The sequence below is a fragment of the Thalassophryne amazonica genome, chromosome 9, assembly GCF_902500255.1.
Source record: "Thalassophryne amazonica chromosome 9, fThaAma1.1, whole genome shotgun sequence".
Lineage (NCBI taxonomy): Eukaryota > Metazoa > Chordata > Actinopteri > Batrachoidiformes > Batrachoididae > Thalassophryne > Thalassophryne amazonica.
In genome coordinates, this window is record NC_047111.1 from 81286946 (window position 1) to 81411596 (window position 124651).

General features: G+C 42.4%; 1 protein-coding gene across 1 annotated transcript; it reads right to left on the reverse strand.

Moving 5' to 3' along the window:
* Window positions 1–22764: 22764 nt before the first annotated feature.
* LOC117517507 (neuronal migration protein doublecortin-like) lies at window positions 22765–85126 on the reverse strand. The gene is made up of 7 exons (XM_034178537.1): window positions 85010–85126; window positions 80431–80846; window positions 75857–76197; window positions 33341–33443; window positions 26608–26697; window positions 23253–23350; window positions 22765–23142 (listed from the first exon to the last, which is right to left on the reverse strand). Exons 2-7 carry the CDS (start codon window positions 80792–80794, stop codon window positions 23086–23088), a joined length of 1053 nt encoding a protein of 350 aa, XP_034034428.1. The 5' UTR covers window positions 80795–80846; window positions 85010–85126; the 3' UTR covers window positions 22765–23085.
* Window positions 85127–124651: the final 39525 nt, after the last annotated feature.

Below are 124651 nucleotides of genomic sequence, written 5' to 3' on the forward strand. Positions count from 1 at the left end.
GAATCAGCTCCACTTACCATGTTTAGAGGATGAGAACAACCCAAAGAAAACCATCCCAACCATGAAGTATGGGCGTGGTGGAAACATCATACTCTGGGGGTGCTCTTCTGCAAAGGGGACAGGACGACTGCACCGTACTGAAGGGAGGATGGATGGGGTCATGAGATTTTGGCAAACAACCTCCTTCCCTCAGTAAGAGCATTGAAGATGGGTCATGGCTGGGTCTTCCAGCATGACAATGACCCCAAACACACAGCCAGGGCAACTAAGGAGGGGCTCTGTAAGAAGCATTTCAAGGTCCTGGAGTGGCCTGGCCAGTCTCCAGCCCTGAACTCAATAGAAAATCTTTGGAGGGAGCTGAAACTCCAAACCTGAAAGATTTAGAGAAGATCTGTATGGAGGAGTGGACCAAAATCCCTGCTGCAGTGTGTGCAAACCTGGTGAAAAACTACAGGAAACATTTGACCTCTGTAATTACAAACAAAGGCTACTGTACCAAATATTAACATTGATTTTCACAGGTGTTCAAATACTTATTTGCAGCAGTAACATACAAATAAATTATTAAAAAAAATCATACATTGTGATTTCCGGATTTTTTTTTTTTTTTAGAATGCAGTAATGTTCAGGCAGGGTTCGGAGGCACAAGCAAACACTGACATCAGGGATGAGGCGAAAGGCGTAGTCAAAAACAGAGCAGAATTCAAAAAAACACGGCAAGGCAAAACAGGACTGAAAACAAGAGCTAGGATGTGTACATACGACAACAAACTGGCAGTGAGCTGTGAGACTGTGATGGTTTAAATAAGGAGCAAACAAATTAGGGTGATGTGAAGCAGGTGCGGAAGTCTCTGGAAGGGGGCGTGACCGGGGGAGCCAAAGGTTGTGCAGAGTACAAGATAGTGAAGGAAGGAAAGCACAGAGTGGAGTGAAGTAACAGACAAAGACACGTGAGCTGGAGTGGGAGTGAATAAAAACACAAAGCAGACATAAACAAGGTGGGAAACAAAGACATGGGGCAGGTGCCATGATGTGAACATAATAAGCTGGGTGTGAGGAATAAACTAACACCAAATGTGCAACTACTAAAACAAGAGCAGAAATCAAACATGAGCATGAGAACAAAAGCAACTAGAACTGATCAGGGAATCAATACAAAAGCAAAATTAAACAGGAACAGACTAATAAACAGAAATCAAAACCCGATATAAAAGTACAACAGAAAACAACAGCCAACATATACAGAAGAAAGCTAAATGATGAACAATGAAAACACAAACTGGCTGAACAGAACTAGAACAGAACTGGACAATGGCTAAAGTATGAAAAGTAACAAAGTGATAAGAAAACCATAACAGAATAACTCATGATGAAAATAATTACTGATAAATCAAAGCTGAAGCAGATGGAAAACCACAAAAAGGGGAAAAACAAGGGCTCAGCGCCTTGACCTGACCAAATCCCTGACAGTCTTCATGGTAAAGCAACAGAGTTATCCAGTAACATCCATCCATCGATTTTCCTCCGCTTTATCCGGAGTCGGGGCGCGGGGGCAGCAGCTCAAGCAAAGCCGCCCAGACCTCCCGATCCACACACACCCCCCCCAGCTCCTCCGGGGGAACCCCAAGGCGTTCCCAAGCCAGCTCAGAGATGTAATCCTTCCAGCGTGTCCTGGGTCTTCCCCGGGGCCTCCTCCCAATGGGACGTGCCCGGAACTCCTCTCCAGCGATGCGTCCAGGGGGCATCCGGAAAAGATGCCAGAGCCACCTCGACTGACTCCTTTCGACGTGGAGGAGCAGCGGCTCGACTCTGAGCTCCTCCCGAGTGACCGAGCTCCTCACCCTATCTCTAAGGGAGCGCCCAGCCACCCTGTGGAGGAAACTCATTCATCTCGGCCGCTTGTACCCGCGATCTCGTTCTTTCGGTCATGAGCCAAATCTCATGACCATAGGTGAGCTCTCGGTAAATCGAGAGCTTTGCCCCCCTACTCAGCTCTCTCTTCACCACGACGGTCCGATACAGCGACTGCATCACTGCAGACGCTGCACCGATCCGTCTATCGATCTCACGCTCCATCCGTCCCTCACTCGTGAATAAGACCCCGAGATACTTAAACTCCTCCACTTGAGGCAAGGACACTCCACCAACCTGAAGAGGGCAAAGCACCTTTTTCCGGTCGAGAACCATGGCCTCGGATTTGGATGTGCTGATTTTCATCCCGGACGCCTCACACACGGCTGAAAACCGCCCCAGTGCACGCTGAAGGTCCTGATTTGACAAAGCCAACAGAACCATATCGTCCGCAAACAGCAGAGACGAGATTCTGTGGTTCCCAAACCAGACCCCCTCTACACCCTGGCTGCGCCTAGAAATTCTGTCCATAAAAATAATGAACAGAACCGGTGACAAGGGGCAGCCCTGGCGGAGGCCAACGTACACTGGAAACAGGTTTGACTTACTACCGGCAATGCGAACCAAGCTCCTGCTGCGGTTGTACAGGGACCGGATAGCCCTTAGCAAAGGACCCCGGACCCTGTACTCCCGGAGCACTCCCCACAGGGTGCCCCGAGGGACACGGTCGAACTCCTTCTCCAGATCCACAAAACTGATGTGGACTGGTTGGGCGAACTCCCATGAACCCTTGAGCACCCGATGGAGCGTGTAGAGCTGGTCCAGTGTGCTGTGACCAGGACAAAAACCACACTGGTCCTCCTGAATCCGAGGTTCGACCATCGGTCGAATTCTCCTCTCCAGTACTCTGGAATAGACCTTACCGGGGAGGCTGAGGAGTGTGATCCCCCTATAGTTGGAACACACCCTCCTGTCCCCCTTCTTAAACAGAGGGACCACCACCCCGGTCTGCCAATCCAGAGGCACTGTCCCCGATCGCCACACGATGTTGCAGAGGCGTGTCAGCCAAGACAGTCCCACAACATCCAGAGACTTAAGGTACTCAGGACAGATTTCATCCACCCCAGGAGCCTTGCCACCGAGGAGCTTTCTAACCACCTCGGTGACTTCGGCCTGGGTAATGGATGAGTCCGCCTCTGAGTCCCCAGTCTCTGCTTCCTCTTCGGAAGACGTGACGATGGGATTGAGGAGATCCTCGAAGTACTCCTTCCACCGCCCGACAACATCCCCAGTCAGGGTCAACAGCTCCCCACCCGCACCGTAAACAGTGCTGGTGGAGAGCTGCTTCCGCCTACTGAGGCGTCGGACGGTTTGCCAGAATCTCTTCGAGGCTGACCGATAGTCCTCCTCCATAGCCTCCCCGAACTCCTCCCAGACCCGAGTTTTTGCCTCTGCGACCGCACGGGCTGCGGCACGCTTGGCCTGCCGGTACCTGTCAGCTGCCTCTGTAGTCCCACCTACCAACAAAGATAAGTAGGACTGCTTCTTCAGCTTGACGGCATCCCTTACTTTCGGTGTCCACCACCGGGTTCGGGGATTGCCACCGCAGCAGGCACCAGAGACCTTGTGACCATAGCTACGAGCGGCCGCATCAGCAATGGAGGTGGAGAACATGGTCCACTCGGACTCCATGTCTCCAACCTCCCCGGGATCTGGGAGAAGCTCTCCCGGAGGTGGGAGTTGAAGACCTCCCTGACAGAGGGTTCCGCCAGTCATTCCCAGCAGACCCTCACGATACGTTTGGGCCTGCCAGGTCTGACCAGCTTCCTCCCCTCCCAGCGGATCCAACTCACCACCAGGTGGTGATCGGTCGACAGCGCTGCCCTTCTCTTTACCCGAGTGTCTGAGACACGTGGCCGAAGGTCAGATGATACAACTACAAAGTCGATCATCGACCTCCAGCTCAGGGTGTCCTGGTGCCACGTGCACTTATGGACACCCTTGTGCTCAAACATGGTGTTCGTGATGGACAAACTGTGACTAGCATAGAAGTCCAACAACTGAACACCACTCGGGTTCAGATCAGGGAGGCCGTGCTTCCCGATCACCCCCTCCAGGTCTCACTGTCGCAGCCCACGTGGGCATTGAAATCCCCCAGGAGAACAATGGAGTCCCAAGTTGGAGCGCTATCTAGTACCCCTCCCAGGGACTCCAGGAAGGTCGAGTACTCTGCACTGCTGCTCGGCCCGTAGGCCGAGACAACGGTGAGAGACCTGTCCCTGACCCGAAGGCGTAGAGACGCGACCCTCTCATTCACCGGAGTGAACTCCAACACATGGCGACTGAGCTGGGGAGCAATAAGCAATGCAACCCCAGCTCTCTGCCTCTCCCCGTGGGCAACGCCAGAAAAATGAAGCATCCAGCCCCTCTCCAGGAGTTGGGTACCAGAGCCCATGCTGTGCGTGGAGGTGTGCCCGACTATCTCTAGTCAGTATCTCTCAACCTCCCGCACAAGCTCAGGCTCCTTGCCCCCCAGTGAGGTGACATTCCACTTCCCAACAGCCAGGAGCTGTGAGCATGGACCGGGCCGCCGGGCCACCCGCCCTAGACCGCCACCCAATCCTCTCTGCACCCGACCCCCATGGCCCCTTCTGCAGGTGGTGAACCCACAGGAGGGCGGGCAACCAGGTGCTCGCGCGCAAGCCCCAACCCCAGGCCTGGCTCCAGGGTGGGACCCCAACTCCGCCATACCGGGTGATGTCTTTTCACTCGTCATGGAGGTTCTGAGCTGCCCTTAGTCTGACTCGTCACCTAGGACCTGTTTGCCTTGGGAGACACGACAGGGAGCACAAAGCCCCCGACAACATAGCTCCTAGGATCATCCGGGTACGCAAACTCCCCCACCATGATAAGGTGGCAGCCAGAGGGGGAGTATCCAGTAACATTCACATGCAAACTAGTGGACCAATCCTGATAGTTACACACTCTTTCTCTTTCAGTGAACCAATTCCGATTGGACACTCACATTGCGCACATCATCACACAGCTTCTATGAGGAGTACAAAGATGGCCGATGGCTGGCTCGAAAGTCCACAGAGTTAACTTTTCAGCAAAAAAGTAAGTTTCTATCTCATATCATTAAAAAGTTATTTATAATTTAGTAAAGCTTGGTCTTAGCCGTCGTATACTACTGCGTTGGCCCCAGAGGGGTAACTCCCCGGACGTTCAATCCACCGTCGGCCATCTTTGTACTCTTCATTGAAGTTGTGTGATGACGTGCGCAATGTGAGTGTCCAATCGGAATTGGTTCACCGTCACATGGTTTTCCAAAATCCAATCGTAGGGCAGATTTACCTCACATGATGAACCAAAGATCATTTTCAGGAGTGATATCTAAAGCCCCTTTCACATTGGCACATTCGTATTCCAATGCGCCCTGCGCCATTACGCACAGCGAAAGTGAAACCAGACAGAGCAGACGGAGAGCCTCGCATGACAATCTCACGTGCTCAAACAAAGAGTGTGTAACTATCAAGATTGCTCCACTAGTTTGCATTTGAATGTTACTGGATAACTCTGTGGCTCTCTCCTTCTGGTATAAAGCACTGTTTACCATATCAATGAGGTGAGGGAGAGGGGCTGCTCCTCAGACTGTAAGGAACCAAAGTGTGAAATGAAAGCTGCTTGCAGAGTCAGAAAGAAGACTCCAAAATAGAAATAGAAATTTGTGATGTGACCTTTGTGTAACAGCAGACAGATATTGCTTTGAGTTGAAGACAAACAAAAATGCATAGACCATTTTGTATATATTGTTCAAAATGTGCATTTGTGTTTATTGTTTGAACTTTTTTGTTGTACAGTCTTTCACACAAGACCTCAAATTACCTTCATAAAGTGTCAAAACAGTTGTTTATTATAGTTTGCTGTGTGTTTTGAATAAATGTGTGTGGAAAATTATTTTCCGCTTTACTTTTTCCTTTGTTATTTCTCATTGTAAATCTTTTTTACACTTATAAAACACAACAAAAGCATATATCATTTTTCTCTAAAATTCTGGAAAAAGTGGTGTCACAGCAGCTCGTAGACTATCTTACTGAGAATAATCTCTTTGAGCCACTGCAGTCTGCTTTTACAAAATATCATTCCACAGAGACGGCTCTCACTAAAGTGGTGAATGATCTTCTGCTTACAATGGATTCGGACACCACTATGGTTCTGTTGCTGTTAGATCTCAGTGCTGCATTTGATACAGTGGATCATCAACTTGATAGGCTGGAAAACATTTTGGGATTACTGGGAGTGCCCTTGCATGGCTGACGTCATACTTGACCAGTCGTTCTCACTGTGTTTTGTACAGTAACACTACCTCTAACCTTAGTGACATGAAATTTGGGGTTCCTCAGGGGTCTGTCTTAGGCCCCCTGCTTTTCTCTCTTTATATAGCACCCCTTGGACACATATTGCAGCGTTTTGGGATAACCTTTCACTGCTGTGCAGATGATACTCAGTTATACATGCCGATAACTGCTGGTAATCTCGTTCACATAAAATCCTTAGAAGATTGCCTTGCAGCAGTGAGAAGATGGATGTCTAGAAACTTCCTACTTTTAAACTCTGATAAGACTGAAATGATGGTTCTTGGTCCAGTGAGACATCGGCATCAATTTGACCAGTTAACGCTCAGCCTCGGCTCGTGTGTCATACATCACACTGACAAAGTGAGGAACCTTGGGGTAATTCTTGATCCTTCATTGTCCTTTGGCCTCTAAATTAGAAATATTACTAGGACTGCTTTCTTCCACCTGCGAAATATAGCGAAGATTCGTCCCATCCTGTCTATGGCTGATGCCGAGACCCTGATCCATGCATTTATCTCTTCTAGATTGGACTACTGCAATGTTCTATTTTATTAGGGGTCTCCAGTTGGTTCAAAATGCTGCAGCCAAACTTTTGACATGAAGCAGAAAGTTTGACCACATTACACCCATTTTGGCATCCTTCACTGGCTTCCTGTCCCAGTGAGATCAGATTTTAAAGTTCTGCTACTAACCTATAAAATTATTCATGGACTGGCACCTTCCTACCTAGCTGACCTAATTAAACCTTACGTACCGGCCCGGGCTTTACGTTCTCAGGGTGCAGGACTACTTTGTGTCCCTAAGGTGAATAAGAAGTCTGCGGGTCACAGAGCTTTCTCTTATCGTGCCCCTGTTCTGTGGAATGATCTCCCTGCATCAATAAAACAGTCAGATTCTGTGGAGACTTTCAAGTCCAGACTTAAGACGCACTTATTTTCCCTTTCATATGGCTAGCATACTGGTACAGTTTTGTTTTACGCTTTTTACTCTTTTAATTCATTTATTAGTAATTGGAGCGGGCCGCGGCCTCAACTTTACCTAAATTCTGGGTCTTTTATTGAAGTTTAGGGCTAGTGGCCGGCGATCACCTTAGTATTTCTCTGTTTTTCTTGTTGTTTAATGCTGGCAAATTATACAGTATTTTTTTTGTCTTTCTGATGCCTGATTCTGTTTTTTCTCTCTGTTTAAGGTGCAGCTCCATCCAGAGATGGGAGTTGTATTCGTGTTGGCGATCCTCCTGTCCTGTGCGCCAATAGCATTTCTTGTATATTCGTCCATGAATTGTTCTGTGAATTGTTCTGTAATTTATGTCTGTAGCATGGCCCAAGCAGAGGGTCACCCCTTTGAGTCTGGTCTGCTTGAGGTTTCTTCCTCAGAGGGAGTTTTTCCTTACCAATGTTGCTCTGGGGGTTGGTAAGGTTAGACCTTACCTGTGTGAAGCGCTTTGAGGCAACTCTGTTGTGATTTGGCGCTATATAAATGAAAATAAATTGAAAATTGAAATTAAAATATATATTATGAAAGAACGGGTTGTCCTGAAAAAAAGAGACATAAAACTTGATTGTGGGATGCAGGGAGAGCTGTTAACATGAATAATAAAACTTTTATGCCAGGCGAGTGAACTGTCCAAAAAAGAATGTGCTCGGACCCCAGAGGGTTAACCTCATACAAATACAAAATGTTAAAACATTTATCAAACTGATTTATTGGAAATTAATGTCTTTCATACTTAGACATTACAGCTTTTGGACCTGAGAACAGAGACATCAATAAGGCTGTCAGTCCAACCAAGTCTTTCCCTGATAAAAAAAGTATCTTGATATCTACTGGCCAGATTTGTGTCACGAAAAAAAAATTAATGGTCTTGCTGATCAGAATTTAATACCGCAGTCAAGGCCAAAATGTCCACTCCTACACAGGAAATACCAAAATACAATAAGTTGTCTATCTGCACATGAATTGAGCATTTTCACATCTCCTGGCCAGACGATGAACCCGTCATGTTGGGGACACTCCATGACCTTTTCTTCAATGCCGTCCAAACATTACATCCAACATGACATGTAAACAGATATTTTCTAAACCATTGAGCTGATGACTGTGTGATTTGCTTTCTGTTCTCAGCACTATTACAATATCCTTTCTGCTAGCACTACAAAAAACACAACACATATTTCACCATGAAAACCTGTAATGTACTGAACATTTCAACCTGCAGGGTTCACAAGCAAAACTTTAGACTTGCACCTGTCATGGGACGTTCCAGAGGAGGGACTGGAATAGTCTGTGTGTAGGACAAGAGATTTTCATCCAGAAAGAAGTGGAGGCAAGTTCTAGAAACAAAGAAGTAAAAGAAAAATCCTTTCTGCAGTATTGTGTGGACTTATTACTGTCTTATTTATATTCTACAAGTTAAATATTGTTGGAGTAAGCGGGTATAGAAAATGGATGATGGATGAAGTTAACCATTAGACAATCAGAAAAGCATTAGTTCTCTGATTAATTATGTCAATCAGAAAATAATGATTTATTTCTCTGATTTGATATGTTTCACTGTCTCCTAAAAACTGTCATGATTCACTGCATACTTAGATTGATTCATACAAAATCTTTACAACGGGGTTATGTGTATGACTGTGTTATCGGAGTCTTAGAACATAACCAGCTGGGAAACTATCAGAAAGTAATGGTTTGCTTCTCCGATTTACTACGTTTCTGTGCTGAAACGTTTTTTCTCAAGTGGCACGTGCTGAAAAATTAATCCAATGTGGATTTAATAGAACCTGCCTTTCCTTAAACGGCCACTTGACAATGGCTCCAAAAGCGAGTAAATCCCAGTCCTAAAATGTCCAACTTTAGAAGATAAATGTAACTGTTGTAATTGCTGCCATGAATGAGATAACAGCTCTCTTTCAAAAAAGCAGACTATGTGGAAGGTCTGAGATATCTTATACTCTGGAGTGTCAGCATCACAAAGCCTGTTCACCTGAGCTAGTAACTATGGGAACATACCCAATGAAGATATTCTGCTTGCTGGCAGGTTTTCTTCAGTTTCTCCTTTTTATCTGAATCCTGCACACAAACACAAATGCAACATGGCCTTTTCCTGAAGAACAGTTATTATTAAAAATGATACCCCTCAGATGGGATGTCTACTCCTCACATAGAAGTGAGCAAGGGTGAATTCTGCTTATTGTTTGAATTGGATTGGATTGTGGCTTTAAAACACACACACACACACACACACACACACACACACACACACACACACACACACACACACACACACACACACACACACACACACACACACCTCAAAGAACAGACGGGGGAGGTGGTGTTGAGACTTGAAGTATTAATCCATTAATGTGATTTTTTTTTTTTTTTTTAGGTTTTCTTGGTGTAACTGGCTGCATAGCTGGAATTGTAAGTACTGTAGTGGAACATATTTCTCATATTCATGCCTGATAGAATGTTCTCATACAATTTCAGACAGCCCCAAAGTGGTCCATACCATTTCTTAACCTGAACTGAATGTTTGCCTGCCTTATGACCATCACTGAAATGGCTCACAGATCCAGAGCATAGCGCAAGCTAAACAGTATGCTAGTAGGTAAGTGAAAGTGGCTAACTTACTTGTTTTCCTTCAGAGTTTTTTTTTTTTTTTTTTTTGGATTGTGTCTGATATCTCAGGATGAACTAATTATCTAATGTTACTTAACATTTGCCTTACCTAACTAATGTCAGATTACCACTATATATGCTATATAATTCATACTCTGACTAGTGTCAAACAGGAATATAGGATTACACTTGTGTTTGCTAATTAGGTCACTGTACATTTCAGTTAGTGTGAAAGTGCTTAATTAGAATTTTTGAGCAGTTCGCCCTGTCCCCCAGTGTAACCCAGGTACCTGACAACTGAATCTCATTTGTATCTCACTTGTATCTGCAGCCTTGTTCTTTTGGTCATTATGCAGAGCTCATGACTATAAATGAGGACAGGAGTGTAAATCAAGAGTCTTGCCTTCTGGCTCAGCAATTTTTCACCATAATAGTCTGGCTTCCCCCTCAATCTGTCAGTCTCATGCTACATCTTACCCCCCACTCATGAACAAGACTCCGAGATACTTGAACTCCTCTGCGAGGGGCAGTAACTCTCCAGTGGCTCAGAGGGGACAGTCCACCCTTTTCTGACAGAGAACCATGGTCTCAGATTTGGAGGTGCTAATCCTCATCCCAGTCCCTTCACACTCTCCCTCAAATCTGCCCAGTGCACATTGGATGTCATTGCTTTTGCAGATGATGTGGTTCTGTTGGCTTCATCAGACAGAGAGGCAATTTTGATGTCACCAAATTGGACACCCTCCAATTCCTGACTGTGCCTTGAAATCCTGTCCATGAGGATCACAAACAGGATTGGTGACCAGCGACAGCCCTGGTGCAGTCCAACACCCACCGGGAACTGTGGTCTGATGTAATGCAGAGAATGTGGACACAGCTCATACTTTGGTCGGTCATATAGAGACCATATCACACATTGTAGTGGTCCAAGTACTGCATTAGATTTTTTTTGATTAGGCTCTTAAGTACACTTTCTACACCCTTTTTGTTTGACAGGGAGCCATAGGAAAACACAATCACTCACCTTCAACCTCTTACTCCAGTTTAGGGTCACGGGGGGCTGGAGCCTATCCTAGCAGTCATAGGGCGTGAGCCGGGGTACACCTTGGACAGGACGCCAGTCTGTCGCAGGGCCACATATAGACAAACAAACACATTCACACCTATGGACAATTTAAAGTTTACAATCCACTTAACCTGCATGTCTTTGGATGTGGGAGGAAGCCGGAGCACCCAGAGGGAACCCATGTAAACACTGGGAGAACCCCATCACCTTCTTGATGTGAGGCAACAGTCCTACCACTAAGTCACCATGCTGCCCATAGGAACACAATGACACTGAGTTTCACAGCACTGTGTCTACTTAACTAGAAGTCACAGACTGATGTTGAACATCTTACTGAGGTCAGTTGTGTAGTGGGCATGGATGGACACTCTACTGTAATGATAAGTATTAATCTGGTCAAGAAAATGTTTTATTTTCATTTTTAAGGTGTAATTGTCAATAGGCTTCTCTGGAACATGGCCTCTCCTGAAGCAGCTGCCAAGGGATCATTATCATCCTCCTGTAATGAAAATCCATTTGCTTCCTACAATATACTAGAAAAGGCCATGAATATTAAAAGAACATATAGCTGCATGGAGTTCTGCCAGTTACAGAACTAGGTTAGACATTTAAATTATAGGTTTAACCAGAAATGTATCCCACATACTTGAAACTTTGCAAGCCACAAAATTTGTTAAATAGGTAACCAACTCACTTTGATAGCGATTATGACTAAAGGAGTAATAGCAATCAAAAGAAAGGTACTGAGGACTGTACAGTGCATCTGGAAAGTATTCACAGTGCTTTACTTTTCCCACATTTTATGTTACAGCCTTATTCCAAAATGAAGTAAATTCATTTTTTTCTCAATTCATTCTACTCAACATCCCATAATGACAACTTGAAAGAAAGTTTTCTGAAATTTTGCAAATTTATTAAAAACAAAAAACTAAGAAATAAACTGTACGTAAGTATTCACACCATTTGCTCAGTACTTTGTTGATGCGCCTTGCCAGCAATTGCAGCCTGAAGTCTTCTTGAATATGATGCCACAAGCTTGGTACACCTATCTTTGGGAAGTTTTGTCCATTCCTCTTTGCAGCACCTCTCAAGCTCCATCAGGTTAGTTGGGAAGTGTTGGTGCACAGCCATTTTCAGATCTCTCCAAAGATATTCAATCGAATTCAGGTCTGGGCTCTGGCTGGGCCACTCAAGGACATTCACAGAGTTGTCCTGAAACCACTCCTTTGATATGTTGGCTGTGTGTTTAGGGTCATTGTCCTGGTGAAAGATGAACCGTTGCCCTAGTCTGAGGTCAAGAGCGTTCTGGAGTAGGTTTTCCCTCAATCCTGACTAGTCTCCCAGTTCCTGCTGCTGAAAAACATCCCCACAGCATGATGCTGCCACCACCATGCTTCACTGTAGGGATGGTGCCTGGTTTCTTCCAAACATGACGCATGACATTCAGAGAATTTTGTTTCTCATCGTCTGAGAGTCCTTCAGGTGCCTTTTGGAAAACTCCAGGTGGGCTGCCATGTGCCTTTTACAAAGGAATGGCTTCCATCTGGCCTCTCTACCATACAGAGGGGTCGTTTCGACCGTTGGGGTTTTTACGTAATTATTGTATGGCCTTACCTTACAATATAAGGCGCCTTGGGGCAACTGTTTGTTGTGATTTGGCGCTATATAAATAAAACTGATTGATTGATTGATTGAAATATGACCTTCGTGGCAAAAGTTGTGAATACGTATGTACATGTGATTTCTTAGTTGTTGTTTTTTTTAATTTAAATAAATTTGCAAAAATAAAAAAAAAACTAACTTTTTTTCACATTGTCATTATGGGGTATTGTGTGTACAATTTTGAGGGAAAATAATTTCATCCATTTTGGAATGAGGCTGTAACATAACAAAATGTTGAAAAAGTAAAGAGCTAAGAATACTTTCTGGATGCACTGTAAGAAAAGTCAGTATGCACATTTGTGTTAAAGATGGATGGGTGAGTGTCACTGAGCTAAAGCTGGCAAAAAGAATGAATTTACACATTTAATTCATCTGAAAATCTGACCTCTCATGTAACGTCTTGTCTTCTAGGGTGATTAGGTCAGACAAGTTTCCTCCAAAGATGTTGCCCACTGCTGTTCCACCCACCACTTTAGAAGAGGACCCTGCCATTTCTGGAAGCAATTTTGAAGGTAGATTCCTTGAGATAGGCAAAAAAAAAAAAAAAAAAAAACTACACACACACACACACACACACACACACACACACACACACACACACACACACACACACACACACACACACACACACACACAAAAGAGATTTTAGCCAGTGTAATTTTAGATTTTAGCCAGTGCAGGCAACTCCACCAGAAGGCAATATTCAAGATGGCTGCCAAAATCAATAATATGATGCATTTTCACATCTGTTCTTCTATATGACACAGAACATTCGTTTGGATGTCTAAATGATTGGATGTTTTAAAAATTATGTTTTTGGGGTCAAGGAATTCAAATATGCCAATAAAATTCATATATTTTCAACACCAGTGGCAGCTGTTATTGAAACGACAGCAAAACACCATGACAAATTTGTGTTGGCAGACATCATGGGATACAGGGTCATAGATGAATGCCTACCAATCCTCAACATAAATGGCACACTAAGGAAGACTCAGAAGTCAAAACAAATTGAGGTCCTGCATTTGGAAGGTCTGCTGCCTGCAAATGAGTACACTGCCATAATCAATATGGGCTTCATATAAAATGTACTTTAAAAGTATTGAGTAAAAGTAAAATCCAAAACGAGTGCAGAGTGAAATAGTGACATGAACAGAAGCTCAGTGTGGTGTCTGGAGAAACCAGGAGGGGGCCTCAGCTCCTATAAAAGGCTGGCTCCGCCTCTGGGGGAGCAGTTGGTGTTGGTGACGGGATGAGTGAGCAACAGGTGGATATATATATATATATATACGAGGTCTGTCCATAAAGTATCGTACCTTTTTATTTTTTTCAAAAACTATATGGATTTCATTCATATGTTTTTACGTCAGACATGCTTGAACCCTCGTGCGCATGCGTGAGTTTTTCCACGCCTGTCGGTGACGTCATTCGCCTGTGAGCACGCCTTGTGGAAGGAGTGTCCAGCTCTCAGCTTTCAGTGGAGAGCTGGACATGTCCCAACTTGTCCTCTAACACGGAGGTGTTCCTTTGTCTCGCTTCATCAGCGAATCGGTCGTGACGCGCGAAGCCTCCGTGCGGCTTTCCATGACAAAATCTCTTGTTAAAAGTGAAATCTGCCGGAAAATGGCTGATGTCCAGGTCTTGTGATAACCAGAGAAAGAGCACACGACGGTCTCGTATCCACAGAGCCATCAGCTTAGAAATGATCCAGTGGTTTGTGCCGCATCGTCGCAGCTTGCAGCGCGGCGCACCGACCGTCCTTTAAAGGGGTCCTTAAACCTGTAGTTAAAGTCCTTATTCTCTGTGAAGCCCGTAAAATTTTCACTGAAAGCCAGATAAATTTTTCGAATGGTTTCCAGGTGCCAGTCTCTAACAGCTTCTGAAAAAATTCTGATGGAAAAAAGTCCTTTTCATTCCGCCATTTCCAGACAATGAAAATCCGACGAGGGGGCGGGACCACTCCTTCCACAAGGTGTGCTCACAGGCGAATGACGTCACCGACAGGCGTGGAAAAACTCACGCATGCGCACGAGGGTTCAAGCATGTCTGACGTAAAAACATATGAATGAAATCCATATAGTTTTTGAAAAAAATAAAAAGGTACGATACTTTATGGACAGATCTCGTATAGCTGTAAATAACAACACAGTCTCACGGCAAGTCATGATTCAGCAGCACGAAATATACATTAATCTATTGGTTCTTGATATTGTGATGAAAAGCGCCTCATTTTCATTATGGCAGCACAAATTCATTCTAATTCATACCGTGATGGTTGCACGAAATTAAAAGAGAAGTGGCGGGGGGAGGGGGGGTCAGGGGTGGTTATGGTTAGGGTGTGTGGGGGGGGGGGGGGGGGAGTAGGAGTAGGGTTAGTAATAATGAGTTAAAAAAAATCTCCATCACAAAAATTTGACTCATTTCTTGACTGGAGGATGAAAAAAACGTGAGACTGGGCTGTAAATAAAGTTGCCGTTCTTTTTCCTCGATGACCCACACACACATTTCTGTTAAACACAACAGCCAGGCTCTTGTGAAACGGAACAGTCATTTATAGCTACACAGTTATGCCAAATTTAAGGAAAAGTAAAAAACTTTCCAAGCATCACCACCACCAACCACTGCAAAGCAACCCAACGCGGTGCTTTTTGCGCTCTCGAACCCAAAAGTGTTTGCGTCCCCTTAACTGTAGTTGTGCAGTACACGACCAGATCGTGTACTGCACTGTAGCGGGATCCGATCCATGTGTATGTGTGTGCATCAGCGTGTGCGCATTTGCAGTCCAAAGTGCAGATGATTTTCACCTTCCACAGTCTTCCTCTTCAGATTCAACCGGTCATCTTTTATATATTTTTTTTTTGTCTTTTAAACTTGTTTTAACTCAAACCTGACACGTGATGCAGCAGGAGTGAAAGGTGCTGCACTGCAGCTGTAGATGACTGTATCTCTTCCCGGTGCACAGCTGCACACTGGCTTACTTTCACCTCTGTAAACAGGCATTGCCCAATCAAATTTCTTTTACTTTTATACTGTAGTAACAAGTGTTGAAGATGTATAGGAGTAAAAGTATACATTTTATTGAGGAAATGTAGTGGAATAAAAGTGAAAGTCACCAGAAACGTAAATAATGAAGTACAGATACATCAAAATTCTACTTAAGTACAGTAACAAAGTATTTCTACTTTGTTACATTACAATACTGGGTAATAGAGAAGAATTTTAGCCATGTCATTGTATACTTCATGTCACTTTAGTTAAGGTGTATTAAGTTGCATTGCATTGTATGTATGTTGTCATTCATTTTCATAGAGCAATTTGTTACATTCATGAGACTCAAGTGAATGATAATAAAAGGTGATAGCATGTCATATCACTGCAATGCTCTGGCGTGCCATACACAGCAGGTACATTTTAACTGAAAATGCGCGGTTTAATAGGCACACATTGTGCGCTGGCCCGTTTGCATTGTAATTGAACTGCACCCTAGCCAGCTGCTACGACATAGTAAGTAAAGTGTGATGTTTGCTACATGACCTGAGTACCACATGAACTGCGAAAATAAAGGACTCCAGTGAATGGATCATGATTTATTTAATGTGAGCTCATGATAGCGGCATCGCGAGCTCGCTCAGTAGATAAAGGCACAAACTGGAAATGGCACAAAAAAAAATAAAAAAAAAAAAATCCGCCCACTGGATGAAAGCATATTTGAGCGGAAATGGCACCAAAAAAAAAAAAATCTTGCGAGATCGCTCAATGGTAGATGAAGCCACAAACCGGAAATGGCATAAACTTCTTTCTTTACATTATTATAACATTGTCGTGAAAAAAAAACAATCATAACTACAATTGTGAAGTAGTCTATCATTACTTTGAGGTTCTGCAACAATTACGCAATTTTAAAATTATTGTTTGATGATACAAGGGGATGTCAAAAAGTTTTGAACCTCGCACATTTTTCCCAGTCAGATATTACAATGCATCACACCTGATCTACATCAATGTCTTAGCTATTTATTTCATGTAGGATCATATTGCTCTCTTCAATTGTTGAGTCATAACACTGTGTGGAAGAGACATACCCTCCATTGTCAGTTGTGGCATTCTGCTTCACCAGAACAATGCACCAGTCCACACCAGCCGGGTTGCCATGGACGCTGTACGCGAGTGAGGCGATGAACTTCTTCCTCACCCACTCTATTCTCCAGACCTAGCCCCTAGCGACTTCCACCTCTTTCCCAGGCTGAAAAAAATACCTTCGGGGCCAGAGATTTGAGGATTACGATGAGCTGACTGCTGCAGCAGAGGGCTGGTTAGGGGGCCAAGATGTTGAGTTCTACCGATCGGGTATCAATGACTGGAAAACCAGATGGAAAAAGTGTATGGAGTTGGAAGGGGACTACGTTGAAAAATAAAAGATTATAAATCCAAATATCTTGCTCCTTCTGTTTGAGGCTCAAAACTTTGATATCCCCTCATATACACAGATAGTGAAGAGTTTCGCTCATTAATGTCAGCAATATTGAAGATATTATACAAGGCTGAGTGTGTGTGTGTGCTTTCAACCTAAGGGCCCAAGTGATCTCCCCCTTGGCGCCCCAATCACCATAGCAAGTTTGGTGTGGATTGCTTAACTACTGTGGCTGTGGATAGCGAACACACACACACACACGGTCAGCTTTATATGTTAGATTATTGATTTGGGTGGCCATCTTGAATATGACCTTACTGTTGAATGCCTTACCATTTAAACTATACCATTTGTGAGTATTTATTTCTTTTTAGACAGAAAATCCTCATTCCTGTAGGTAATCATAGCCAGCAGAAGGCACTGACATACAGTGATTCCAGGTATCTTTATCATAATCTTCTACACGAGCTCAGCAGTAGAGGGCGCTGCAGGTACATTTTATTCCCTGTTGGAGCCAGCAGGAGAAGGACGAGGCTTTTGCACAGTACTGTTCAAACCCAAACATTCAAATATTGTAATTTAAAGTACCTGGGGGGGGGGAAAAATGCAATGTGCATGAACCCAAGAAATGCATACACGTACCATCAGAACAAATACTGCAGCAACAGAACATGCTTCTGAAAAGGTTTAGTCATTATTTGTATGTACTGAGCATGTTGAAACATGATTTCAGAAGAATTCCTGGTAGTTTGCAGCAGGATGGCTGTTGGATGTCTGTATTCAAACTTAATCACAAATGTCTGGAGTTAAATGTTGCACATCACAAGTGCGCATGCTTGAACTCTGAGCCTCAGTCTCCTTTGCCTACTAAACACCAATCAGACCCTCTGCTGACAAAGGTCCACTTTCTCTCTCACACACACACACACACACACACACACACACACACACACACACACACACACACACACACACACACACACACACAAAATCAGATCCTGGTTTCAGGCCTGAGATTATAACTGGTATTGAATTAAGTAAACTCTTGCAAAGCTGTCCCTTTAAAATGTGTTTCTTCTTAAAAGAACAGCCAAGTTTCATTACACAGTATAATACCACTGATGTCGCATGTTTTGAGGGCACGTGCAACTGACTGCAGGAATGTCCACCAGAGCTGTTGCCTGTGAATTGAATGTTCATTTCTCTACCATAAGCCATCTCCAAAGGCATTTCAAAGAATTTGGCAGTAGATCCAACCAGCCTCACAACCACAGACCACGTGTAACCACACCAGCCCAGGACATCCACATCCAGCATGTTCACCTCCAAGATCATCTGAGACCAGCCACCCGGACAGCTGCTGCAACAATCGGTTTGCAGAACCAAAGAATTTCTGCACAAACTGTCAGAAACCATCTCAGAGAAGCTTGTCTGCCTGCTCGCCATCTTCATCGGGGTCTCAACCTGATTGCAGTTCATCATCGTAACAGACTTGAGTGGGCAAATGCTCACATTCCATGGTGTCTGGGTGCCGATCAATTCTATGCAAAGGAGATGCATTGCACTGCGTGAGGTAAATGGTGGTCACACCAGGTACTGACAGGTCCCCCCCAATAAAGCAAAACTGCACATTTCAGAATGGCCTTTTACTGTGGCCAGCCTAAGGCACACCTGTGCAATGATCATGCTGTCTAATCAGCATCTTGATATGCCACACCTGTGAGGTGGGATGGATTATCTCTGCAAAGGAGAAGTGCTCACTAACAGATTTGTGAATATCAGAGAACTAGTTCTTGTGTATGGGTGATTCTTAAACTACGGGCACTTATGTCCTTTGATCATATTGTATGAAAAACAGAAAAAAGGGGACATTTCACACTTTTATAGTTATCTTTACAATGAAAGTGTTAAATTTGCTCTAGTAGTCTATGATGACTTTTTCACCTTTTTTCAGCATCATTATATGCAAATATTGCCGTTTTGCGCTTGTCCCACACCCAGACTTGATCTTCAATGATAAAAATGAATGGTAAAGAAACTTTTTTTTTTCTAATGTTAATGTCATACAACTGTTGTGATTTTTTTAAACAAAATGTAGTTGTCCCACACTATTGCCGTAATTTCCACCACAACACTGTAATGTCCCTTTAAACAGTTTGTATGAAAGATTGAGTAGCTTCTATGGAGATAAACAATGACAGAGCACATGTATATAGCGCCAAATCACAACAAACAGTTGCCCCAAGGCGCTTTATATTGTAAGGTAATGGTGTGGTGGAAATTGCATTTACAAGGCCAATAGTGCCCATAGTTAAAGAATCACCCATTTATAGACAGATTTGTACTGGGATACCAATTAAATGCAAATTATAAAGAAGCCCATGCTCATATGGCCAAGGATATTTTAGCATTGCGTTATATTTTTTACAATTACCTGCAACCAAACTGCCTTTCATCACCACTAAATGTTATACACGTTAAAATTTGAAGAACTTCAAATGTGCTACAGGACAAAAGTTTACATTCTCATGAACTGTAGCAGTAACTGATGCATGCAAACTCTCCGCTCCTGTACACGAAAACTGAATTAAAAGGATAATCTTGTTTTAATAACGTTCGGCAAGATGTTCAGGCCGACGTCCACACTTTTTTTGCAAGCTGTGAGATTGGGTTTCAGTGTTACACTATAGAACTATGATCACCTGTGAAGTTTCCAGTTGGTCGCTGCTGACTTGAGATTCCTAGTTCCCATGGTGATTCAAGCAATGATTTCAGCAGAGACTATTTTTAAACATTTGGTTCATCTGTTCATGTTTGCCATGTCAGTTTGCAATAGACAAAAGGCGTACGATAAAATATGCCAATACACCGACTGCTCATTTATTCCCCTGAATGCACAGTCAACCGAACATGCATCAGAATACCACAACGACAGTCGTGCTCAACTCTGGTGCAATAATGACAGAGTAATGAACTCAAATCCAGAGAGGTGAAATACCACAGTTTTAATTGAAAAAGGATACCGGTTAATACATTGAATGAAGCACTGAAACAAGCCACTGACGTTGCAAAAAGACCACTAAAAAGGACGTTGAAAGTTTCCAAGAAAAGAAAAAGTCATTCAGTTAGAAAAGTGTCGTATGAAAGAGCGGAAAGGGGGCATATTTACACCATGATAAAGTGTCCTGTACCTCTACCAGTGTTTTGAGAGGCTCTGCAGTTAATCGTTAAAAATGTCTTACAAACAGCATTCAAAGACGAGAAGATGTTGAATTCAACATTTTGAATCTAGTAATAAAACAAATGTAAAATAAAAAAGAAGGCACCTCTGTAGGTGATGAATACAACGTATTGGCCAATTTACACAAGACAACCAACAACTGTCAGTGTTTTATGTGGTATATTGTAGAAAACAAGATTATACAGGAGAGACTGTTTGAGGAAGATGGCAACAGATGAGGCTCTCTGTACAAAACTGAGTAAGGTGAGCTCTCCCTGCTGGTGGATTAGCCCCAATTAGATGTTGTGCTGGTGTGACCGCGCTCCCTGCAGGAGATGGATAGACCTTACAGCACCAGATCAGTGAGTAGCCACTTTGAGACAAGTGATGAAATTAGCCATTAAAGCTCATCCAGAGGGCAGGTAGTCTTGAATCAAACATCATGGCTCTGGAATAACTGCATTAAAGTTTTAATTTTATTTCACAATACGCAATTGGACATTAAGGATCTCCTCTCCAGGAAAGTATAGATTTGCGTACTGCGGAACCCAAATGCATAGTTGCAGTTTCAAAGGATGCTACATGTGCAGCATTTGTCCCAATATTTTGTGCAATTGTGGTTACATATTTGAATGTTGGCAAGAAAACAAGTGTTTGTAGGTGTGAAGAAGAGTAACTCGCTTTGTGCTTCAGTGGAATCAAATTTAGAGGCTCTCAGGCTCGATTCCCTGAAAACCTGAGAAAACTCTCAAGTACATTTCTAAGACAAACAACTGAAGTGTGACAATACAGAAAGAAGTCTGGTGATTAAAATGTGCACCAAAAAAAAATACAATACCCTTCATATAAATAAATTTAATAAAGTTAAAACCCACACAGTTTGAGACACCATTTATGTTTTAATCCCTCCATATCTGAGAACTGCGATCTGCAAGATGAGTCATGCAAAATATGAGAAGCCCTGCTAAGCACCCTGCTAAGTGACTGTTCACATGAGCTCCATTTAGTCTCAATGTTTGACCAGTTAAAAGTAACATGCATAAGTCTCCGCGTGTATGTCCTCTACAGCGTTTACAACTAAAAGTTTCTAGAATTCTTGGTCTGAAACATACTTTGGCTTCGAGGCCTTCATTTATTCATATTTGAACTTAAAAAAAAAAAAAAAAAAAAAAAGCACTGTACTACTAATACAATGTCACCAACAGCTGCTATGGAATCAACTGAAAGTAAAAGGTTTAATGTAATAAACTGACAAAGGGGAACTAACTTTTCAATCTAGCAAATTTCTAGATGTTTTGGAGTTAAATTTTCTCTACTGGCAATGAAGCATTGAAGTCTGTAAAATTTCCTTCCTTAGGCCCTGAAAAAATTTGAACTTTACAGGGCAAGCTGTAAAAATACTCTGTAAACTGCTTCTCTTCACTCACTGCTGGACAGGAGAAAATCCCAGAAGTGTTTGTTGCATGAAGAGGATCCTATGGAGGTAAATATGCACAGTTAAATCACTTTAAGGAGACTAATTATACAGTTAGCCACTTACCTTAGCCTGCAGTCCAAGTGACTGTCTGCACCGAGGTGTTACAAGTGGTCTGCAGATTAGATGTTCAGTTTTACAGACTGTCCATAATTTGCATTCAAATTATGACTCGGTGGAGTGCAGCCCTGCCAAGTGTACTGCAGGCTAAGGTAAACAGCTAACTGCATCATCAGTAGTCTTACGTTTTACATTTGGCAAGGTCAACATGCACATTTTTCCTGCGTAGGGATCTTCACACTACCAGACTGACAAGCTGGTCCGTATAACATTATGTAGCCTGTGACATTGTATTATGAATAGATACTGCATACACTTAATTTTTGTTCTGAGAGAAAAAATTTATCCAAACATCTAAAAACAAAATGAGAAAATAAAGACACCCAAGTTCCACTTTAATGGGAATTGGTAAAATACTACTTTGCGCTGTTATTTCCCCCAAAAGGGCCTAATTATTTTCCTTTGGTTGTCTGAACACACCATTAGGTCCTTCAAATCAGCTTCTTACATGCCCATAGTTCCATATCACAAGTCACCATCATGCACATAATGCAGTGTATAAAAATGTAAAATATATACTGTGTACTACAGTGAGAAAATGGTGGAACAGCCGACATCAAGACTCCAGAGTGATTCTACGTCATCTGATTGAAACTGCACTAGAGTGACTGAGTCTTTTGATGTTTTGGACCATGTCGGCTGCTTCTTCCATTCATAGAGGACGCGCATCATCACAAGTCAGTGCGGCGGGCCTTCATGTTGAACCTTTGACTACACCCTGTAACATGTTAAGCAAATGCGAAATTCTGGCGGCGTGACGGAAGCACAGCAATGTATTATGGGTAGTTATGACCAAGAGCTATACACAGTATTTACAGCAGGTCGGAAAGCTGGCTTAGCAGACTCCATCTGAGGAGGAACAGTTACCATCCACATCTTTAACTGAGGACACAAAGGAACATCACAAATACAAGTAATACAAAAGTCAAGTCAGTTCTGGTGAACACCCAGAAAAAGATCCATTTGCTGCATGGAATTGTGGGTGGTCCTATAACAAGACAATTTAACTTGTGTGAAAAATGCTAGTCGGTGAACTCTGAATTTTTGACAAACTGTGGCCAAAAACAAAACTATATGCTAATGTGACATGTGCAAGGTTGACAAGGGTATGAAAGAAAGGTGTGAGGGGGGAGTGTTCAATTCCTAAGCAGCAAATGTTCTCATAGCCCTGGTGGCTAAGGCCTTGGAGAGAGGAGTGGTGTTTCTAGACAATAGGTGGCACTGTGAATGAAGGTGGAAAGCAGCAGAGGTATAAAAACTTCTGTGTTTCAGGCCAAAAGGAGGCTGCAGTAGGAGTGTCTACATTGATTCACCGAGGGAGTCTTCATCATCCAGAGATAAGGGCAGGTAGAGATCCTGCAGAGACAAACGGGAAAACATACAATTTTATGCTCAGTTTAACCCCCCACCCCCACCCCCCCAAAAAAAACAGTGCTGATGTAAAGCCAGATGACAGGGAGGACTACCTTCTGCTTGCTGTTTAGGCCCGGGCTGGTGGGGGTGGAGGTGGGGGAATGCTTGGAAATCGGGGTAGAGATCTGGCTGCTGGAGCCCGTCCCATTAGCTGCTGGGACAGGAAGGAGGAGAAGGTCAGGTCAGAGGAGCGTGGATTAGCTGTGTGCAAGTAAGACCTCGAGAAGTAGTTACTAAACTGTGTGCTCACTCGGCTGGATGTCCAGATTTCATCTGGCAAACTTTCTGTTGGCTCCTCGCTGCTACGTGACTTCTCATTCACTCACTCTGCATTATGCTGCACTGCAGATTCACTTTGTGTAGAATACTGTTTATGTTTAAGAGTGGTGAGATGTGATGTAGCTGTGTGCGTCAAATGATTTAAGAGACTTTGTGTAGAATACATGAAAACAACTCGAGGCCTACGGGCCAGATGGCGAGGAAAGCTCTGCGCCAACATGACTTGAAAGCAGCACACAAAGCTTCATTGTTAAGTCACCAAAAGCACTGGCTTCACTTACACAGACAAACTTACAAATTGCCACATTCAGACATCTGACCACTTTGGAAGGATAAGCCCATCCAAACATTTAAAAATAAATGTCTCCATCTATCTATGTATCTGATTTATAATTAGCTTTCCCACCTATAGAAAATAGACCATGAGAACCCACAGACACTGATTTTCACAGTATTTCCATATATTGATTTTTTTGCACAGCCATAAACAGATCAGATATGGCAACCAGAAAACATTTGTTTTGCATGATACAATACATGCCGACACGGAACATCAGATTAACAGCTGCTCCTCACGATCTTAGCACAGATGTGCACAACACTCTAACAGCTGCTGCAACCCAGTTATGATCCAGTCAAGCACTCTAATGAAGTAGTCTACAGTTTCCCCTGGCCTGTTGACCAGACAGACAGTCTTTGAGACCCGACATCTTCTACCGCAGATGAATAAAAATACTGAACTGCAACCAGAATACCATTTGGCTATGACCATCCTTTTAGTTTGATTCAAGCAAAATATTGAGTATATATTGAAAAAGTTTTACACTATATTCCGTGATACACTTTGGGAACTATAGTTGTGCTCAAAAGTTTATATACCCTGGCAGAATTTTTGATTTCTTGCCAACTTTTCAGGGAATATTTAATTTATTTTATTTATATCGCACCAAATCACAACAAGGTTGCCTTAAGGCGCTTCACACAAGTAAGGTTTAACCTTACCAACCCAATATGAATAACACAAACTTCACTCATGGTTAGTGGGTGTGTGAAGCCATTTATTGATAAACAACCATTTACTCTTTAAACCATAATGACAACAGAAACTAACCAAATGACCCTTATCAAAAGTTTACATAACCTGGTCATTTTGGCCTGATAACATGTACACAAGTTGACACAAATGGGATTGAATGGCTACAAAAGGTTGCCATCCTAACCTGTGATCTGTTTACTTGTAATCGGGGTGTGTGTGTGTGTGTGTGTATAAATGGTCAGTCAGTTTCTGGGCTCCTGACAGACCCTTGCAAGTTTCTGGTTTCTGAGTCATAGGGAAAGCAATTGATGGCAGGAGAATGCAGCATGTTATAAACTGGAGGAAAATTTGCACTCATCAGCCCGGAAGCTGCGCATGGGGCATACTTGGATGTTCCAACATAATCCAAAACACAAGGCCAAGTCAACCTGTCATTGGCTACAGCAGAATAAACTGAAGGTTCTGGAGTGGCCATCTCAGTCTCCTGACCTCAATATCATTGAGCCACTCTGGGGAGATCTCAAACATGCAGTTCATGCAAGGCAGCCCAGGTATTTACAGTACCTGGAGGCTTTTTGCAAAGAAGAATGGGCAGCTTTACCATCATTATGATTAAAAAGAGTAAATTGTTTGCCAATAAACAGCTTTACACAACCAGTAATGAGTGAAAAAAGTTTAATATTCTCTGAAAAATGCCCCCCTCCCCCCAAAAATCTGCCAGGATATATAAACTTTTGAGCACAACTGTAACTCATCTTCAGGTGGTTGAATAAAGTTTTTCTAAAGGTTCCCATTTCTATAATGGAGGTGGTAGAAAATTACTTCCGACTCCAAGTCGGGACAAACTTCATCACTGAATGCAATAAAGGAATGAAGCCACTCCCACCTGCATAAAAGGATATATTTAATGTTCACACAAAAATTACATTTAGGTATAATGCATAATCTAGTTGGTTTTTGTTGCATTCAGTACATGTTGAAAATTTTAACTTTCAACAGCCAAGTGTCATTGCAGAGCAAAGGTAGCATTGTCAGTCAGCTGTGGTAGAACTGTCACTATCCCTTCACTGAAAAGTAATTGGTCAAGTTTACAGAGAACAGAGCTGTACATAAAAGGCTGAGTACAAAGACCCCACACCTCTTGAAGTTGGTGAGAGACAAATTGCACCAGTGTACAAGTCATGTCTCTTCTGTATTATCAGGTCTTTAATTTGGGATTTTTTTTGTGCACTGTTATGTACTTTTATTACTGGAATTTATTCTTTTATTAAAGTTTATTTTGTTTAGTGCTTTGATTCCTGAGAAAGTCCTGTATGAGACATGCAGAAAAGTTCAGGAAAAATCCTAAAAAGATTCTCTTGCCTGTAATATCATCCCCCCCCCCCCCAGTCTGAACTTCTGTTTAACCACAAGTGGATCTACCGTTTCATGCACAATTTAAGTTTTGCAGAACAGAACGATCCCCACTCAGATTTCCGCTGCAATTAAAAGCATCTGTTTGCACAAAGATCAAAGCGCGAGCGGACACTAGTGTCTACATTCTGCTGCCCCCTTAACAGGAAGATTAAATCTCACAATACACAATTATCAAATAAATACCCGAGAGCTGTTTGCAGCATCATTAAATTTTCATGTTTTACTCTAACAGCATTAGTAAATGTTAATTTTTAATCTGATTAACTTCACTAAAAGGGTGGATTCTTACTGTGGTGATCTGCTGGACAAAGTGGAAGGTTTTGATCCTTCTCCTGCATTTTTGTCACATACAGATCAAAGTAAGACTGTGTATTATGCAAGTACTGAAAAACAAAATTAATGAGAATTTAAACTGATAAATGTAAAAAGCTTAGCCATAATTTATGCATTTTTCCGACACCCTCAAGGAAACAGACATCAATAAGGTAAACGAGGACAAACATTTTGTAGGTGGTTGAGATTTAGGGTCTACTTCCAGGTTACACAGTGTGAAATCACTGCGTTCTATTTTAGATTAGAAGCGTTTTCGCATTTAGAATGACCTGGATTCAATTCCCACAAGCTCTTCGTTGTGATATGTGCACTTTACAGTGTGGGTCAGACAATAACAGGCTTACTTGATTCCGCTGGAGACTTGCTGCGCTTGATTGAACCAGGACTTTTCCCTGGAGTCCGCTGAGCTTTTGGTCCCTTCATCACCCTGCATTCTGTGGGAGGACAGAAGTAGTCACTCTGACTGCCAAAGGTTCTCCATGCTTTTATAACTACACAATTTAGTGATAACTGCAGGGGTCACTAAATTCATTCACTCCGTGTCACACAAAAGGCTGATCATTACCCAAGTTCCTAATCGAGTATTACAGTCCCATTAGTGCCACAGGTTCACAAACGAAAGATATTTAACAGATTTAAAAATAAAACAAACGTGCACAGTGGACACTAAAATATTTAAGCGTTTAAAAGTGATGGCTTTACACTTTGCTATGGTGACCTCAAGTACTTCCATTCTTTTTACAAGTGTATTAACTTTACTATTCACTGTAACTGGCAGCTCTAAAACAATGGACAGGTTTCCCATACTCTGAGGTGTAGGATTTTGCTATATGTGTGAAACATGTTTTAAACGCAATCATTTATTATTGTGATTTACAATTATTAAAAAATATATTACAATCCGCTTTTAAAATCATCTTACATTAATCCGGGTTAACCATTAGGTGACCTCGCAATCACTTCAGTTTCATAATTATATACATATGTGTTTTAAATAAAAGCTCATTATATAAAACACCTAATGGCCGACTGGATGGATACTTGTAGTGCATGTTATTTTTTTGTGCTATACAAGACATTCTGCAGACATTTTTCATCCATCTTGTCTCTCCACGTGTACAAGACAAAATACAAAAAAAAACAATGTAACCATTTACTCTGTTCTTTACAGTGGGCAGTTTGCACAGAGATTCATCATCACAATGGTTTTTACAGACATTTAATTTGTAAATAATCACTGTGCCTCACTTATTGAAGCAGGACAGTTAGCTGGCTGTTATCGACATAATGCCTGATTTTTATTCCCGTCTCTAAAGTGGTTTTCCATTCACCCTCTAAGTCTGTTCACTGGTTGCAAATATTACTCAAAGATGAATAGATTCTAACAAAAATTGGTGTGTAGGCCAAGTCACACCTGAGACACAAACTGGACTTAAAAATTAGCGAAGACAGTTTATACAGCCAAACATGCTAAAAATATTGTGTGCAAGCACACTCAGGAGGAAGAGCCAGCAAATTAAATTTTGAATTTAACAAAAATGGAGCATGTCCAGACTACTGGACGTATGCAGTCTGTCCTAGTTGTTCAGTGTGTTTTATTTTTAGGTCATTTCTGTTCATACAAATAATTTAAGAAGGTTTTAACAGTCCTCACCAGCAAGTGTCTTCGTGGTGTAATGCACGGCAAGAATTTTAAAATTAAGCTGTGTCCATTTCATTAAAAAAAAAAAAAAAAAAGTCATGTTTGAATTAGTTGGAATGTGAATGTTTACAAGTTTTACGTTTTAATTTCACAGCAATGCTACTATTGGCATACACATGTACATTTTTTTCTGGGTCACTGTCTTAAATCATTGTAAATAGACTCCAGACATTCCTCCTCCGGTGTTTGTACTGTCAGCTCGTCTCCTCCTCCAGTCGGTCCCTCCCTCTTTTCCATGACTGATGCTAATTATATTATCTGTCCTCCCTCTGTCTCCTGGGATCTTACCATGCCTGTCTTCAGTCTCTTAACCTTCACACACTGCTGGATACAGACACACATTCGTGTGTGTGACAGTTTACGAGGTGTGCTGCCAATGTGCCTTTGACAATACTTGCGACTGGCAGCTTGTCTCATCTACTCAGTGGATCATCGCAGATACCTGTGCAGCTTTAATTCATACAGTCAGTGTATCAATAGAGCTGCATGTGCGCACGCCACACCTCCAGAGGCCACACATCAAACTGTACAGGATTTTTCACACTCCTTTTAACATAAGGAGTGTGAAAAATAACCACAAGGGATCAAACGCTTTTAGAAAATCTGCCAAACCAAACTTGGAGCTATCAGCTTCATGCACTACTGTTTGCCAAGAGTGGTAGAAATCATGGTATTTAAAGAAAAAAAAAAAGATAGATGCATTTACCGTATTTTCCGGACTATAAGTCGCACTGGAGTATAAGTCGCACCAGCCACTTTATCCATTATAACAAAATAAGCCATAAATAAGTCGCACTGGACTATAAGTCACAAGGACATACAGGTATGTTAACTCAACATGAAAAGTTCAGATGATATTATGATGGCTACCGTTTTCGGATGCATATTTCACCAGTCGTAACTTGTAATCTACAGAGTATGATTTTCTTTTTGGTGGCATTTTTTCGGGCCTTCTCCGTTGTCTTGTTATCAGTAATGTTGAAATTTTTATTTTTCTATGGTAGTTAGAAGTCGCAGCAACAGTCACACAAGCCTTGAGTGCCCTCTCGTGAGCTGCATTTTACCTACGGATATGTTTGTATTTTGCGGACCACATTGCGAGCTGAACCATAACCCGCACCGTCGCTGAACGGTTCTTTTTTAACATATTACCCGCTGTGGACCATAGTACACACCAGGTGTCAGCTGCAGATGTTCGTGCAGCACCCGCCTGCGCAGCTCATGACCTCCCCGTGGTGTCGACGCCAGCTCCTTCCAAGTGCAGACTCTAATCCTCCACGTCGCTCACCCAGTGCTCCCACGCAGCTCTCAGCATCAACTTAAACACTCTGCTCACACTGATAAAAGGGTTGAAGCTGTTTTCCCGGAATAACAGCAAGCACCGTGTTCGTCTGCTTCACACGCTGTTTCACAATCATTGTCTGGGTGAGGTGAGGAATATGCGTCCAGTTTTCTGTTCTCTGATTGGTTATCGCAACCAGCGTGACCTATAGGGCAGCTGCCATTTTACAGTGCCATACTACAGTGCCCATGGCCCCGTTTCCAGTGGCCATTTTAAAACAGAGCAACTGTCACATAAAATTGTTTTATTACGGTAAATTAATTGAGAATCTACAGGTATATTTTTAATTTATAAGTCGCTCTGGAGTATAGGTCGCACCCCCGGCCAAAACATGCAAAAAAAGTGCAACTTATAGTCCAAAAAATACGGTAACTATTGAGTCACGCCCTTTTTCTGCATCAGCAGCTCAGATTTTTTTTTTTTTTTTTTTTTTTATACATTGTTCTAGTGTACTTCTGTTTGCCATCATTTCCTTAGTGCATATGATAAGTTAAAGGTTTTTGATAATCTGTCCAGCAGTCAAACTTGCCATTTTAACACCCCCCCGCCATAGCCATTAACTGCAAACCCAGTAGCATCCAAAAATCCTTCATCACATCCACAGAGTCAACATTTGGCTGTAAAAAGATCATAATTCCTGTATGTTTGTCATAACAGAAGGTGCAATGCATCATGCACAGTGCTGTACTGAAGTCATTAATGATGAGAGGCTAAAACCAATTTATGTCATCATAGGTCAACAATTAGTATGCTTAACCCCCCCCACACAGCTCAAAACTAGATGAATGGTTATTTGTCAGATGCCGTCAAGTGTTTGACGGTGAGGGACATTAGATGGAAAGGGGATGTTAAAAATAAGGTTCTGTTCTGTGGGGAGCAGCACAGACTCAGTGCTACATTTTCTCTGCAGTATCAGCACCAATAGATCAGCTGGCCTAAACCCGTCAGCAGACAGATTAATGGTGCTTCTTCTGCTCTACCTTCTTCCATCCCTGCTGCCGCCTGCAGATAACAGACTTCTCTGCTTGAGTCCCTCTCCTGACCCTTTAGCAGCCTTCCTCTAACACTTGTCATTTTTCTCTTCCTCCCTAGGAGGAGGAACAATGCCTGCATTTTATCTCAATTAAACATCTGCTCAAGATCATTACAGGCGAACACTTCAGAATAAATAAGAAATTAGAAATGGCAATTTGTGTGCAACTGTAAATGTTAAAAAAAAGTTTAAATTTTATTAGGAGCTAGGTATTTCCAGTGTTTGATAGCATCATACTCCAGAAAATCAATAATACTGAACTCTAAATTTGTGCTGCATATCATTATTCAATTCAACTCTTATTTGCAGTACAGCTTTAACATCCCTATACCCCTACTGTAATGGGGTTTTTACTTCAAGAGGTCCTTTGGCACAATATCAGTTTTATCTACTTACTGCAGTCGCACATTTGAGATTTGGTGTTAAATCTCAAGTCTAAAATTCTGCAACTGCATCTACACCAGTACCTGCTACAAGTAAAACTGTGGTGTGAAACAGCTCAATTCAGACTTGACAAGCCACAGAAGTCTATTTGGACTCATACGTGTTCTCATGCCCAATGAGCCTTGAACAGTTGCATGTTCTGTCCTTGTGTGCAGCTGTAAAACTATGTTTGACAGATTTAACATTGTTATAATTGTTCAGACGAGCTGCGCTGTGATGCAATCACTCACACTGTTCACTTCTTTACTTGAAGAGCTGCATGTAGTGTTGGTGAGTAGATCACGTAGCATTCACTACCACTTCACATTTGTTGCACGCCATGTGTGATTTTTTTTTTGAACAATTCAAAAAATTTTTGTGCAACTACACGCTCCAGTGCCCCTCTGACATTCAGTCTACACCCAGTAATGATGAGTTTACTCTCCTGCACAACAGTGCATGTAAGTGTCAGATCTGTTCAGATATAGTCAACGTTCACGCAAGACGTCGGTATCGATAGTCTTTTTGCTTAACGATTCCCTTATCGGTCCTTCAGCCGTTGTTTTTGAGGGTGTTTGTTGGGAAAATGATCATTCCTCTACGTTGATTACAGACCCTGCAGTGGGTCTGTAATCAACCGATTCTGCAGCGCGACTCCAGTTTGAAGCGTGAACCAATGATTTGATCCGCTGACTCGGTTCTTTGATTCATTGTGCTTCAGAAGCAGTAAGTCCGCTTCTTAACTCCTCTCAAAGCCATTAAAATATGTTAATCGTGAGTCACTTTTGTGTGGATTAAAGTCACTAACTGGGACTCATGTCTTGTTGCAGTCAAGAAACGAGAATCATTGTCCCTTCTGTTGGCACAGCTCCAAACGCTGCACGGCTCTGGTGAGACAGAGTTCGGTCGGAATTAATAACTTCAAAACGAATTGCTGCTTTAAATAAAATTACGCCTCTTTCCAAACGCTGTAATACAGAAAATAAGCTACAATCGACAAACATTTTTTTCCTCCCAAAATGAGATGTCCTGCATTCTTTATGAATTACATCTTGACGTGCAGCACAGCTGCAGGAGCTCAGCTCAGATGTATATAGTGACATTTACGCCAATAACGTCTGAAAGGAAATGCTTTTGACAATAACTACAGATTTTGTTTATTTCTATTTATGTCCAGAGATCAAGGATCCACCATGTAGAGTTTATTATGTCCACAGTTTAAGGATCCAGTGATCAATTTCATATTTTTTTTACTTTAAGACTCAAAATATTGACACAGAAAACCTGTAAAGCCTACTTTTAGTACCCAAAAAATTCACAAGTGGTATCAATAATAGTATTGATAAGATTTTATCAATACCCATTCCTACTTAAAATCTGATCTCACAGGGACAGGAAGCCAGTGAAGAGATGCCAAAATGGGTGTAATGTGGTCAAACTTTGTTTCCTGTCAGAAGTCTGGCAGCAGCATTTTGAACCAATTGGAGACCCCTAATGCTAGGTCAAAAATAATTCTGACGTAGTCCATGATGCCATGCACCGACATCATGTACTTCAAAAAAATAAATTAAAAAAAATCTTCATGTACTTCCTCAGTCCAGCGAAAAATTGCATCACAAATTTGTCCAGGTTTTCATCCTAACAGCTCTTCATGTCTCCAGATGGCTTACAGCGTAGAGGATTTGTTTTTGTGCGTGTTAGAAGAATTAGCACCGTCAGCTAACCAGTTGATTGTAACTGGCTCATCTACCTGCCTAAAGAGCTGAACTCTGAAATCACACATTTTAAGTGTACAGGTAGAAGCAACATATGGTAGGACCTTTACTCACTGAAGCTTGGGTTCCCTACCTCTGGTTAGCCAGTTTTGGCATCACTATGAAGCTTTCACAGAGACTAACTTCTGTAAATCTCAAGTTATTTAATGACGACACACACAGTTAGTGACCTAGACGCCACTAGTAAGTCCCTTCAGCTGCTCCTTTGTTTGCACTCAGTGTTGCCACAGCAAATCCACTGTGGATCTGCACGTTGAATTGGCACAAGTTTTGCCTTTTTTGACAACTCCACATTGCATGGAGAAATGTGGCAGGGGTGGGGTTTGACCCGGGACCCTTCCGCACTGAAACCAAGTGCACTAACCACTTGGTCACCACCACTAATCCTAGTCTACTGTAAATATGACAAACTGGGAAGGTGGTGTTAACATTCAAGTCCATGTTAGCTACATACAGACCTTGCTGGCTCTGCTGTACAGGGACAAAGACACTCAGGACTGTCTAAAGGTGCAGCTCACATAAACGTATGGATTTTCATGCCTAGTCTGTTCCACATGCTTTGAGAACAACTACAGGTTACTGGATGGGCTGTGATCTGAAGCCTTACTGCTATAATGAGGTGAAAACACCATCATGGTGATTTAAGAATACATTTTTTTACTGCATATCCAGGTCTCAGTGGCAGTAAAGCTAACTAAGGATCCATCAATGAGGTTACATGCTCTTCATCTCATATTGTACAACAATAGCATATAAAATGCGAACACATTTATTTATTATTAACCCACTGTGTCATGCTTACCATTCTCATCCAGAGAGAAGTCGTCCTGAGCGTAGCGAAATTTCTCTGGCCCACATGCAATGAAGACATCATCATCGCCAAAGAAATCTTGAAGGCAAGTAACCTGTGAATGCAGAGGATGGAACACTGAGTTCTGGTCATCAGTTGGTAATAAATTTTTCCAAAATGCTAATCAGTGCATTTGCTAAACTAGAATCTAAGCAATCCAGAATCAAAGTGACAGAAACCAAGACAACCAAATTATCACGTAATTTCCATTTCTAATAACAGTGTGCGGCGTCTGGCTGTGGACTGAATTACATACTCAGACTGAAGTTCAGAAAATATAAATAAACTGGAGCCGTGAAGCACGATGTGGAGTATGTCACAGGTGGTACTGTGTTTTACTCATATATGCTGATGAACTACAATGAAGTGCACATGGTTCCTCAGAGTATAATACGACACCTTTCCTGTAAAATCTACTGCTTTCCTCCCCAGGGTCTTTCCACTTCAAAGCAGCTGTTAACACAATATGGCCTACTTTAGTGGACAGATGTCTCAGGGCCACGCCTTCTGTGATCCATTATACTCATACAGGCCCCGTTACCAGTTCAGTCACGCCTATTAAAGCCATTCAAGCTACAAGTTAAACTTCCTCTAGGATTCAGTTTCACCTCTAAGATGCCAGCAAGAAGCATTTTGCTCGTTTCCAGCAGTTGGTAGGGTTTTCCAAAGTGAACAACAGTCAACATGTAGCTTTTTGGTTCATTTTAGTGCCACCTTTGTTTTCTCGGACTCTTCGGTGGGCTCAGAGGCCTAAGGTTACCACGATGTTGGGACCTTTGCCAGGATATTCAAGACGCATCATGCAGTTCTTTGTGATACACATCCAAACTATGAGGGGCAGATAATTTGGGACCACCCCACCCCAGCAGCTGCCATGTCAAGTTCCCTCTTAAACTAGACAAACCAAAAGCTTGTGGTGGTGACTCGCTGGCGTGGCATTCAACAGCTGTACTGTGCCCCACAAGGCTCTGTAGATACAAGGCTGGAAAAGGTTTGCAGAGGTTACAGGATGGTGGTTTGACTCCAGGGATCAAACTAATTGGTTCTGCAGCTGGGCTTCTACTCAGGCTCAACATAAAGCTTCTTCGGCAGTCATTATCAGATTAGTTGTGTTACTTTCATTACATTGTTGTGTGGTAACAAGGGTAACTGACTGTTTTAACAGAGAGGGACAAAAAAAAAAAAAGAAAAAAGAAAAAAAAGAATCCAAGCCTTTGGCAGTGACAGTAAGCAAAAGAATGAAATTACCAGAACCGTGTCAGGATTAACCACTCAAACAGCTGCACGCAAACTACAATTTCACAAAGTAGTCTAAAAGCTACTTTATTGCTTTAAATATCAGGCTTGGCGGTTTCCAAAGCAAAATATTTACTTCATTTGGGTCAAAAGCATTGTTTTCTAAATGGCACTGCTCGATTAGAAGCTTGTGTAAGTTGTTGCCCAGTAATTATTTGTAGTTTTGTAACAGACGTCCTCTGGCTTGGCTGAAAACAGATTGACAGAAGAGGTAACTAATGTGCCCTACATCCATCCTCCTGGAGAAGTTGCTCTAATACTTCATCCCTCCAGGATCAAGTAAGAGTCACATTATCTGTACATTGACAGAAGTCAGCACTGATTAGCTGAACCATTATTCTGATCATTATCCATCACTTTTTAGTGCCTCCAGGAACTACCTCCGGGATATTGTCCCCATTTCAGCAATAACCTAAACCAGGCTTGTCACACACAGTAACATGCACAGGAGAAGCCTGTCTGCATCCATCTGTGGGACAGAGTGTGAACCAGATAGTGCAGCAGATAATACTTCACACGGTGATACAAGCACTAAATCCAGTACAAATTCTCCTTAGACATTGCTCTTTTGAAAGAAAAAAAAAGAAAACAGGCCGCTTGAATTTTCAATAGGCAGCCACGTAGGGGTCAAAATATAAAAATGCCCCAATCATAAAGATTCCAAAATGGTATGTTTGGACTATCTATGACTGAATGTTATGGAGTTATGGGGTAAAAACCTTAAGACTGGTGATAAAGGTCAATTTCAGTTTGTACAGGGGTCAAAAGTTAAAGTTAGTCCAATTTTAGTAAAACAAAACAAAAAAAAAAAAAATGCAAATTGTTGAATGAGCTACTTGGATTAATAAATGGAATAATTTTGACTGTTGAATACTTGGTCTCTAAAGTAAAAGGTCAAATAATCATGACGTCCATTGCATTCTATGACGTGATATAAAAGTTACCCCATAACGTGATAACTAAGCATGACATGGTAAAAACTATTCCTTTTTGAAACCCTATTAACTCAACCAATAATTTGCATCACCTTTGAACAAAATTGGAGCAACTACCTTTTGACCCCTGTACAAATTGAACTTTGTCACCATTCTTGTTGTTTTTAACCCCATATGATAGAATTCAGTCAGTCCAAACTATACCTTTTTGGAATCTTTACAATCAGACAAATGTGGTATAATTGTCAATATGACTGGAGCATTTTTATATTTTGACCCCTATGTAATTCTTCAGTTGACCCCTACGTGGCCGCCTATTGAAAATTCAAGTGGCCCGTCAGTTTCTTCAGAAGAGTAATTCTAAGGGGTACTTTTGCCAGATTTGGTGCTTGTATCACCATTTGAAGGATTCCTCTAATATTCTGTTATCTGCTGCACTAAGATATGAAAACGGACTTTGAAACAATCCTTTATGTTTTGCACAAGTAAATATGTCTGACCTGAGGGGAGAGTTTACCAAGAAACCAACTCTGCCCAGACTCCAGGTGCTCCCTTACCCTCAGTCCCGCCAAGCCCATCCCTAATCTGACTGACCAGCTGTCAGGACCATATGACCCCCTGCCCCAAACCATCAGCAGCTACACAGAGCCCAGTCTGCTACAACTCAATTATTCAGAGTTGTAACAATTTCTGCCTCAGAATATGGGCTGTGAACATTAGACAACTTGGAGAAATGCAATTTGCACCATGTACTCCTGAACAATTAAGACTTAAATGTCTGTTAGAAGAAGGGCAGCACAGTAGCTTATTGGTTAGCACTGTTACCTCATAGCAAGAAGATCATGGGTTTGATTCCCACCCATGGCTTCTCTGTGTGGAGTTTGCATGTTCTCCCTGTGTTTGTGTAGGTTTCCTCCCACATTTAAAAAGACATGCAGGTTAGGTGAATTGGAAACTTTATAGTTGTCTAGGTCTACCTTGCAAAAGAGATTTCGATCAACAGGACTAACCTGATTAATAAGCATTATAGCATTTGTTCAACAAAAAATAAAAAAACCAATAATGAAACAAAATTTAACAACCCCTTTAAAGGCTTTTGGTAGGTAGATTCAATTTATATAATTCCAAATCACAACAGAATTGCCTCAAGGTGCTTCACACAAGTAAGGTCTAACCTTATTAACCGCCAGAGCAACAGCGGTAAAGAAAAACTCCCTCTGATTTGAGGAAGAAACCTCTAGCAGACCAGACTCAAAGGGGCGACCATGCTACAGACAAATTACAGAACAATTCACAAAAGGAATATACAGGAAATGCTGTTGGTGCACAGGACAGGAGGGTCGCCAGCACAAATACAACTCCCATCTCTGGATGGAGCTGCACCTTAAACGGAGAGAAAAAAAAAAAAAAAAGAATCAGGCATCAGGAGGAGAAGAAATAGTATAATTTCTCAGCCTTAAACAACAAGAAAAACAGGAAATACTAAGGTGATCGCCGGCCACTAGCCCTAAGCTTTACTAAAAGACCCAGAATTTAGGTAAAGTTGAGGCCGCGACACGCTCTGTTTCCTAATAAAAATGAATAAAAAGTGAAAAGCGCAGAACTATACTATGCTGGTATGCTAGCCATACGAAAGGGAAAATAAGTGCGTCTTAAGTCTGGACTTGAAAGTCTCCACAGAATCTGACTGTTTTACTGATGCAGGGAGATCATTCGATGAGAAAGCTCTATGACCTGCAAACTTCTTATTCACCTTAGGGACACAAAGTAGTCCTGCACCCTGAGAACGCAAAGCCCGGGCTGGTACGTAAGGTTTAATTAGGTCAGCCAAGTAGGGAGATGCCAGTCCGTGAACAATTTTATAGACTAGTAGCAGAACCTCAAAATCTGATCTCACTGGGACAGGAAGCCAGTGAAGGAATGCCAAAATGGGTGTAATGTCGAACTTTCTGCTTCATGTCAAAAGTCTGGCTGCAGCATTTTGAACCAATTGGAGCCCTAATGCTAGACTGTGGTAAACCAGAAAATGGAACATTGCAGTAGTCCAATCTAGAAGAGAGAAACGCATGGATCAGGGTCTCAGCATCAGCCATAGACAGGATGGGACAAATCTTCGCTATATTTCGCAGGTGGAAGAAAGCAGTCCTTGTAATATTTCTAATGTGGAGGTCAAAGGACAATGTAGGATCAAAAATTACCCCAAGGTTCCTCACTTTGTCAGTGTGATGTATGACACACGAGCCTAGGCTGAGCGTTAACTGGTCCAATTGATGCCGATGTCTCACTGGACCAAGAACCATCATTTCAGTCTTAGAATGTAAACATAGGAAGTTTCTAGACATCTAACTTCTCACTGATGCAAGGCAATCTTCTAAGGATTTTATGTGAACAATATTACAAGCAGTTACCAGCATGTTTAACTGAGTATTATCAGCATAGCAGTGAAAGGTAATCCCAAAATGCCGTAATGTGTGCCCAAGGAGTGCTATATAAAGAGAGAAAAGCAGGGGGCCTAAGATGGACCCCTGTGGAACCCCAAATTTCATGTCACTAAGGTTAGAGGTAGTGTTACTATACAAAACAGTGAGAACGACTGGTCAAGTATGATGTCAGCCATGCAAGGGCACTCCCAGTAATCCCAAAATGATTTTCCAACCTATCAAGTAGAATATGTTGATCCACAGTGTCAAATGCAGCACAGAGATCTAATAGCACCGAACCGTAGTGGTGTCCGAATCCATTGCAGAAGATCGTTGACCACTTTAGTGAGAGCCGTCTCTGTGGAATGATATTTTCTAAGAGCAGACTGCAGTGGCTCAAAGAGAGGAATGTTATCTGCATTAGTTGACAAGTTAGAGATGAATGCACCAAATTCATCTAAGAATTCAGAATATGGGCGAGGAGGCCTATATATAGTGACAAAGTAATACGGCTGATTTTTATTCTTCTGATCTTGGCAATGCACAATATACTGAGCAGAGCGGAGAATCAAATGCTCAAACGAGTTATATTTGTGACCCCCAACAGCTAATAAGCTAAACCTAGATTTATAAATAAGAGCAACATCCTGCCTTGCTTCACATCACGAGGGATGTGACTAAATTGGTGGGCAGGCCTCATTTAAGGCAAGGACAGCTGTAGGTTTAAGCCAGGTTTCACATAACCCAATGATATCTAAGTGATGATCAATACTTAGATCATTAATCAACAATGATTTTATGTTAATGAGACCCAGACTAAGGAACTCAGTGAGGTTGACAGTTGAACTGTTTGGATTTAGAGGTGGTTCCAGAGTAGCATATATAAGATGCCTAGAAGCAGGTTTAGGTTTGAGACATTCCATGCGTGTTGTAGGTAGCAGACATGAAATTTTTGCTATTGCTGGAACAACCACTGGGTCATCCTCAATTTCAACATCATCCAATGTAGTAATGGGTATTAAGTTTGCAAAGCATATCCCTCTATGATTTTCACGGGCCAGTCTCAACTTGTTGAATTTCCCTCCCTGGCAGATAAACTGCACTATCACCATAGTGGATTTTCTGCACTAATGGATTCCACACCCACAATTGTCTTAAGCCTTGCAGGGTCTCCTGCTCTGTGGCCTGCTGTAAATTCCTAATGTTACCCTCCCTGTAGAGCTTTATCTATGTTCGCAGACAAGATGGCTGCTTCTTCCCCAGTAGGGTGGAGACCTTCCGGCATCAGCAAGCCATGGTGGCCCTAGGACGAAGGCCAGATATCAATTAAGCTAAAGCCTTGCTTTCTACAAAATTGCGCCAGCCACCTACTTAATGTCAGCCTGCTAAATGCCTCATCAGTATTTCGGGAGGGGACCAGAGACTATTAATCAATGCAGACACATCTTTCTAGCAAGGTCACAAGTCCTCTCTGTCCATTTTTGTGACCTCTGAGTGCTTCATCCTGACATCATTGGTGCCGACGTGAATAACTGATTATATCTCATGTCATGTTCTTTAGTCTGTCTTCCCTTCTGCAGCGTCAGCACCCTAAGATGGGATGCAATGTCGGGAGCTCTGGCCCCAGGAATACATTTAACGCCAGCCGGCGTATGCAACCTGACTTTGCGGGTGATAGGGGATTTTATCACTAAAGTCCAGTGTTTCGGCCTGGAGACAGGAGTGGAAGTCACTTTGTGGGCTCAGAGAATTCACATCCGGCAATTCCAAGGGGAGAACAGATTCACAGTGGTGAGTGCGATTGAGGTACCACAACTGGACACCAAGCCGTACGGGGCTTCCTCCGCCTGGCCACAGTCCGAAAGCTGTCCTCCACAGCCGGCGTTTGTAGGCTGATGCTAATGGGCTCTCAAAGAGAGCCACTCTATCTTCCAACATCACGCAAGATTTACAGAGGGTGTGAAGTAGGTAAAGTAGTGTACTTTGTGCACCAAGAAATTCAAGAGTATAGCCAGGCAAGCACGAGCTAACCAATAATGGATAAGTTAACCACTCCTAAGGTTCACACAGACATAAATAAATGATTTAAATTCACAGCAGTTACACTGAATAAGTAGCAGAATTATAACACTTGTAGGAACAGTAACAGAGAGGAAGTGCTACGGTTAATGGACTGGTGCAGAACCAACAACCCGTCTCTGAACGCAGACAAGACCAAAGAGATGGTTGTTGACTTCAGAAGGACAAGGCATGATCACTCTCCACTGCACATCGACGGCTCTACTGTGGAGATAATCAAGAACACTAAGTTTCTTGGAGTTCACCTGGCAGAGGATCTCACCTGGTCCCTCAACACCAGCACCATAACCAAGAAAGCCCATCAGAGTCTCTACTTCCTGTGAAGTAGGAAGAAGGCACATCTCCCACCTCCCATCCTCACCACATTCAGAGGAACCATCGAGAGCATCCTGAGCAGCTGTATCACTGCCTGGTTTGGAACTGCACTGTATCGGATTGCAAGTCCCTGCAGCGAGTAGTACGGACGGCTGACAAGATCGTCGGTGTCTCTTCCCACCATCAGACATTTACACCACACGCTGCATCCGCAAAGCAACCAGTATTATGGATGATCACACACACCCCTCACACTCACTCTTCACCCTCCTACTGTCTGGAAAAAGGTACCAAAGCATCCGGGCACTCACGTCCAGACTGTGCAACAGCTTCTTCCCCCAGACAGACTCCTCAACAATCAAAGTCTGGTCTGAACAGTCACATATTTCAGTGACTGGACTGAACACACACACACACACACACACACACAAACTCATCTTGTAAGAGTACAATACTTATGGTCAATAACTGCTGCTATGCTTTTCACTTTATAAAAATGGTCACAACCGCACTTTACTGCTTACCTGTATTTATTATTGTTTATCGTGATAAACCATAATATTCTTTGTAACGCCTTTGGTCCTGGAGGAACATTGTTTCGTTTCACTGTGTATATGGTTGGAATGACAAAACTACTTGAACTTGAACAGTAAAAGAAAAAAACCTCCTACACGTAAACCACTCCTAAGATTATCACAAAAGTACTAAGCTAAAATTCACAACAGTTACACTAAAAAAACCTAAGTATTAAAAAAACAGGGGGGTTAAACTAGCTAACCACTAGCGAAAATGCTAGCCGCTCTTAAGCTGTACACAGGAATAAAATTGTTTGCTGTAGTGTTACATCAAATACTTATTCTTAAGTACTGAAGCTACAGTGCATCTGGAAAGTAGCCACAGCCCTTCACTTTTGTTATGTTACAGTCTTATTCCAAAATGGAATAAATTCATTTTTCCCCTGACAAATTCTACTCACAACACCCCATAATGACAGCATGATTTCTGTAAGTTTATTAAAAATAAAAAACCTAAATCACATATGTATTCACAGTCTTTGTTCAATACTTTTTTGATGCACTTTTGGCAGCAATTACAGCCTCAAGTCTTCTTTAATATAGTGCCACAAGCTTGATGCACCTATATTTGGACAATTTCGCCCATTCCTCTTTGCAGCACCTCTGAAGCTCCATCAGGTTGATGGGGAGTGTCGGTGCACACCCATTTTCAGATTTCTCCACAGGTGTTTAATTGGATTCAGGTCTGGACCACTCAAGGACATTCACAGAGTTGTCCTGAAGCCACTCCTTTGATATCCTGGCTGTGACCTTAGGGTCATTATTCTGCTGAAAGATGAACCATCACCATCATCCTGAAGGATTTACAGGAAAAGGTATATAGTGAAAGTGATGTTGATAGTGCATATGAAACAAAATACAAATATTTATATTACAAATATTTACATCATAAAAATTGTCCAATTAAACAAGACTACAGAAAACAAAAAATCCAAGATCGACCATGGATGACGAAAGGGTTACGAAATGCATGTAATAAGAAAAATACACTGTATAGAGAATTCATAAAACTAAAGAGGCAGAAAATAGATATAAGAAATACAAAAATAGATTATACGGGTACATAGGAAGGAATATTATAGTAATATATAATAAAAACAATATTAAAGGAATATGGGATATATTAAATAGCATTATCAAAAATGGTAATAAAAAACAGAGTTACCCTCAGTATTTCATTGATAATGTCAAGAAGGAAAATAAGGATGAGGTAGTCAACGGTTTTAATAATTTTTTGTAAATATTGGACCAAGCTTGGCAGAAAAAATTCCAGATTCCCAACCTGAGGATTGGGATAATCTCATAGAAAGAAATCCCTGTTCAATGTTCCTCACAGCAGTGGATGGAAAAGAAATTATAGACACTAAATAATTGTAAATATAAAACATCTACCGATTTAAATGGTGGTAAAACAGGTCATTGAATGGATTGCAGAACCATTAACATACATCTGTAACTTATTTCAAACCGGTAAATTTCCCAATCAAATGAAAATAGCTAAGGTTGTGCCGCTGTATAAGACTGGGGATAGACACCACTTCACAAATTATGGACCTGTTTCTTTGCTTCCACAATTTTCCAAATTATTAGAAAAGTTATTCAATAATAGATTAGACAAATTCATAAATAAACAAATTACTTACTGATAGTCAATATGGATTCAGAGTACATAGTTCAACATCACTTGCATTAATAGAATCAGTTGAGGAGATTACAAACGCCATAGACCACAAATTACATTCAGTTGGAATATTTATAGACCTTAAAAAGGCTTTTGATACAATCAATCATGACATAAACTTGAACAGTATGGGATTAGGAGGTTGGTGTTGCACTGGGTGAGAAGCTACTTAAGTAACAAAACAGTTTGTTAAGTTGGGGGAATATACGTCGTCATGCTTGGACATTGCTTGTGGCGTCCCACAGGGGTCAGTATTGGGTCCAAAACTGTTTCTAATTTATATAAGTGATATTGTCAATGTTTCCAAAATATTAAATTAGTATCATTTGCAGATGACAAGCATTTTTTGTTCAGGGGGGGATTTGCAGGAGTTACTGAGGAGGATCAGTATAGAAATGGGAAAATTGAAAATATGGTTTGTCAGAAACAAATCATTAAACTTAAGTAAAACAAAATACATGTTATTTGGCTACTGTAATACAGACATACAGGTTCAGTTACAAGTCGAGGGGGTAGATATTGAAAGGGTACATGAAAATAAGTTTCTGGGGGTGATAATAGATAAGATAAACTGTAAGACTCTTAAAACATACAATGTAAACTGTCAAGAAGTATTTCAGTTCTAAACAAAGCGAAACATATTCTGGACCACAACTCACGCCGCATTCTTTACTGCTCACTGGTTTTACCATATTTACAGTACTGTGCAGAGGTATGGGGTAATACTTATAAAGGTACAACACAATCACTATCAGTAATGCAGAAAAGAGCTATAAGTATTATTCATAATACTGGCTATAGAGATCATACAAATGCACTATTTTTACAATCCAAAATCTTAAAATTCACAGACTTGGTTCATTTTCAGATGGATGAAAAGCCTTCACAATACCCGATGGCAGTATTTGAGTACTGGGAATTGATTAAACTATGTTGGTTACACCCACTATGCTAGCTTGTCATATGCAGCTGTCAAAGTTACTAGGCAACACAGGGTAGGGGCAATAGAACTAGTGATAACAAAATGCCACTGTGTCTGAAGGCCATACCTTCATAGGGCACTGCCTACTTAGACATATGCAGTCCCTGAATTAGGACAATTAGTGTTAGCTAGCCATATACACTGAACAAAAAACAAACACCACTTGTTTTTGCTCCCAATTTTCATGAGCTAAACTCAAAGAGCGCATACATTTTTTACATACACAAAAGACCTATTTCTCTCAAATATTGTTCACAAATCTGTGTTAGTGAGCACTTCTTTGCCGAGATAATCCATCCCACCTCACAGGTGTGGCATATCAAGATACTGATTAGACAGCATGATTATCGCACAGGTGTGCCTTCGGCTGGATGGCTGGTTTTCCTCATGACATCTGAGGCTTCTTGACATTTCGTTACCAGACAGTAAAATACTGAAAGCACTGATGAACAAAGAATCACTTCAGTTCTGCATTCTCCCCGAATGACTAAGTTATAAAGCTATATAAATATGCACAAAGTCTAGCAAACCTCATCAGTAACTGGACAAGTATTTCTAGCAGATATTCTGATCCTTTACCCAACGTTCTAATCCAATTACATTTTTTCCACGAATCTGATTGGTTAAGTGTGTGAGATTTCAGCCCGTATAATATCGGGGTACTGGTGGCAAAATATCTGGATGCATTACTCCACGCCCTGACAATGTCACTCCTGTCCTCCTCGTAACAGCGCATGCATGCGCAATATTGTCGGGACGCGGAACTGTCGATTTATGTGACGAGACGCACAATTCGACACAATATCGGCTGTGCGCTCTGCTAGCTGAGAGCAAGAAAATGTTGCGTACCGATGCCGCTGCCTAAGTATTGATGTGGATTCTGATACAGAATTACCGTTTCACATTTGATGGATTACTCCGTGCCCTGACCGCTGTTGGAGTGACGCTGCCTCAGCTTGATGGTAAGCCTTGCCAACCGAATTACCTACAGAAAAATTAACAGTGCAGATAATGAGCTGAAATAGAATGGAAACAATCCCCTTGTGTCTCATAATTTGCAGATGTTCATGCTGTTATACGGTCACAAATAGCCGTTTTACGACTCCACCAATGCATCGCCATAAAACGTCTTAAAATCTCAATTTGCAACTCTATAACCAGCATGAATGTCCACAAATCAAACACAGGGTTATTATTATAGGGTTATTCCCTAAATACAGAAGTCTTTATGCCCACACAAACACCTGAAAATTAAGTTTAAAATAAATTAATACATTCCAGAGTACAAACTAGGCTGTGCAAGTTAGTACAATCAAAAATTTTCCATAATTTCATTGATTTCCAAAGGAATTAGTGATGTCTTTCAATATGTAGTAAGTTTGTGGTTTGAGTCATGCTCTGGGTGGTTTGTCTAATCTGTATTTATCTGACGGACCTTCAAGGCTTACCACCAGCCAGCAAATGGCTGAGTCGGAGAATCAAATATAACTGATTACACTAATCTGTTCTCCTCTGAAAGAAACCATGAAGGAATAATCTCTGATCCCTTAATGAGGATTTCAGTCTGACATACAAAATGACTAGAATTACTGCTGTTCACTGCAAAATAAATACACCCTGACATCAAGACACTGCAGCCTTTCCAGCTGGCTATGCCTCCTTTTAGTAGAAGACGGACCTCTGAACATCTGAGGTTCAACACATTTTTAAAGTAGTAACTAGATTTCAGAAAGCATTGGGGGGGACCTAATTACATGAGGTTTCACTGAATGTTTCTGTAGACTCTCAGCAATACTGTGCAAGAGAAAACTGAGAAGACAAAAGGCTGACAGCTGCACTTGCTGATCCACCTCTGGGAAAACTCCCACACTGCTTCCTTCAATAAGTTACCCACATCACTGATCGATACCAGCACCTCTGCCCTGAATGTTACTCCAAAACAAACTCTTCAGTTTCAGCATTTCGAAAAAATAAGAAAAGCTTGAGAGGAGACTTTAGAACACCATCTCCGCTCATCGGTTCTCCGCTTTCGAATGTCATGTTTGAGATGCAGCACATCTACCTATGAAATAATTCATTTCTGACAACAGTTCTAGTATGTTGGATTACAGATTGTATATTCTCCAATTTGAAGAGTAGTTTTAGAAGCACAAGACTCACCCAGACAAGAACACTGGAATAGTTTAAATACTTCTGCATTAACATCGCCCCCCCTCACAAAAATAAATAAATACATAAATAAAAAACCTCTTTTCCAAACCCACCCCATCTCTGCCACCCTTTTCTCAGTCTGCTCTCTTCTTGCCTGAGGCCCATCTCGTCTTTTATTGCTTCTACTAGTAGTCGGTTTCTAGAACTGTGGCACAGCTCATCTCAGCAGACTTCTCATTTTAGGGTGGACAATGAAAACATTCTGTGATCTTGGGCTAGATGGATTAAACTGAAGAGCACAGGAGATAAAATAAAAGTGAGACTGTTGAAAATGGCACCAACCATTATGCAAAGTTGGTTTTACCAATAAGTTATGAAAAACCATGGAAGAACTGCCACAACTCAGCCATTATAAACTCAAAGTGTAGCAGTGTTGGGTGTACTGCATTATATTTGTCTGGAAGTGATGTAATTAGTTACCATTATAAATTCAGTAATCCCACTCCAGTTCCTAAAACTGCATGCAAAGATTACTCATTTCCCTTGAATGCAACATGAACATGCCATCTAAGAACTCAGCTGGTTAGCCACCAACTGTTCTCACAACAGCGCACCTTTAGCCGTGTACACTTCTGTGGAATGGGAGGTCATCATGTTGGACATAAAACATTGAAAGAGTTTCGTTAATTCCCATGTTGTCCTTCTGCACATACAAAGCAAACCTTGTTAATCTTCTTTATTTGAAGGGCCCTGCTTTGACAACTATCAGAAACACACACACACACAAAGCCAAGTACAGAGATTCTGCACCAAAATGCCTCATAGGCTAACGGTGGTTAAACAGCCACAGATCTCAAATGTTGTAAAGCTGCAAAAATGTGGAGACAGAGTGACTTCTTTACACCGATCAGGATTTGTGTGTGCAGTGCACGTGGGTTTAAGGTTTGGTTCTAGTCCATTTCTGAGTAACAAAGAGTGAAGACAACTTGACACTTCCATGCTTTTAACCCCTGCACAATTTGTCGTGCCAATGCAACCCGTTGTGTCCCGTGTTTTGTGCTGCTGAAAGCTACGTTAAATATTTGCTCTCAGTTTGGCTGATTAAACCACCTCTAATCGCTCCGGAATCAGAGGAATTCTCTACAGCTGCATCTGTTCTTGTGCGCTTCAAGATGTGGATTTGGAATAGTCTCAACGGTAATATTATATTCCTTCTTACAGTAGTGTTCGGAATAATAGTAGTGCTATGTGACTAAAAAGATTAATCCAGGTTTTGAGTATATTTCTTATTGTTACATGGGAAACAAGGTACCAGTAGATTCTCACAAATCCAACAAGACCAAGCATTCATGATATGCACACTCTTAAGGCTATGAAATTGGGCTATTAGTAAAAAAAAAAAAAAAAGTAGAAAAGTAGAAAAGGGGGTGTTCACAATAATAGTGCGGCATTCAGTCAGTGAGTTTGTGGAACAAACAGGTGTGAATCAGGTGTCCCCTATTTAAGGATGAAGCCAGCACCTGTTGAACATGCTTTTCTCTTTGAAAGCCTGAGGAAAATGGGACGTTCAAGACATTGTTCAGAAGAACAGCGTAGTTTGATTAAAAAGTTGATTGAGAGGGGAAAACTTATACGCAGGTGCAAAAAATTATAGGCTGTTCATCTACAATGATCTCCAATGCTTTAAAATGGACAAAAAAAATGACACATAGAAGAAAATGGAAAACAACCATCAAAATGGATAGAAGAATAACCAGAATGGCAAAGGCTCACCCATTGATCAGCTCCAGGATGATCAAAGAGTCTGGAGTTACCTTCAAGTGCTGTGACAGACGCCTGTGTGAAGCTAATTTATTTGCAAGAATCCCCGCAAAGTCCCTCTGTTAAATAAAAGACATGTGCAGAAGAGGTTACAATTTGCCAAAGAACACATCAACTGGCCTAAAGAGAAATGGAGGAATATTTTGTGGACTGATCAGAGTAAAACTGTTCTTTTTGGGTCCAAGGGTCGCAGACAGTTTGTGAGACGACCCCCAAACTCTGAATTCAAGCCACAGTACACAAAAGGATGGTAGTGCAAGCATCATGATATGGGCATGTTTCTCCTACTATGGTGTTGGGCCTATATATCGCATACCAGGTATCATGCATCAGTCTGGATATGTCAAAAGACTCGAAGAGGTCATGTTGCCTTATGCTGAAGAGGACATGCCCTTGAAATGGGTGTTTCAACAAGACAATGACCCCAAGCACACTAGTAAATGAGCAAAATCTTCCAAACCAACAAAATTAATGCCTCGCAGATGTGAAGAAATCATGAAAAACTGTGGTTATACAAATAAATACTAGTTTAGTGATTCACAGGATTGCTAAAAAAGCAGTTTGAACATAACAGTTGAGATTGTAGCGTCAACCGCAGATGCTACCATTATTGTGAACACCCCCTTTTCTACTTTTTTTTTTTTACTAATAGCCCAATTTCATAGCCTTAAGAGTGTGCATATCATGAATGCTTGGTCTTGTTGGATTTGTGAGAATCTACTGGTACCTTGTTTCCCATGTAACAAATATATTCAAAACCTGGATTAATCTTTTTAGTCACATAGCACTATTATTCTGAACACTACTGTATGAGTATCTGTAAAATTATGTTTACTATAGATTGAACATCTCGTTATAATTCTTCAAAGGAGTTGCACTATGATGCGCTGTCGCAATGACTTGCAGTGGCACACAGTGTTCTTGTTTGCACAAGGTTTACAGGTATTAAACTGTGTGCCAGAGATTTTTAACATCTCAAATTCTTTGTGCACTTGCATGCTGCTGTGCACAGTTTGCAACGGTTTACTCTCTGGCATGGCAGATTGCGTGCCAGTGCACAAATCAAATTCATACAAGTGTCAAGAGACTTACTTTCAGATAAACCAGTAAATTAAGAGTAAAAGTACCTTTTTTTTTTTTAAGTAGCATGTAATGTATTCCTTTGTGAGTAATGTTCCCAACACTGAAGAGTAGTCGCCAACTGTCTCACTGTACATCATTACCTCTGTGATAGCATAAAGCAGCTCTTACCAAGCTCCACCCCCAGTTTTCACCAGGCCTCATGCATTACCACAGGAACATTGTATACTCTAAGCAAACACCCTCTACTGAGTAGTTAACTCGACTGTACGAGCCATGAAAGGTGGACACCAGTTTGCATATAGCCTGCACCTCAGCCGATCACAAGTGGAGCTACAGTGGCAGAGCAACTAAAATTTTAATGTAAATCCAACCTTTCCCTAGCTTGTGCCAAGGAGCACACTGAGCCCCCCCCCCCCCCCCCCGACGGTCATTCATAAGAAGTGCAGAGTCACTTGGAAGACCTCTGCACCAAACCTGCTTTATTTAGAACATCATATATGCGTCATTAGTTTCATGGTAAATTAATTAAACATTTGCCTGCCAGAACATAGGATACTCTCTTCTTGCAACTCAAGACCAGAAATCACCTCTCAGGCTCTGAAGATCAAGACTGGGGGCATAAGGTGGTGCTGCAGATCACTGCATCCACCACCCTACAGAAACATCCTGGGTCCTGAATGGCAAGCAGAGTATACCATCTCCCAAGAGTAGGGGTACATCTGACTCAGCTAGGTGACAATCAGCATTTCTTTGCCCTGGTAAAAATTGCTGAGGTCATCAACAGAGAGGCACCAGAGTGCTGGATTATGGGCACCAAAACACACACCACTGATGTTCTTTAAAGGCTCACAAGTCTCTTCTGGGCGTTTCAAGTAACTTGACCATCATTTTGCACCTGAATTTACCTTAACTGCAGAGGTTACAGTAGGCCTTGCAGATAGGAGTACGTAGTCTTTGGTTACACTTTAGTCGAACATAGTTTTTAATGCAACTGTTGATAATTTATTAATGGGGGAAAAAAATGGTAACTGATTTCTGGTCGACAGCAACTAGTTCCAAGCCTGCAGTACTGTGATGTTCAATTGTTTCACTGATTGAGTCTGCTGCGAGGGATCTGTAGTCAGATGACTACCAGTTTTGTAGTATGGTGTGAACAGTTTGTCTACCTGCATACGCACAAGCTCTTTGATCTTAAATACGTTGAGCATATCTTCTCTGAACCCTAACTGCTAAACTAAGTTAGCTTTGAGACTTTGTACAGCAAGTCTCAACTCTGGTATTACTTTACTTGTCTGCTGATATACACTTGTGTACAACTCCAACACAAGGATTCTCTGGCAAGACCTTGTAACAGAGGCCATCTTCACCTTAGGCCACAGGCTAAACAGGAAAACCTGATGCACAGAGATACTGAAGACTTCCAAGAGGTCAGACTCACCAAAAAAAAAGCTGATGCCACTTCATGACTGAGTTCACCCTAAAGTTCGCTCAAACTCTAAAGGCTGAGCTCCCAGGGACACGTGTCACTGACATATGTAACTCTCTGACCAAGCCAGACACTAACTGAAGAAAACAAGGACGTTATTGAACGACTTCATCTTTGTCTTCATGCAGTAGAGCCACAAACCCAGACAGACAGACTCCTCACTCAGCTTGTCAAACTGTGCAATCAAAACAACTATCAATTCCACTAAGATCACAGAATCATCTGCAAAGTCAGTAAACATGTCTGTGCAGACAAAGGCACCCAAGACACCAAGACAAAAAAAAAAAAAAAAAGAGAGGAAAAAAAAAATCCCCAAAGTCAGCCACAGTGATGACCTACCTGGTGCAAAGTGTCAACATCTAATCTGTCTAATCTGTAATTTTTGGTGTGTGTGTGTGTAGGTAGACAATGTGGGCAGATACAAGACAGAGCAGATTACCCACTTTCTGCTTCTGAGGGCACTCAGTAAATGCAAAGAAAACTTGCAATCTGATCAAGCTCAAAAGACAGACAGACAGACACTTCCTTTCTGGATCATTTTACAGTGACAGAGTTGCAGGTGCCAGAAATGCAGCACACACGATTCCAGCAGGCAGGCCTATCTGCACACCAGCTGGTGCCTGATTATTAACCCCACCCCAACAAAGCAGCCTTCCATTTGATGTGGCCTGAGCTTCATTAAACAGCACTTCCCGGGTCATGCTCACTTGTTGATGTGGTGTTCACACTGGGGTGATGCAGGCGTAGAGGCTGCTGTGCCATATGAGCGACTCTTCGTGATACTGACCACGCCCCTCAGCTCCACAGCATGCACGCGCTCGTTCCTTAAATGGCTGCAGTGTGTGGTGCTGACAGGATCAGAGCTAGGATGCAATGTAACACGCACACTCAGCATTATTACAGTTGTCACAAACCCAATCCATCGTGGCTGAGCTCATTGCCATGACAACTGCTCCTGCAGCATGGCGAAGAACAGGCTGACTGCAACCGCACTGATAAGCAAGAGAAAAGCAGTCCTTTCTTACCCATTATATAGCTGCATTTTAGTGGTTAAGAAACGCTGAGCACATGACAGAATCCACTGCCTACTCAGTGATAAGTATCTTACCATGACTTATTCTCTTCTAAAATGAAGAGAATCTTTTGTTTCCCCGTCAGCAGTGCGATTTTGTGAATGGCATGCATTTCTCTCCTCCTGTGGCCGAAAATGAAATGTGATTTCTAGAGGGCCCGTACCATACTGTGGACGCTGCAGAAAACTACAATGGATCTTAATTCAGAGACACTTCCGAGTCGACATCCTTTTGACAATATCTTTCCAAATGTGCAAATCGCATGCACACACCCCTGTCAAAATGAGTGCATGCCAAACGGCTGCAGGCAATTAAGCACTGATTTAATACAGACTTAAAAAGTGATGGGGAAAAGGAGGATTTCTTTTAAAAGCACAAGGAATAATTACTCCCCATCAGCGATGGCTAAGTGAGCCTAATTTGCTCTGTGAATGGAAATGACACCACCGGCCCCACCCTTCCTGACTGAAGTGAAAAGCACTCGTGTTTGAGGGGAAGAACGGGAGAGATTTCGCTCTTAATTCAGACAATGAAAAGATGACAGGCCGCCTTTACAGACACTGTGGTGCTAAAGGAGCAAGAAACCATACCAACATCAAACTCCTTCCACATTAATCTTGATGTACCCACCCAGTCTATGCACGTGCACCAACTGATTTCACACAGGTACAAAAAGAACATTTTTCTGCCAGAGGCTTGCACAGATCATGAACTCGCACACCCACTACAGGACGTGGTATCCGACAGACCAGTCTACACCAGCTGGGCTCTTTGTGCCTGGGATGTGGTCTCCTAGCAACCGGGCCCGGTAGCTATCGCAATGCAAAAAGGAAGAGGAGGATCGGCGCAGAGTCAGGGAGGGGCAGGCGCTGCATCAGTATTGCTTCTACCATATCGCCACGACCGAGCAGCTGCAGTCTGCCTCTGCACACAAAGAGACCGCAATAACGTGTGCGTCATCCAACCGATCTCAAAGAAAACTCCCCAAACGCAAGTCGGGATTTAATCTACATCAGTTACAAAATTACTAATGTACGTCTACATTGACAGGAGGGTCAATATGGCCACACTGGGATAGTTTCTACCTTTTGACTGTAAAATGACCTCATGGAAGCCTCATCAATAAGGGATGGGGCAATCTTTATTAAACAATACAAAGGGAACTAAACCCCAAATATAGACAATGCTCTCTTATTACAGTATTCAAACATCTAGACCTGGGGCGACTAGACTGGACCCCTGGGAAAGGCATTAAAATCAAATTCCCCATCTATCATTTGACTGCACATCCCCTCCTCCAAGATCTTATGATTCAGGCCTGACAAACACACAGAAGCAAAACACCTAAAAGGAGCTTACTTGGGCCGTCCATCTGCAATGAATAATGCATGCTGGGGTCCCCATGCGAGGATTAGTCAACATTTAGACATATCAAAGGGAAGACTGAGGAACAGATGTCCACAGTCATATCAATATGTTTCCACATTTAAACCATATCCTACAGCTACATCTCAATAAATTAGAATATTATTGAGAAGTTAATTTCAATAATTCAATTCAAAAGTGAAAGTCTTACAAACAGTGATACATTTCAAGTGTTTCTTTCTTTTAAACTTGATTATGGCTTGCAGCTAATGAAAACCCTCAAGTGAGTATCTCAGAAAATCAGAATATTGTGGGAAAGAAAAGTAATTCAATATTGTAGACTCATGTCAGTCAAATCAGCTAAATAATGTAAAACACCAATGGTTGCCTGAGCCTTTAAATGGTTTCTCAGTCTGGTTCAGTAGGATACACAATCATGGGGAAAATGGACATCGATACACTCCTTGTGGGTGTTAAGCCACAAAATGTCATTGCAAAAGAAGCTGGCTGTTAAGTGCTGTATCAAAGCATATTAATGGAAAGAAAGCATGGTAGAAAAAGGTGCACAAGCAACAGAGATAATCACAGCCTTGAGAAGATTCTGAAGCAAAGCCCATTCAAGCATTTGGGGGAGAGTCACAAGGGATGACTGTGGCTGGAGTCTGTGCTTCAAGAGCCACCACACAGACCTATCCAAGACATGAGCTCCAACTGTCGCATTCCTTGTGTCAAACCACTCCTGAATCAGAGTGTCAGAAGCATCTTACCTGGGCTAAGGAGAAAAAAAGAAAGACTAGGACTGTTGCTCAGTGATCTAAAGTCCTCAGTTTAGATGAAAATTTTGCATTTCATTTGGAAATCAAGGTCCCAGAATCTGGAGGAAGAGTGGAGAGGCATAGAATCCAAGCTGCTTGAGGTCCACTGTGAAGTTTCCATAGTCAGTGATGATTTAGGGAGCCATGTCATCTGCTGGCGTGTTTTATCAAGTCCAAATTCAGCACAGCAGTCTGCTGGGATATTGTAAAGCACATCATCATATTTCCCCTCTGCCGACAAGCTTTAGGGAGATGTTGACTTAATTTTCCAGTAGAACTTGGAACCTGCCCACATTACCAGAAGTACCAATACCTGGCTAACAACCATGGTATACAGGTTGTTGAACCAAAATATACCATCTGTGTGGACTTCTGTGTGTCAATGGTCAAATCTTCAGAACTAGTGCATTATTTTAAAATTAACAGATGCGTTATGTTTTCATTTAGTACATTTTAAGAGTTGACATTGATGTAGTTATTCTATCTGGATTAATTTCATTTATACATCAAAACCATAAGTCAAACCTGCTGTCCTTTTCAAGACGTCTGCCTCACAGTGAACCTCTGTATGCTGTCAAGGGTAATGACGCTTAGCTGTAGCTTCCGATACATTTTTTTTGGTGGTTTATCTGTTTAGCGTTATAAAAGATAACTTTTCAGTTAGCTGAATAGCTGTTACTGCTGTGCCCACCACTGCTTCTATAGAGAGTAACGGGTCTCTGGGTCCTGTGCCTGAGATCGGACAATGCTTGGGAAGTGCTTATTAGGTCATGAAGTCACTGGACAGAGGTGCTCACTGACAAGGTAGTTCTTATGCCACGTTCACACCGCACTCGACGCGAGTGACAGGTTGCCATGTAATCCCTATGGAAAGACACGTTGCGGCACCACAAAAGTTCAAGCCACGCAACAGACACAAATGAAGCGACTGGTGTGTTTGTGGTGCAATATCACATCGCGTTGCCCTCCTCCCCAAGTTGAAAAATCTCAACTTTTTTGTTGCGATGACCAATCAGGGACTGGATATGTACAACCCCTGGCAAAAATTATGGAATCACTGGCCTCGGAGGATGTTCATTCAGTTTAATTTTATAGAAAAAAAAAAAAAAAAAAAGCAGATCACAGACATGACACAAAACTAAAGTCATTGCAAATGGCAACTTTCTGGCTTTAAGAAACACTATTAGAAATCAGGAAAAAAAAAATTGTGGTAGTCAGTAACGGTTACTTTTTTAGACCAAGCAGACGGAAAAAAAAATATGGAATCACTCAATTCTGAGGAAAAAAAATTATGGAATCATGAAAAACAAAAGAAGGCCCCAATACATCACTAGTATTTCTTTCTCTGGCTTTTATAACAGCTTGCAGTCTGAGGCATGGCCTTAATGAGTGACAAACAGTACTCTTCCTCAATCTGGCTCCAACTTTCTCTAATTGCTGTTGCCAGATCAGCTTTGCAGGTTGGAGCCTTGTCATGGACCATTTTCTTCAACTTCCAAAGATTTTCAATTGGATTAAGATCTGGACTATTTGCAGGCCATGACATGGACCCAATGTGTCTTTTTGCAAGGAATGTTTTCACAGTTTTTGCTCTATGGCAAGATGCATTATCTTGAAAAATGATATCATCCCCAAACATCCTTTCAATTGATGGGATAAGAAAAGTGTCCAAAATATCAACGTAAACTTGTGCATTTATTGATGATGTAATGACAGCCATCTCAACAGTGCTTTACCTGACATGCAGCCCCATATCATCAATGACTGGAAATTTACATGTTCTCTTCAGGCAGTCATCTTTATAAATCTCATTGGAACGGCACCAAACAAAAGTTCCAGCATCATCACCTTGCCCAATGCTGATTTGAGATTCATCACTGAATATGACTTTCATTCAGTCATCCACAGTCCACGATTGCTTTTCCTTAGCCCATTGTAACCTTGTTTTTTTTTTCTGTTTAGGTGTTAATAATGGCTTTCGTTTAGCTTTTCTGTATGTAAATCCCATTTCGTTTAGGCGGTTTCTTACAGTTCGGTCACGGGACATTGACTCCAGTTTCCTCCCATTTGTTCCTCATTTGTTTTGTTGTGCATTTTCAATTTTTGAGACATATTGCTTTAAGTTTTCTGTCTTGACGCTTTGATGTCTTCCTTGGTCTACCAGTATGTTTGCCTTTAACAACCTTCCCATGTTTGTATTTGGTCCAGAGTTTAGACACAGCTGACTGTGAACAACCAACATCGCATGATGATTTACCCTCTTAAGAGTTTGATAATCCTCTCCTTTGTTTCAATTGACATCTCTCGTGTTGGAGCCATGATTCATGTCAGTCCACTTGGTGCAACAGCTCTCCAAGGTGTGATCACTCCTTTTTAGATGCAGACTAACAAGCAGATCTGATTTGATGCAGGTGTTAGTTTTGGGGATGAAAATTTACAGGGTGATTCCATAATTTTTTCCTCAGAATTGAGTGATTCCATATTTTTTTCCCTCTGCTTGGTCTAAAAAAGTAACCGTTACTGACTGCCACAATTTTTTTTCCTGATTTCTTACTGTTTCTTAAAGCCAGAAAGTTGCCATTTGAAATGACTTTAGTTTTGTGTCATGTCTGTGGTCTGCTTTTTTTCTACCAAATTAAACAACTGAATGAACATCCTCCGAGGCCGGTGATTCCATAATTTTTGCCAGGGGTTGTAGTGACATGGAGATGTCTGGTGTTTATACTTGATGTGGACATGTCCTGTCTCTGGCAGCCAGCCTGTGAGCAGGACTTGTGTCCCTTTTGTCCTTCATTTCACAATTATGACAGAGTTTGAGGGGAGAGCGAGCAGCAGCGGCCGTGTTTTTTTTTTTGTTTTGTTTTTTTTACGTGCGCGTGCGAATGAATCGTCCCTGAAGATTTTAACTACAGGTGTATAATAAAACAAATGGTGACTGGTTTATAACAATTATGACAGAGTTGGAGGGGAGAGCGAGCACCAGCCGCCAGTTTTTTCCCACGTGCGTGCGCGAACGAATCGTCTGTGAGATCATTTTAACTACACAGATATATAATAAAACCAGTGGTGACTGGTTTATAACCAGTGTTGCCAGTTACTTTGAAAAAGTAATCCAATTACTGATTACTCTTTGAAAAAGTAACAGATTACTAGTTACTTTTTAGTTACTTTTCCCAGCTGCCGACAACAACCCTCTGCCACCTCAACATGACAATGATACCTGTTTTGCCAAAACTCACTTTATAGTCACCCTTTCTTGACTTCAATGAAAATAAATACTTGTTTTATAAAAAGTAAAATAAAGCGTCTTTCTTGACCTCATATTTAACTGTTGACAGCACTGTAACAGTAAAACTTGCCATTTCTAAGCTACATTGTTTATAAATGTAACTATTGAATTCTTTCTAACATTTTTCTAACATTTAAATTCTCTCTAAACATTTTACTTGTCCAAATTATTATTTTAAGTCGTATTAGTAGTTCTCGTAAACAAAAAAGCCATCAAAACTGGACCTTTAATCTAGGGGTGTTGTGGGGGGGCCACATCCTTGCCCCACGCACCCATTCCATCTGGATTCGCCCCTGCTTTGGCATCCGAGCACAAAGAATGGATAACATTTATTTATGCAGAAAACATGACCAAATTTACAGGTAAGAAAGTTTTATTGCGTTTTCACATCATGTGCTCCTCAAAGAGAGTTTAGGTGCATTTGAGTGGAAAGTAGAGTGTTAGTTGTTGACATGTCGGAGGATCAGCTGTTTTTAGCAGCAGAATCGGAGCGGCTCAGCTCAGAATTCTAAATAAAGGAGAAAAAAAAAAAGCATAAAAATGTCTTTGTAAATCTCAGTGCAGGTGTGCTGTTGTCACCGCACTTTAAGAGGTGAGGACGAGTTGTAGCTGCTGTAGAAAACCGCGGATGAAAAGCTCACAGCTCGCTTAAAGTGGGCAGGGCAGTCGAACCCCGACCCCCTGCCCATGGACCAAGTTTAATGCTGCTGTCGACCCACAATGCAAAAATAATAGTAACGCACAGTGACTTGGAGAAGTAACTTTAATCTGATTTGGAAAGATTAACGCGTTACATTACTCGTTACTAAAAAAAGTGGTCAGATTAGAGTAACGCGTTACCGGCATCATTGTTTATAACAATTATGACAGAGTTGGAGAGGAGAGCGAGGAACTGCAGCGGCAGCCAGTTTTTTTTTTCCCCTTATAAATTGTTCACATGTGCGCGTGCGCAAACGGGACAGGAGGTCCTCAAACTGGGTCCTGGAGAGTCGGAAGTACCGCTGAAAGTGGCCGTCACCCAGACGCAGCTCTTGCAGCAGATGATGAAACTCCCCAAATTGGGAACGTCTCATGAGGATGTTGTGAACCCACGGACGGCGCCGCTGGCAACGTTTGTCAGCTTTCCACAACATATAGAGCACAGCAACTCGCTCCGTGTGATCAATGTTCATGTTGACTTGATGGCGAGCGGAATGGAAGCTCCTATTTGATAATGCATTGGGGCGAATTTTCGCAGCGAAAGATCAACCCCCCGGCGATGGTGGTGCATCCATCGTCAGGCGAGAGACGCGAATTTGTTGCGTCGTGTGTCGTGCGGTCTGAATGTGGCATTAAAGAACATGCCCACAAAAAGTAAAAAAAAAAAAAACAACAACTGTCTGTCTATTCCTAGATGCTGCTTCTGAAAAAAAGAATTCTGTAATAGGTTGAAAATGCTACAGACAGTTTTTATTATGAAGCAAACCCCCATCTTATTTTTTTTGGAGATAATACTGTAAAGAACTACTCTAGCAGAGTGACTTGAACGCATCACAGATTCGTGGATTCGACTCCAAATCAGTAGATGGCGCTTGTTTGCTCCTGTGGATCAGACAGAGCTATTTCTTCTCAGGCCTTACCTGGCGTGAATCAGAAATAAATGGCGCTGGCTTGACAAGGACATTAATTTGCTGTCTCTCCTCATTGATCCACAGGTACTATAAAAACACCCTCTAAACTCAGTTTATATTCACACAAACGTGAATGACTGAGAAACCACTTTCCTGTGTGTTAGGATGACTGTAATAGATATATAGCGTTTAGCCACATGTTCTCCTTGAATTGCTGGCTGTCTGAGTGGTGTCCAAAAAAATGAGGTGGGCTTCATAGATAATTGGCAAAGCTTCTGGGGAAAACCTGGTCTTGTTAGGAGAGACGGCATCCATCCCACTTTGGATGGAGCAGCTCTCATTTCTAGAAATCTGGCCAATTTTCTTAAATCCTCCAAACCGTGACTATCCAGGGTTGGGACCAGGAAGCAGAGTTGTAGTCTTACACACCTCTCTGCAGCTTCTCTCCCCCTGCCATCCCCTCATTACCCCATCCCCGTAGAGACGGTGCCTGCTCCCAGACTACCAATAACCAGCAAAAATCTATTTAAGCATAAAAATTCAAAAAGAAAAAATAATATAGCACCTTCAACTGCACCACAGACTAAAACAGTTAAATGTGGTCTGTTAAACATTAGGTCTCTCTCTTCTAAGTCCCTGTTGGTAAATGATATAATTGATCAACATATTGATTTATTCTGCCTTACAGAAACCTGGCTACAGCAGGATGAATATGTTAGTTTAAATGAGTCAACACCCCCGAGTCACACTAACTGTCAGAATGCTCGTAGCACGGGCCGGGGCGGAGGATTAGCAGCAATCTTCCATTCCAGCTTATTAATCAATCAAAAACCCAGACAGAGCTTTAATTCATTTGAAAGCTTGAATCTTAGTCTTGTCCATCCAAATTGGAAGTCCCAAAAACCAGTTTTATTTGTTATTATCTATCGTCCACCTGGTCGTTACTGTGAGTTTCTCTGTGAATTTTCAGACCTTTTGTCTGACTTAGTGCTTAGCTCAGATAAGATAATTATAGTGGGCGATTTTAACATCCACACAGATGCTGAGAATGACAGCCTCAACACTGCATTTAATCTATTATTAGACTCTATTGGCTTTGCTCAAAAAGTAAATGAGTCCACCCACCACTTTAATCATATCTTAGATCTTGTTCTGACTTATGGTATGGAAATAGAAGACTTAACAGTATTCCCTGAAAACTCCCTTCTGTCTGATCATTTCTAATACATTTACATTTACTCTGATGGACTACCCAGCAGTGGGGAATAAGTTTCATTACACTAGAAGTCTTTCAGAAAGCGCTGTAACTAGGTTTAAGGATATGATTCCTTCTTTATGTTCTCTAATGCCATATACCAACACAGTGCAGAGTAGCTACCTAAACTCTGTGAGTGAGATAGAGTATCTCGTCAATAGTTTTACATCCTCATTGAAGACAACTTTGGATGCTGTAGCTCCTCTGAAAAAGAGAGCTTTAAATCAGAAGTGCCTGACTCCGTGGTATAACTCACAAACTCGTAGCTTAAAGCAGATAACCCGTAAGTTGGAGAGGAAATGGCGTCTCACTAATTTAGAAGATCTTCACTTAGCCTGGAAAAAGAGTCTGTTGCTCTATAAAAAAGCCCTCCGTAAAGCTAGGACATCTTTCTACTCATCACTAATTGAAGAAAATAAGAACAACCCCAGGTTTCTTTTCAGCACTGTAGCCAGGCTGACAAAGAGTCAGAGCTCTATTGAGCTGAGTATTCCATTAACTTTAACTAGTAATGACTTCATGACTTTCTTTGCTAACAAAATTTTAACTATTAGAGAAAAAATGACTCATAACCATCCCAAAGACGTATCGTTATCTTTGGCTGCTTTCAGTGATGCCGGTATTTGGTTAGACTCTTTCTCTCCGATTGTTCTGTCTGAGTTATTTTCATTAGTTACTTCATCCAAACCATCAACATGTTTATTAGACCCCATTCCTACCAGGCTGCTCAAGGAAGCCCTACCATTATTTAATGCTTCGATCTTAAATATGATCAATCTATCTTTGTTAGTTGGCTATGTACCACAGGCTTTTAAGGTGGCAGTAATTAAACCATTACTTAAAAAGCCATCACTTGACCCAGCTATCTTAGCTAATTATAGGCCAATCTCCAACCTTCCTTTTCTCTCAAAAAATCTTGAAAGGGTAGTTGTAAAACAGCTAACTGATCATCTGCAGAGGAATGGTCTATTTGAAGAGTTTCAGTCAGGTTTTAGAATTCATCATAGTACAGAAACAGCATTAGTGAAGGTTACAAATGATCTTCTTATGGCCTCGGACAGTGGACTCATCTCTGTGCTTGTTCTGTTAGACCTCAGTGCTGCTTTTGATACTGTTGACCATAAAATATTACAGAGATTAGAGCATGCCATAGGTATTAAAGGCACTGCACTGCGGTGGTTTGAATCATATTTGTCTAATAGATTACAATTTGTTCATGTAAATGGGGAATCTTCTTCACAGACTAAAGTTAATTATGGAGTTCCACAAGGTTCTGTGCTAGGACCAATTTTATTCACTTTATACATGCTTCCCTTAGGCAGTATTATTAGACGGTATTGCTTAAATTTTTACTGTTACGCAGATGATACCCAGCTTTATCTATCCATGAAGCCAGAGGACACACACCAATTAGCTAAACTGCAGGATTGTCTTACAGACATAAAGACATGGATGACCTCTAATTTCCTGCTTTTAAACTCAGATAAAACTGAAGTTATTGTACTTGGCCCCACAAATCTTAGAAACATGGTGTCTAACCAGATCCTTACTCTGGATGGCATTACCCTGACCTCTAGTAATACTGTGAGAAATCTTGGAGTCATTTTTGATCAGGATATGTCATTCAAAGCGCATATTAAACAAATATGTAGGACTGCTTTTTTGCATTTACGCAATATCTCTAAAATCAGAAAGGTCTTGTCTCAGAGTGATGCTGAAAAACTAATTCATGCATTTATTTCCTCTAGGCTGGACTATTGTAATTCATTATTATCAGGTTGTCCTAAAAGTTCCCTAAAAAGCCTTCAGTTAATTCAAAATACTGCAGCTAGAGTACTGACGGGGACTAGAAGGAGAGAGCATATCTCACCCATATTGGCCTCTCTTCATTGGCTTCCTGTTAATTCTAGAATAGAATTTAAAATTCTTCTTCTTACTTATAAGGTTTTGAATAATCAGGTCCCATCTTATCTTAGGGACCTCTTAGTACCATATCACCCCAATAGAGCGCTTCGCTCTCAGACTGCAGGCTTACTTGTAGTTCCTAGGGTTTGTAAGAGTAGAATGGGAGGCAGAGCCTTCAGCTTTCAGGCTCCTCTCCTGTGGAACCAGCTCCCAATTCAGATCAGGGAGACAGACACCCTCTCTACTTTTAAGATTAGGCTTAAAACTTTCCTTTTTGCTAAAGCTTATAGTTAGGGCTGGATCAGGTGACCCTGAACCATCCCTTAGTTATGCTGCTATAGACGTAGACTGCTGGGGGGTTCCCATGATGCACTGTTTCTTTCTCTTTTTGCTCTGTATGCACCACTCTGCATTTAATCATTAGTGATCGATCTCTGCTCCCCTCCACAGCATGTCTTTTTCCTGGTTCTCTCCCTCAGCCCCAACCAGTCTCAGCAGAAGACTGCCCCTCCCTGAGCCTGGTTCTGCTGGAGGTTTCTTCCTGTTAAAAGGGAGTTTTTCCTTCCCACTGTAGCCAAGTGCTTGCTCACAGGGGGTCGTTTTGACCGTTGGGGTTTTACATTATTGTATGGCCTTGCCTTACAATATAAAGCGCCTTGGGGCAACTGTTTGTTGTGATTTGGCGCTATATAAAAAAATTGATTGATTGATAGTTGTGTCGTTAATGAAGTGTATCTGCCGAGAGCCATTATTAGCCGACATGCTAGTTTGCATGTCTCATGCAGTAGAACAAGGTTATAAATGAAATCGTTTGATCTCATATTGATGATTTGAGACAGGTAGATGTATGTACAGGTTAGTAAAAATAAGTTATTGTTTCCAGTGTGCAGAGGTGAGTTCACCGTGGACTCTCTCTTGGAGAGTAGCATTGGCACTGTTTATATTGTTAAGCTGCTGTCACGATGTTGCACATATTGCCAGTGGAAAATACTGTGAATGTTTAAGCTGAATTAGAAGCATTAGCACAAGAGTTGTGATACAGCTATGTCCAAAAAGTTTCTTTTTATTACAAATTTGTTATTTTGGCTATCACTAACCTGTTTCAGTGATTCAATTTAATTTATTTTTCTAATTCTCCATCTTTTATTTACGCAGCTTTTGCAGTTTATATTTTGTTTGCACAGGATTCACTTTTTTAAATTAACATTGATGCATCTTTCTCATGCATATAATACAATTTATTGACCCGCATTGAAAATGAGATCCTGTTTTTCTGTTATGTGAGTTGAGAGTTTGAATAAAAGGAAATATTTGTTAAGAATCAGAAATAAATGGCGCTGGCTTGACAAGGACAATTTGCTGTCTCTCCTCATTGATCCACAGTGATCCATTGTGTGCGTAGAGCCAGTGCACCACAGATCCACATTGCTCCTTAGCTTGTGTATCACATGTTGCCGGCCCAGATACCCCTAGGTCTGACGCCGGTTACATTTTGGGGGCTCGTCCGGGATGATCTAGCATCACAGCTGGGTGAAGTGAGTGCCAAGACGGTGTGAAACTCCTGTCCAAAGCTTCAGGGAAGGCTGTATTCCAGTACGTCATCCAGAGAGCTGAGGCCACCTGCGTCACCATGTCCACTGTCACACCACGGCGAATGCTGATCTACAATATCCAAAAGAGACTTTCTGGCTTGAGTATAAGTCACTTAATGACAGTTGCAAGTTCAGTTGATGGCGGTGTAGCGCGCAGCGTGGATCACCTGAGTGAACCAGAGCTGTATGACCTGATCATTGACTACCTACGAAGTGATAAGTTGAAAACCCTGGAGGATGAAGGCATGGCCCAACTCCTTCTCCTGGATGACATGCTGAGTGACCTGCTTACCACCGACACCGGAGAAGTTGAAGCCAGTCAGGGTATGCCCCCTGCAACAGGAGCTGTGATGACCAATCTACAGGAATGTTCCACTCCACCTCCCCCTGACTACAACCATTCCGACCAACCTCCAGCAACACCAGCTGTAGATATTCCCATCCCTTCATTGAATTTGAACAGTGACACTCCCATTCTGCCACCCTCACTGCCTGACCGAGATGTGTGTCCAGCTGAAGGGGACAGGGACCCTCACTCGCTTCCATCACTTGCAAGAAGGAGCAGCAGTGTGCCACCTACGTATCCCTCTTCCACAGCATCAGTCAAGTCACCCACAGCAGGTGTCATTGGCGCTTCCCTTGGTAGAGTGAGTCAGTCTTCCAGTATCGGAGACCAGGTATTGAGGTTGAATGATGTTACAGCTCTGCTCCCACGCAGAGTTTAAGTTGCATGGTGGACAAATCACTGATGTTGGTTCAGATATGTCTTACAGTAACCTTTGCCAACAAATGGATGAAGGGTTACAAGAAGGTTTTACTGAGTCGGAAGTAATTCGTACTGTGATTAGGATCGTAAAACCTGGTGCATTCAGGGAAATGTTAACTCAAAGGTGGCTTAACTGTGAATGAACTTAAGCGGTTTCTTCGCGCACACATCAGGGACAAAAACAGTACAGAACTCTTTCAAGAGTTAAGTAATGCTAAACAGCAAGACAAAGAGAGCCCACAGCAGTTTTTGTACAGGACAATGGGTTTGAAACAGCGTGTTCTCTTTAAGTCACAACAGCCTGATGCTGAGTTTAGCTATGACAAAAAGCTTGTTCAGGATACCTTTCTCCACACGCTTTACCAAGGGTTAAATGAGAAAAGCACTCATGTTCGACATGATCTCAAACCCCTTCTTACAGAGGTACAGGTTACTGATGATTTTCTCAAACCAAATCACCAAGTCTACTAGTGAGGAGGCAGAAAGACTGAAACGTCTTGGTACCGTAGCTAAAACTCGACCAGTGACTGTAAGTACAGCTCAGCTTGACAGTAGTGACCCAGCTAAGCAGATTAAAGTTGACACTGAGCTACAGGCTAATCGTACCGCTATTAAAGAACTGACTGCACAGGTGTCCTCACTGACCAAACATCTGGCCCAGATGGTGAAACCTTTTGACAACATGACACCTGTGAACCTCTGCAAACCAGTGGCTCATCCTCCAGTACCAACAGCTGAGACCCGGGTCAGGTGCAGTGACTGTGTACAGCAGAGCAAGGTGAATTGCCCTCACTGTTTTGCTTGTGGTCAAGCCGGACATCGTGCCATTGGTTGTCTGCAAAAGATGTCGGGAAACGGGGTGAGGTCACTGGAAAGGGGCAGCCAGTGACCGCAATAGCCAGTGGGCCCCCAGCACCGGCTAGCCACTCAAAAACAGCCGACCCTAAAAGGGTAAATACACCATGTCAACCACAACCAAAGAAACGTCTAGCGCAACTGATAGGGAACCGATGTATGGTTTCATGTGCTGTTGATGGAGTCCCTTTCCAGATGTTACTTGACTCAGGGGTTCAAGTGACTATGGTGGGAAGAGCCTGGTTAGAAGAAACACTTCATGTCCAAATTAATCCGCTTGAATCCCTACTGTCTGACCGACCGTTGGAGATTACTGCAGCTAATGGCACAGATGTTCCCTTTGACGGGTGGGCAGATGTTGAACTTCAGCTCTGTAGCAAGAGTCATGGACATGTCACCATACAAGTACCCTTACTAATCAGTCAAAACTTTAACTGTCCTCTCCTAGGCAGTAATGTCATAGCTGAGATAATTGAATCACACAAAGAACAGACGTGAGACTGACATTTCTGCTTTACTCAAGGAAGCTTTAAGTATCAATGACAGTGCAGTGGACGCTCTCGTTTCTGGTGTTCAGATTTTGACCCCTGATGAGATGACTCCTGTGTGTAGCCTCAGAACTCGGAAGAGAGGTGTAACTATTCCAGCAGGGCAGATTTATGAGGTTAAATGTAGAGTCAGAGAATGGCCAAGGTGTGGTGCAATGCTTTTTCAACCCAATGTAGTGAGTAACTGTCCTGAGGGACTAGAGCCATTTCCTGCTTTAGTGGATGTTCCCAGTGGGTCAACGAAAACTGTTAAAATCCCTGTTCAGAACCCTACAAAACATGATATCTACCTCCCCAAGAGAATAGCTCTAGGTACATTGGTGGAGGTTACTGAGGTGAAACCAGTTAACTGTTTGCCCGGTGATTCAGAGCCCATTTACCATCCCACTGTAAACTCAGCTCAACAAAGTACAGACAGGCAGGGTAAAAGAAATGATAAACCTGACATCAAAAACATGGCAAAACAAAAATGGTACCCACCTGTCAATGTGTCACATTTGGAAGAGGATGAACAAAAGATTGTCAGAGACATGTTGTATGAGGAATCAGATGTGTTTGCTCAGGATGATTCTGATATTGGCTGCATTCCAAATTTGCAACTGAAAATTCACTTAAAGGATGAAACTCCAGTCCAAACATCTTACAATTCAGTCCCCAAGCCTTTGTACAAAGAGGTAAAGGAATATGTCCAAAACCTGCTCCGTCAGGGCTGGATCACAAAGTCCACCTCACCCTACTCATCTCCAGTGGTCTGTGTCAGAAAAAAGGACCAGAGCTTACGCCTGTGTGTTGACTTCCAGGGTGTGAACAACAAAACTGTCCCCGACCGCCACCCTCTCCCACGCATCCAAGATCTGCTGGATAACCTCGGGGGGTACTCGTGGTTCTCAATACTCGATCAAGGTAGTGCTTACCATCAGGGCTTTGTTGATGAGAGCTCCAGACATGTGACTGCCTTAACCACTCCTTGGGGGCTATACGAGTGGGTGCGCCTCCCATTCGGCCTTACCAACGCCCCGGCGGCATTTCAACGTTGTATGGAGGGAGTCCTTGATGGCCTAAGGGATGAGTGTTGCTCCCCCTACTTGGATGACGTGCTCTGTTTTTCAAAGACCTTTCACGACCACGTTGATGACTTGAGGCGGGTACTCTGCCGTCTGAGAGAGCATGGTGTGAAATTACGCCCCAAAAAATGTGAACTCTTCAAAAGGCAGATCAGGTATGTAGGGTGTCTAGTGACCAGTGAAGGTGTTCAGATAGACCCTAAAGACCTTGAGGCAGTTCATCATTTAAAGGACAGAGAGCCAAAGAATGTAGGAGAGGTCAGAGCCCTCCTAGGGTTTCTAGGCTATTATAGGACATTCATACAGGACTTTTCTAGGATAGCCAGGCCACTGTTTAAGCTCATAGAAAGTCCAGGTGAGTCTTGCCAGACATCTACCTGAGCTCGAGCTAACAAGACCAAGCTTAAGGGCACAAAAGGGGGCCAGCTCTCGTCTAAAGTCCCTGTCCAATGGACACCAGAACACAGTGCAGTGGTATCGCGCCTTGTTGACATGCTAACCAGTCCACCCATCTTAGCGTACCCAGACTTCAATTTGCCCTTTGTTGTGCACACTGATGCCTCAAATGAAGGTCTGGGGGCTGTGCTCTATCAGCAACAGGGGAACCAACTCCGTGTCATCGCTTATGGTTCAAGGACACTCTCGCCTGCTGAAAAGAACTACCATCTCCATTCTAGCAAGCTTGAGTTCCTTGCCCTAAAGTGGGCAATCTGTGATAAATTTAGAGATTACCTCTATTATGCACCCACCTTCACTGTATACACAGATAACAATCCCCTTGTTTATGTATTGAGGTGGGTGGGTGAGTTAGCCGATTTCCATTTCACCATCAGATATCGGCCAGGCAAGTCAAACACAGATGCTGACACCCTGTCACGATATCCAGTGCAACGTCATGACCACCTGCATGAGTACACTGAAATAATGCCCCCAGATGTAGTCTCAGCCATCTGGCAGGGGGACAACGCTCAAAGAGACAGTGATGTGCCATGGGTAGCCGCATTGCAACTGCATGCTGGTGCAGATGAAATACCTCATGAAGGCACTCCGGTTATCACTCCAGAAAGTGTTCGAGCAGCTCAAAAGGGAGATGCTCCTATCTGTGAGGTGATAAACCTAAAAAAAAGTGGATGGTGTCCAAATGATAAAGATAAGAGACGAATGGGACGGGAGACACGCAGACTAGTACATGAATGGAACAGACTCACACTTGACAAAGGAATACTTTACAGGCAGACAGGGCAAAGGAAACAGTTGGTTCTCCCCAGTAAACTGAAGTTGACTGTTCTGAAACACCTGCATGATGACATGGGGCATGTTGGCGCAGATAAGGTTATTCATTTGGCTCGAGAAAGGTTTTATCGGCCTTTTATGCAGCATGAAATTGAAGACAATGCCCGTGTGTTAAACAGAAATGACCAAGCATCCCACAGAGAGCACCAATGGGTTCTATAACAACCAGTGCCCCTTTTGAGCTTATCTCTGTTGACTATCTCCACCTTAAGCATAAAAATTCAAAAAGAAAAAAAAATAGCACCTTCAACTGCACCACAGACTAAAACAGTTAAATGTGGTCTATTAAACATCAGGTCTCTCTCTTCTAAGTCCCTGTTAGTAAATGATATAATAATTGATCAACATATTGATTTATTCTGCCTTACAGAAACCTGGTTACAGCAGGATGAATGTGTTAGTTTAAATGAGTCAACACCCGAGTCACACTAACTGCCAGAATGCTCGTAGCACGGGACGAGGCGGAGGATTAGCAGCAATCTTCCATTCCAGTTTATTAATTAATCAAAAACCCAGACAGAGCTTTAATTAATTTGAAAGCTTGACTTTTAGTCTTGTCCATCCAAATTGGAAGTCCCAAAAACCAGTTTTATTTGTTATTATCTATCGTCCACCTGGTCGTTACTGTGAGTTTCTCTGTGAATTTTCAGACCTTTTGTCTGACTTAGTGCTTAGCTCAGATAATTATAGTGGGTGATTTTAACATCCACACAGATGCTGAGAATGACAGCCTCAACACTGCATTTAATCTATTAGACTCAACTGGCTTTGCTCAAAATGTAAATGAGTCCACCCACCACTTTAATCATATCTTAGATCTTGTTCTGACTTATGGTATGGAAATTGAAGACTTAACAGTATTCCCTGAAAACTCCCTCTGAAAAAGAAAGCTTTAAATCAGAAGTGCCTGACTCCGTGGTATAACTCACAAACTCGCAGCTTAAAGCAGATAACCCGTAAGTTGGAGAGGAAATGGTGTCTCACTAATTTAGAAGATCTTCACTTAGCCTGGAAAAAGAGTCTGTTGCTCTATAAAAAAGCCCTCCGTAAAGCTAGGACATCTTACTACTCATCACTAATTGAAGAAAATAAGAACCCCCCCAGGTTTCTTTTCAGCACTGTAGCCAGGCTGACAAAGAGTCAGAGCTCTATTGAGCCGAGTATTCCATTAACTAGTAATGACTTCATGACTCTTTGCTAATAAAATTTTAACTATTAGAGAAAAAAAATTACTCAACCATCCCAAAGACGTATCGTTATCTTTGGCTGCTTTCAGTGATGCCGGTATTTGGTTAGACTTTTTCTCTCTGATTGTTCTGTCTGAGTTATTTTCATTAGTTACTTCATCCAAACCATCAACATGTCTATTAGACCCCATTCCTACCAGGCTGCTCAAGGAAGCCCTACCATTATTTAATGCTTTGATCTTAAATATGATCAATCTATCATTATTAGTTGGCTATGTACCACAGGCTTTTAAGGTGGCAGTAATTAAACCATTACTTAAAAAGCCATCACTTGACCCAGCCATCTTAGCTAATTATAGGCCAATCTCCAACCTTCCTTTTCTCTCAAAAATTCTTGAAAGGGTAGTTGTAAAACAGCTAACTGATCATCTGCAGAGGAATGGTCTATTTGAAGAGTTTCAGTCAGGGTTTAGAATTCATCATAGTACAGAAACAGCATTAGTGAAGGTTACAAATGATCTTATGGCCTCAGACAGTGGACTCATCTCTGTGCTTGTTCTGTTAGACCTCAGTGCTGCTTTTGATACTGTTGACCATAAAATTTTATTACAGAGATTAGAGCATGACATAGGTATTAAAGGCACTGCGCTGCGGTGGTTTAAATCATATTTATCTAATAGATTACAATTTGTTCATGTAAATGGGAAATCTTCACAGACTAAGGTTAATTATGGAGTTCCACAAGGTTCTGTGCTAGGACCAATTTTATTCACTTTATACATGCTTTCCTTAGGCAGTATTATTAGACGGCATTGCTTAAATTTTCATTGTTACGCAGATGATACCCAGCTTTATCTATCCATGAAGCCAGAGGACACACACCAATTAGCTAAACTGCAGGATTGTCTTACAGACATAAAGACATGGATGACCTCTAATTTCCTGCTTTTAAACTCAGATAAAACTGAAGTTACGCAATATCTCTAAAATTAGAAAGGTCTTGTCTCAGAGTGATGCTGAAAAACTAATTCATGCATTTATTTCCTCTAGGCTGGACTATTGTAATTCATTATTATCAAGTTGTCCTAAAAGTTCCCTGAAAAGCCTTCAGTTAATTCAAAATGCTGCAGCTAGAGTACTAACGGAGACTAGAAGGAGAGAGCATATCTCACCCATATTGGCCTCTTCATTGGCTTCCTGTTAATTCTAGAATAGAATTTAAAATTCTTCTTCTTACTTATAAGGATTTGAATAATCAGGTCCCATCTTATCTTAGGGACCTCATAGTACCATATCACCCCAATAGAGCGCTTCGCTCTCAGACTGCAGGCTTACTTGTAGTTCCTAGGGTTTGTAAGAGTAGAATGGGAGGCAGAGCCTTCAGCTTTCAGGCTCCTCTCCTGTGGAACCAGCTCCCAATTCAGATCAGGGAGACAGACAGCCTCTCTACTTTTAAGATTAGGCTTAAAACTTTCCTTTTTGCTAAAGCTTATAGTTAGGGCTGGATCAGGTGACCCTGAACCATCCCTTAGTTATGTTGCTATAAACTTAGACTGCTGGGGGGTTCCCATGATGCACTGAGTGTTTCTTTCTCCTTTTGCTCTGTATGCACCACTCTGCATTTAATCATTAATGATCGATCTCTGCTTCCCTCCACAGCATGTCTTTTTCCTGGTTCTCTCCCTCAGCCCCAACCAGTCCCAGCAGAAGACTGCCCCTCCCTGAGCCTGGTTCTGCTGGAGGTTTCTTCCTGTTAAAAGGGAGTTTTTCCTTCCCACTGTCGCCAAGTGCTTGCTCACAGGGGGTTGTTTTGACTGTTGGGTTTTTACGTAATGGCCTTGCCTTACAATATAAAGCGCCTTGGGGCAACTGTTTGTTGTGATTTGGCGCTATATAAATAAATTGATTGATTGACCTTGAACCAAGTAAAGGTGGCTATGAATATATCTTAGTCTTGGTAGATCACTTTACTCGTTTTGCACACGCCTACCCGACTAAGAACAAGTCAGGCAGAACAGCAACTGAAAAGATTTTCTATGACTTTATCCCACGCTTTGGGTACCCTGAAAAGCTACATCATGATCAGGGGCGGGAATTTGAGAACAGCCTTTTCCAGAGACTCCAGCAGCTGGCTGGAATTGCCCACTCTCGAACTACCTCCTATCACCCACAGGGGAACCCTGTTGAGCGTCTGAACAGGACCCTTCTACAGATGCTGCGAACTCTACCAGAGCAGAAAAAGGCTGAGTGGAAAGACCACTTGCCCCACATAGTCCATGCATACAACTGCACAAGACATGAGGGAACAGGCTATTCACCATTCTTTCTCCTGTATGGAAGAGCCCCACGCTTGCCTGTTGATTTGCTCTTTGATCTCAAACTTGAACAAGAGTCACAGTCCAGACAACAGTATCCACAGAAATGGGCTTCTCGTATGCAGGAGGCATACAAGATTGCCTCAGAAAATAGTGAAAAGTCCTCAGCTAAAGGAAAAAAGTCCTATGATTGGCATGTTAAAGGCATTGTGCTGCAGCCAGGAGATCGGGTACTGGTCAGAAATCTGTCAGAGGGGTGGGCCAGGGAAACTTCGAGCTTATTGGGAAAAGGGAATTCATCATGTTGTTGAAAGGATTGGAGATGGACCTGTGTACAAGGTTCAGTCAAACAGGAGACCAGAACCTCTGTGTCCTGTATCGTAACCTTCTGTTACTTGTTAATGACTTACCCTTGGAACAAGATGAGAAAAGTCAGCGGGCAGCCAAAAAAATACAAAAAAAAACCACACTGAGATAAAAGACAGAAAGACAGTGGAACAGGAGTCTGAAAACTCTGATGAAGAGGAAGACTACCCCTATTGTCTCAGGACCATACCTGTGTATCATAGGGAGAGAGTCAGACCTCCCGTACCTCAGTCAAATCCACACAGTGAACTCAGTGCGGTAGCTCCAGAGTTTCAACCAACGAGACCGGTAACTGAGACAGCGCAAATGCAGCAGCCACCTGAACCTGAGCCAGTTGCGGTGCAGATGCCGTCTGCCACACCATCAGCTGAGGAGCTACAGCAGGAACCAGGAAGGGATGACACTATGGAGGATGTAGGTACAGAGGAGCAGGTTGAAAAGAGTGTGCCTGTTACGGAGCCATTGGGAGAGAAAGTGCTGCCTGTGAGAAGGTCAACCCAAGCAACAAAACCTCGAGAAATACTCACATGGCTACCCTGGACAACCCTCCTACCAGCCCTGGAGCAAACCTGATGTTTGCCTGTGTCCCTTACCCCATGCCATATTACCCAGCTATTCCCGAACCCTGTTATTACCCACTGGTATGGGCATGTTAGACCTGTGATACTATAGACCTTGACTTAAGACATTCGCTTGTACAATTGCGAAAGACGTTACTTTGAAGTTCTGATTTCCTTGACTCTTGACTTTCTGGAGTTAATTTGGTTCTAGATGTCCGGAGACATCTCTTAAAGCAGGGGAGAGTGTAATAGGTTGAAAATGCTACAGACAGTTTTTATTATGAAGCAAACCCCCCTCTTATTTTTTTTGGAGATAATACTGTAAAGAACTACTCTAGCAGAGTGACTTGAACACATCACAGATTTGTGGATTCTACTCCACCAAATCAGTAGATGGCGCTTGTTTGCTCCTGTGGATCAGACAGAGCTATTTCTTCTCAGGCCTTACCTGGTGCGAATCAGAAATAAATGGCGCTGGCTTGACAAGGACATTAATTTGCTGTCTCTCCTCATTGATCCACAGGTACTGTAAAAACACCCTCTAAACTCAGTTTATAGTCACACAAACGTGAATGACTGAGAAACAACTTTCCTGTGTGTTAGGATGACTAACAGATATATAGCGTTTAGTTGTGTAGTTAATGAAGTGTATCTGCTGAGAGCTATTATTAGCCGACATGCTCGTTTGCATGTCTCATGCAGTAGAACAAGGTTATAAATGAAATCCTTTGATCTCATATTGATGATTTGAGACAGGTAGATGTATGTACAGGTTAGTAAAAATAAGTTATTGTTTCCAGTGTGCAGAGGTGAGTTCACCGTGGACTCTCTCGGAGAGTAGCATTGGCACTGTTTCTGTTGTTAAGCTGCTGTCACGATGTTGCACATATTGCCAGTGGAAAATACTGTGAATGTTTAAGCTGAATTAGAAGCATTAGCACAAGAGTTGTGATGCAGCTATGTCCAAAAAGTTTCTTTTTATTACAAATTTGTTATTTTGGTTATCACTAACCTGTTTCAGTGATTCAATTTAATTTATTTTTCTAATTCTCCATCTTTTATTTATGCAGCTTTTGCAGTTTATATTTTGTTTGCACAGGATTCACTTTTTTAATGAACATTGATGCATCTTTCTCATGCATATAATACAATTTATTGACCCGCATTGAAAATGAGATCCTGTTTTTCTGTTAGAGTTATGTTGAGAGTTTGGATAAAAGGAAATTTTTTTGTTAAGAATCAGAAATAAATGGCGCTGGCTTGACAAGGACATTAATTTGCTGTCTCTCCTCATTGATCCACAGTGTGCGTAGAGCCAGGGCACCACAGATCCACAGTGCTCCTTAGCCTGTGTATCACATGTTGCTGGCCCAGATACCCCTAGGTCTAACGCCGGTTACAATTCCAACTGGTGAACAAATCAGGAGGCTACTTTTATTCATGTCCTCATAACACTTTCAAATGTCAAACATGCATTAACTGAGATCATTAACCTTAATTTGAACTTTGTGCCAAGCATAAAAAAAAAAAATCTACAATTTCACAACTGTTAAGATATATTACCTTTCTGCCACCATTTGTGACACCAGAGGTATACTCGTACACTTGTATGTTAAAGATCTATCTTAAGATGCCTAATCTGGGGAGGTTGGAAGTAGTTTGTTTCTTCAGATATGTTATAGTTAATGAACTCTGCTTAAAATGCATTTTGGTTTCCATGTTTAAAAGTCTGAAAATCAAATGCACCATTTTAATGCAACATCAGGGGCAAATGGAATGCATTTATACAGCTATTGCTGTGTCAAGCAGATGTTCAAAGTGCTTTACAATGAGTCCAATATTGTACAAGCATAGACACAAACTGCAGGTGCTCAACACCTGAAGTAACTGTTACCTATAGTGATGACCTGGTTGGAAGATTGAACAGATGAACTTCCTTCTTGAACTTTTAGCCCATCATTTCCCTAGTAAATCATGACATTGTTCACATTTAGAAACTCAAACGCTTCGCTCAAATTAAGAATATAATGAGAGCCCACACCAGCCAGTACTCTTGGCAGGTGTGTCAGGGACATTTAGGGAGTTTTCTGCCTCACAGTGGACCAAAATGAGCATCCTGTAGTCACAAGCCACAGTCTCCAACCTTTACAGTGTATCTTCACCTTCTGAAATCCGAGTCTGCCTTGTGTCCCCAAGGTCACTAAACAGTTAGTGCGGTGTAGGTCATTTTCATAGTGTTCCGTTATGGAACGATCTTTCTACCCAAATTAGATATGTAGCTTGTCTTTCAAACGTTAAACTAAATCTTTTTTTGCCACTTAAACTGAAATATGATTTTAAGATTGTTTGGGGCTGATCTTGTGATCATTAAAAATTATAGGTATGAATTTAATTTTAATATTTGCGACTTCTCTAGTTACTGTGATCGTTTGTAGTGTTTCATGTTCTACAGTTTACTGATGTGAAATGCAATACAAAATTAGAAGGAAAAAAAATCTGAAACTCCTGATCAATGTCAGTGACGACATTCACTGAAGTTGTTGAATGCCGAAAATACTACAGCACATGTGAAAGCATGATAAATGACAGCAAGTCCAAAAGATGACTGCTCTCTGGCCAGTAAACCCCAAAGTCTGCTGACTGAACAAGTTCTGAGATCATCACTGTTTCTACAGATGGGACAGTGTTTCATTAAGCTTTGTATGGTGTTGAAACGGCTAAATGTTCCACATACGGTTACATAGAATATTCTGCTACAAAGTTTTTGTCAAGAAAACAACCAGCAGCAGGTGTGCATTTACAGTGTTGTATTGCTGAATTACTTGAGTAAAATTCAGACATTTAATATTATGAAATTAACAGCAATATGAAATATACCAAGTTTAATACAGTATATGTAGAAGCCAACGAAAGAGCGCTACAAAGGTTCCAAATACTTTTGCAGTTTAAAATTTGATACTTTAATAAATGTGGCTTTTAAGAACCTGGTTAGTCAAAACAATCCTAAGAGAAAACATTATGCATTTGTCTGTAAATAAACTTGCAGGTTTTTAATTATCCATAATCTCACCATTTTTTAACAGGAATGACCATACAAAATTTTTGTCAAGAGAACAACCAGCAGCAGGTGTGTATAAGTGGACAGATTAAACAGCAGCACAGGGTGTGGGCATAACTACACTCACTCAACGCCACACCAGATTGATGGTAGAACCTGTGACTTTTGAACCATTCTGTGACAAATGGTCTTAGAAATACCACATCTAAAACTAAGCCCACAGCAAAGGCTGATTGACAATATTACCTATACAACCAGACGAACATATTTAAGAACACAGACTAAACAATGAAGGTCTGTATAAAGTTTGTTCTCATGGGATTTGCTGCATCGCCTTTGACTCAGGGCAACAGCTAACAGACAATAAGACTGTCCTCCACCCACTGTGTCCACATTAAAGGAAATGAAACAACGCTATAGTGTGCTTAAAAATGCTAAAACACAAGACAAAATCTAGTTTCCTGTTTTCCTTTGATCCTGGTGATACCATTGTGGTTGTGGGTAGAGGACTAAATGAACCATTCCGAAACCTAGCCACAGATTTTATTGTTCTATGGCTTTGCTTACACACAGTACCACTTTTGTTTCATGTATTCCTGGAACAGAGAGTCCTGTCCAGCTTTAAACAAATACTGTGGTGCAGACAAAGAGGTAGTCTTTGGCTGATCCTCAGTTTGCAGCGGTACATATGACCGTTTCCCTCAGCAGCGGCTGACAGTCAGACATACCTGCTTTCCATCAAGTGTGTAGATCCTCTTGACCACTCCACTTTCAAGTTTGATGGCCTCTGTGATGTCAGTGAGCACCTGCTCAAACGAGTGTGCAGTTTTCTTGTTGAGCAGCACACGCACAGCTTTGCGCGGCTTCACACCGCTGCGCATCACAGTGACCAGCTTGGGTCGGACAAAGTCCTTGGTCTCTCTGGGCTCACTGGCGGCTTTGGCAGCCAGGGACTGCATGTTCTTCTGGTTAGCTGAAGCCTTTACATTCACGGACCAGTTGGGATTGACGTTCTTTGTGTAGTCAACTTTCTTGTAGAAGTTCTCTGATGCACAAACATAGCTTTCCCCTGGGACAGAAGAAGAAAATCATGTTAGTGTGTTATTCAGTGCTGACAGAGAATCCCAGAACTGAGAAAGTGGCTCCAAGTTTTCCGCTCTCACCTAAAAATAATTTTATTTCTTTTGACAAATACAGTCCACACAGCACATAATTTCAGAGATCTGATTTGGGAGGGGGAACCACATATTTGTGTAACAGAAACTGAAAAGTTCAACTTTTTAAAACGATTTGATTCAGACAAAAATTCCATAGCCATCATCTCAACAAGATACCAGTCCAGCCAGCTGTAGCCCGTAAGGGCCTTAGCTGGGGAAGTAACCTGTAGTGGATACACGTGTTGTCCAGGGGGAGTCTGACTCCCATCTGCTTCACTCTACAGAATCTAGGAATACGCACTAGCACCAATGGTACCTCAGAACCTATAGGAGGTACTACTTCAGTCCATTGTGCTAGTTGTCTGAATAACGTGCCTCAAAAAGACAGTTCTGATTCATTATAGTCCTATCATTTGATTATGTGTAGTTGAAAAGATTAGATACAAGACACCTGGTTGAGAGTTACTTCATAGCATATAGAGTGTGGTTCCCCAATCCAAGCCCTTGGGATTCCAAGTACTGCAGATCTATAGTCCTCCCTTCGCCAATCAGGAGTCTTCCATTGTTCAACCAATCAACCTGGTTGAACTAATCTGTCTTGAGCAGATGAGAAAAATGGAAAATATGCAGTGCTGTAGTTCCCATAGGCCAGGACTGAGAAGCAGTGGTATACAGTTTATATATACACACACACTACAGTGTACTGAACAGCTCAGCAATAAAGATGCAGGAACACTAACCAAGGTTACTGCTGTAAGGATAGGCCTGAATCAGTCCAATACGTGTTCTAGTAATGTACACTTAATGCAGCTATTGTGTATAAAAAAAAAAAACACCCACACAGACAACCATTTTGATCCTTGTTAGGTGTGCTCCATGAGTGACACTGTAGCTTCTCCACTCTGTCTTTAATGCAGATTGGAGTTTTTACTGCAAGCAACAGATCAGAGCTGATCTGAAGCCAGAGCGCAGCAAGGAAGGACTAGAGACGGGCACACAGGGGAGGTAAAGACATTTTGGCAAATGGGTAAAGCAGTAAGCACTGGTTTGGACGAATGTGGCAAAACTAACAAAACACTAAAGCACAAAATAGAATTACACAGTACAAAGGCAACTGACCAATTAATTACATCCCATAAGAGGAGGAATAATGGGGGAAAAAAAACAAAACAAACAAAAACAGTGCAGTATCGGATCAGAAAGACAGCAGACAGAATATGCACACCGTACAGACTGTGTGCACAGATCAGATTTCTGCCTCCTTTTCAGCAAATTCAAATGCCGCTTTAGTTTACCCCAAAACTCACTGTCCAGCTTGTCACACATTCTAAACACATGAACCTTTAAGGGTGGGTCAAAATTCTGTTAGTAAACTAACCAGCAGTGTGCGGCTGCGGGTTCTACCATTATTAAAGTCTGCCAGGGGTTAATATGTACTCAGACATCCCGACAGGTATTGTGGCTCTGAGCAACAGCTTCATTCAACTCTAAAAACAGATCCAAAGTCACCTACAAGAGACTGACCTAGTGTGTGTTTTTTTGTTTGTTTGTTTTAAAGGCTTTTTGCTCTGAAGCTGAACACGGTCTACATTAATTCCAAGCAGAAATCTTTCTGATATGTCCTGGAGTTAGTTACACATCAAGATTGAAACATATGTTACTACTGAATCACCTTTTACCAACGTCACCCACATGACTCTCAGGTGAAAGATTGGAATCATACTTTGTGAACTTAAATGTCCGAAGTTAACACTTTGGACAGAATTACATGCTTTCACATATTCAAGTACTTGCATCCCTTCTAGGTTCTTGTTCATGCTAAACTTGACAGCTAAGTAACACATTTTTAAGATTAGGGCAATGATAATTATATTTTCACAATGACATTTGCAGTTGGGATAATGTTTAACTGCAACTGATGTTGCAGTTAAACATGATCTGAGATGGACTCCACTGTGCATCCAGAAAGTATCCACAGCACAGCCTTATTCCAAAATGGAATAAATTTGTTCCCCTTAAACTTCTACACAAAGCAACCCATAATGACAATGTGAATAGGAGATTTCTGTAAATTTTTTTAAAAAGATAAAAACTAAGACGTTACATGTACATACGTATTCACATCCTCTGTTCAATACTTTGTTGATGCACCTTTGGCAGCAATTACAGCTTCAAATTTTCTTGAATACAATGCCACAAGCTTGGTGCATCTATCTTTGGGCAGTTTTGCCCATTCCTCTTTGCAGCACTTCTCAAGCTCCATCAGGTTGGATGGGGAGCGTCCGTGCGCAACCTTTTTCAGATCTCTCCATAGATGTGCAATCTGATTCAGGTGTGGGCGCTGGCTGGGCCATTCGAGGACATTCAGAGTTGTCCTGAAGCCACATCTTTAATATTGTGGCTGTGTGATTAGGATCCTTGTCCTGCTGAAAGATGAACAGTTGCCTCAGTCTGAGGTACAGCACTCTGGATCAGGTTTTCATCCAGGATGTCTCTGTATATTGCTGCATTTATCTTTCCTTCAATCCTAACTAGTCTTCCAGTTGTTGCCACCACCAAGCCTCAATGTAGGGATGGTATTGGCTAGGTGATTAGCAATGCCTGGTATCCTTCCAACAGGACGCCTGACATTTACACCAAAGTTCAATCTTCAGACCAGAGAATAGTTTCCTCAAAATAATCCTTTATTATTCCAATGATGAGAAAATTTTCAATGCTACATCGGCAAAGGAATGGTCACAGAACTGTGCAAAGTATGCAAAAATAAGGAAAAAGAATATACCAAAAACACAGAAGTCAAGTTCTGTGCAGTGTGAATACCAATGCCAGCCATTGACAAAGCTACAATGCTTGTAGAAACAAGTGGTATTCACACTGACATCTACTGGATGACAGTGTGAATACCAACTGCCACATATTCGTTACATGCTGAATGATCACAGAATTTTCAGTTTCAAATTGCCTATTTTCTTACAAATGAATATGACATTTACAAATATGGATTCATTTGTAAAAAACAAACACATGTTACAGTAACTTGTGTTGGTTTTTACATATAAATAAATCGACCAACCACTGATGACAGAAAACTCATTTTCCCATAATGCCTTTTGGCATGCGTGTCTGTCAATCAAACCTTCACAATTAGTGCATTACTTTAAAACAAAGTATAGCTAATACTTTCACTTTGTAAAAACAGAGGTGATATTAATTTCGGCAAGTTGTCTGGAATTAGTTTGTTTAAAATTGTTTAAACTGCCTTGTTGCGCATATCTCCTGCGACACGTCTGCAGGACTGTATGGTGTGAAAATAAATTACCATTTTTTTCCTTCTGCTCTTCCTTTCTGTCTGGTAGCTATGTCTCCTCTGCTGACAGAAGACTGAGCTCTACCTCTCATAACTGTCTGCTACAAAACATCTGACAACTAAAATGTATGATTCCAGGCTTTACAAATGTTTAACTGTTAAGCTTTACTCACTATAAAGATGTTAGCGGTCTAAAAGTTAACGGAACTAAATTTCGCAGAAGTTAATTTGTCCGCTGAGGGTTTTCAAAGTTAGCTGAAAAGCTAATCAGCTAACAAAAAGTTTGCATCGCTAATTAGTGGTGAGCAGATTTGTGGAACTGTGCCCACCACTGGTTTTATGACAACTCTTTAGCCTACTTGCAGATTTTCCAAGTTCTTTTTCCACATCGTTAAAAATCTGACCAAAAAAGTGATTAAATTTTTTTTTAAAATGGACTGAATCACTACTCCCTTTAATTGAAGAGCTAAATCACAACAGTTTAGTGTTTTTATTTACATGCCAAGACAGTTCTGAATCATGCTTTCATGTGTAAATAATACTTCGGGGTGGGGAGAGCACACACAAACAGGTACAAGATAAAGTAGACCAAGGCATTCCCAAAATAACCCTTCAAATAATGTGATACATTATTTGAAGAGATTACAGGAGTCTAGACTGAGAAGATAAGACTGATAATCTCAGAATGTAAGTCTTCTTAACATGGTGATCCATCATGTCTGTTTGATCTCACTACAGCTCATCTTCTGGGAAGTGATCCCATGAATGCAGAGTTGTTAAATTAAAATTAAAACAGACAGCAACATTATGGAGCTCATGCCACATAAAACACATTCACCTTCCTCTAGCTCATCCAATGACGTGATCTTGTGTGAACCATCAACAGTGAAGATGAAGCGGACACCCTGCGGCAAGTTGATGTGGTCCGAGAGGGAGCGAGTGAGATCAGCCAGGAGGGAGTCAAAAGTGCGAAATCGGTCAGTGGCCACAGCGTACACGATGCCCTTAAAGTATCGGTCTCCATTGCGGTAGAAACGCACTTTTTTGGCTTTCTTCTCACTGGTGAGGGCCTGCAGAGTGCGTGTACGGTAGAAGCTGCAGTGGGCGCTGTGGGTAGGGCTGGGAAGTCCATTCATGCGTCCGCCCCTTGGAGTACGTGAAGCCTTGTCTCGCTCGTCAAAATGTCCAAAGTCTAGCTCCATGGTGACACACTTAATGACGATAACAGATGGTGGCAGTGACCTGTTCCAGAGAAAAAAAAAGTATAAGCAATGCATCACAAAGTGGAATATTGTCAGAAGTCATCTGATAGTCACTGTGTTTGTGCCACTGATGAGCAGTGAAATGGATTACCTTTGTTTAAAAAAATAAATTAAAAAAAGCAAATTGATTGTGGCACTTCAGATGTCCAGTAAGGAATTCATGCGCCTCAGTTTACAATTGTTCTCGATCAAGGATAAGTGATACACCTTCAATAACTTCCTGGACTGCCACCAGAAATCTATTCGTACGAGCGATTCAACAGTTATGTTTAAAGTGCTTGGATCTCAGCCTTCGAGACTGAGAGATACCTGGGAAGATCATTACGTCAGGCGTTTAGTGACGCCAAAACCTTTCAGGGAGAATTAGTGCAGCACATAATTAAAGAATTGTTCAGTTAATTAGACAAGCACCAAAATTGGTATACTTATGTGAAGTCCTTTTCTTAAAAAAAAAAAAAAAAAAAAAGAGGCATTAGCCACAAGAAATTTTCAACATGGCCACCAAAGATATAACCGGGAGTTTATCCTACTTCTGTCCACAGAAGTAGAACAAACATCCATGATCTGCATGATACTATAATGTTTTGCTATTCCTGGCCAATCTGTCAAAAATTCACTGGTGTTTATGCTATTACTAGGTTCTCTAACAGTTGATGTTTAGAAACATTTTGTTTCAAGATTCAAAACTTTATTGCTCTCTAAAAGATCTATTCATGTCACACCCAGTTACCTCAGACAAAACAAATACAGCAATTAATCCACAATTATTACTAGGTGAACATAATAATGGCCCACATCACAATTAAGACACTAAACATATACATTTGATTGTTTATGTACACTAAACTTTAAGACAGTCCATCACCCGAATTCAGGCAATGTGAGTGTGGGGTGGCCGCAGCAGTCTCCTGCACAGCCATGAGCTTGGGGGAAAGGAGAGGGCCCCTGCAGCTCATAGCCGCGGGGTGAAGTTGAGACTATTGAAGGTTGGAGCAGAGATAGAAAAGCACAGAGGGAGAGGAGGAAATGCGACCGCCCTCGCTGGAATCCCAAGCAGTTTTGCCACATACTTTAAAATACCTTCAGCCAAAACCCAAGTCATGTTCTCAGTGCCCTAAATAAATTACTCTCTCATTCCATGAATGAGCAAATAATCAAGTGTGATGACTCAGACACCCCCCCACCACCACCAAAAACTCCTGAACGCACTCTGAGCGAGTACATCAACATCACTCATCACTCCAATTAAGGGTCACAGGGGGGCTGAAGCCTATCCCAGCAGTCACAGGGTCTGAGGCAGGGTACACCCTGGACAGGACGCCAGTCTGTCACAGGGCCCCATTTAGACAGACACATTCACACCCGCACGCAAGTTTAAGTTCCTAATCCACCTAACCTGCATGCCTTTGGATGTGGGAGGAAGCTGGAGCACATGAACACGGAGAGAATATGCGAAAGCCACACAGAAAGGCCACAGATGGAACTGATCCCATGACCTTCTTGCTGTGAGGTAACAGTGCCAACGTCAGCATTACACACTTAAAATGTTTATATAAATTTAAAAAAAAAAAAGCAAAGCTTTCACTGTTCAGGAAAAGTACCATCCCAGTTTTTCAAAGTTACAAGGGAAAATGTCATCTTAATTCAAAGAATTTACACAACTGATGCAACAAATACAGGAACAGATCAACTTTTCTTCATGTTAAACCCTCACCTGGTGACCAAAACTCAGTCTTCAAGAGCAAGAAGAACCCACTAAACAACTACGAGGTCTGTTAGAAAAGTATCGTACCTTTTTATTTTTTTCAAAAACTATATGGATTTGAGTCACGTGTGATTACATCAGCCAAGCTTGAACCCTCGTGCGCATGCGTGAGTTTTTTAACGCCTGTCGCTTGCATCATTCACCTGTGGGCAGACTTTGAGTGAGCACTGGTCCACCCCTCCCATTGGAATTCCTTTGTCTGAGAACTTGCTGAGAGACTGACGCTTTGCTTGATCAAAATTTTTTCAGGAACTGAGACACATCCAAGTGGACACCATTTGAGAAATTCAGATGGTTTTCGGTGAAAATTTTAATGGCTGATGAGAGATTAAGGAGTGTTATTATCGCTTTAAGGATGGCCCACAGTGCCGGACGGCGCGCCGCGAGCCGCCATCGCCAGCCTGTTTCAAGCTGAAAACTTCCAAATTTAAGGTTCTGTTGACCCAGGACGTCGTGAGAGAGCAGAGAAGTTTCAGAAGAGGTCGGGATCAGCAGTTTATCCGGACATTCCACTGTTAAAGGAGATTTTGTAATGAAAGACGTGCGGACGGATTCGCGCGGCGGCACAGGAAAACACCTCCGTTGGAAGCCTTACAGGACAAGTTGGAACATGCCCAGCTGTTAAACAATTTCTCAGATACTCACTCGACTCAAATACATGGGTACTATCAACAGCCACTTTATAGATTACCCAATATTAAACCCCCATGATAATTGAGAGATAATGAAAGACATCATGGCATTGAAGCCAAACAAGAGACCACTGACAAATTTTAGCTAGGGCTGTGCCTAAACTGAGACGTTGGGTAGTTTAACAATGGGTGCCGTACCAACAGCAATAGGGCACCGCAGTCTCGTTTGAACCCTGCGTGATATCGCAGGATTTGACCACTTCTGGGGATCTGTGGTCTCTTGTGCAATATATACACAGCATAAGCTCACACGGAAAAATGGTGTGCCGTTTTGTTTTCGGCTACAATCTCCGAAGCAATTGCAAAAAGTTTTTTTTGGGTCGTTCCCCAGTGGAGAAGGTAAGACTAGGCAGATGGGCGAGGTCGTGTTGGTAAGCGTTAGCCAACACAACTAGAGAAGAGTAGCTATGTTCTCTCCCCTGCAAAACCGCCGACTCGTTTGAGCACCGAGTCATGAACAAACCACAGCACGTCCACTTTCCCACCGCATCGTCACTTTTTCTTTGCATTTTCACTTTGTTTGCATGTAATTTACCCAAAAACCCATTGAAAATGCCATGATTTTTTTTACCCCCGGAAGTAAAGAAATTACATCATATTTTAACCCTTTAGTGCCCACCTTCAAATGAGACTGCGGTGCCCTATTCACAGTTTGTATACAATACTGCATCAGTAGTAGCAGCTTTTTTGTGTGTGTTTTTTTTTTAACTTCTCTAAGCAAAGTCACTTAAATTTTTTTAATAATATAGAAGCACTTTCACTGTGTCAGTCAATGAATGAATTCACATCCAAACGTGCCAATTTTGTCACAGCTTTCCAATTAGCATCTCTTCATGGGTTAATCTCATGCACATAGAGTGCGTTCAGACAATCCCAATGACACACAGAGGGCATTAACACAGCAGGAGAGATAGTGCCGCCACCCATACGTGTGCCGAACACGGATCGGGTGGGTCCTCTGTGGAATGGGTGAGCTTCAGCTGACAAAAGGCCAGGTTTGAAGCCCATCTGCTGCACTAATGGGCAGAACAAACTGTGACCCTTCCCCAGTGGAGCATCAACTGGGCCAGTCCATTGTCTCAGAGAGGGGGCCAAAGTGACATCACCAATCACTGGAGCAGCCTGACTGCTCCCCTTTCTGGTTTTAAAGTGCTTTTCTCTCATTCCTATTAGTCACCAACACCTGCTTTAAGTCAGAGAGGATCTCGTGCCTGACATCATGATGACCTCAGCTGAGAACAGCGGCACATCATTCTACTGCTGGGTGCAGGTACAAAGCCTGCGGCTGATTTTTTTTTTTTTTTTTTGGTCCGTTTTCCAAGTGAACCACCCACACATCACCCACTCCAACCAGCAGCACCATCTTCGCCAAAGCCGGCGCAGAAACACCACAAAGCTCCTTTAACACAAGTCAGTGACAAAAGGAGAACAAAAGTTTGAAGGTGCTGCAGATCCGTCAGGAGCGGCCACATGGCAGCAGACGTCACTTTAATTAAAGAAGAGGGAGTAAAAAAAAAGGGGGGGGGGAGAGATGGGCGTGCGCACACCTTCACAAACGCAAACCTAATTTTTTCCCCCCCCCATACTTTACAGTAACACAATGACATGTCAACTTACCCACTCGGAGCGAACAGTCCTTACATCTGCGTGTGTCTTAAACAGTAAAACGTGCGGCTAATCAGGCAGGAGCGGACTCACCTGCGTGGCTGCTTGCGGGCTGATGCGCGTGTGTGGTGCAGGATGGTGCACGCGGTCTCTCTGCCTTTGTCTGCTTCACAGTCAGAGCCGCCGCTGCCGCCTCACTGGAGCAACCGCCGGGTCCTAAAGCCGCCGGTCACCGCAGGACACGCCCACTGTGGAAATACTGCAGATACCCCACCACGTGGGCTGGTGTGTGAGGGGACAGGGAATGTGTGTTTGACGTTAAAATATATCTTTGTGCATATGAATGTGTGAATGAGTGAGAGAATATGAAGTAATAAAATATATGTATGATTGAGAATATATATATATGTCTGCCTATCATGGGTGGATCCAGAGTTTTTTGGTGGGGAGGTCTGATTCATCAGAATTCTGCGATATTGTCACTGATAGTGACACAATAATTTTTTTACTAGTAGTAAACAACTCTTTCCATCGTGGCATACTAACGTTAAAAGTATACTTTGCAAACTAAAACTGTTATGACAGTTGTAACTCTAAATCTTGGGGCTATTCTTATGGCAGCTGCTGTAATTGATGTTCTGTGACTCAGACTTCAAATAAAATATTCTAATATTTTGAGATACTTTTTTGGGGGGAGAGTTGTTGGCTGTAATTATCAACATCAAAATTAAAAAATGCTTGCAATATTATAGTTTATATGTAATAATTCTAGGACAGCACAGTAGCTTAGTGATTAGCACTGTTGCCTCACAGCAAGAAGGTCATGGTTGTGTAAATGTCACTTATATACATGCTGTCCATATTCTTCAGCCGCTTAGGGCCCTGTCCCACTGGCGTTTAGGAGGATTTGCATATTGACTGCACACAAAATTGGCTCATATTTGCTTAACATCCGCAATATCCGTGAAACATGCTTGTATGCGTCGGCTGACATCCGCACATGTCCGCTATTATCCGCAGAGGCACATTTTTTCTGTTGCCAGGATTTTTGAGCTGCACAAAATGTTGGCTGCGGATAACATCCGCCTTACATACTCCATACATACATCAATACATACACAATACATACTCAATCTATGCGCTGTATATTCGCCGTCATCTGCTGATATCCGCAACCGACAGGGATTTGCAGCTTGGCAACGGACTGGGACAGTGTGTAAAACGGATATTTTGCATGCCCATCATGTCCACATCACAAACTAAAATAAGCTGTAGTAACTGCATACAGATTGGCCACAAATAAAGCGTTTTTATTACATCTGTTTTGCATGTGATTTGCGGCGGATGCAAATTAGATGCACTGTGTTCACAGCTGGATGCCGTTCTTTGTTCTACCAGCTGCCACGCATTCTGCGCTTGATGCTGCGTATATAAAATAATTATTTTGTGGTGGATTAATCATTTTATTCTGCAAATTGGCTTTTGAAAACAGGTCTAATCACCTTCTGGATCACAGAGAAAGCTGCAGCTGGGCCGTTCGCGCGGCTAACAAGCTGCAGAAAGCATTTTGAGCCATCTAAAAAGGTAATTATTTGACTTGTTTACATTGTCAAGGCTTGATAAAACAGTTGCATGTTTTTTCCTTCTTGTCTGCAGCTGTTACAGTATTTATTCCTATGTTTATAACAGATTTAACTTCTTGTTATAATCGTTCAGACGAGCTGTGCTCTGGTGTGATCCGCTGACGTCACCACTCGCCCTGTTCACTGCTTCTTTACTCCAATCAACTTGTCCAAGTCCAGCAAATGCTCCAGAGGCTGTATTGTTGGTGTGAATAGTGATGCCGACGGCCCGAGTGTGCTTCATTTATGACCGCAATACAGATGCTGTGCACACACAACACATGCGCGGTGCATTCATAATACACCCGTGATAATCGCAATGCATCGGATCCGTTTCCTCACTACATGCGTTATACATCCGTGATTGTTCATCAGATATTCACTGTACATTATTAATATATCCATAATTCATACTGAGACATTTGTCATTTTTGGCCATTTTTGTTGCGGACGACAACGAACGCCTGTAATTTGTGTACTCAATTCATGCACAATTAATCCTCTTCCCCAGTGGGACAGGGCCCTTAGGTGTGTAGGGAGAGTTCCCGTGGGATAAAAAAGCTTTTCAACCTACCATCCCTGGTTCTCAAGACCAGGCACCTAAGTGGATCTACTCTTTTTTTAAAGATATTTAGCTGTACCTTAGTATACACTAATAGAGTTCCACCTTAGATTTGGAATGTAAAATTCAAATTCAAATTTATTAATTTATATAGCGCCAATTCACGACAAAATCGTCTCAAGGCGCTTCACAACATAAAAACAATTAAAAATTTAAAACACAATAAAAACAACCATAAAAGAAAGACAGCAGTAAAAGAATACAAGATTAAAAACACATCATAACACTAATGATAAAACAGGGAAAATAAATGAGTCTTTAAACGTGATTTAAAGGTCTCCACAGTGTCCGACTGCCGAATGTGTGCCGGCAGATCGTTCCACAGAGCTGGGGCACGATAGGAAAAAGCTCTGTGACCGGCAGACTTTTTATTCACCCTGGGAACACACAGAAGTCCTGCACCCTGAGAACGCAGGGCCCAAGCTGGTACATAGGGGCTTGTCAAGTCAGCCAGATAGGGAGGTGCAAGTCCATGAACAATTTTATAAACTAAAATCAGTACTTTAAAATCCGATCTTGCAGAAACAGGAAGCCAGTGCAGGGACGCCAAGATTGGCGTAATGTGGTCAAACTTTCTGCTCCGTGTCAAAAGTCTGGCAGCAGCATTCTGAACCAATTGAAGACCCCTGATCCTGGACTACGGTAAGCCAGAGAATAGAGCATTACAATAGTCCAATCTAGAAGAGACAAACGCATGAATCAAAGTCTCAGCATCAGCCATAGACAGAATAGGATGAATCCTCGCTATATTTCGCAAATGGAAGAAGGCAGTCCTTGTAATGTCTCTAATGTGGAGATCAAAGGACAACGCAGGATCAAAAATTACTCCAAGGTTCCTCACTTTATCCGTATGATGTATAACACACGGACCTAAGCTAAATGCTAGCTGATCAAATTGATGCCGATATCTCGCTGGACCAAAAACCATAACTTCAGTCTTATCAGAATTTAAAAGTAGGAAGTTACTAGCCATCCAACTTCTTACTGATGCAAGACAATCTTCCAAGGATTTTATGTGAGTAAGATTACCAGCAGTTATTGGCATATACAATTGAGTGTCATCAGCATAGCAATGAAAGGGAATCCCAAAACGCCGCAATATATTCCCGAGGGGTGCTACATAAAGAGAAAAAAGCAAGGGGCCCAAAACGGATCCCTGAGGAACCCCAAACTTCATGTCTCTACGATCGGAGGAGGTTCCATTACACAATACACAGTAGGAACGACTGGACAGGTACGACGTCAACCATGCAAGAGCAGTTCCAGTAATCCCAAAGTGATTCTCCAGCCTATTGAGTAGAATATGGTAATCCACAGTGTCAAATGCAGCACTAAGATCCAGCAGCACCAGGACCATAGTGATATCCTAGTCCATTGCTCGCAAAAGGTCATTCACTACTTTAGTAAGTGCTGTCTCTGTGGAGTGAAATTTTCTAAAAGCAGACTGCAGTGGCTCAGAAAGATTATTCTCAGTGAGGTAGTCCACGAGCTGTCGCGAGACCACTTTTTCCAGGATTTTAGAACAAAATGACAGATTTGATATCGGTCTATAATTCTTCAATACACTAGGGTCGAGATTAGACTTTTTAAGTAATGGTTTGATCACTGCAGACTTAAAACACTTAGGAACAGATCCAGAAGTTAATGAGAGATTTATAATTTCCAGCACAGTTGGTCCAAGAATGGGCCACAGGTCCTTGAACAGTTTTGTTGGTATAGGATCAATTAAACAGGTTGTGCATTTAGTAGACGTCACGAGCTTCATCAGTGCGCCTAGCGAGATACCATCAAAATCTGTAAATCTGGATACCACCTCAGTGGGCGCATCCACCTCCACAGCAGTATGCAGTGGTTGGGCCAAAGCCTGCTGAGATATACTCAACCTAATATCCTCAATTTTCTTCTCGAAGTAATCCAAGAAGTCCTGTGCTGAGAAAGGAGAGTGAATAACAGGTGGCTGTCCATGAATAAGAAGTGCTACAGTTTCAAACAAAAACTTGGAATTATGCTTATTTTTATTAATCAAATCAGAATAATAGGCACGCTTTGTAGCCAGTAGTGCCTGCTTATAATCCAAGACAGCATCTCGCCATGCAAGATGGAACACCTCTAACTTAGAACTACGCCATTTCCGTTCAAAACCTCGAGCCTTCTGCCTAAGGTCACGCAGGTAACCATTAAACCAAGGTGAGTATGCCTTGGGAAGGCGTGTCCTCAAGAGAGGAGGCGCAACCTTGTCCAGTGTGGCCTTGAGCGCTGAGTTCAAGCCATCCGCAAGACTATCTACTGATTGAATATTCTCTACCCCGAGGCCAAAATTTCAGGCAGTCTGGCTTCGAGTTCTGTCATAATTGAAGGAGTAATGCGTCGCCGCAAAGAAAGACAAGGCTTTTGATCCACTAGGCACAGCAACATAAATGCACACCTAACAAATGAGTGGTCAGAGATCACCGAGGCAAGAGGCAAAATGTCAATGTTTGTGACAGCAAGGCCACATGTGAGTACAGATCAAGGGTATTTCCACTATGTATAATAGAAGATATACCTTACTGAATTTTCATGGGATTGATTCCCACCTGGAGCCGCATTTTCTCCTTGTGTTTGCGTGAGTTCCTTCTGGGTGCTCTGGCTTCTTCCCACATCTAAAGATGAACTTGGATTACAAACTTTAAAGTGTGCATACATGTGTGAATGTGTTTGTTTGTCTATATGTGACCCTGTGACAGACTGGTGTCCTTTCCAGGGTGTACCCCATCTCACGCCCTATGACTGCTGGGATCGGCTCCAGCCCCCTGTGACCCTTAATTGAAGTAAGCAATTGAAGATGAGTGAGAGTAATGAATCCAAAATACATAAAATGTTCACTTTCTGTGTTATGTGTCTAAGGACCCATGTGTGCTTGAGAATGTGTGTATGAGAGAATATGTAACGTAAACATGTACATGTGTGCAAGGATATATGTATGTGTGAGTTAGATATTCTTTGTGCTGAAAACCTCTCAAGATAACTGTCATTCCAATAGTCATTGCAATGGATGTGCAAGTCTTGCTAAATATTGGCATTGTTTGTGTGTGTGTGTGTGTGTGTGTGTGTGTGTGTGTGTGTGTGTGTGTGTGTGTGTGTGTGTGTGTGTGTGTGTGTGTGTGTGTGTGTGTGTGTGTGTGTGTGAGAAAGAGAGAGAGAGAGAGAGAGAGAGAGAGAGAGAGAGAGAGAGAGAGAGAGAGATTCTTTTATAATCCAGTATTGCATGATGTGATCTCAAGCAACCCAGTCCAGTCGAAGATTCAAGCTTCTCTACTATGATGTGATCTCTTGTAAGGTTTAACAAGCTCTCGGTCTTTTCCTCCATCCACACATACTGCACCATGTATTTTAGAATGTCATCTGACTCCTGGAAGTTGCAACCAAAAACTGCAGAAAAAAGTTTACATTGCGATTTTATAAAATATGGCTTTTACAAATTGCCTGTAAATACCACCTAATGCAAGCATAGAAACACTTTTGTGATACTTGATGGGTCTCACATGTTTCCATTGTTTGTATTTTGAATTTATTACTTCAAATTGCTCAATTTGAAGGGTCAAGTAAGGCCCCTGTTTAAAAACACACGCTGGCTGGGATGACTAACTCACTCACTCACCCACTCATCTACATTTTTGCTGTCTAACCAGCACAGGGTGTTTTTAGTGTTTTTGAATTAAACAAAGAATAATTATATTATAACACTAGATCATTAAATAGGGGCTGATGTACACAAGCATTCTAATTCTTTTAGGGTGCATCACTTCACTTCAATGTCCATGTAGTATTTTTGAGTGAAACTCTAACACCACTCTTACACTATTTGATTTTTCTTTTGTTTTTTTCCCCCAAGCTTCATACTGGTGTAGAAGAACAGCTAAAAGGACATATTTCAGGATAAAACCCACAGTGGTCGCTGTTTTACAATGATGCCATATTAAATTGCAAGCTTGTGATATCAAAGCTTCTCAACCCCAGTGGCAAAGTAACCTGATTTATTGACAAAAAATAACAAAATAACAATAAAAGACTGTGTGTCAGCCACTGTAGTGTGGTTTCCATTTCACAGAGAGCTCAGCCAGTCGAGGGGAAACTCTACAGGCACCGTGTCATACATGGGAAAGGTGAGCTTCAAAGGTATTGTGTGATACTCCCAAAAGGACACAATGTGTGAAGAAAGAAACAAAAATTCAACATCAGGCCAAAAATCACTAAATAAATGAAATACTCCTGTGAACTTGAACTGTCATGACTTCAGGGCCTAAAACTGGGTCAGGATAAAACCATATAAAGTTCCCTCATTTCAAATTCAAGACACAACCCATGTTACCCAAAGAAACATTTCATATTTATCAAAAAGAAAAAAAAATTAATTAAAATCACACTTTTCTTCCATGAAAATTTCAGATTACAACCCTTGTTTGAGTCTTGAAAAATTTGCACTTCAAAAACACACAAACTTACAAAGTACATTTGTATAATTTCTTACCAAAATAGCTAATCTACATTTAATAGAAGACACATTTGTTTTTATAAGTAAAATATAGACATTTTTGCATTGTGCGATAAAAAAAGAATGCCATGTAAGAAACAGATCAATTTGAATTCATATGTTATGCCTCTGCATCCAATACGTAGATGCAAATCAGTTTTTCACACAACACAATGACATCTTGTGTCATGTTTTTTGCAGTAAGAACAAAAGTTGCATTGTGCACTTACGTCAACACCACAAATGTGGCAAAAAAAATCTTGCAATTTGTGAAGTAGGCGCCTTTCCGTGCCATCATTTCTAGGGTTGCCATGCGGGAATTTAATAGCCAGAGGTGTATGGAGATTAACAAGGTCGGGGATTCAGGGCAGCACAAGATGATTTATGCTGCTTTATTAATTGCATGGGAGACCAAAGACATGAACGTTTTTAAGAAAAACGCTAGTGGAGCTTTTTTTCACAGGTATCAGTGGACTGGTTTTTTTGTGGGTGGTGGTGCTGTGTGGGGGGGGGGGGGGGAATTCCTCACCCTTCAAGCAGAAAAGCTTCACTTTTAAACCCAGCTGTTGTCACATTCTGCAGCCTCTCCTTTGCGTGTCACACATAGCTGGCACTGAATGTGATGTCTGTTGGCTCTGCGGCTTCCTCAGCGGCTGCAGCAGGACAGAAAGGGTGCATGCAGGGGGTCCTTTGATAGGCTGTGGGGCATTAAGAGGAGCAGATTTGGATATCGGACAATGGATGCTGTGACGCACAATGCCTCGTGCCAAAAGTGAACACTACTTTCCAAAATGTGGCCTCAGAAAGCAACACCCTGCTGAAATCTCTCTGTGTTGTTCGTAGACTTTTGTTGTATTTAAATATGATCTCAAAATCAGTTTAAAGGATAAAAAAGTAATCATAATATATTGTTTAATACTATCGCCAACAGCAGTGAATTATGTATATTGGTGATGTTTGTATTGAGGTTGATTTGACAGTTTCCTGTTGTAAATTGTGTTACCCTGTTGAGAAATTGTTTCAAAACAAAATGTAAGGAGAAGCTTAAGATAATTAATATAAGGACAAGATAAATCTGTTTTTTTATTTTGGTGTATATGATTGTTAAAATGGCATCTGGTGGAGCACAATCTGATTTAAAATGAATGATTTCACCATGTAAACTCTCCACACATGCCAGATGCCTGTGACAGTAAGCAGGTGCACTGTTTTTTTTTTTACTTCCGCCAGCAAAGTTGGAGGAGGTTATGTTACCGCTCCTGTTTGTTTGTTTGTCTGTTTGTGAAAAGCCTGGAGCCCACACTTTTTAATATATAGTTATGAACCTTTTACTGGAGATTCATATCATGATAGGCAAGAACTGGTTCAGTTTTCAAGGTCATATAGGTCAAAGTGCAAATTCAAGAAAAAAGTTTGGAAAATTGGGAAAAATCCCTATCTTTAATATTGAATGAATATTCAAAAATTCATACGTCTGTCAAAAAAGATCAAATTCCTTTCATATTTGTGTAGGATGGTATCCTTTATTGACTGGCAAAGTTTGCAACTTACAGATTTTGTGGCCGTTTAAATTTAACACCCCATTTGATGTATATTTTACATTATATCTTAATCAAACGTGCCCCAATCACTCTCATATTTAAAAGTGAGGTGCAGACTGGCACCTGACAAAATTTGATACGGATCTGATCCAGAATGTGCATGTTGTAGACATTTGAATTTACTAATGGAAAGCCCATTTGGTGTACATTTTGCATTAAATCTCAATCAAAAGCACCTCAATCACTCATTTATGACAATGAGGTGCAAACTGGCACTATCAATAAATAGACTAAGTTTGATCAGCATCTGATCCGTACTGTGGCTTTAGCAGATATTTTATTTTAACACTGAAAAGCCCTTTTGATCTATATTTTGTATTATATTTCAGCTTAGACAAAGTCAATTCGAACAAGACTTTGACCTCAAAAATTTTTTCCAAGGTAAAAACTTGTGGAATTGGAAACTGTTGCTGGCGGAGGTTTGCGCTCTACGAGCACGGTGCTCTAGTTTATCACCCTTTTTAATAGTTGAGAGATCTTTGCTGCTTAGCAAAACATCAGCGGCATTAATAGTACAATTCCTGTAGAAATGATTCAATATAATTAAGTCAGCATCAATTAGTTTTTTCACATGCTTGCAATTTAAAAAAAAAATAGTCTCAAAGAAATAGACAATTTAAAGTTCAGTTCTGCATCTAAAATATTTGCAGTGCAGTGGTTGACTCTCAGTGTTCCATCATGACAGCATTGACTATTACAGCTGTACTGCATTGAAATGCAATCCCCAAAATATAGTAGCTTGCAGATTATTGTAGTATGTCAAGGCCAAACTTGAGCCTTTTCAATCAGCTCAAATATGATAAATCATTTACGAATGAAGTTTATCCCCATGCAGATTTAAAAGTGAATTGAAAAACAATCAATTTTTTTTAATTGGTTTGATTTGAGCAAAATCCGTATTTTAAAGCTGTACAACCTGTTGGAGAAAGTGTAGTGACACGGACCCACAACAGGGGGCGCAAATGAACGGTGAATAGATGAGCCAAAAGGTAACAATTTACTATTGTGAATGTACACAACGATTATACAGACAATCACAGAATCTGATAGCAGTCAATACACCAAGGTGACGTGTGGCAGGCTCGAGGATAGAAGACGTCTGTCCTGAGAAGAGCCGGGACCACACGATTCCACCGCCACAGAACCCGGTGAATACTGGAGCCGCCAAGTCCCGAATTCCCAGGTGATCACCGTCCCCGACTGTCGGATCTGGTACTACTGGCGAGGAGCACAAACAGTGAGATGTGGGTGTGTGCACACCCAGTAACAAAAACAGTCAGAAGGTGGAAAGTCACCTCCACCTCTAATCACACACTCGTGCAGCTCCTGATAAACCACCTATCTGGTTTGGGTGTGAAGCGAAGCCGTCGCTGTTCACACCAAACGCCAATCCAGCAGATAAGGCACACCACAGGATAACGGCTGCAAAAGAGTTCAGACTATTATTCAGTATTAAGTCAGCAGAGAAATTACCTTCACAGGTAGATGATATCTCGGCAAAGAGGTGGAGATGACGTCCGGTTTTTATGGAGTGAGATGATGAAGTGTAGATGGGTGACAGCTGTCACCCCCGGCTGTGTCTGTGGTGGCAGCGCCCTCTCGTGCCTGAAGCCCGCACTTCAGGCAGGGCGCCCTCTGGTGGTGGGCCAGCAGTACCTCCTCTTCTGGCGGCCCACACAACAGGATCCCCCTCTCAACGGGCACCTCCTGGCGCCCGACCTGGCTTATCCAGGTGACGGCGGTAGAAATCGGCCAGGAGGGCCGGATCCAGGATGAAGCTCCTCTTCACCAGGAGCGTTCTTTGGTCCATACCCCTCCCAGTCCACCAAATACTGGAACCCCCAGCCCATCTGACGGACGTCCAGGAGCCGGCGCACCGTCCAAGCCGGCTCCCCGTCGATGATCCGGGCAGGATGGCGGCGCTGGTCCGGGAGCACAGAGGGTGAGGTTTGATTCTTGACACATGAAAAACCGGGTGGATCCGCAGTGAAGCTGGGAGTCGGAGCTTCACTGCGGCAGCACTGAGGATTTTGAGGATCTTGTATGGTCCAATGTACCTGTTCTTGAGCTTCGGGGAGTCCACCTGGAGGGGGATGTCCTTCGTGGATAGTCACACCTCCTGCCCGGGCTGGTAAACAGGGGCCAGGGACCGCCGGCGGTTTGCATGGGTCTTCGCCCTCGTCCGGGCCTTCAATAAGGCAGAACGGGCGGACCGCCACACCCGACGGCACTTCCGCAGGTGGGCCTGGACCGAGGGCACACCGACCTCTCCCTCCACCATGGGAAACAATGGGGGCTGATACCCCAAACACACCTCAAATGGGGAGAGGCCGGTGGCATAGGACACCTGGCTGTTATGCGCATACTCAATCCAGGCCAGATGTTCACTCCAGGCCGTCGGGTGTGCGGACGTCACACAGCACAGGGCTTGCTCCAATTCCTGATTGGCCCGTTCTGCCTGTCCATTGGTCTGCGGGTGATACCCGGACGAGAGGCTCACGGTGGCCCCCAGTTCCCGGCAGAAGCTCCTCCAGACGTGTGAGGAGAACTGGGGACCACGATCAGAGACGATGTCGGTAGGTATCCCATGCAGACGGACGACATGGTGGACCAGGAGGTCTGCAGTCTCCTGGGCCGTGGGGAGCTTCGGGAGGGCCACGAAGTGGGCCGCCTTGGAGAATCGGTCCACTATCGTGAAGATGGTCGTCATGCCCTGGGACGGCGGGAGGCCCGTGACAAAATCCAGACTGATGTGGGACCAGGGGCGATGAGGCACAGGAAGTGGCTGAAGAAGTCCCTGTGCCTTCTGGTGGTCTGCCTTGCCCATGGCACAGGTGGTGCAGGCCTGGATATATTCCCGGATGTCGGCCTCCAGGGACGCCCACCAGAAGCGCTGCCGGACCACTGCCACGGTCCTTCGCACCCCCGGATGACAGGAGAGCTTAGAACCGTGACAGAAATCCAAGACAGCAGCCCTGGCCTCTGGTGGGACACAGAGCTTGTTCTTCGGCCCAGTTCCGGGGTCCGGGCTCCGTGCCAGGGCCTCCCGGATGGTCTTCTCCACGTCCCAGGTGAGGGTGGCCACGATAGTGGACTCCGGAATGATGGGCTCCGGTGGATCCGACAGCTCAGTCTTGACTTCATCTTCATGCACCCGGGACAAGGCATCGATCTCTGGTTCTTGGTCCCGGGGCGGTAGGTGATTCGGAAGTCAAAATGCCTGAAGAACAGTGACCAGCGGGCTTGCCTGGGGTTGAGCCGCTTGGCGGGTCCTGATATACTCCAGGGTTCCGATGGTCAGTGAAAAACCGTGAACGGCACAGACGTTCCCTCCAACAGGTGTCTCCACTCCTCAAGAGCCTCTTTCACCGCAAGGAGTTCTCGATTGCCGACGTCATAGGTTCCGTTCAGCTGGGTCAACCTGCGAGGAAAAGTAGGCACACGGGTGAAGAACCTTATCGGCCTCTCCGCTCTGGATAGCACGGCTCCTATCCCTGAGTCAGAGGCGTCCACTTCAACCACAAACTGGCGGCTAGGGTCGGGCTGCACCAGAATTGGTGCAGACGAGAACCGGTGTTTCAACTCCTTGAGCGCGGCTTCGCACCGATCCGACCAGGTGAGGGGACTTTTGGAGAGGTCAGGGCTGTCAGGGGGCTACTACCTGACTGTAGCCCTTAATGAACCTCCTGTAGAAATTTGCAAAGCCGAGGAACTGTTGCAGCTTCCTACGGCTTGTTGGTTGGGGCCAATCTCTCCACCGCCACAACCTTGGCCGGATCAGGGGCGACGGAGAGTTGGAGAGATGATGAAACCCCAGGAAGGACAAAGAGGTGTGGTTGAAACTCACACTTCTCGCCCTTCACAAATAGCCGGTTCTCCAACAACCGCTGCAGGACCTGACGTACATGCTGGACATGTGTCTCAGGGTCCGGGGAAAAGATGAGTATGTCATCCAGATATACGAAGACGAATCGGTGCAGGAAGTCCTGCAAGACGTCGTTTACCAATGCTTGGAACATCGCGGGGGCGTTAGTGAGGCCAAACGGCATGACCAGGTACTCAAAATGACCTAATGAGGTGTTGAATGCCGTCTTCTATTCGTCTCCTTTCCGGATCCGAACCAGGTGGTACGCATTCCTAAGGTCCAGTTTGGTGAAAATTGGCTCCATGCAGGGGCATGAACACTGAATCCAACAGGGGTAAAGGGTATCGATTACGAACCGTTATGTCGTTCAGCCCCCTGTAATCAATGCATGGACGGAAGTCCGCCATCTTTCTTGCCCACAAAAATAAACCTGCACCATCGGGGCGGTGGAATTCCGGATCAACCCGGCAGCTAATGAGTCCCGGATGTAGGTCTCCATTGATTTGCGCTCAGGACGTGAGAGATTGTACAGCCTGCTGGACGGGAACTCAACGCCTGGGACCAAATCAATGGCACAATCGTACAGACGGTGCGGGGGAAGGGTGAGCGCCAGATCCTTGCTGAAGACGTCAGCAAGATCGTGGTACTCAACCGGCACCGCCGTCAGATTGGGAGGGACTTTAACCTCCTCATTAGCATTTACACCGGGAGGAACCGAGGATCCTAAACAATTCTGGTGGCAGGTTTCGCTCCACTGAGCCACAACCCCAGATGGCCAATCAATCTGGGGATTATGTTTAATCATCCATGGGAAGCCCAAAATCACGCGGGAGGTAGAAGGAGTTACAAAAAACTCAATCTCCTCCCGGTGATTCCCAGACACTACCAGGGTTACAGGTAGTGTCTTGTGTGTGATAAAAGGGAGAAGAGTGCCATCTAGTGCTTGCACCTTCACTGGTGAAGAAAGCGCCACCAGAGGGAGCCTTACCTCCCTTGCCCATCTGCTATCCAGCAGATTCCCTTCTGACCCCATGTCCAGCAGTGCTGGGGCTTGAAGGGTTAAATCCCCGCTCAGAATTGTAACTGGGAGTCATGTTGAAAGATGTGTATGACCCACGTGAATGTTTTGACCCCCCCTCAGCCCAGTCTCTAAGGGCGGGCGTTTGTGTTTTGACCGTTTGAGGCAGTCTCTCTGCTGATGCTCACTCGAGCCGCAGACAAAGCACTCCCCGCGGACCAGCCTCCTCTGTCTGAATGTGGCCCTGCTCGTGTCCCTAGCATCGTCAGCAGGGGGAGCTGTAGCCACATGGAGCGCTGTGGCTGTGGATCGTGGGAAAGACGGCTCCCTTTCGGACCCGGGAGGAAGAGGGACGGCTTCTGCCTGACCACGCCCTTCGCCTCTCTCCCGTCGGCGTTCTTCTAACCGATTGTCCAATCGTATAACCAAATCAATAAGCTCAGCCAAATCCCTTGGTTCCTCCTTAGCCACCAGGTGCTCCTTCAGGACCGACGACAGTCCGTTTATGAAGGCGGCGCGGAGCGCAGTCATATTCCAGCCGGATCTCGCAGCCGTGATGCGGAAGTTGACTGCATATTCGGCTGCGCTCCGGCGCCCCTGTCTCATTGACAGCAGCACGGTAGACGCGGTTTCGCCTCTGTTAGGGTGATCAAAAACAGTTCTGAGCTCCCTCACAAACCCAGTATAAGAGGCAAGGAGCGGTGAACTTTGTTCCCAAAGCGCTGTAACCCAAGCGCGTGCCTCACCCCAAAGCAAATTAATCACGTAAGCCACCTTACTGGCATCAGATGCGTACATCACGGGACGCTGTGCAAAGACGAGCGAACACTGCATAAGAAAGTCCACGCACGTCTCCACACAACCTCCGTACGGCTCTGGGGGGCTTATGTATGTTTCAGGGAATGGTGGGGGGGTCGTTGAATGACCAGTGGAATGTCTGTATTCGGCACCGGGTCGGCAGGAGGAGGAGCTGCAGCAGCGCCCTGAGCGCACACTTCCACCTGCGCGGTGAGAGCCTCCATCCTGCGATTAAGGATGATGTTTTGCTCGGTCATCAGGTCCATCCGAGCGGTAAAGGCGGTGAGGATGTGCTGCAACTCACCAATCACGCCTCCAGCCGACGCCTGTGCACCCTGCTCTTCCATTGGCTGTCCAACAGATGGTTGACACCCCTCGGGATCCATGACGTTGGCCGAGATATCCTGTTGGGGAAAGTGTAGTGACACGGACCCACAACAGGGGGCGCAAATGAACGGTCAATAGATGAGCCAAAAGGTAACAATTTACTGTTGTGAATGTACACAACGATTACACAGACAATCACAGAATCTGATAGCAGTCAATACACCAAGGTGACGTGTGGGCAGGCTCGAGGATAGAAGACGTCTGTCCTGAGAAGAGCCGGGACCACACGATTTCCACCGCCACAGAACCCGGTGAATACTGGAGCCGCCAAGTCCCGAATTCCCAGGTGATCACCGTTCCCGACTGTTGGATCTGGTACTGCTGGCGAGGAGCACAAACAGTGAGATGTGGGTGTGTGCACACCCAGTAACAAAAACAGTCAGAAGGTGGAAAGTCACCTCCACCTCTAATCACACACTCGTGCAGCTCCTGATAAACCACCTATCTGGTTTGGGTGTGAAGCGAAGCCGTCGCTGTTCACACCAAACGCCAATCCAGCAGATAAGGCACACCGCAGAAAACGGCTGCAAAAGAGTTCAGACTATTATTCAGTATTAAGTCAGCAGAGAAATTACCTTCACAGGTAGATGATATCTCAGCAACGAGGTGGAGATGACGTCCGGTTTTTATGGAGTGAGATGATGAAGTGTCACTCATTATCTCTTGACAGCTGTCACCCCCGGCTGTGTCCGTGGCGGCAGCGCCCTCTCGTGCCTGAAGCCCGCACTTCAGGCAGGGCACCCTCTGGTGGTGGGCCACAAGTACCTCCTCTTCTGGCGGCCCACACAACACAACCTCTGGGTTTTTTAAGATTCAAGTCATAATAACAATTTTCACTGGCACCACTATAATTTTATTCCTTAGCATTTGAATAAGGGATTCATAAAATGATATTGAACTCAGCCGCATGGAGTGTGCAGCCAGTACACTCTGAGTGCTGCTCACAAGCCCGGATAATTGAGTAGGTTTGAGTTAGCAAGGGCATCCAGCATAAAACAAGCCCAAATTGAAGATGCAGAGTACAAATCAAATTTCCATACCAGATGGGTCAAGTACCAGGTTAACAACGACCGCCACCTGTGCACTTGACCGACAGGGTAATGGCAGAAATTGGGTTACTGCTGAGTGAAGAAGAAGAGGAGAAGGAGAACATGTCCACAGACGGCAGGAGAAGAGGAAAACTAGAAGGGTGGAAGTGAGAGTTGGAACTTTTAATGTTGGCGGTATGACTGGTAAAAGGGAGAGAGCTGGCTGACATGATAGAGAGGAGAAAGGTTGACATATTGTGTGTGCAAGAGACCAAGCGGAAGGGAAGTAAGAGCAGGAGCATAGGCGGTGAGTTCAAGTTGTTGTATCATGATGTGGATAGGAAGAGAAATGGTGCTGAGATCATTTTAAAAGATGAGTATGTTAAAAGTGTGTTGGAGGTTAAGCAAGTGTCTAACAGGGTGATGAGTGTGAAGTTGGAAATTAAAGGGGTGATGATGAATATCATCAGTGCATATGCCCCACAGGTAGGTTGCAAGACGAAAGAGAAAGAAGATTTCTGGAGTGAGTTAGATGAGGTGGTGGAGAGTGTGCCCAAGCATGAAAGAGTGGTGATAGGAGCGAACTTCAATGGGCATGTTGGTGAAGGGAACACAGGTGATGAGGAAGTAATGGGTAGATATGATATCAAGGACAGGAATGTGGAAGGTCAGATGGGAGTTGATTTTGCAAAAAGGATGGAAATGGCTGCTTTAAGAAAAGGAAGGAGCATGAATGACATGTAAGAGTGAAGGAAGGTGCACACAGGTACATTTTTGTAGGAGATGCAAGGTAAGAGAAATTGGAGACTGTAAGGTGGTGGCAGGAGAGAATGTAGCCAGACAGCATAGGATGGTGGTTTGTAGGATGACTTTAGAGGTGATAATGAGAAAGCGTGAGAGTGAGAGCTCAGCAAAGGATCAGATGGTGGCTGAGGGAGGGAAACTGTTGTGTGAAATTCAGTGAGCTGATGAGAGAGGAAATGAATGGAGGGGAAGCAATTTTGGACAACTGGAAAAGTATCGGGTGTGACATCTGGACAGTGGAAGGAAGACGAGGAGACTTGGTGGTAGAAAGAAGATGTCCAGGAAAGCATAAGGAGAAAGAGGTTGGCTAAAAAGAGTTGGATAGTCAGACAGATAAAGAAAATAGACAGGAGTACAAGGAGATCCGACGTAAGGTGAAAAGAGAAGCAGCAAAAGCTAAGGAAAAGGCGTACAGTTGTGCTCAAAGGTTTACGTACCCTATCAGAATTTTTTTTTTTTTGGCCATTTTTCAGATGGCCAAGTGGTTAATGCACTTGCTTTCAGTGCAGAAGGTTCCAGGTTCAAATCCCACCCCTGCCACATTTCTCCATGTAATGTGGAGTTGCGTCAGGAAGGGCATCCAGCGTAAAACCTGTGCCAATTCAACATGCAGATCCACCTTGGATTTGCTGTGGCAACCCCTGTTGGGAAAGTGTAGTGACACGGACCCACAACAGGGGGCGTAAATGAACGGACAATGAAAGAGTCGAATATGAACACTTTACTGTCGTGAATGAGCACAACCACAATACAGAGGAATATAAGATTTTGCAAACAGTCAATCGCAAAGGTGACGTGTGGGTAGGCTCGAGGATAGAAGACGTCTGTCCTGAGAAGAACCGGAACCACACGATTTCCTCCGCCACCGAACCTGGAGAATACTGGAGCCACCAAGTTCCGAGTCCCCAGGTGGCCACCGTCTCCGAGTGTCGGATCTGGTACTGCTGGCGAGGAGCAGAGACAATAAGATGTGGGTGTGTGTACACCCAGTAACAACAAAGGTGGAGATTCCACCTCCACCTCTAACACAGTAAGAGACTGAGGGCTACTTAGTCTGACGTGCGTCACTTGTCACGTTTCCCCAAACTTAGCGTCCCGTTAACAGTAGGCTCCTCAGGAACTCCTGCAACAACTCAGAGAATTCTGTGTTTTAGCACAACAACGGCTGAGAGTATTACCTTCACAGGTCGAAGATATCTCGGCAACGAGGTGGAGATGACGTCCGGGTTTTATGGAGTAGCATGATGAAGTGTTGATGGGTGACAGCTGTCATGAGATGATGAGTGACAGCTGTCACCCCCGGCTGTGTCCGTGGCGGCAGCGCCCTCTCGTGCCTGAAGCCCGCACTCCAGGCAGGGCGCCATCTGGTGGTGGTGGGCCAGCAGTACCTCCTCTTCTGGCGGCCCACACAACAACCCCGAGTGCAAACATGAAGGGAGCAGCCGAAAGGACTTACTTACTATGAATAACAGAAAAACTAAAAATTGCATATATTTGTATTAATGTACTTAAATGGTTCTGTCAGTGTGGCATTGGCCATTATTACAGTTGTGCTCAAAAGTTTACATACCCTGGCAGAATTTTTGCTTTTTTTTGGCCATTTTTAAGAGAATATGAATGACAATTTTTTTTCATTCATGGTTAGTGGTTGGGTGGCCATTTATTGTCAAACAATTGTGTTTCCTGTTTTTAAATCAAAATGACAAGAGAACTACCCAAATGACACTGATCCAAAGTGTACATACCCCTGTTCTTAATACTGTGTATTGCCCCTTTTGACATCAATGACAGCTTGGAGTCTTTTGTGGTAGTTTGTGGACGAGGCTCTCTGATGGTAAAGCTGCCACTGAATATGTTTCGGACTTAATTTACATCAGTTACAAAGAAATACAAACAATATGGCACTTTATGGTGAATCTGCATGGAGTAGACAGTTCTCAAAAACTGAGTGACTGTGCAAGAAGGAGAAGAATGAGGAAAGCCACCAAGACACCCAGACAACCCAGAAGAAGTTATAGGCTTACGTGGCTGTGATTGGAGAAATTATGCACAGTGCAAGCTTTGCATTTTGTATCACCAGTTATCCTTCTTCATGATGAAGTGGTATAGAGGAGGATTTTCTTAAAAAGAAGACATGAAAGTTTAGCTACAAATTGCCAGAAGGTACATCTGAGATGCAAGCCTGGATTTGATCTGTTTTGGTGAAAGAAAATCCTTCTCTGCTCTACTCCACTATGAAGCTAAGAGTAGTGATGCAAAATGCAAAGCTTGCACTGTGCACAATTTCTCCGATCACAGCCACATAAGCCCATAACTTCTCTTGGGTTGTCTTGGTGTCTTGGTGGCTTTCCTCACTCTTCTCCTTCTTGCACAGTCACTCAGTTTTTGAGAACTGTCTACTCCATGCAGATTTACCATAAAGTGCCATACTGTTTGTATTTCTTTGTAATTAATGTAAATGAAGTCCAAGACATATTCAGTGGGAGCTTTACCATCAGAGAGCCTCGTCCAAAACTACCACAAAAGACTCCAAGCTGTCGTTGATGTTAAAGGGGCAATACACAGTATTAAGAACAGGGGTATGTAAACGTTTAAGCACAACTGTATATAGCACCAAATCACAACAAAGCTGCCTCAAGGTGCTTCACACAAGTAAGGCCTAACCTTACCAAACCCTAGGGCAAGCACACAGGTGACAGTGGTAAGGAAAAACTCCCTCAGGTGAAATTGAAGAAACCTCAAGCAGACCAGACTCACAGGGGTGACCCACTGCTGAGACCATTCTAACAATTACAAGGTTTTTGCAAAGTTTAACAAAACATTCAAATCAACCTTTCTGAACATTGTTTCTAGATTTGTTTTGGTTCTTTGACTGGTGCAAAACCTTGAAGAAATGTTATATCTTCTAATGTTATTGTGTATTTGGAAATTCTTATGTGTCTCTGGTGCAATAAACAGATCAAAACAACAAACTGCCACCTTATTAAAAAGCTGCTATAATTTAACGTGTGTATTTCAACGAGATGACCCCGGATCAACAATGTGTAGTGACAATATGAGAAAAAGAGCTGTGCTGACTCGTTATGACACGACCAATTGGGGATAATCAGAAGTGGCTCACAGCTGGTGTCTGGGGGAAACACGAGAGAGGGGCGGAAACTGCCGGGCAGCAACAGGAGGGGTCCGCTGGTGACAGCGTGGTGGAGGGGGAGGGGTTGCAACCATGACAATTTATAGAAGGGGACGTAAACAGATGTCCACTAGCTGGCACACAGGTCCAGCATGATCAAGGCACTGAGAGACAGGTGGACATCCGGGAACACACTGAGAGGCCAAGCACAGCTTTGCATATCGTAACACCAGAAAACAAACACCGGAGGCTCTTGTGAATGAGTCTTTCATATGATTTGGTGAACAAAAACCCAGGCACATGATGGGATTCATTTGGTTGTGCAATGCTGACAAATTAAAGATGTCTGTTCCGTGTTGTGCTGAGGAAATTCAGCTGTCAAATCCAATCAAACCTTTGAATCTGAGTTCATCTGGTGCCTACTACATCAAAGCAGTTATGAAAGGGGACATATTTTCATATATACCATAAGCGGCTCTAGGGTGGGGTCTGATTAAGCTGTAGCCCCTCTCGCCATGAGTAGCCCCACCCTGACGTAAAAGTAACCTACAATGAACTGGTATCCTGCCCATGGGGAACCATGGACTCCGCCACGAGGGATCTGGGGATGAGCACCGGCCTGATAGGCCATGCATGACATACTTAAGAAAAACAAACAACATGGTACTGTAAAGGCCCCCTAACACTTAACTTTGATTCACGCACCTGTATGCAGTGTGTCATACTGGTGAGTAAACTCGCTTTGAACCAGTGCAGACTGAACGTGAGATGTGCGCCACCACGTGCAAGTGCGCAAAGAGAATTTTGAAATGTTCAAAAAATCTCTCACGCATCGTGCAAGTCGTGCAACAAACGTGAAATGGCTGTGAACGTTGCATGATCTATTTGCCAACACTACGTGTTGATGCACGTTGATGCTTGATGGTGCGTGAGATGGCACGCGTCAAGTCGAGTAAAGAAGTGAACAATGTGAGTGGTTGCGTCAGTGCACCACATCACAGCGCAGCTCATCTGAACAATTATAACGAGATGTTAAATCTATCATAAACGTACTTTTACAGCTGCACACAAGAAGGAAAGAACATGCAACTGTTTTACCAAGCCATTACAATGACATGACAAATAATTACCTTTTAGACAGGTCCAAATGCTTTCTCCACCTCGTTCAGCGCACACGAGAAAAGCTGCAGCTCGAACAGCCCTATGTGATTCCTGAAGCAATTAGAGGCATTTTCAACAGCCAACTCGAAGAGAAAATGATTAATCCACTACGAAATAGTTATTTTATATATGTAGTGCCCAGCCCACAAAGCGTGGCAGCCAGTGGAACAAAGCACGGCGTCCAGCTGGGAACACAGCGGGTGGGATCGTCACAACGATGTGCGTGCAAGTGCATGGATCAAAGTCGTGCAAGTGTCAGGGCGCCTTAAGTAAGTCTGCCTGAAGCAGGCAGTTCTCCAAAAACTGAGTGATCGTGCAAGAAGGAGACAAGTCACTGATTCATTGCTGAGTGGATCAGAGAAAGCTTTTAAGACATGAAACTAGATCAGCTCCAACCTCAAGTCTCCCATGTGCCTTCGTGCAAACTGTAGCTTAAATTTCATAATGTCTTTACAAGAAAATTCCTCTCTGCTGCATTCTAATGTGAAGCTGTATGGTGATACAAGTTGCATGATACATAGTTTCTCCAGTCATAGCCACAAATAGTGTAAGATCATTTGTAATTTTGTGTATTTTTTTTTTTTTTTTTTTTTTTTTTTTTGGTAAAAGCAAAAACTCACTTGATTTTGAAAGACGATATCATAAGGGTTAAAAAAAAATTAGGGTGCCATTTTCTTCACATTCTAAGGGTCTGAAATCCAAGATGGCGTCCAAAATGGCCTCCGTTTAGCAATAATGCAATATCTTTGCTAATATACAACATATAATTACAAAGTATTGAAATATAGGTTTTTTGATGCAAGGAAACCAATAGAATCATCAAATTATGTAATTACATTACGTAATTAACAGGATATAAAAGGTTTAGTTCTTCTAAAAACTGTTGAGGTCTAATGTTCTAAAAACATTGGAAAATGACAGCTACCTATTTTATAAACACTACCCAGTCTAGAGCTTGTGGATCCCCACGGACAACACACTAGTAATTTGTGTAATCTCTTTATTTGCTTCTCATCTGACAAATAAAGCAAAGTCTGAAATCCACAGTTTTTGACTTCTTGTTAGATGAAGACTCTGCCATGTTGGTTAATATACCGTGAGGCAAATAAGTATTTGATCCCACTTACAAAGAATGAAGAGGTCTGTAATTTTTATTGTAGGTACACTTCAACTGTGAGAGACAGAATCTAAAGAAAAAATCAGAAATCACATTGTATGATTTTTAAATAATTATTTGGCATTTTATTGCAAACACAAATGGAACCCTATGTTTTATGTTTAAATCATATTCTCACAGAATCAGGTGAGGTTTTGCTTTTATCAAAAAAAAAAAAAAAATTTATTTCATGACAAATGAGCCTACACTACAAAAGCCTATAACTCCATCAAAGCTGTAAGTTGTGGCTTCCCTCAATAGTCTCTGGTTTTGAAAACTGCCTACTTCACATGGATTTCTCATACAGTGCCATACTGTTTCTATGATTGATATATCAGTAAATGAAATCGGAGACGTATTCAGTGACTAGTAAATGTACATTCTGTCAATGTATCATCATGTCCTCTTTGCATCTCATCTAATGAGTAGCAACTTAGGAGCTTCTAAACAACTCTCAAATTCGGGCAGTTTGTTGTATTTCCACGTTCACTTACCAGCCTTCCACGAGTCTTGTTCGGGTTCGGGTAGTAGGTTGGATTTGGAGGGCTCTCTGTTGGGACTGTTTACACAGAGACTGCTACCTGCTGCTTTGGACTTGAACTAACAGTCTTTTTCAAGACTTTTTTACTTTTTTTTACTTTTTTACTTTTTAATTTTTTTTTACTTTTTACTGTGCTCCAACGCCTAAGGAAGACCTCTAACGGTCGAAACATCGCGACGGAGCACTTTTATCAGCTAACTTTTATTAGCGTTGGCAGGCTAACTAGCTTGTTAACGCTTTCGTTTTTTGTTTTTTGTTTTTTTATTTTATTTTAGCACCGTTGTCGTGCGTTGCCTGTGCTGCTTCATGGCCTGTTTGGTGCCTTGATTGGGGCACTCCTTCTGCTGAATCACCTTTGGATTATTTGCACATTATTTACTTTGTGTGTTTTTGGGAATCCGCTAGCTTAGCGTAGCTACTAGCTCTTAGCCGATTTAGCATGGCGGCTTCTCCTGTCTCTCCCGCACTTTTCTGCTCTGGGTGTGAAATGTTTAGTTATTCCTCGGCCTCCTTTAGCAGTAACGGTACTTGTAATAAGTGCAGCTTATTCGTAGCTTTGGAGGCCAGGCTGGGCGAAGTGGAGGCTCGGCTCCGCACCGTGGAAAATTCTACAGCTAGCCAGGCCCCTGTAGTCGGTGCGAACCAAGGTAGCTTAGCCGCCGTTAGTTCCCCCCTGGCAGATCCCGTGCAGTCGGGAAAGCAGGCTGACTGGGTGACTGTGAGGAGGAAGCGTAGCCCTAAACAGAAGCCCCGTGTACACCGTCAACCCGTTCACATCTCTAACCGTTTTTCCCCACTCGACGACACACCCGCCGAGGATCAAACTCTGGTTATTGGCGACTCTGTTTTGAGAAATGTGAAGTTAGCGACACCAGCAACCATTGTCAATTGTCTTCCGGGGGCCAGAGCAGGCGACATCGAAGGACATTTGAAATTGCTGGCTAAGGCTAAGCGTAAATTTGGTAAGATTGTAATTCACGTCGGCAGTAATGACACTCGGTTACGCCAATCGGAGGTCACTAAAATTAACATTAAATCGGTGTGTAACTTTGCAAAAACAATGTCGGACTCTGTTGTTTTCTCTGGGCCCCTCCCCAATCAGACCGGGAGTGACATGTTTAGCCGCATGTTCTCCTTGAATTGCTGGCTGTCTGAGTGGTGTCCAAAAAATGAGGTGGGCTTCATTGATAATTGGCAAAGCTTCTGGGGAAAACCTGGTCTTGTTAGGAGAGACGGCATCCATCCCACTTTAGAGGGAGCAGCTCTCATTTCTAGAAATCTGGCCAATTTTTTTGGATCCTCCAAACTGTGACTGTCTAGCGTTGGGACCAGGAGGCAGAGCTGTGGTCTTATACACCTCTCTGCAGCTTCTCTCCCCCTGCCATCCCCTTATTACCCCATCCCCGTAGAGACGGTGCCTGCTCCCAGACCACCAATAACTAGCAAAAATCTATTTAAGCATAAAAATTCAAAAAGAAAAAATAATATAGCACCTTCAATTGCACCACAGACTAAAACAGTTAAATGTGGTCTATTAAACATTAGGTCTCTTTCTTCTAAGTCCCTGTTGGTAAATGATATAATAATTGATCAACGTATTGATTTATTCTGCCTAACAGAAACTTGGTTACAGCAGGATGAATATGTTAGTTTAAATGAGTCAACACCCCCGAGTCACACTAACTGTCAGAATGCTCGTAGCACGGGCCGGGGCAGAGGATTAGCAGCAATCTTCCATTCCAGCTTATTAATTAATCAAAAACCTAGACAGAGCTTTAATTCATTTGAAAGCTTGTCTCTTAGTCTTGTCCATCCAAATTGGAAGTCCCAAAAACCAGTTTTATTTGTTATTATCTATCGTCCACCTGGTCGTTACTGTGAGTTTCTCTGTGAATTTTCAGACCTTTTGTCTGACTTAGTGCTTAGCTCAGATAAGATAATTATAGTGGGCGATTTAACATCCACACAGATGCTGAAATGACAGCCTCAACACTGCATTTAATCTCTTATTAGACTCTATCGGCTTTGCATCAAAAAGTAAATGATGTCCACCCACCACTTTAATCATATTTAGACTTGTCTGACTTATGGTATGGAATAGAATGACTTAACAGTATTCCCTGAAAACTCCCTTCTGTCTGATCATTTTTTAATAACATTTACATTTACCCTGATGGACTACCCTGCAGTGGGGAATAAGTTTCATTACACTAGAAGTCTTTCAGAAAGCGCTGTAACTAGGTTTAAGGATATGATTCCTTCTTTATGTTCTCTAATGTCATATACCAACACAGAGCAGAGTAGCTACCTAAACTCTGTAAGGGAGCTAGAGTATCTCGTCAATAGTTTTACATCCTCATTGAAGACAACTTTGGATGCTGTAGCTCCTCTGAAAAAGAGAGCTTTAAATCAGAAGTGTCTGACTCCGTGGTATAACTCACAAACTCGTAGCTTAAAGCAGATAACCCGTAAGTTGGAGAGGAAATGGCGTCTCACTAATTTAGAAGATCTTCACTTAGCCTGGAAAAAGAGTTTGTTGCTCTATAAGAAAGCCCTCCGTGAAGCTAGGACATCTTTCTACTCATCACTAATTTAAGAAAATAAGAACAACCCCAGGTTTCTTTTCAGCACTGTAGCCAGGCTGACAAAGAGTCAGAGCTCTATTGAGCTGAGTATTCCATTAACTTTAACTAGTGATGACTTCATGACTTTCTTTGCTAACAAAATTTTGACTATTAGAGAAAAAATTACTCATAACCATCCCAAAGATGTATCGTTATCTTTGGCTGCTTTCAGTGATGCCGGTATTTGGTTAGACTCTTTCTCTCCGATTGTTCTGCCTGAGTTATTTTCATTAGTTACTTCATCCAAACCATCAACATGCTTATTAGACCCCATTCCTGCCAGGCTGCTCAAGGAAGTCCTACCATTATTTAATGCTTCAATCTTAAATATGATCAATCTATCTTGTTAGTTGGTTATGTACCACAGGCCTTTAAGGTGGCAGCAATTAAAACCATTACTTAAAAAGCCATCACTTGACCCAGCTATCTTAGCTAATTATAGGCCAATCTCCAACCTTCCTTTTCTCTCAAAGATTCTTGAGAGGGTAGTTGTAAAACAGCTAACTGATCACCTGCAGAGGAATGGTCTATTTGAAGAGTTTCAGTCAGGTTTTAGAATTCATCATAGTACAGAAACAGCATTAGTGAAGGTTACAAATGATCTTCTTATGGCTTCGGACAGTGGACTTATCTCTGTGCTTGTTCTGTTGGACCTCAGTGCTGCTTTTGATACTGTTGACCATAAAATTTTATTACAGAGATTAGAGCATGTCATAGGTATTAAAGGCACTGCGCTGCGGTGGTTTGAATCATATTTGTCTAATAGATTACAGTTTGTTCATGTAAATGGGGAATCTTCTTCACAGACTAAAGTTAATTATGGAGTTCCACAAGGTTCTGTGCTAGGACCAATTTTATTCACTTTATACATGCTTCCCTTGGGCAGTATTATTAGACGGTATTGCTTAAATTTCATTGTTACACAGATGATACCCAGCTTTATCTATCCATGAAGCCAGAGGATACACACCAATTAGCTAAACTGCAGGATTGTCTTACAGACATAAAGACATGGATGACCTCTAATTTCCTGCTTTTAAACTCAGATAAAACTGAAGTTATTGTACTTGGCCCCACAATCTTAGAAGCATGGTGTCTAACCAGATCGTTACTCTGGATGGCATTTCCCTGATCTCTAGTAATACTGTGAGAAATCTTGGAGTTATTTTTGATCAGGATATGTCATTCAAAGCGCATATTAAACAATATGTAGGACTGCCTTTTTGCATTTACGCAATATTTCTAAAATCAGAAGGTCTTGTCTCAGAGTGATGCTGAAAAACTAATTCATGCATTTATTCCTCTAGGCTGGACTATTGTAATTCATTATTATCAGGTTGTCCTAAAAGTTCCCTAAAAAGCCTTCAGTTGGTTCAGAATGCTGCAGCTAGAGTACTGACGGGGACTAGCAGGAGAGAGCATATCTCACCCGTGTTGGCCTCTCTTCATTGGCCTTCCTGTTAATTCTAGAATAGAATTTAAAATTCTTCTTCTTACTTATAAGGTTTGAATAATCAGGTCCCATCTTATCTTAGGGACCTCGTAGTACCATATTACCCCATTAGAGCGCTTCGCTCTCAGACTGCGGGCTTACTTGTGGTTCCTAGGGTTTGTAAGAGTAGAATGGGAGGCAGAGCCTTCAGCTTTCAGGCTCCTCTCCTGTGGAACCAGCTCCCAATTCAGATCAGGGAGACAGATACCCTCTCTACTTTTAAGATTAGGCTTAAAACTTTCCTTTTCGCTAAGGCTTATAGTTAGGGCTGGATCGGGTGACCCTGGACCATCCCTTGGTTATGTTGCTTTAGACGTAGACTGTGGGGGGTTCCCATGATGCACTGTTTCTTCTTTTTTTGCTCCGTATGCATCACTCTGCATTTAATCATTAGTGATCGATCTCTGCCCCCCTTCTCGGCATGTCTTTTTCCTGGTTCTTTCCCTCAGCCCCAACCAGTCCTCAGCAGAAGACTGCCCCTCCCTGAGCCTGGTTCTGCTGGAGGTTTCTTCCTGTTAAAGGGAGTTTTTCCTTCCCACTGTGGCCAAGTGCTTGCTCATAGGGGGTCGTTTGACCGTTGGGTTTTTCATGGTTATTGTATGGCCTTGCCTTGCAATATGGAGCGCCTTGGGGCAACTGTTTGTTGTGATTTGGCGCTATATAAGAAAAAAGTTGATTGAAGTTGATTAACATATGTGTATCTCCTAACTCGTAGAAGGAAAACTAGATGTAAAAGTGCTGGTTAGTATTTTTGTTAAATCTTTTTATTTCATCTGTCCAACTACTTATGGCCACTTTTAACTCCACTGAACTACAAAAAATTGCAAAAATAACACTGCCCCCATTCTTGAATGAACCTGACCATACAAAGGTACCCCAGCTGTCCACAAAGTGCTCAGTTTAAGAAGCTCTTGGCTAAACATAAATCTTTGTGATCCTCTTATAGCCTTCTTAATATGAGCTCACAGTGATGCTACATAACGTAACCTATTTCCTCTGTAACAACGGCAGTTTTAAGGATTGATTTGAATTCACAACTGGAAAACCATTAGTTTGATTCCCTTGAAAAGCTGCCAAACATGAGGTCAGGAAGTGAGTGAGACTTACTGTCACCTCCTTCAACTTTAACTATCAACACAGCCTTGAGCGAAGCACTTCATCCCCCAGTTGCTCTGGGTGAAACAGGCTCGTAACAGGCTTCCAGCTGGCTGGTCGTCACAGTGACTGAGGAAGGCAAAGAATTCCCGTCTGTGATGATCAGAAACAAAACATGACTCTACACTGAGTCAAGGTATACAGATCAGGGGATGAGTGTCTTTTACAACATCTATGTCAGAGTTTTTATGTTGGGAGTCACACAAGAATAAAACATAACTTTGTCACTGTCATATCCAAAGGAATGATAGTTTGTCCTTATGTATTTGTTGTTTTTCTGGTGCCTGATTCTGTTTTTTCACTCTGTTTGAGGTGCGGCTCCATCCAGAGATGGGAGTGGTGTCTTCTTCTGCAGGCCTTCCATCCAATGCACCAGCATGGATGCCCAAAATTTCCTTTATATTTGTATTGTCAATTGTGTCTGTAGCATGGCCTAAGCAGAGGGTCACCCCTTTGAGTCTGGTCTGCTTGAGGTTTCTTCATCAAATCATCAGAGGGAGTTTTTCTTTACCGCTGTCGCCTCTGTGCTTGCTCTAGGGGTTGGTAAGGTTAGACCTTACTTGTGTGAAGCGCCTTGAGGCAGCTTTGTTGTGATTTGGTGCTGTATAAATGTAATAAATTGAACTGATGTAAAATTACAGCAAAAGGTAGGAAACTGGAGCACCCAGAGGAAACCCACACAAACACGGGGAGAATATGCAAAGTAGACACAGAAAGTCCACAGGTGGGGATCAATCCCATGACCTTCTTTCCGTCAGCCAACAGTGCTAACCATTAATCCACTTAGCAAGTAGATCTTACTTGTGTGAAGCACCTTGAGGCAACTTTGTTGTGATTTAGTCCTATATAAATGAAAATAAATTGAAATTGAAATCAGATCATACAGCAGCAAATACAACCCCAATTCCAATGAAGTTGGGACGTTGTGTAAAATGTAAATAAAAACAGAATACAATGATTTGCAAATCCTCTTCAACCTATATTCAACTGAATACACCACAAAGACAAGATATTTAATGTTCAAACTGATAAACTTTATTGTTTTTGTGCAAATATTTGCTCATTTTGAAATGGATGGCCTGCAACACGTTTCAAAAAAAGCTGGGACAGTGGTATGTTTACCACTGTGTTACATCACCTTTCCTTCTAACAACACTCAATAAGCGTTTCATCCTACATAATGCTCTCAAGTATGAAAGAAATGTGATCTTTTTTTGACAGTTATGATTTTTTGAAAATCCATTAAATGTTTAAGATAGAGATTTTTCTAATTTTCCAAGATTTTTCCTGACTTTGCCCTTTGACCTATGACCTTGAAAATTGACTCACCTCTTGCCTATCAGGATATGAAACTTCAGTAAAAAATGTCATAATGATATATGACAAACTGTAGGCTCCAGGCTGTTCACAAACAGACAAACAGACAAAAAACAAACGGTGTGATAACATAGCCTCCTATGGAGGCTATTATTATCTCTAACTTCATTAGAGGTATAATATACAATTATAGACTTTTGATTTTCGGTGTATGGTAAACAAGAAAATTGGGAGTTTGTCAAACATACTAAAACTGAAAAATCAATCTCAGTTTCAACTCTTATTATTACTGTCATACTGCACCAACTGACATCCCATCAATTGACTGGAGATGCCTGTTAAGTCCGTGACGAAGAGTCATCAGGCTTGTTTTCTTATAAGTTCGCCATTCGCCTGTCTAGCTTCCGTGTAAAATCGACAGAGTACTCTATCAAGCATCCGTCTGTCATAAGTTTCAAAGTTGGGCGCATGTCCCTTTTCAGTGGCGTACGTGTTAAACAGGTGGCTGCTAACTGTGTATTTCTGCGGTGTTCTTTGCATCTTTTTCGTGTAAATTGTTTTAAGTCAGCGTTGCTAACAGACCCAAGCCTGTCTTCTGCCATCTTGTCAACAAACTGACAGCCAAAGGTCGGCGTTGTATAGCGTTATCTGATTGGTCGTTATCGATAGAAGGCGTAGCTCGATTAGCTAGCACTACGCTGCACGCGAGGTGTACCGTTTCACACGCGCGGTTACTGGGCTCCACCAGCGGTCAAACTCAGCATGTGGTACAGCTCAGTAAGTGGCGAATGGGCCAATCAGAAGTTGGCAAAATCCCATACCATATAATAATGACAATAACAATGTGTATATAATAAAAAGAACCTAAACAATTTATAAATACATTAAGACAGTAGTAATTGACATTAAAAATATGTAATTAACAGGAAGTAGAAGAGTTCTTCCTGTAAAAATTCAGGCCTTAGTTCTCATAACATTCTGGACTCACATGCCATTCCAGCTCATTATAGAAACTTTGCAAAATTTATTACCACCCTTGAAAAATGTCAGCTACCTATTTTATAAACACTACTCAATCTAGAGCTCATGGATCCCCACGGGCAACACATTAGAGTTAATATCTCTGAAAAAAATTAAAAGTCTGGAAAGTTTACATATCTAGGACAACTCCTGACTTACTTCCAAAGGTCTTGCACTGGTACCAGAATTCTGATACGGCCTGAGTCGATTTCTGGAATTTTCCACCTTCGCAACTTACACAGAAAATATGCTCTAAAGCTTAATGGCCAGTTTTTCCTTCTGCAGGAATGCACATCTGCACTGGCCCTGGCCAACTCAGAGGAAAGAAATATGGGTAATGTGTAAGAAGGAAAGAAGGAGACGAGGGAGGAAAGTCACCAAGACGCCCATGACAACTCTGAAGGAGTTATAGTCTTCCATGGCTGCTTGAGTGGAACAGAGCAAGATTTTCTTTAAAAGAAAACATGACATTTCTGTAATAGTTTGCCAGAAGACATATGAGAGGCTCAAACCTAAATGTGGCCTGTTTTCTTATATGACAATTCTTCTCTTCTCTGGGTTTCCCATAGAGTAACTGTGGGGGTTTCCTCACTAGTTTCCTTTTTAACAGTCATTGAGTTTCTGAAAACTGCTTTCTCCCAACAGATTTACCATATAGTACCATACTTTCTGTATTTCTCAAACATTGGTTTAAATAAAGTCCAAGACATATTCACTAACTCTGAAATGTTCATGTATCCATACCTCGACTTGTCTCCAGAAAACTGTCTAAAAATGATCATTTTAGTTGTGTTATACTTAAAGGTATGCATACTTACAGTTGTATATAAAAGTTTGTGCACCCCTGATGATTTCCATGATGTTCCTTTATAAATCATTGGTTGTTTGTTTCAGTTAAATATATCATATAGCAGACAAACACAGTGATATTTGAGAAGTGAAATGAAGTTTATAGGATTTACAGAAAGTGTGCAATAATTCTTAAAGCAAAATTAGGCAGGTGCATAAATTTGGGCACCCCAACAGAAAAAAAAAAAAATCAATATTTAGTAGATCCTTCTTTTGCAGAAATAACAGCCTCTAAATGCTTCCTATAGCTTCCATTGAGAGTCTGGATTCTGGTTGAAGGTATTTTGGACCATTTGGGTTTGTTGGTTTCTGAGCATGGACAGCCCGCTTAAAATCACACCACAGATTTTCAATAATATTCAAGTCTGGGACTGAGATGGACATTTCAGAACACTGTACTTGTTCCTCTGCATGAAAGCCTTAGTAGATTTTCAGCAGTGTTTGGGGTCGTTGTCTTATTGAAAGATCCAGCTACGGCACAACTTTAACATTATCACTGATTCATGAACATTGTTCTCAAGAATCTGCTGATATTGACTGGAATCCATGTGACCCTCAACTTTAACAAGATTCCCAGCACCTGCACTGGCCACACAGCCCCACAGCATGATGGAACTACCATCCAAATTTACTGTAGGTAGCAAGTGTTTTTCTTGGGATGCTGTGTTCTTTTTCAGCCATGCATACGCCCCTTGTTATGTCCAAATAACTCAATTTTAGTTTCATCAGTCCCACAGCACCTTATTCCAAATGAAGCTGGCTTGTCCAAATGTGCTTTAGCATACATCAAGTGACTCTGTTTGTGGTGTGTACACAGAAAAGGCTTCACCTGCATTACAGCATCATACAGGTATCTCTTTTTGCAACGTGCGCTGTATATTTGAACGATGCACAGAGACGCTATCTGCAGCAAGATCATGTTATAGGTCTTTGGAGCAGGTCTGTGGGTTGACTATGACTGTTCTCACCATTCTTCACTTCAGCTTGTCTGAGATTTTTCTTGGCTTGCCACTTTGAGTCTAACTAGTACTGTGCCTGCAGTCTTCCATTTCCTCACTATGTTCCTCACAGTGGAAACTGACAGCTGAAATCTCTGAGATAGTTTTTTGTATCCTTCCCCTAAACCATGATGTTGAACAATCTTTGTTTTCAGGTCATTTGAGAGTTGTTTAGAGGCTCCCATGTTGCCACTCATTAGAAGAGATGCAAAGGGTGGGGGGGGGGAATTTGTAAATGACCACCATAAATACCCGTTCTCATGATTGGATTCACCTGTGTAAGGAGGTCAAGGGTCAATGAGCTTACCAAACTAATTTTGTGTTCCAATAATTAGTGCTAAATGTATTCAAATCAATAAAATGACACAGGTGCACAAATTTATGCACCTGCCTAATTTTGTTTAAATAATTATTGCACACTTTCTGTAAACAGTCCAACATGAACTTTAAATAGGAGTCCAAAATTGTTCTCAGTCAATTGCAAAAAACAATTCTGATGATGTAGTCCATGATACTGTGCGCTGACTTTGTGTAGAGACTGCTGTCTGCACTTTCCTCACTCCAGCGAAAAATCATGTCAGAAATTTGTCTATATTTTCTCCTAACTTCATCCTCTTCATCCTAACAGCTCTTCATGCCTCCAGAAGACGGCTTACAGTGTAGTGGATTGTTTTTGTTGTTGTTTGTTAGAAGAATTAGCAGCGTCAATTAGCTCCTTCAAATCATCGTCCGCCAGCAAACAAACTCTGCCATGTCAGCTAAACGCCACCCCCGGTAGTGTGAGCATGCGCAGTGGTCGGGCGCACACAGCACATTTCATATAGCACCAAAATTACACATTAAAAAGAACTATTGCACAGTAAATTAAACACAAACGGCAAATGGTACAAATAATCCATGTCACGTGACATAAAACCGACCAATCAAGGAACTGTTATATAATGTTATGAATGCTGTTTTCTATTTATGCTAATAACATCCTACACATAGTAGCTTTAAAAAGACAAATATGAATATGCAAATCTTTAAAGTTATCCAGTCCCAATTTAACAAATGGAAATGCGATATTTTAATAGTACTTGGGTTTTATGTTTTGTCTCTTCTTTTTGCATTCATGCATTTTGATTACTGAAATGAAAGATTGCTTTGCTTTGTAAAAAAAGTAAGTCCCTTCGGCTGCTCCCTTGTTTGCACTAGGGGGCGCCACAGCAAATCCAAGGTGGATCTGCATGTAACTAATTAAAAAAATTTAAATTGTAATACTTTGCATGTTAAATGCAGTCACTGGATATGCATTAACTTTCTTGATTCATGAGGTTTTTTTAAACATGGACACATTTGCGTCTCTCATCAGAGTCTGACTGCAGCATGACTCCAGATGATGAGAAAAAGAGACACGAGTAGGATTTCTGTAAATACCAATGACAGAATCATCCTCATCAGTTACCATGGAAGCCTGTTCATGGCCGGAAAAAGCCTGCGAGGCTTCTATCTGAGTCTAATAAGGTGCAGCAGCCACTGTAAAAAAAAAGAAAAACCATGATAATCCACACAGGATGACATCATGCACTGATTAGTTTGTGAAGAGGCTTCCTCTTCCTCACTGTTGCTTATCATAACTTTTTCTCAGATTTTTACTGGTAAACATAATTTTTCCTGTGATGGCCAGAATATCATCACCTGATTAAATGATTTACTAATTTATTTTAAGAACCTGAAACTAAAGAGGAGTTTTACAGGTGGGTGGCTTTTTGGATAATATGAAAATGACTGAGTTGAGTTTTTAAAACAAAGAAGTAGAAGAAGAAGAAAATAGTAAACTATAGCCTGGATTTCCAGTCAGATCTGCATGTGTGGAGTCAGTTTTGTGCAGCATGGAGGAGCTTTGTCTGCAGATTTTCTAATGAGGGGGCTTTTGGAGGAGGATGACTTAGAAGACTGCCTGTTGGGGAGGAGGGATATTTAAAGGAAATGACTGATGCACTGTCCATGGATACCCCTAATACTAGACCCCCCACCCCACCCCATCCCCTTCACTGCTCAGATGCCCTGCTGGCAGCTTGGCAGCACCATTAGGGCTGAGAAGGGTGGCATTAGTCTGAAACTCCCATTATGTCAGCTAAACTGAAAACCTCTAATCTCAGCATCGAGATGATAGGGGTAGAACTAAACCAAAGTAGGCCAGGGGGAAAAAATACAGAGGTGTAATTCAAATTTGAATCAGTTTTGTTGACATTTATGGAGCAAATAAGGTCTCATGTTTACTTGTGTGTCTGCTTATAACCCATTTTTTTAGAGATGTATGAAAGGTTTTGATTCTGATGCAAACAGTTCAAATTGCTGCGAAATGAGACAGTGTTCTGCAGAACTGCTGAAGCAAATCAGCTGTTTTTAAGTGCTGTGAGAAATCTTACTATGATTACAAAATAATAATAATAAAAAAAGATCTAGCACAACCCACACTAGAGGACACAAAGCCCATGCAACTAGTGTCAAATGCAGCACAGCTATGAGCAATAATCTCTACAGATGCACGCTGCAGTGTGTGTGGAAGCCCGTCACCGCCAAAGAAAAATTAAATTCAATTTTGAAATGTTAACTGTTTTAATGGTAAATAGAGAACTGCACTTCTACACCAACACTAGTTTCCAATTCCACAAATTTTGTCAGAGTTATGAATTTTTGAAAACTCCTTCAATGTTAAAGGTAGGGATTTTCCCAATTTTCCAAGATTTTCCCTGACTTTGACCTTTGACCTATTACCTTGAAAATTGAATAAGTTCTTGCCTATCAGGACATGATCCTCTGTTAAAAAAACAATCAACAATATATGAAAAATTGTGGGTTACAGGCTGTTCACAAATAGACAAACAAACACACATGGGGTGAAAACATAACTATTAAACTCAAAACTTTACCACTCTAAGTGATAATTATGAGATGAAATGTATAAAATTTGACTTTGTAGCTCACGATGATAAAATACAGAAAAACAAATTTTAACTAATATGAACTAACCCTAAAGCACTTAGCGTATGATTGACTGTCTGCCCTTGTGTGTGTGTGTGTGTGTGTGTGTGTGTGTATGTGTGTGTGTGTGCGTGCGTGCGTGCGTGCATGTGCATGCGTGCGTGAGTGCGTGTCTGCAGCACATACATGGGTAAAGAGGTAAAGAGGTGGAGCATGGAGCAGTCTAATCTTGTTTAGTTGAATAAACTCACTTAGTTGACTGGTTTTTGAGGTTAGTTGCTGCACAAAGCGCTTAGTCGGCTGAAGTTTCATGTTTCCCGACTGAACTTTGTTAGCCTGGTACAGAGGAGGCTAATCTTATTTAGGTCGATACAATTCAATGTATTACCGCAAAAAAATGGCAGCTACCATGTACCAACCACTTCAAAAGCAGAACTCCTCTGCTTTGGGCCGTGGTTGCAGCAGACGACTGTTATGATGTTTTGTGACAGGTCTCACACGAGCCACCGGTGTCCGCTGTTACACTGAGCAGCATTGTGTCCACAAAAGGTTGACGAAAGTGTAGAAGAAACTGAAGCATGACAGTGGTAGGCTAAGCACTAAGCACGTCGTTCTGCAGTTCTTTAAATGTTCATAAAGCCAGTTAACGAAATAAAGGCAGGATAGTTTATGGAAATGACCAACCCGGAAGTAAACAAACTGTCCGCACATGGAGCCATCTCTCGGCAAAGCCACGTGTGAGGCCGTTGTGCCTGTGAAAACAGTTGACTAAGGTAAGACGGCTAATATACAAGTTTAGCCATCGATGTGAAATGGTGATTAGATGGATAATGTTGGGCAACTAACTGTAGTCCACTAAGAAAGTTTAGTAGACTGGAAGATTAGATTGCTTTATGAAACCGGGCCCAGCTGTTTATTAAATCCTATGGGATGGCGCGAGTACACATCACTTCTGGCGAAGTGGCGAATCCAAAGGCAAGAATTTGTACTTCCGCGACTGGCCACCGGATAAAAACACACTGGGGCTGTATGCTGTTCTACTGAAATCAGCTGATTTGGTTTTTGTCTCTAACTTGCTTCTGTCAGCCAGCTGATGGCTCTCACTGCCTGGAACGATGAGATTTATACACCAAGCTCACCTGAAATCAACCTTTGTACATTTTAATTCACTTTATTGACAAGTCTGACCCCTTTGAAAAGTGACCAAACTGTTATGGTTTGGATGCGGATTGAGGAGCGATCCAGCATCTGACTGAACCCAGCGTCAAATAACCAGAAGCAGTTCCAAAAGAAACAAGTTTTATTTTTTTCCCCTAGTGCTGTACATGAAATACTAAACAAAACTGGTGAGGTGAAGAGGCGGCGCGCTTTCTCAGCGTCTCAATAGATCGGAGCCCGAACGTTTTGGACTCAGGAATTCTGCAGACACCCCCCCAGGTGGCTTTTCCCAGGGCTGTACTCTCTGACGTGTGCTGACCACTTTTGCCTCTCACCCTCGTCCTCCTTCACAGGCGCAATGTCAGAATCTGGAGCGGCCCTCAGCGTCCCCAAACGATCGTCACATGGTCGTATTCTCCGGCAATTCAGCCCTGATCACTGCTGGCTTAAATGCAGCTCTTCATTTCTTCATTGGCACCAGCTGAGAGTCCTTAGATCTGCACATGAATGCCACAGGTGTCGTAGATCGTCCTGATAGAGAGCCGCACGTGAGTGCAACAGGTGCAGCAGATCACCGTAACAGAGGTGAGAGACTCTTCTGCAGCACACTCTCCCCAGAGATCAGCCCCAAATCACCTGGAGGAAAAATAAACACAAAACAGCAAAACAATGCCCAGCCAACCCCCAACACACAACACAAACTACTTCTATTGAGTTCAGCACAAAATGACCACCAGAGGGGCACTGGGGTAAAGTCTGTGATAACCCCCCATGGTAACATCGCTTTGAGCAGGTGAGATAAGTTCATCAGTGAAATCACCTTCTGGTGTCAGTGGCTGCAAAGAAAAACCTGCACCCTCTCGGCCCTTTCTGAAATAGTTTGGACACCACTGATTAGAGAATGATATCTAAGATGTTTCTGTGTAGGCTCTCAGGTTGTCCAGGTGGTTTCCATAGTAGAGAAGCTTGAATCTTCGACTGGACTGGGTTGCTTGATGTGAGGACGTTTCGCTTCAAATCACAGACGCTTCCTCATCTAAAATTCTTGCTCTGGCAGTCTGACTTCTGTCTTGACTCTTGTAGAGAAGAATAAACCAGAAGCCAACAAAAGCTGGAGTTTTTTAACCTAACCAGACCCCCACCTATCGAGAGGCTGACTGCTAATGGGCTAGTGACTAAACAATAGCTCTAATTAGCACCTATTGTGCTCTAGTTAGCACTCTCCTATGACAGACGGAAGCCTCCCCTGATGGCTCCCTTGAACGACTCTCTCCTGATGACGTGAATGACTCATTACCATGAACAAAAGACTGAAACTGCTTTGACCTGAGTACCACATTGTAACAGGGGACAAAGCGTGTCTGAGACCTGCTCCGCGGTTAAGGCTGGGTTTCAACTGTTTTACAAGAATGCTTCCTTGACACCTCTCTCAAACCATTTCTTCTCTCTGGCTAATATTTTCACTTCCTTGTCCTCAAACGTGTGGTTAGTGTCTTTCAGGTGGAGATGAACTGCAGACTGAGGTCCACTGGCGACCTCTCTGCGGTGCTGGTATAGCCTCTTGTGTAAAAGTTGCTTCATGTCACCTAAGATGTCATATCTCATATCTAAGATGTGTGGTTTGGAGAAATCCTCTGCCACACGTCCCATCCATATGGTGTTTCTCTGTTGTGTGCGTGTTGGGGCCATTTTATATAACCGTTTACTCCAATCTGTGTGTTTGTCTCATTTTTAATTGGATGTGCACACAGTAAATAATTAAGTCTGTCCCTTATGGGCGACTGTATCAACATGATGCTGTAACATGGCGGCCTCCATGAGGGAGCCTGCTCCCATGTAGATATTTGCAGGAAATATACACCAATGAACAGATGGTTATGAATGCTATATTTAATTTCTGCTCATAAACACCCCTAACGTCTACATTGCAACTTTAATTTGATCCAAATGGTCAGGGGTGGGGCTTGAGGACAGGCAAGCCAGGCAGTTGCTCAGAGCCCCAGCACTAGAGGGGCCCCCTGGGCTGCCAAAATGTACTCCTCAGCAATGGCAACAATGGGTGTCAAGCCCCTCCTCTTATCCACCCCAAGGACACAAGGACAACTCAAATTTCCAACTCAATCATCTTTCTTTTTTCTTACAACTTTGTTCTGCGATTGGTTGCTTCGTCAGTGGATCGGTCAGTTGATGGCGCAATTTGATCTGATCATGATGAACTTTTGAGGAGGATTCAAACCAAACAATCAAAGATGCACTACCTCAGCAATGAAATTCAAAATGAATCATATCATTGATGGGAGACAAAATAAGTGAGGAGATAGTCAGACAGGTGAAAAATGCAAAGTACTTTTCTGTCATATGGATTGTACTCCCGACATTAGCCACACTGAAAAACTTTCTATTGTCTTGAAAGTGGTGAAATGTGAGCCATCAGTTGGTGCATCTATCTCTGTACATTTCACTGGATTTGTTGATGTTCGAGACACCACTGGAAGAGGTCTATGTGAGAGACTTTTGGAGATGGTGGATAGCTCAACGTGAAACATCAAAGACTGCCATAGACCATCTTACAATAATGAGAGCATCAGCAACATGATGGGACATAAACAAGAGGTTCAATCAAGATTATTGCAACTGAATGAGAAGGCATATAGTGTCCTGTGCAGCAGTCACACTGTTAATCCGGTTGTAGCAGATGCTGCCAAATTTTCAGTATAGTGTCCGTCTCCTTCTTTGCTGTTCTTCAGAGATTGGACAATTTTTAAAGCTCCTCTGTGCACCGCTGGGCAGTTTTACAGGAACATGTTAAGCACATAACAGTAAAATATTTGTCAGTGACCAGATGGGAATCACGGCTTGACAGTGTGAAAGTTGTTTGTTACCACCTGCCAGAACTTATTCAACCACTGTCTGGCCTCCAAACCCTTTCAGTGCAGAAGAAGGACTCTGAGACGATGCCACACGCAACCAACATAAAGGCTGAACTCAGGACATGGAGATTTGTACTGTGCACTGTAATCTGGTATAACATTTTGATCAACCGGGTCAAAAAGATTGTGCAGAGCCTTCTCTTGCAACAAGCGCAGTGAGAGAGAGAGGATATTGTTGACTGCATGTACATCTTCTTAATTTTTATTTTTTGCTCCATGTAAGACTTGCTTTGACAGTGTAAGCGTATGTTTCCCATGTCAATAAAGCTCCACTGAAAAATGAGAGCGAGCGAGAGAGAGAGAGCTCTCGTGTTCTAAGAGGTATGGAAAAACTTATCATCTGGTTGGTGTCCGGGCATTTCTGAGTTTGTCTGTGAAAATGATCCAACATCCCAACAGTTGTATAAATTTCTCAGCACTTAGTCCATGTCTTTCTCAACCAAAAATTAAATTATGAAGAAAAAAAATCTCCGCGAGACTCCTCCACATCTTTGCTGTCTCAAAATGTAGGTTTTTTCCAGTAGATGGCAGCATTTCCACAACACACACGGCATCAATTCCACTGCAGTCAATTCAGAGAATTTATTTTGTGAATTTATTGTGACGTAAGCACACTAATATTTTTCTATTTATAGATGTGCAGTTATCGTGGTGGTGAAGTCCTACCGCAGCGCATTTTGTTCACGGCCAGTAACGTCCTTGTCTGCCATCTGCTGTTAAATACGTCATTACAACCTTTACTACAGCGTTTTTCTTAAACGATAACATAACTAGAGTGAAAATAAATAAATAATCTGAAGATATAATTTAATCCAAAACTGCACTACTGTTACTATGAGGCAGAAAAGTTTTATTTTTATAATATTCAATGTTTTCAGTACGTTTCATGCAGAAATGACCTGAAATTACGGAGGCACATATTTAAAATTAATTACGTTCAGTCTGACTTGTAATAACGTTCCTATTTAATGTATTT

Coding starts and splice junctions, on each gene's coding strand:
- LOC117517507 (XM_034178537.1), bottom strand. CDS start 80,794: ATGGAGCTAGACTTTGGACATTTTGACGAGCGAGACAAGGCTTCACGT. Junction 23,351..26,607: donor CAAGTCTCCAGCGGAATCAA/GTAAGCCTGTTA, acceptor CTGTCCCAGCAG/CTAATGGGACGGGCTCCAGC. Junction 23,143..23,252: donor GCCTAAACAGCAAGCAGAAG/GTAGTCCTCCCT, acceptor TTGTCTCTGCAG/GATCTCTACCTGCCCTTATC.